This window comes from Schistocerca cancellata, chromosome 9 (genome assembly GCF_023864275.1).
Source record: "Schistocerca cancellata isolate TAMUIC-IGC-003103 chromosome 9, iqSchCanc2.1, whole genome shotgun sequence".
Lineage (NCBI taxonomy): Eukaryota > Metazoa > Arthropoda > Insecta > Orthoptera > Acrididae > Schistocerca > Schistocerca cancellata.
In genome coordinates this window covers 14,049,422-14,165,420 of record NC_064634.1, presented here as the reverse complement: position 1 = coordinate 14,165,420, position 115,999 = coordinate 14,049,422, and the positions used below count along the sequence as shown (strand labels likewise).

General features: G+C 42.0%; 3 protein-coding genes across 3 annotated transcripts; 1 reads left to right on the top strand and 2 right to left on the bottom strand.

Moving 5' to 3' along the window:
• Positions 1-35,465: 35,465 nt before the first annotated feature.
• Positions 35,466-37,197, bottom strand: LOC126100677 (NAD-dependent protein deacylase Sirt4). Its single transcript, XM_049911295.1, has 2 exons — positions 36,583-37,197; positions 35,466-36,461 (listed from the first exon to the last, which is right to left on the bottom strand). The coding sequence occupies exons 1-2, from the start codon at positions 37,195-37,197 to the stop codon at positions 36,126-36,128; spliced, it is 951 nt and encodes a 316-aa protein (XP_049767252.1). The 3' UTR covers positions 35,466-36,125.
• A 201-nt stretch (positions 37,198-37,398) lies between these two features.
• On the bottom strand, positions 37,399-37,941 carry LOC126100682 (prefoldin subunit 1). Its single transcript, XM_049911299.1, has one exon. The coding sequence runs from the start codon at positions 37,784-37,786 to the stop codon at positions 37,406-37,408; it is 381 nt and encodes a 126-aa protein (XP_049767256.1). The 5' UTR covers positions 37,787-37,941; the 3' UTR covers positions 37,399-37,405.
• Positions 37,942-38,057: 116 nt separating this feature from the next.
• On the top strand, positions 38,058-102,377 carry LOC126100679 (vacuolar protein sorting-associated protein 37B). The gene is made up of 4 exons (XM_049911297.1): positions 38,058-38,314; positions 77,664-77,835; positions 95,844-95,926; positions 98,360-102,377. Exons 1-4 carry the CDS (start codon positions 38,180-38,182, stop codon positions 98,669-98,671), a joined length of 702 nt encoding a protein of 233 aa, XP_049767254.1. The 5' UTR covers positions 38,058-38,179; the 3' UTR covers positions 98,672-102,377.
• The last annotated feature ends 13,622 nt before the right edge of the window (positions 102,378-115,999 follow it).

Sequence of the window (115,999 nt, the reverse complement as noted above, 5' to 3'; positions counted from 1 at the left end):
TGGATATTATGAAATGGTCGAAATAAGTTTTAGTAGAATATTTTCTTGTTTACGAAGGTTTTTATTTCGCATGCTAGATGCTCAGTGGTGAACATGTTGTACATTGTAGAATTTCCGTCTTCCAGTTATAAAACAATTTACACTATGACTGAAGAAAGTCTCATTACATGCTATTAAAATTCAGCCTAAGACTGAAGTATGGTGGTGTACAAATCTCGTATATTTATATGGTTTTAAACAATTGCTATCATTGTTACATATTGAATTTTACATAACAAAGTTTTTACATACATCTTGCCAAACTACATAGAATAAAAGAGAATAATTCCATACAAAGACAGGAAAGAATCCTTATTAGATTATAAATTACATGTTTTATCGTTCCAACAATATATTTTGTTAATTTGCATATAGTAATTGACTCAAAGAAAAATCACGCTAACTTTTTGAGGTGTACAGTGTGATTAGTTTTATCAAATGAAAGGCCTTGATGCAACTAATTAATTTTTGTATGAGTAAAATTTACATTTCTGTATGGTCTTAATTACAGTTCTAGTTATTAACACCAATTAAAACATGAGTATGATTAATTCTGACAAAAATCATCATGTCATGTTTTTATTAGGGATTCAAACAATTTCTCGCTTCAAAACATAAAAATAGCTGTCTCTCTATGACATGGAAATATCAGAAATTTAATCATTAATTACTCCATAATTACAATAGGGAAATCATTCCTACCATGTGCCTGAAGATTGTATTGTGTGTAAATTACGACAGTACATTAGTTTTTAATCCAACATGTTTAGTTCATTCCATATACTGGTGAGACACAATGTCAAAACAAGTTTAAACTAATGTAAATTACTAGTATATCTAAAAACAAAGTTGATGTAACTTACCAAACGAAAGCGTTGGTATGTTGATAGACACACAATCAATCAACATACCAACACTTTTGTTTGGTAAGTTACATCATCTTTGTTTTTAGATATATTTTTCCCACGTGGAATGTTTCCCTCTATTATATTTATAAATTACTAGTATTAAATATATGCCCTCTTCAGGCGAGTGGAGATGAGATTGGAATAGGGTATAGGGTCCCAAGGGGTTGTGGTATTACAAGCCATAATGTTGCCTCTGCTGGCACCCCTTCATCACTATCACAGCAAAGTCAAGGCTGTATGGAGTATGATCAATCATAGTGAAGCCTAGGCATTGGATTGTTGCAGATATTGCAGCACTGTGTGGTCTGACACTGTCGTACTCAAGAAGAGGGTGCTCCATTCATGGATGAACTCTTCAAATTCAAAACTGGATTACAGCACGCCGTTTCTCACTCAATGGCATAGTTATGTTAGATGCTAAAATTCAGATCCCTCTAGTGGCAGAAGATTGCAGATATGTAGACACGAAGAAGTTGTTGTTGTTGTGGTCTTCAGTCCTGAGACTGGTTTGATGCAGCTCTCCATGCTACTCTATCCTGTGCAAGCTTCTTCATCTCCCAGTATCTACTGCAACCTACATCCTTCTGAATCTGCTTAGTGTATTCATCTCTTGGTCTCCCTCTACGATTTTTACCCTCCACACTGCCCTCCAATGCTAAATTTGTGATCCCTTGATGCCTCAAAACATGTCCTACCAACCGATCCCTTCTTCTAGTCAAGTTGTGCCACAAACTTCTCTTCTCCCCAATCCTATTCAATACCTCCTCATTAGTTACGTGATCTACCCACCTTATCTTCAGCATTCTTCTGTAGCACCACATTTCGAAAGCTTCTATTCTCTTCTTGTCCAAACTAGTTATCGTCCATGTTTCACTTCCATACATGGCTACACTCCATACAAATACTTTCAGAAACGACTTCCTGACACTTAAATCTATACTCGATGTTAACAAATTCCTCTTCTTGAGAAACGCTTTCCTTGCCATTGCCAGTCTGCATTTTATATCCTCTCTACTTCGACCATCATCGGTTATTTTACTCCCTAAATAGCAAAACTCCTTTAATACTTTAAGTGTCTCATTTCCTAATCTAATTCCCTCAGCATCACCCGACTTAATTTGACTACATTCCATTATTCTCGGTTTGCTTTTGTTGATGTTCATCTTATATTCTCCTTTCAAGACACTGTCCATTCCGTTCAACTGCTCTTCCAAGTCCTTTGCTGTCTCTGACAGAATTACAATGTCATCGGCGAACCTCAAAGTTTTTACTACTTCTCCATGAATTTTAATACCTACTCCGAATTTTTCTTTTGTTTCCTTTACTGCTTGCTCAATATACAGATTCAATAACATCGGGGAGAGGCTACAACCCTGTCTTACTCCTTTCCCAACCACTGCTTCCCTTTCATGCCCCTCGACTCTTATAACTGCCATCTGGTTTCTGTACAAACTGTAAATAGCCTTTCGTTCCCTGTATTTTACCCCTGCCACCTTCAGAATTTGAAAGAGAGTATTCCAGTTAACATTGTCAAAAGCTTTCTCTAAGTCTACAAATGCTAGAAACGTAGGTTTGCCTTTTCTTAATCTTTCTTCTAAGATAAGTCGTAAGGTCAGTATTGCCTCACGTGTTCCAACATTTCTACAGAATCCAAACTGATCTTCCCCGAGGTCGGCTTCTACCAGTTTTTCCATTCGTCTGTAAAGAATTCGCGTTAGTATTTTGCAGCTGTGACTTATTAAACTGATAGTTCGGTAATTTTCACATCTGTCAACACCTGCTTTCTTTGGGATTGGAATTATTATATTCTTCTTGAAGTCTGAGGGTATTTCGCCTGTCTCATACATCGTGCTCACCAGATGGTAGAGTTTTGTCATGACTGGCTCTCCCGAGGCCATCAGGAGTTCAAATGGAATGTTGTCTACTCCCGGGGCCTTGTTTCGACTCAGGTGTTTCAGTGCTCTGTCAAACTCTTCACGCAGTATCTTATCTCCCATTTCATCTTCATCTACATCCTCTTCCATTTCCATAATATTGTCCTCAAGTACATCGCCCTTGTATAAACCCTCTATATACTCCTTCCACCTTTCTGCCTTCCCTTCTTTGCTTAGAACTGGGTTGCCATCTGAGCTCTTGATATTCATACAAGTGGTTCTCTTCTCTCCAAAGGTCTCTTTAATTTTCCTGTAGGCAGTATCTATCTTACCCCTAGTGAGACAAGCCTCTACATCCTTACATTTGCCCTCTAGCCATCCCTGCTTAGCCATTTTGCACTTCCTGTCGATATCATTTTTGAGACGTCTGTATTCCTTTTAGCCTGCTTCATTTACTGCATTTTTGTATTTTCTCCTTTCATCAATTAAATTCAATATTTCTTCTGTTACCCAAGGATTTCTATTAGCCCTCGTCTTTTTACCTACTTGATCCTCTGCTGCCTTCACTACTTCATCCCTCAGAGCTACCCATTCTTCTTCTACTGTATTTCTTTCCCCCATTCCTGTCAATTGTTCCCTTATGCTCTCCCTGAAACTCTCTACAACCTCTGGTTCTTTCAGTTTATCCAGGTCCCATCTCCTTAAATTCCCACCTTTTTGCAGTTTCTTCAGTTTCAATCTGCAGTTCATAACCAATAGATTGTGGTCAGAATCCACATCTGCCCCAGGAAATGTCTTACAATTTAAAATCTGGTTCCTAAATCTCTGTCTTACCATTATATAATCTATCTGATACCTACTAGTATCTCCAGGATTCTTCCAGGTATACAACCTTCTTTTATGATTCTTGAACCAAGTGTTGGCTATGATTAAGTTATGCTCTGTGCAAAATTCTACAAGGCGGCTTCCTCTTTCATTCCTTCCCCCCAATCCATATTCACCTACTATGTTTCCTTCTCTCCCTTTTCCTACTGACGAATTCCAGTCACCCATGACTATTAAATTTTCGTCTCCTTTCACTACCTGAATAATTTCTTTTATCTCGTCATACATTTCATCTATTTCTTCATCATCTGCAGAGGTAGTTGGCATATAAACTTGTACTACTGTAGTAGGCATGGGCTTTGTGTCTATCTTGGCCACAATAATGCGTTCACTATGCTGTTTGTAGTAGCTAACCCGCACTCCTATTTTTTTATTCATTATTAAACCTACTCCTGCATTACCCCTATTTGATTTTGTATTTATAACCCTGTAATCACCCGACCAAAAGTCTTGTTCCTCCTGCCACCGAACTTCACTAGAAGAAGAAAGATGTAAAATGTTAGTAGCATTTGTTTTATTTGGACAGCTTTAATATTTTTGACATAAAAAGTTCAGAGTCATTATATTTCAGTGTCCTCTTGAAGATGGAATCTGGCTATACAAGTAGCAAGACTTGTATCAAAAATCCACAAAAGCTATTCTATTGGATGTCATTCACGTCAGTGCAACAGCATATTCATAGCCTGAATAGGTAGTAGAAAGGAAGAAGTTGATGCCGTATGTCAGCAATGAGTCAAAGAATGCAAGCAGTCCTATGTGCAGATCAACACACACACACACACACACACACACACACACACACACACACACACACACACACACACATTTCTGAGTGCAAAGCATGCAGAACTGAGTTTTTTGGCTAACTTGTCCTCAGACAGTTGCTACCTCATTTTATTACCCATTTAGCTGCCGCCTAGGAACTTCACTCATTATGCCATGTTCAGCGTATGCCTGTTGATCTATACTTCTTGTGCCTGTTAGTCAGTTATTTTCAGAATTGCACAGTATGAGTTTTTATGACATTAAGGATTAAACTCTTGGCTGTGGATCAGTTGTAAACCTGTTCCATTATTCTCCTAGCTGTGCCTGCTATGGGTGTGTTTGGGCCTTTTATTAATATACTTGTCACCAGTAAACATTTGAGTTCTGAAAATCCTTCCAATGTCTGAACCAAATAGACTACTTCAGGCTGTCCCATACTTCATGGACAGCTGCAGTTGGACTGGGTCAGCTCCCAGACAGTCCTGCATGTGTGCCACTTGGCCACCCCCACCCCCACCCCCTTGTGCACTCTGCGAGGGAAGTGCAATCACATGCTCTACTGCTCAGATGCCTGACTACCTGCATGTCAGCTGTTAGTCGAACCCTGCCCATAGTGCTTGAGCTGGAAAGGATTGACTTACGTAGACAAGAAACAAGGTTGAGCAAGGCACTTAATCTTGCGCCACACCATATTTGCTTCCCATTGCAAATTTAATCTTATCTTGTCATACCATTTGTAATGTGACCATCTGTTTTTTTATTTTTAAGATATGAGTACATATTTAGTATTTGGCAAGGTCACAGATGATGTCAACTGTGTAATTTTTATCGTTTAGTTCTATTATACTCGTATGAGAGATCATATAAGGGACAATCAAATGAAAATGAGATAGATGCAAAAAAAAGTAAACAAACAGTTTGTTATTTAAAAAAATCACCATAACTGGAAATACATTTATACCATTGCGACACAAGATGGTCCACGTCTTCCAGGTGCCTATGTAACCATGATTGTACCCATGTGTGCAGCTCATTGTCTGAAGCAAATCGATGGCCATGAATGTCTTTCTTTGGGTCTCAAAACATTTACAAATCATGCTGGGAGAGATCATGACTATGGAGGATGTGTGAGGGCTTCCCAGCGAACTTTCTGCAGCATAGTCAAAACAACCTTCCAACAAAATGCCCACCCACATGTTGCCAATGTTGTTTCACGTACACTGCAGAAGTTTCACTAGGAAGCTTTTACACATTCTCATATAGTCCCTATCTCTCCCAGTGCAGTTTCCATATTTTTTTGGAGCCATGAATAGTGTCATTTGTGGCCACTGATTTGCTTCAGACAAAGAGGTTGACACCTAGTCACAATCATGGTTCTGTAGGCAAATGCAAATATTTTTCCATAGAGGCATTGATGACCTTGTCACACAGGGGATAAATACAGTAATATTTGTGATTACTTTTGAAATAATATACAGTTTACTAACTTTTTCTTCATCTTCTGATTTTCAATTGAGTACCTCATATGTATTGCCTTTTCAGTAGAGTAGACTTCGTGGAAACTGTAAAAACCACTGTTAAGAGGTTAATCTCAGATTGATGGTTCAATATTGTTGCAAATGACTCTCAAATATTTTTGAGAACAGTTGCTTATCTCCACTTCTGTATAGTGGTCTTACTGCCACGTACTTCAGTGCATTGGGAAATACACCTCGATTGGTTACAAAGATAACTCAAGGGTGGTGTTACCAATTCAGCACAGCAGTTTAGTACTTTGTCTGAAACACCACAATCCATGGCCACAGGAGTTACTTCTAGTGACCTAACAATTTTTGTGGCTTCTCGAACAGCTTATGTGGTAGAACTGATACCTGGTGATGGAGTATTCATTGCCTGTTTGTTCATTGTATTTGCTTTCAGCTGACCATCTTTTTGTCACCGTGTTTTCTGCTGCTGTGAGTAGGAATGTTTTCAATTTGGTTGCTTATGATTTGAATTTCACATTTGTCTCACTGCTGATGCCATCACTGAGTTTGATATAATTTGCCTTGCCGATTTCAATTGTTTCATTCCTAATAATGCTCCTAACTGTCTTTGCCTTGTTCTAGGAATTTTTGTGTGCATAGTACATGATTTTTGCATTTTGATGACATGCTGGAGTATTCTACAATTCTGTTTGTAGCACATTTTAAAATCGTGATTAGAGTTAGTCCTTTTGCATTATATAAAGCTCCCTCTTTTTTTCCTAGTATATTTTCACCTATCCGACTTTTACCACCCTCTTTTTTCTGCTTCCACTGGGAATTGCTTGACCTGTTGCAGAGGAAAACTGTATTCATAATCATGTGTGAATACTTTTAGTAGAGAGTTAAATTTGTCATCTACTTTATGTCCTTAGTAAATTTCTTCGCATTTCTTGTCTGATACATTACCTCTGAATAGTATAATTATCTGTGAGCCAGTATTTACAATTCTGTGAAATTTTCCTTTTCCTTTCTAAGTTAAACCTGACCAATGGACATGCTTTATTGTTGCCATTTGACTATCATGGTCAGAAAAACAGTTTATTTCATTAATGGCAATTTAATTTAGAAATAGATTATGAATTTATATTGCACTAAGTCCTATTGGTGTTGGGAATATTACTAAGGGAAGGGGTTAAGTCATAGCAAAGGTGAACATCAGTAACTTAAGGTTCCCTTAATCAGAACTCAGAGAGATGAAGTCTCTAGGTACCATCTCCTCATAGTTATTTCTGCTAAGTCTTGTAAGGGTGCCTCCACCCCTCTAACTGCTTCATGAAGTTTAAAACTTTCCCCTTTGGGCAGGAGGCAGAGCTACAGACTGTCAAGGCCTGGGACTTTGCTGCACTTTTTGTGTATATAGCCACTACTTCTTTCCTCATATTATTTCTTCAGTAATGTTATACTAACTTTTATCCCTATGCTCAATTTTTGTGACTTCCAAACGATGTTCTGTTTTGCATAGAATATCCATAGATATATCTTCATATTTTCCAATGTCTGGTATTGATAATGCCTGTGCTGACAGTAATTAGGTGTTTCATCTGCCACATTTTGAAGCACAGCTCAATGCACAATATCACATTACATTTTTCACATGAAACTGATGTACTTGTGGTCTTCAGCTCAAAGAGTGGTTTTACACAGGTCTCCCCACTAGTCTGTCCTGTCTTCATCTCTGAATAATTGCTGCAACCTACATCATTCGATCCTGCTTACTATATTCAATCCTTGGTTCCCCTCTACAATTTTTATCCCCCGAGACTTCCCTCCATTACAAAATTGATGCTTAATTCCTTAAGATGTGTGCTACCAACCAGTGTCTTCTTTTAGTGACGTTACGGCATAAATTACCTTTCCCCAGTTTCAGTCAGTATCTCTTCATTATTTATGCGATGAACCCATCTAACCTCAGCATTCTTCTGCGATACTGATATCTCTCCTACCTTGTTCTCCAATTTCTTTCTCTCTCTCTCTCTCTCTCTCTCTCTCTCTCTCTCTCTCACACACACACACACACACACACACACACACACACACACACACACGTGCGTATGTTTATTTTATGCTTTTAGGCAGTGTTTTTTAAGTAACAGAGTTTACAAAACTAGTGGCAGATCCACGGAAACCTTTTGTTGACTTATTTCTTCTTCATTTCCAATACAATTCCTAAAATATGTCTAAAAAAATAAAAGTAAAATTTAATCACTAAAAGTCTTCTCCCAGGTCATGTGGCTGAAAATGAAGGTAACACAGAAAAGTGTAACTTCGCACAGTATGTAGCGCAGTTGTAATTCGTTTGTTTTCAATGGCCAGCATCTGTAGCTCACAATTCAGTCAGGCTCCAGCTGCAACACGTGACAAACCAGGAGACTAGCAAGTTAAATATTTAGCTGTCTCTGTCTGCTTTTATAGTTAATTCTTAAGTTATTAATAGTAGAATGGGTAGAAGGTGTGCATGCCCTGTGGTGGACGCAGGATGATCTGGCTGCAAATCACAAACAGCTGAAGACACTTATGGACACCTTCAACTGTCTTCAGGCTGCTGCCTTGGGGTGTAGCAATGGCATAGAATCTGGTGCTTTGCCATGGGAAAAAATCAGGTGTGATTTGTTTTTCCCACTGGTTCTGCTGCCGAGGCACCTCGCAGAGTACCTGATTTGGGGAATCTCCGGCTTCACTGCAGAGTGGACGATACGTGGTAACATGTTCGTGTTGCACAAGGGGAGTCAGGGTGGAGCCTAGCTATCTGGCTGGCTTCACCCATTTACCCCTGGTGGACAGGTGGCTGCTCCTTCAGCAGGGTCTGAGCAGGCACAAGGGGGGGGGGGGGGGGGGGGGGCGCATTTACCAGTTATCGGTAGCTCCATTGGGTGTGTATTATGGATCCCCATAGGAAAATAGCATCCCAGGCAGGAAAGAAATTGACTGTACACTTTGTATGTCTGACAAGGGGCCTCAGATATGTGGAGGAGGCACTGCCTACTGCTCTAAAGTATGCTGAGAGCAGTTGTCTGCAAGTTGTGGCTCACAGCGGCACCAATGATGCCTGTCATTTGAGTTATGAGGCCATCCACAGTTTGGATGGACAACAGTTGGAAGTGGTGAAGACTGGTTACTAAAGACAATACGTCCACCAAGAAGTATAGGACAGTAGTTTTTGCTAGAAAGAGCAGATAAGCATTTGTTAGCATCCCACTCTGACAATGAGTGTACATCATTTAGCTCCAGTATCACACACTTAAGGAATTATGGGAAAAGTGTAATCTGACTGTAAATTGTGCTCGAGAAGTATGTGCCGAGTAAGTGGATTAAGGATGGGAAAGACCCACAGTGGTTTAATAACATATTTAGAAAATGCTGAGGAAGCAGACGTTTGCACATTCTGTTCAAAAAAAGACTGTGCAGACAACAACTTGTAAAAGTAGAAATTCACATGTCTGTAAAAAGACATGCACAAAGCAGATAACAGCTTCCATCATTATTCCTTAGCAAAAGATCGTGCTGAAAACCTGAGAATATTTTGGTCCTATGTAAAATTGCTAAGTGGGTTGAAGGCTCCTATGCAGTCTCTTGCTGACCAGTCTGACATGGCAATAGAAGACCGTGAAGGAAAGCTGAAATGTTAAATTTTGCATTTAGTAAGTTATTCATGCAGGAGGATCGTCTGAATAAACTGTCACACAGGCTCCCATATGGAATTGCCAGTTCGGGATGGAATGCCATTTTGGTTTTACACGTGTTACTCTGTGGCATTGGTCAAATCGTAAGCAACTGGAAAAAAGTGCAGGTGACTGCTGTATATAAGAAGGGTAAAAGAATGGACCCGAAAATTATAGACCAATATCCTTAACAACATTTGTTGCAGAATTCATGCACATATTCTGAGTTAAAGCATAATAAATTATATTGAGATGGAACAGCCTCTGTCAACAAATGAGCAGGGATTTAGAAAGCAGGGTCCGTGTGAAACTCAGCTTGCCCTTTTCTTACAATATCCTGTGAGACACAGAAGAAGGACAACAGGCAGACTCCATATTCCTAGATTACCAGGAAACATTTAAGATGGTGCCCTACACCAGGCCGTTAACGAAGGTCCACATGTATGGATTAGGTTCAAAGGTATGCGAGTGGCTCAAAAAAGAAGTGATGGAACACAGTATGTTGTCTTCGATTGCAATTGTCCAACAGAGACAAGGGCATCATCAGAAGTGCCTCAGGGAAGTGTGTTACGACCACTCTTACTGATGTGACTTACCAAACAAAAGCGCTGGCACGTCGATAGACACACAAACATACACACAAAATTCTAGCTTTCGCAACCAATGGTTGCTTTGTCAGGAAAGAGGGAAGGAGAGGGAAAGACGAAAGGATGTGGGTTTTAAGGGAGAGGGTAAGGAGTCATTCCAATCCCGGGAGCGGAAAGACTTACCTTACGGGGAAAAAAGGACGGGTATAAACAAATACAGACACAAGCAGACATATACAGAGGCAAAGAGTTTGGGCAGAGATGTCAGTCGAGGGCGGAAGTGCAGAGGCAAAGATGTTGCTGAATGACAGGTGAGGTATGAGTGGCGGCAACTTGAAATTAGCGGAGATTGAGGCCTGGTGGATAACGGGAAGAAAGGATATATTGAAGAGCAAGTTCCCATCTTCGGAGTTCGGATAGGTTGGTGTTAGTGGGAAGTATCCAGATAACCCGGATGGTGTAACACTGTGCCTAGATGTGCTGGCCGTGCACCAAGGCATGTTTAGCCACAGGGTGATCCTCATTACCAACAAACACTGTCTGCCTGTGTCCATTCATGCGAATGGACAGTTTGTTGCTGGTCATTCCCACATAGAATGCGTCACAGTGTAGGCAGGTCAGTTGGTAAATCACATGGGTGCTTTCACACGTGGCTCTGCCTTTGATCGTGTACACCTTCCGGGTTACAGGACTGGAGTAGGTGGTGGTGGGAGGGTGCATGGGACAGGTTTTACACCGGGGGCGGTTACAAGGGTAGAAGCCATAGGGTAGGGAAGGTGGTTTGAGAATTTCATAGGGATGAACTAAGAGGTTACGAAGGTTAGGTGGACGGCGGAGAGACACTCTTGGTGGAGTGGGGAGGATTTCATGGAGGATGGATCTCATTTCAGGGCAGGATTTGAGGAAGTTGTATCCCTGCTGGAGAGCCACATTCAGAGTCTGATCCAGTCCCGGAAAGTATCCTGTCACAAGTGGGGCACTTTTGTGGTTCTTCTGTGGGAGCTTCTGGGTTTGAGAGGATGAGGAAGTGGCTCTGGTTATTTGCTTCTGTACCAGGTCAGGAGGGTAGTTGCAGGATGCGAAAGCTGTTGTCAGGTTGCTGGTGTAATGGTTCAGGGATTCCGGACTGGAGCAGATTCGTTTGCCACGAAGACCTAGGCTGTAGGCAAGGGACCGTTTGATGTGGAATGGGTGGCAGCTGTCATAATGGAGGTACTATTGCTTGTTGGGTTTGATGTGGACAGACATGTGAAGCTGGCCATTGCACAGGTGGAGGTCAACATCAAGGAAAGTGGCATGGGATTTGGAGTAGGACCAGATGAATCTGAAGGAACCAAAGGAGTTGAGGTTGGAGAGGAAATTCTGTAGTTCTTCTTCACTGTGAGTCCAGATCATGAAGATGTCATCAATAAATCTGTACCAAACTTTGGGTTGGCAGGCCTGGGTAACCAAGAAGGCTTCCTCTAAGCGACCCATGAATAGGTTGGCGTATGAGGGTGCCATCCTGGTAGCCCTGGCTGTTCCCTTTAATTGTTGGTATGTCTGGCCTTCGAAAGTGAAGAAGTTGTGGGTCAGGATGAAGCTGGCTAAGGTAATGAGGAAAGAGGTTTTAGGTAGGGTGGCAGGTGATCGGCATGAAAGGAAGTGCTCCATCGCAGCGAGGACCTGGACATGCGGGATATTAGTGTATAAGGAAGTGGCATCAATGGTTACCAGTATGGTTTTCGGGGGTAACAGATTGGGTAAGGAATCCAGGCATTTGAGAAAGTGGTTGGTGTCTTTGATGAAGGATGGGAGACTGCATGTAATGGGTTGAAGGTGTTGATCTACGTAGGCAGAGATACGTTCTGTGGGGGCTTGGTGACCAGCTACAATGGGGCGGCCGGGATGATTGGGTTTGTGAATTTTAGGAAGAAGGTAGAAGGTAGGAGTGCGGGGTGTCGGTGGGGTCAGGAGGTTGATGGAGTCAAGTGAAAGGTTTTGTAGGGGGCCTAAGGTTCTGAGGATTCCTTGAAGCTCCGCCTGGACATCAGGAATGGGATTACCTTGGCAAACTTTGTATGTGGTGTTGTCTGAAAGCTGATGCAGTCCCTCAGCCACATACTCCCGAAGATCAAGTACCACGGTCGTGGAACCCTTGTCCGCCGGAAGGATGACGATGGATCGGTCAGCCTTCAGATCACAGATAGCCTGGGCTTCAGCAGTGGTGATGTTGGGAGTAGGATTAAGGTTTTTTAAGAAGGATTGAGAGGCAAGGCTGGAAGTCAGAAATTCCTGGAAGGTTTGGAGAGGGTGATTTTGAGGAAGAGGAGGTGGGTCCCGCTGTGACGGAGGACGGAACTGTTCCAGGCAGGGTTCAATTTGGATAGTGTCTTGGGGAGTTGGATCATTAGGAGTAGGATTAGGATCATTTTTCTTCGTGGCAAAGTGATATTTCCAGCAGAGAGTACGAGTGTAGGACAATAAGTCTTTGACGAGGGCTGTTTGGTTGAATCTGGGAGTGGGGCTGAAGGTGAGGCCTTTGGATAGGACAGAGGTTTTGGATTGGGAGAGAGGTTTGGAGGAAAGGTTAACTACTGAATTAGGGTGTTGTGGTTCCAGATTGTGATGACTGGAATTTTGAGGTTTTGGAGGGAGTGGAGCTGGAAGTGGGAAATTGAGTAGATGGGAGAGACTGGGTTTGTGTGCAATGAGAGGAGGTTGAGGTTTGCTGGAAAGGTTGTGAAGGGCGATTGAGTTGCCTTTCCGGAGGTGGGAAACCAGGAGATTGGATAGTTTTTTGAGGTGAAGGGTGGCATGCTGTTCTAATTTGCGGTTGGCCTGTAGGAGGATGCTCTGAACAGCCGGTGTGGATGTGGGAGAGAAAAGATTGAAGACTTTTATTAAGGATAGGAGTTGACGGGTGTGTTCATTGGCTGAGTTGATGTTTAGTTGAAGGATTAGGTGGGTGAGGGCAATGGATTGTTCAGTTTGGAACTGGTATAGGGACTGATGGAAAGAAGGGTTGCAGACAGAGATGGGAACTTTAAGTGTGAGGCCTTTCGGGGTAATGCCAAATGTCAGACAAACCTGAGAAAATAAAATATGCGAGCGTAATCTGGCTAGTGTGAAGGCATGTTTGCGGAGGGAATACAAATAAAACTTAATGGGGTCGTTGTGGGGGTGTTGTGAGGGTGACATGGTATTAGAAGGTGGAAAGTGTAACATGAGGTTGAAATGAAAATGAAAATAAAAATATATCTGGAGAGATAAAGGTGAACTAGAAAGTAACTGGAGATATGTTGTGAAAAAAGGCGAAAAAGTGTTGGTTAAAGCTGGGCTATGTTGATCTTGTGGTGCACTTGGGTTGGTAGACAACGATGTGCACAAAGGTTAGGTGGTTGTGTTGCCGCCAAAACACGTTAAAGGATGGAGAAATTCGGAAAAATTTCGAAAAAACTGCGTGTAAATGTATTAAAAGGAGTGGTTTTGTGGTGGCAGATTATGAAAATGAGGCTAACAATTGTCTGGCGAAGAAATAATTACGTTAAAACCTGTGGGAAGCGGCTAAAAATTATCAGTGATGTGGGAAAAACAGAAATGGAAATAAAGCGAAAGTTATCAGAACTAGCCGAAATGGTTGTTTAATAGGTGAAAGGAACTGTTTGTGAACTAGAAACGGTGGATTTTATAGCAGCGGTAGTGTTGAAAGCGGAAAAAAATTTTTTTGGTTATGGTTTGGAAGTGGGGGACGTATTGTTGAGTATATATCGGCGGGATAAAATTGTATAGTAGATTACGGGAAAAAGGAGAAGGTGAATGCAAAGTGAAACTACTGGCAAAAACAAAAAGAGAAAATAAGACGACAGAAAAGATTTCGAAATGCAACAGTGACAATAACAAACGTAATTGTTGGGTTCAAATTAATGATATGAATATAATAGAGGGAAACATTCCACGTGGGAAAAATATATCTAAAAACACAGATGATGTGACTTACCAAACGAAAGCGCTGGCACGTCAATAGACACACAACGAAACACAAACATACACACAAAATTCTAATTTTCGCAACCAACGGTTGCTTCGTCAGGAAAGAGGGAAGGAGAGGGAAAGACGAAAGGATGTGGTTTTTAAGGGAGAGGGTAAGGAGTCATTCCAATCCCGGGAACGGAAAGACTTACCTTAGGGGGAAAAAAGGACAGGTATACACTCGCGCACACACACACATATCCATCCGCATATACACAGACACAAGGAAGGAGGAAATAAGACCACAGAAAAGATCTCATTTCAGGGCAGGATTTGAGGAAGTCGTATCCCTGCTGAAGAGCCACATTCAGAGTCTGATCCAGTCCTGGAAAGTATCCTGTCACAAGTGGGGTACTTTTGTGGTTCTTCTGTGGGAGGTTCTGGGTTTGAGTGGATGAGGAAGTCACGTCCTGCCCTGAAATGAGATCCACCCTCCATGAAATCCTCCCCACTCCACCAAGAGTGTCTTTCCGCCGTCCACCTAACCTTCGTAACCACTTAGTTCACCCCTATGAAATCCCCAAACTACCTTCCCTACCCTATGGCTCCTACCCTTGTAACCGCCCCCAGTGTAAAACCTGTCCCATGCAACCTCCCACGACCACCTACTCCTGTCCTGTAGCCCGGAAGGTGTACACGATCAAAGGCAGAGCCACGTGTGAAAGCACCCACATGATTTACCAACTGACCTGCCTACACTGTGACGCATTCTATGTGGGAATGACCAGCAACAAACTGTCCATTCGCATGAATGGACACAGGCAGACAGTGTTTGTTGGTAATGAGGATCACCCTGTGGCTAAACATGCCTTGGTGCATAGCCAGCACATCTAGGCACAGTGTTACACCATCCGGGTTATCTGTATACTTCCCACTAACACCAACCTATCCGAACTCCGGAGATGGGAACTTGCTCTTCAATATATCCTCTCTTCCCGTTATCCACCAGGCCTCAATCTCCGCTAATTTCAAGTTGCCGCCACTCATACCTCACCTGTCATTCAACAACATCTTTGCCTCTGCACTTCCGCCTTGACTGACATCTCTGCCCAAACTCTTTGCCTCTGTATATGTCTGCTTGTGTCTGTATATGTGTGGATGGATATGTGTGTGTGTGCGAGTGTATACGTGTCCTTTTTTCCCCCTAAGGTAAGTCTTTCCGCTCCCGGGATTGGAATGACTCCTTACCCTCTCCCTTAAAACCCACATCCTTTCGTCTTTCCCTCTCCTTCCCTCTTTCCTGACGAAGCAACCGTTGGTTGCGAAAGCTAGAATTTTGTGTGTATGTTTGTGTGTCTATCGACGTGCCAGCGCTTTCGTTTGGTAAGTCACATCATCTGTGTTTTTATATATATTTTTCCCACGTGGAATGTTTCCCTCTATTATATTCATATCATTAATTTGAACCCAACACTTACGTTTGTTATTGTCACTGTTGCATTTCGAAATCTTTTCTGTCGTCTTATTTTCTCTTTTTGTTTTCGCCAGTAGTTTCACTTTGCATTCACCTTCTCCTTTTTCCCGTAATCTACTATACAATTTTATCCCGCCGACATATACTCAATAATACGTCACCCACTTCTAAACCATAACCAAAAAAATTTTTTTCCACTTTCAACACTACCGCTGCTATAAAATCCACCGTTTCTAGTTCACAAACAGTTCCATTCACCTATTAAACAACCATTTCGGCTAGTTCTGATAACTTTCGCTTTATTTCCATTTCCGTTTTTCCCACATCACTGATAATTTTTAGCCGCTTCCCACAGGTTTTAACGTAATTATTTCTTCGCCAGACAATTGTTAGCCTCATTTTCATAATCTGCCACCACAAAACCACTCCTTTTAATACATTTACACGCAGTTTTTTCGAAATTTTCCCTAATTTCTTCATCCTTTAACGTGTTTTGGCGGCAACACAACCACCTAACCTTTATGCACATCATTGTCTACCTATACAAGTTCACCACAGGATCAACATAGCCCAGCTCTAACCAACACTTTTTCGCCTTTTTTCACACCAGATCTCCATTTGCTTTCTAGTTCACCTTTATCTCTCCTCATATATTTTTATATTTATTTTCATTTTCATTTCAGCCTCATGTTACACTTTCCACCTTCTAATACCATGTCACCCTCACAACACCTCCACAACGACCCCATTAAGTTTTATTTACATTCTCTCCGCAAACATGCCTTTGCCCTAGCCAGATTACACACCCATATTTTATTTTCTCAGGCTTGTCTGACATTTGGCATTACCCCCAAAGGCCTCACACTTAAAGTTCCCATCTCTGGCTGGCTATACCAGTTCCAAACTGAACAATCCATTGCCCTCACCCACCTACTCCTTCACCTACACATCAACTCAGCCAATGAACACACTCGTCAACTCCTATCCTTAATAAAAGTCCTCAATCTTTCCTCTCCCACATCCACACCGGCTGTTCAGAGCATCCTCCTACAGGCCAACCGCAAATTAGAACAGCATGCCACCCTTCACCTCAAAAAACTATCCAATCTCCTGGTTTCCCACCTCCGGAAAGGCAACTCACTCGCCCTTCACAACCTTTCCAGCAAACCTCAACCTCCTCTCATTGCACACAAACCCAGTCTCTCCTATCTACTCAATCTCCCACTTCCAGCTCCACTCCCTCCAAAACCTCAAAATTTCAGTCAACACAATCTGGAACCACAACACCCCAATTCAGTAGTTAACCTTTCCTCCAAACCCCTCTCCCAATCCGAAACCTCTGTCCTATCCAAAGGCCTCACCTTCAGCCCCACTCCCAGATTCAACCAAACATACCTCGTCAAAGATTTACTGTCCTACACTCGTACTCTCTGCTGGAAATATCACTTTGCCACGAAGAAAAATGATCCTAATCCTACTCCTAATGATCCAACTCCCCAAGACACTATCCAAATTGAACCCTGCCTGGAACAGTTCCGTCCTCCGTCACAGCGGGAGACACCTCCTCTTCCTCAAAATCACCATCTCCAAACCTTCCAGGAATTTCTGACTTCCAGCCTTGCCTCTCAATCCTTCTTAAAAAACCTTAATCCTACTCCCAACATCACCACTGCTGAAGCCCAGGCTATCCGTGATCTGAAGGCTGACCGATCCATCGTCATCCTTCCGGCGGACAAGGGTTCCACGACCGTGGTATTTGATCTTCGGGAGTATGTGGCTGAGGGACTCCGTCAGCTTTGAGACAACACCACATACAAAGTTTGCCAAGGTAATCCCATTCCTGATGTCCAGGCGGAGCTTCAAGGAATCCTCAAAACCTTAGGCCCCCTACAAAACCTTTCACTTGACTCCATCAACCTCCTGACCCCACCGACACCCCGCACCCCTTCCTTCTACCTTCTTCCTAAAATTCACAAACCCAATCATCCCGGCCGCCCCATTGTAGTTGGTTACCAAGCCCCCACAGAACGTATCTCTGCCTACGTAGATCAACACCTTCAACCCATTGCATGCAGTCTCCCATCCTTCATCAAAGACACCAACCACTTTCTCGAACGCCTGGAATCCTTACCCAATCTGTTACCCCCGGAAACCATCCTTGTAACCATTGATGCCACTTCCTTATACACAAATATCCCGCACGTCCAGGGCCTCGCTGCGATGGAGCACTTCCTTTCATGCCGATCACCTGCCACCCTACCTAAAACCTCTTTCCTCATTACCTTAGCCAGCTTCATCCTGACCCACAACTTCTTCACTTTCGAAGGCCAGACATACCAACAATTAAAGGGAACAGCCAGGGCTACCAGGATGGGCCCCTTGTATGCAGACCTATTCATGGGTCGCTTAGAGGAAGCCTTCTTGGTTACCCAGGCCTGCCAACCCAAAGTTTGGTACAGATTTATTGATGACATCTTCATGATCTGGACTCTCAGTGAAGAAGAACTCCAGAATTTCCTCTCCACCTCAACTCCTTTGGTTCCATCAGATTCACCTGGTCCTACTCCAAATCCCGTGCCACTTACCTTGATGTTGACCTCCACCTGTGCAATGGCCAGCTTCACACGTCCGTCCACATCAAACCCACCAACAAGCAACAGTACCTCCATTATGACAGCTGCCACCCATTCCACATCAAACGGTCCCTTCCCTACAGCCTAGGTCTTCGTGGCAAACGAATCTGCTCAAGTCCGGAATCCCTGAACCATTACACCAACAACCCGACAACAGCTTTCACATCCCGCAACTACCCTCCCGACCTGGTACAGAAGCAAATAACCAGAGCCACTTCCTCATCCCCTCAAACCCAGAAGCTCCCACAGAAGAACCACAAAAGTGCCCCACTTGTGACAGGATACCTTCCGGGACTGGATCAGACTCTGAATGTGGCTCTCCAGCAGGGATATGACTTCCTCAAATCCTGCCCTGAAATGAGATCCATCCTCCATGAAATCCCCCCCACTCCACCAAGAGTGTCTTTCCGCCGTCCACCTAGCCTTCGTAACCTCTTAGTTCATCCCTATGAAATCCCCAAACCATCTTCCCTACCCTCTGGCTCCTACCCCTGTAACCGCCCCCGGTGTAAAACCTGTCCCATGCACCCTCCCACGACCACCTAATCCAGTCCTGTAACCCGGAAGGTGTACACGATCAAAGGCAGAGCCATGTGTGAAAGCACACACGTGATTTACCAACTGACCCGCCTACACTGTGACGCATTCTATGTGGGAATGACCAGCATCAAACTCTCCTTTCGCATGAATGGACACAGGCAGACAGTGTTTGTTGGTCATGAGGATCACCCTGTGGCTAAACATGCCTTGGTGCACGGCCAGCACATCTTGGCACAGTGTTACACCGTCCGGGTTATCTGGATACTTCCCACCAACACCAACCTATCCGAACTCCGGAGATGGGAACTTGCTCTTCAATATATCCTCTCTTCCCGTTATCCACCAGGCCTCAATCTCCGCTAATTTCAAGTTGCCGCCACTCATACCTCACCTGTCATTCAACAACATCTTTGCCTCTGCACTTCCGCCTCGACTGACATCTCTGCCCAAACTCTTTGCCTCTTCATATGTCTTCGTGTGTGTGTGTGTGTGTGTGTGTGTGCGCGCGCGCGCGCGCGCGTGCCGAGTGTATACCCGTCCTTTTTTCCCCGTAAGGTAAGTCTTTCCGCTCCTGGGATTGGAATGACTCCTTACCCTCTCCCTTAAAACCCACATCCTTTCGTCTTTCCCTCTCCTTCCCTCTTTCCTGATGAAGCAACCGTGGGTTGCGAAAGCTTGAATTTTGTGTGTGTGTTTGTGTGTCTATCAACGTGCCAGCGCTTTCGTTTGGTAAGTCACATCATCTGTGTTTTTGGATATATTTTTCCCACGTGGAATGTTTCCCTCTAGTAAATTACCTGGCGGACAGGGTGAGCAGCAGTCTTCTTTTCGCAAGGCACTATTGAAGAAATTTAGAGAACCATCATGAAAGCTGACTGCAAATGAAATTACTGCCACCAACGTACATCTCACATAAGAACCACAAAGATAAGAGAAATTAGAGCTCGTAAGGAGGCATGGCAAACAGACAGTCCTGTTTCCATTGCTCTGTTTGGAAGTGGAACAAGGAAGGAATCTTTAGGACTGGTACAGGATACCCTCCGCCATGCACCATACTGTTTGTTGGAGAGTACTTATGTAGATGTAAATGGTCACTAGAAGACGCTCATCTCTTCAGTCTCAAAAGTTTTGTAGACTATATGTTAAACAGAAAAAAATCTGATAAAAATAAAGTGGGCATCATCTCTGTACTCATTAACAGCATTTCCCAAACTTTTTAGATATTTTAGTCCGTCTTAACACATTTTAAATTTGAATGGTTTTTGCAATACACCAAGACATGCAGTCTCATTTGCCTCAATGGTTGAGAAAAACTGCCAAAATTACATGGAAAGCTGTCATGTGTGTCAAACCACTGCTGATTGATCCAGCATAAAATGCAGTTAACAAGAGTACAGAGGCTGTGCTGTTGTGTGTTTTGGAGAGGAAGGTAGGCAGTAATCAACCTAAGGTGGGAACGAAATGGACTGTCAACAGATGGTTTTAATCATTTGAAATCCTCTGTTTGATACCATCTGATGTAAGGATTTTCTATTCTGTTGTCTCATAATACACTTTGAAATTTTCAGGTGAGCTATTTCTTTGCCATTTGAAACATGCTATTCACTACAGTAATCCAGTAGCTTATTCTCTGCCCAAAATATGTAAAACTGGAGAGTGTATTGCTAAGTAAATTGCTCAGAGGTTAAGCACCCATTGAAAAAATGGAAAGCAGATGATATGTTTTGTAGTGATGAAATCAGTCTCTCAAATATCAACTGTAATACAATTTAAAAACAAAATGCAGCATGTACTGTAGATATGTAAAACACATGAAACAGAGGAAGGTCAGTTAACAACTAGTTATACTGTAAAGATTTTTACAGTGCATGCTACAGAAACTTGTCCACAAATCTTCCCACTGTACACCACTGCATTCACAACACAGTTCAATCCATCAGCAACAGTTCTGCTGCAATAACAGAAAAATCTGTCATATCCCAGTAGCCTCTGTTGCATTCCACAGATTTTCTTGTATTGTGCCTTGAGAAATAAGCTTTTTGTATGCCAATACAACCAGAATATGTTCAGTCTAGAGATCACATTAGCCAAATAGGTTCACAACCTGGGATAACGTCCAGTCAAATAATGACCCACTCTACTCTCATTGCTGGCACCCTATGTGAAGCATCAGTGTTCTGTCATATTATCCAAGGAACACTGTACAAGTAAAGTTCTGTGTTCAAAACATAGCTCCACAGAGCAGATGAAGAAAATGTTGCCAAAAAACTCAGACACAGGAAGGGAGTCTTCAAAGTTTATAAGTACACAGAATACCAGATCGAGCATACTCTAAAAGGCAAATTAATGCTGCCAGCAGAGGGAACCAGAACCAGAACCAGTACCAATGAAGTAGCAACTTCACTTGCCTTCCATACACTGGCAGCATTTCTGGGGAAAATGGAGGAATACCTCAGATTTATGTTTAAAAATTTATACAATTCCCTTCAACAAAATTAAAAGGTATACTTTATTAACCTAGGGCTATGAATACAGGGTATGTATGTACTATATACCATGTTGAACAGACAATAAGATCTGTTAAACAAAGATACAAGGTACACACGGGTTACATACAACTCAGGTAGCCAACTAAATCACCTATCACCAAACAGTGCCTCACCCATGAGCATAAAATGAAATTTTAAAATACTGTAGGGAAGCAGCCTACTCACGCCTTATAAAATTCACATCAGTCTTTCCATTGTGTGCCAGCCAGTCCGCTGAAACTAGCTATGACGTCATAAATGTTGCGCAATACTTTAAAAATCAAGTAAATAACCTGAAACGTTTCTAGCATGTCAGGAGTAGTACTAAATGAATATGTGTTGAATATCAGTTCAATAACTTTGACCATTTTCGAAATTTGGATGTTTTTCTGTAAAAATCATTGGCGCAACAGAAAAGAGCTATAAACTTAAAAATTTATATTTAGATTCCTTTTTCATAATAATTTAGTAGAAACAGTATTCTGGATCTCACAAATTAAAATTTTAGTTGAAATTCATGATTTTCTGGTTTTTGTCTTAGAAATTAAGGAAGCAAGATAGATTAAGTAGGCGAATAAATAAGGCTAGGATGTTTAAATTTAAGTAGAAGGGAGATCCCGCTATAATCCTAAAGATGTGAGAAGTTTCAACTGAATAACTATAAAACTATAGCAATAGCGTATCTCCAAAGGGCAAGTTCAGAGCTCGTCTACTGCGTGTAGTGTAATTAAATTAATTCTCTCGCCTAAAATATTTGACTTAGCCACGTCAGACTTTTATTATGATTACTTACCTGTGTGCTGATTGTTCATTTAAATTGAGAGCTTCATCAGCCATCAGCAAAGGAAGCAATGATTTATTTGATAACTTAAAGTGGTGCATTACTAGCCCAATGGCTAGTCGGGAGAGCAGATTTGATCAGGCATTCCCTTAGCCGTCCGCACCGCGGCTTTATATGTAAGAACGCTGCGCAAGAGAAGGCCAAAGGCCCCAGTTCTCTCCAGACACTGATTAGCACACCACCTGTGCCGGGAGTTGCGTCACGTCGGTATCATTGCTTATAAACAGCCTCGGATGCTGTAATAAGTTACTCGGGATACGTGTAACCATGAAATCGTTTTCGAGTGAAGTGTTAATTCTGGGATGACTTTAATGATCTATCTTTAGTTTGCGTGTGTCGTATTTTCACGTGCCGTCGCGGGACAGACATTCTACCATTATTTAATGTGGCGTTTGATGAACATTATCATCAAATTATGGCGAGCATTCACTTAAACATTTAATTTGAACAGTTATAGTTGCATCAGTGCATTAGACTCTGAACTGCTCTGGTAGTTGGATTGTGTGGATTCTTTTTGGTCTGTGACTTTCAGAATATAGTGAACATTTTAGAGAAAATGGTTTTTGATTATGAATCCCAGACAATCTCCTAGTTCCTCAGAGCTATAAGCTGTAGTTATAAATGTATTTCTCAGATGAAGTGGGCACTAAGAATTCTAATTACGTTTTGCTAATCACTTTCTGGTTGCCAATATTGTAGTTAGAGAGCCAGTGTTGAGAACGGCAAACAACACCATTAAATAAATAATAGGAACATTATATTAACAAATATTCCACTCGCCGCCCCACATATGGTGCGTCGGCCGGGAAATGCATCTTTTCTACATTACATTCTACATTATAACAATAATTCCACCTGCCGCCCCGCAATACCAGCATCATGGTGGAGGTGATAAATTTCTGGGACAGTGTATTAAAGGAGACAGTTGAGATTAAATTGATGGATAATTTAATCAAAAGATCCAGAGGCTTTAAGCTTGGGATGTAGCACACAGTTTAATTAAATCATGTCAGAAAACATTTTGGTTGCCACAGATACATGCCAGTACATAGAGGTTTTGGAGGAAGGGTTTTGTCTTGTTGCAATTTCTTTACTTACAATTTCATTGGATTTTAAGTTTACAGTTTTAAGGACCATGTGCAGTACATACCATTCACAATTTGGTTGGAATCCAAACAGCAAGTAACAAAATCTGTGCTCAACGCCTTATGAAAATAACTGCTAAAAGTTGTCCAGATATTGTGTAAAGAGAAATCGAAATTCAATAGCAAACCTTAAAATTTTTAAAGCATCAATTTTGGCAAGGTATGGTGAAAGATCACAACGGATTTTATCTATTTATATTGGAAACAAACTATGATAAAAATACAAATAGCATCACATAATGGTATGTAATACCTGTTACGCTGTCGTAACAGGCGGAGAAGTGCAGCTACGACATGGCGTGTCCCAAGGTGGCGGATGGGGGGGGGGGGGGGGGGTGGTCCTCACTGGCTTGCCAGCGGACTAGAGCAAAATGAAATAGCTCTCGTGGACGAAACACAAACCCTCTGGATTAATACTCCAGCTGCATCTCTAGCAATCTTCGGAATGCTCCACCACTCCAACCTTACAAATTTTATGGATTATGAGTGGAAAAGAAAACGAATGACCCCAGAGAGTAAAATCTCTCACCATCAGGTTGTAAGCAGGCATTTCAGATTCTGGGGAGCCTGTACTTCCTGCTCCTTTTTTTTTTTTTTTATCAAAAGAACCTAAAAAGCTCAAATTCAAGAAGAAATATAATATAGGAACACTGAACATTAACTCACTGATCAAAACAGGAAAATGTGAAGAACTGACTCAAGCACTTGAACATCATAATATCCTAATTCTGGCACTACAAGAAACTCACTATACTGATGCAAATTCTTTTGAAACAGGCAATTACAGAGTTTATAAAGGAAAACCAGCAGAGTATAACTTTGGAAAATGCCCTCTATTAGGTATAGGCTTTATTGTTAGAAGAAATATAAGAGTCCGTAACAAACTTCAGCTCTAAGTCCAACAGGCTCTCAACATTGATGATCAAATGTAAAAACATAATGTATACGCTACTGAATGCTCAAGCTCCAATAAATATTGACAATAAAAAAAATCTGAACAAAGTACAGACTTTCTGGGAATAACTAGAAGACACGATTCAGAAGATTACAAAGGAAAATGTTGTCATTCTGCTAGGCGATTTTAATATAAAAAAAAGCATCATTGGAGAATACCCAGCGCATAAGAGGACAAACAACAACGGAATAAGACTTGTGGAACTCTGCCAAATCTTCAACCTCAAAATTATGACTACACACTTCAAGAAACATCCCAAGAAGATGAAGACTTGGAAAGCACCAATCAACTCCTTGGAGAGTTCCAAATTGACCACAGCCATTTCTAGAAGAGAATTTAAGAAAATTCAAAATATTAAAGTACAGAAAGAAGCCAAAAGATACGGATCACTATCTTGTTAAGTCTAAAATTAAATTCATTCCAAATTCAGGAAGAAATGATAATAAACCTATGAAAAAGCATTTTGAAACCAGGAATATTTTGGCAGATACTCAAAATTATTTTAAATAAAAATTGCAAGGTGAGACATGGGATGACATGAAGTCTTAAATAATGAAAGCTACAGAAGAATCTCTTCCAACAAAAACTAAACACAAGAATATCTGGTGGAATGAAAAGTGCAGTGAAGCTTTGAGCTTTGGAAAACAGACAAAAGCTATGGCAAAAATTTAAATCGAATCTGTCACAAAACAACCTAGAAAGGTTCAGAGAAGGTAGAAAAATAGCCTCTCACACAATCACAAACAAAGAGAGACTGTATGAAAGACTATCCCTTAAACAAATACAGGTGTACTCCACCCAAAACAAATCCAGAGACTATTACCAATCTTTCAAAAGACACTGGAAAGGTTGCGAACCACCCACTTTAAATTTTCATGACAAATCAGGTAAATCAGGTACAAATGACCAAGAAAACTGCAACATTTTAGCATACTATTTCAAAGACCTTCTCAACTGTAAAGCGCCCCCAGAGAAACCGGAATTCACAACTCCAACAGAAATCCCTGCAGAATCACATCCACCAACTCTAAATAAAGTCTGACAAGCTATAAAATTCCTCAAGAACAACAAATCTTCTGGTGAAGGTGGAATCACAGCTGAACTTTTGAAAGTAGGTGAGGAAGAAGTATCACTACATCTCGGTACAATTATTAAGGAAATTTGGAGAACCAAGAAGATCCCAGAAGATTGGAGAATGGCACTTATACATCCACTTCACAAAAAGGATGACTATCAGATTTGAACAATTACAAGTGGATTTCCCTTCTATCCATTCCACACATGGTCCTTTGCAAGATATTACTAAATAGGACTGAACCAGTTCTCAATGCACAGATAGGAGAATACCAAGGTGGATTTAGAAAAGGAAATAGCTGTTCAGAGTAAATTATTACCCTTAAAAACATTATTGGAACATGCACTGGTCTGGTTAACCGCATGTTACAACATTTATTGATTTTAGAAAAGCATATGACTCCATAGACAGAGAAGGCTTCATTAGAACTCTGGAGAAATTTGGAATTGACAGAAAAACTAGAGATAGTAAAGCAAACACAAAGATACCAAGTCCAATGCCAAATTTCGAGGCAAGATTCCTGACCCTTTTAAAATCCAAACGGGTTTGAGACATGGGGATGGACTCTCCTCAAGTCTATTCAACACCACTTTGGAAAAGATCATGATGGAGACATTGCAGGAATACACTCGCCAAAAAGTGAAGGGAATTTCTTTTGGAGGATCAGTTAAAGGCCTTATGATACATGCACTAGCTTTTGCAGATGATATTGCTCTCCTATCCACAAATAAAGCAGATGCAATTAAACAAATAGCAATCTTAGCAAAGCATGCAGCTAAATTTGACTTACAGATATAACAAGAAAAAACTAAATTCATGTCTAACATATATAAGGAAATCAAAGAACTGCACACAATTATTGAATGTATCGAAATGATCAAAACTTTATATATTTGGGAGAAACAACAACGGATACTTGCACAGAAAAAGAAGCAGTCAAACTTCAAGTAGCTAAACTTAGGAGGGTACAAAAAAGCTGTACAACAAAAAATGCCTATCTCGAAATGCAAAGTTATTACACTACAATACAGTTGCGAGAACAGAAGTTCAACATGCAGCAGAAACACTCTCCCTCAAGAACAAAGGACTAATAGATGAGCTTGAGAAGAAGGAAAGAGTAATTCTAAGGAAGATTCTTGGTGGACACAAAAAATTGGTGAAAAATGGGTAAAGATGAGTAATGAGAAGATCTACCAATTTATTAAACCAGTCACAACGTAAATGAGAAAGAGACGGCTGATGTTCTTTGGTCATCTGGTGAGAATGGATGGTGGCAGATTAACGAAGAAAATCTTCACTACAATTCAACAGAGAAAGACACCCAGGTCTTGGCTGCAAGGAATAAAGGAAGACCTCAGTGAATTTGGACTTACAGAAATGGACGCAATGAATAGGGACAAGTACAGAGAGGCAATAACTGAATTCGAGTTTTTTTCAGGAGGCCCCAAAACCGAAGAACAACAGGAAATAATGATAATTTTTATATATCTTTGTTTTACAGCAAATGAATACGAGAAATGAGATGTGGATTATTTGATGATGAAACGGCCGAACACTATTTGCATTCTTTTGTTAATTCTTCTTTAATCAAAGACAGGACCGTCCCTCGAGATTATTTACCACTCATTTTCTTTATCTTGCACATCTGTGTGTGTGAGAATTATTTCCGATTGATTGGTCATGCATTACCTGACAATGACATCACACGCTGTGCTCAGTGGCCAGATACAGTCACAACTTTTTTTTTTTAATCTCATTGATGATGGCACATCTAAAAGTGGACGGATTTTAATTTTCACATTGTCACAACATACATGGCGCATCAGCAGAAGATATTTATGCTATCATCTTTAGAAAGTGCATTCTTATTGTGTTTTAATTTACATGTTATACAATAATAATAATAATATTTAATAATAATTTACATATTATTCGCAAAATTTTGTAGAGTCTCTCATTGAGAAACCTTTCACTGAAATACCCAAATAAAGAAGAAAGACATGTTTCAGTGTGAATCTATGTCTGCATAGATATAGTGATTGTAGATGTTGAAAATTCCATTTCTGTGACATGTTGGTTCAGCTACTGTTAATACCCTGCTGAAAAATTGTAAATTTATGTATGTCAGATCAGGAGCCAGTCACAGAGTGCTTCATGATATTGAAAGTAGAGTATCGGAGTCAATTCTTGCACCAAATGTGTGAAGACAGGATACATTAATTGTTTCTGAACTTTTCTCCAGAGAGAAAACTAATTGTGTACACAAGATCTCCAGGATTTTTAAGGCGAGTCTTTTACAGAACACAGAATAGCTACCTCCACTACAGTGGTCCTACCATGTTGCAGCCTACCAGAATGCTTATCTATTAACATCTCTAAAATGAGTTACTGACAAATGTTCTTGGCATTGGATGCCAAGAGTCAGGAAATGCGAATCATATGTCAGGCATCAGCACCTCACCATTAACATGTTGACTGAACAAGGCTGCCACGGGACACACAGCACTGGTTTGTGTCTGACGTCGTGTGCCTGCTGGTGGCCACATGCTCCATTCTGTCTTGTACCGTATATATGTCAATGCCGAGGGGGGGGGGGGGGGGGGGGGAAGGAGGGTGGAGAGAAGAAAACAAGAGTTCAAAATGTGAACAAAATATTGAACCCAATTTCCTGTACACTGGCTTAAAATCAATCAAGAAATGTAAATTAATGCTCAGTAACATGGTGGAGCATGTGGCAGCCAGCAGGCCCATGGCATCAGGCTTGAACCTCTACTGTATGTGCCAGCAGCTTTCTAGCAGTCAGTGTGTTAACAAACACCGTATCAGCTGATTCATCATTTGTATATGGTTGATTCATTACACCATATTCCCAATTAGTGTTCTGGCCTATTTCCATCATAGCAGTTGACTGACTGTTTACAGCCTGTCTCAAGTGTGTTGGATAATACACATGCCCAACTAGCAACAATGTTAGTGTACTCACAAACAAAGTTGGCTCGTATGTTGCAATGAAATTTATTAGACTTCACTGCTCCACATGGTTACCATCAATTACATCAATCCCTCTCCTCACCTCCAGCCACTCCCCCTCTAACCATCCCACCTGATACAACCACCACCAGAACACAGTACACTTGCCAAAATGCAGCACTAAAAATAGGGAGACAAGAGCTAGCAAGTTCTTTCTTCTGTGTGTGCCTATTGATGATTCAACACCTCTGCTTTTGTTGAGTCATCTCTTTTACTCCATCAAGTATTTACATTACATCAGAACATTCCCACAATTTTTCATGAATGCTGTTTACCATGCAAGTCTTTGGCCTAATCTCCAAAAATCACCATACTCACTCCTTCGGTACATAACAATGTTTACAGCAAAGGCAGTAGCCACCATGCAAGGTCTAGTTTCATCAGCTCTCTTGGAATGAGCAAAATGTTGACCATATCTGCCTCTTAAGGGTACTATTCATTGTCTTTCAACACCCCAACAATGGGGTAGCGACGATGTTTATCTTATGAGTAAAATGCAGAAGGCAACTGAGCTTCAGCAAGGAACTTCAGTGAACTTGCTCTAGTCACCACCATAACAAGGTCCCCTAATAGCACAGATTATTGAAGCCATTGATCACAGTAGATATACAGAAATGCAAAAAGAGTAGTGCTGCCACTATTCTACTTTGACGAGTGACATCACAGCTGATACTATTTTACTAAAATGAAGGTTAAAGAGACAGACCATTATGTTGCATGGCCTGAGGTCTACATTCAGGGTTGCCACAAGTTTCCCCAAGTGAAATTCCCTAATATTTCCAGACAACTTTTAGCATTTTTCCCTAACAAATTTTGAGGCCTGAAGAGTAAGTTTAAGGTGAAAGCTGTGCTACAAGAAACAATAGTGCAAACGAGGAAATATCTAAAAAAAGTCTAGCAAGCAGATGGTGTTTCCCCCTCCCAGTGGACACTGCCTTATGGTAGGCACCTTCAGTGCCAGGCAGGACGGTTTGTGTGCCTCGATGAAGTTGAAAGCTATGCCGGCAATAGCGTAGCTACTGGCAGGGTCACCCAAGCTGGACTGGTCTCGACTGAGGAGCCAGACGTAGTGTGTCCCACAACATAGGGCAGGGGGAGCTCTTTAGGTGCATGGAAGCCAACCTCCCTAGGAGAGTAAACCCTAAGGAAATCCAGGTTCTACAAGATGGGGGTTGGGCGTGGGGCCGATAATCCCAAACTGTAAAAATGACATACCACAGAACCTCAACAAGAGCCTCGGATGATGGATGTTACACAAAAAACATGACCTCGGAAAGACAAAGAACAAAAGATTTGGCAATAGTAGAATGGAAAGTATGAACAATGTTGAAACCTGGAAAAATGAAAGAAATGGCTGATGAGATCATGAAGTTCCAGTACAACATTGTAGTGCTACAACAAATAAGATGGCAGCGACAAGGAAAGATAGATATGCCCAAGTATTCTCTACTGTATAGTGGACCAGATAGAAGAACAGGACAAGACGGAACGGGATTCATAATAACAAAGGATGTTGGTAAAAGGTTTTGGAATTTGAACCCATAAATGAAAGACTTAGCAGGCAGAGTGAAAAGGGAATCCAGAAATATAACGATAACAACAACATACGCACCAACAGAGGAACCAGAAGAACAAACAAAGGAAAAGTTTTATGAAGATCTAGAAAGGGCACGCAGTAAAGTACAAAAGTACGATACGTTCTTAGATATGGAACATTTTAATGCACAGGTTGGACAAAGCAAATATGGAAGAGTATCTGGGAGATACACATTACATGAAGAAAGTAACGAGAGTGGAGAGATGTTATGTCAGTTTGCTGCTAGAAATAAATAACAACATGACACGTCAGTTATCAATGTGAGAAGCTGCAGGGGCCCTACCTGCAATTCAGACCACTATGCTGTAAAAGCTGTAGCGAAAGAAACTATCTGTAACCCCTAAACCTGGTATGGGGAAAAATACAAACTGGGACACAGAAGAACTGAATGACCCAAAAGTTGTGAAAGCTTACCAAGCAAAAGTTAGAGATGCACTGACTCCCAGCTGAGGAAACAATGGGAATCCAGGAGAGATGGACTAAGACCCAGAAAGTGCTGAAAGAGGCAGCAGAAGACATAGTTGGGATGAGAAGAAATGCAAGAAAGGAGTGGTTTGATGATGAATGCAGGCTAGTAATAGAATGTAAAAATGCAGCACAACTGAGAGTGATACAGAGAGAAACAAGAAAAAAACGTGGAGGTGTAAAAAGAATTAAGATCCAATGCCCAAAGAATGTGCAAGAAACAGAAAAATAAATGGCTGAAATCAAAGTTTAAAGAGAGAGAAGAATTAAAGGAACAGAATGAAACAAAGAAATCCTATCACATGGTGGGAAAGATGAGAAAAAATTTTCAACCCAAACAAGATGCATGAAAAACAAATGGCGAAATAATAAGAGATGAACCAGAAATGTTGCAGAGGTAGGCAGAATACTCTGAAAACATGCTCAACAAAAACTCAGATCAGACCCCAAGAGGTACACAGGAACAAGAACACAGAGGCAAGAGGGAAATTGAAAGGGATGGGGTACAAAACCCAATAATGTTGGAAGTGGAAACAGTGATAAATAAACTAAAAAATAACTGAGCACCCGGTGAAGATGGGATTGTGTCAGAACTAATAAAATCAGGAGGCAAGACATAAAATATTTAAACTAATAAAGAACATGTGTGTAAATGAAAGAATGCTGGAGGAGTGGAATACTGGAATAATATGCCCAATATATAAGAAAGGAGAAAAGCTCAATTGTGAAAACTATAGAGGCATAACCCTACTGAATGCAGTATATAAGATCTTCTCTGGAGTGCTGAACGAAATAAGTGCACCGAAAAGATACTCTGAGAATACCGATGTGGATTCCAACCAAACAGAGGTACATCTGACCAGCTGTTTGTTGTTAGACAAATAATGAAAAAAAATTTATGAATACGATATAGATCTCCACTTCATGTTCATTGACTTTAAACAAGGTTTCGATAGTATTAATAGACCGGAATTGGCCATCTGTGATAAACTGAGAAGGTTAATAGAGTTAACAATGAAGAATACATTTAAGTAAAAGTGAATAGCAGAATGACCAGGTAGTTTGACTTTGAGGATGGAGTGAAACAGGGTGGCAGCCTCTCTGCAGTCCTGTTTAACTTAGCACTGCGTAGTATCATACAAAAAGTGAATAAAAGAGGAACAATAATGATGAAGTCCAGCCAGATATATGCATATGCTTATGATATTGCCATCATGGCAAGGGATGTAACATCGCTTAAAGAAATATATGGACAAATGGAGGCAGAAGGAACAAGAATTGGACTTACTGTAAATGAAAGCAAGACAAAATATATGGTTATCTCCAATTCTGTAGCTAGAAGAAACCCAAAGGACCTGAAGGTCTCTGATAAATGCTTCAAAGCTGTTAGATGCTTCCATTATTTAGGTGTCCTGTTAACCAATGATAATAGTATAAGACAATGTATTCGAGAAAGGATACAAGCAGGAAACAAGCTGACCTAAAGAACACTCTAATTACAAGAAGAACTAAATTGAGAGTTTACTATTCCCTTGAGCGACCTGTTGTCACTTATGGATCAGAAACATGGACAATGACAGAAGCAGACAGTAACAGCCTTAGGGCATCTGAAAGGAAAATCTCATGAAAAATCTGTGAGCCTGTGAGAGAGGCAGAAGGTTGGACAGTGATATACAATCATGAAATACAAGAGGGAAAGATATAGTGAAATGTATCAAATCTCAAAGAATACGTTGATTAGGACATATAGAGAGGATCACGGAAGACAGGATGCCCAAACGAATAATGAATGCCAGATTGTATTCCACCAGAGGAAAGGCAGACCAAAAGCTAGATGGATGGACAATGTGCTGGCTGACCTTGCCAAGATGGGGATCCATGGATGGAAGAAAAAAGCTGAGAACGGAGAGATATGGAGGAAGATTGTTGAGGTGGTAAAGGTCCACCAAGGGCTGTAGTGCTGAAGAAGAAGGAAAAGAAGATGGTGTTTCCTGATGTGAGCAAAAATCTTAAGTACTAACATCAACATCTTTTGTAATGAACTGTTTTTAGATGTAGAAAGCAAGCCAAATAGTATGTGTGTTTCATTAACACCATTGATATTTTATTTCAATAAAGCATAACATTGGGTTACAAAAATATGCATTTCCCTGGAGTCACAAGATAGATTTAAAATACCTTCACGGATTTCAGAAATAACCTCAGAAAAAAGTGGGCCTCTTGAAATAAGTGTATAAGGTGGGGGAAGAAATGTGTAAAGCAACACTGTAGGTGACTACCAATAAAATGTTGGTTCTACTATGTTCGTTATTTTCGGTTACTACCCACTGTGTTGTATCTATTCATTTATGGGTATTTTACAATTTTTCTTTCGAGTGATATATGAGTACATAAATGTACAAATTGTCAGCAACTGACACAATTTTCCTATCATCATCCATCCTTTCAAATATATAAATGAACTTTGAAGTGTCAGAATGTACTAGAACAAATAAAATGTCTATAAAATGCCACACTGTACAACATACTTGCAGTGAGACAGTTGCAATTCCTGAAATCTATCACCTCTCTCTCTCTGGCCTGCTGAGGAGCACCGCAGTCCTGGGTCCACAGATAAATCGATAGAGGTACTCAAGGTACCCTCCGCCATGCACCGTCGGGTGACTTGTGGAGTAAGGATGTAAATACCATGAAAATCCACTGCATTATGCCACACACAAACAGATGCTGCCTGTGGGCAGGTCAGTGAGACTAGATCCAACAGGCAGTGCCTGGACAATAGTGGGAAACGATGGGCTTCAGATCGGCAGGCCTAACCCATTAGAGATACGTGCGGAAATGGCCTGCAGTTTTGGTCCATTGCAGAAATCAACTCCTGTGGCCAACTATTCATAATCCACAGGTGCCATGTTGATAAAATGAGACCACGGTGATCAGTGCATGCAACAGATAATTTGTTCAAATATTCTGAGAATCAACAATAATGAGGATAGGTAGCAACTCGCCGTAAAGATGATTGCTGAGCCACAGACAGGCACATAGAAAAGACAATTACACTCTCACAGTTAAATTTTCACCCGTAACTCTTGTCAGAAAACACATACATTCACACAATCACTCAGACACAACTCATGCATACGACAGCTGTCTCTGGCCGCTGCATTTACAATATTTGAGAATCAGATCCAATGACAGATCCTTATGCGTCCCTGCCTCTTGTCAGCAGCTGCTAGGCTAGCACCAGGAAGTGGTGGCAGCACTGACTGCAAGATGAGGGGAGTGATAGGAAGGAGAGAAGCAGTAGTAATGAGGGAGTAGGGAAGTGGCACACGTACTCAGCTGCACCCAGCCAACAACAATGCATGACACCTCAGTAAACAAATCGTTTCATCTACCAAGACAAAAACAAGATTTTTCCAGCATTTTTTCCCCAAATTTCCCTGAGTTGGTTGACTTGTTTGAAATTCCGTAATTTCCATAACCTGTGGCAACCCTGTACATTAAGTTGGAAGATCATGGTTTGTAAAACATGCAGGTCCTTTCCACCTAAATTATTTACATTCTGCCAGAACTTTTCTTACCAATATGATGAAATGATTTTCTGCCAGCAAGACAGTCATGTTAAAGTCTGAAAGAATCAAGCTACAAATTATCCCAAGTATTCAAAAGCCTGGAAATGCTTTTCTGATAAAAGGTGAAGTATGTATGGCATAAAACCATTTATTGCAGATCTTGGAGGGAAACTGCACTGATTTTATTCCACCAGCATGAAGCACAGTACCTACAGTTTGTCATCTGTGACAAAATTCCTTTTAAGAAAACACGTCCACTTGCAACATAAAAGAATGGACTGTTGTTATCACCATATTAAAACCGAAATCACATTTGCGTACCAGGTGAGAGCATGAAGAATTCCTGTAATAATGAGTTATATACAGTAATGAACACCAAATAAAATGAGAATGAATGTTCAACATCCGTCATTATAAATGAAACTATAGTAATGTTGGGCAACGATGATGGGAGGAAATAATCGGACGTGGCCTTGTCAAAGGAGCACTCTCAACACTTTCTCAAGGTGATTTAGAATCAACTTTAGGCATAATGGAAGGAAAGAGTTTGTACTATGATAATCTTCAATGAATCCAATGACATTACCACATGACACTTCACTCAATACTGCCCACTTACATTCTTTTGCAAAGATTCACTTCAGGTTAACATGCTGGGAGAAGGAAGATAGATAGATGATTTTTTCGAAATTAAGGGGAAAAAAGGAAGGAAGATTAGGGTTTACTGTCACATTGAGAGGAAAGTCATTAGAGCTGAGTACATGCCCACATTGGTGAAGTAAACCTGCTAATGCCACTCCAAAAAGAACCATTCTAGTATTTGTCTTTAGCAATTTACAGAGATCACAGAGAACAAATCTGAAGCCTGTTCTTTTTGGAAACCACAAAGAAACTTGGTGCTCTCCTTTTTAAGGAAGAACCAGTCAATTCAATCTTTGAAGAGCTGTTCCACAGTGCATTTAAAAAGTCCTATCTTCATATCAGCTTCACCACGTTTGTTCTCTTGCACACAAACGAAAACCACATGGACCTAAAGTGGTGTAAACAGATGTAAGTCACATAGCATTGCATTTTTTGTACTTTAGGCCTATATAATATGCATCAGCTTACTCTGAGACTTGTCCATTAACTAATGTAGGTTTCCTGAATTTGCCTTGCAGTATTACTTTTCGATCATGAGACGAGTGTTCAATACGGCGCAAATGTAAAGCTCAAACTCCCACCCAAATGATCACATTCTTTCTCTCTAACCTACACTTCCAGCAATGACACAGATCAGCCTTTCACAAAAACCAAAATTTCAGGTATGGTGCAGGGTTCCATTATCACACTCTAGCCCTAACAGGAATGTAAGGCCCAAATTACTGAAATTTCTTACTTTTGTCATGGCTTGATTTGTTACATAATTGCAAGTACTTACTTTTATTTAATTAATAACCTTTATTATTTATCGTTTTCACAGTAAGACACATTATAATTAAAATTAAAGTCATGAGTGAATACCAAACATTAAAAATGAAATAAAATAAAATCTGCTCAAATGAAATTTACAGATCTCCTGTGAAACACTGTAAGCACAAGTGGGAGCTCTGTATAAAACAAAAGAGGAAGCAGGAAAGACAGAACAAATAGTGCAATAATTGTGTTAATCAATACAAAGGATGTCGCTGCATATGGTCCAAAAGAATAATATTTACATGTAAACACAACTCATTTGCATAATGTATGGCAGAAGAGAATGAGTGACCGCACTGAATCTGGAACTTCACACACTTATTGTTCACTAGCACAGTCAAATAGATTGGAAATATCAAATTAACCCACACAATTGTGCATTCATTAGTTTATAATTGTTTGTGTTAAAAATGTGTTTTCAACAGTTCCACTATTTCAGAAGAAATAGCCCTGTCTTGTACCAAATATGTGTAGCGATGTAAATAATATTTCTCACTAATCTTCTGTCACATCATGAAGCTATAAATAACAACATATCAAATCAAAATTTACAACACTAAACAGTCAAATGTATATTTCAATATGTCTCTACAAAAACATTAGTTACCAGTGACAAAAATGCTACTTGCTGAAACAGTACAAAAGATCTAACAGTCTTGGTACAATATCTCCACACTTGCCATTGAGTTTTGTATGTGCATAGCTGTCTCCCCTTGTCTTGCCAATATTTATAATTGCAATACGTCTCTCCAGCTCAGCAGCTTGCAGGACAATTCTAAACCCCGAGAAAACAGAAAGTGATGAGCCTAGTACTAGTAAGGAGTCAGAATCTTCCACAATACTTTTTACAGTTTCTACACGCATTCTTGGAACATTTTCACCGAAAAATATGATGTCTGGTTTAAGTATGCCTCCGCATGATGGGCATTCTGGGACTCGTAAATTTTCTGCTTCAGCCTGCAAGGTAACAATTAGAATAAAAGTTCCATCGTTAATAAAAGATAAAAATTACTGTCGACAAGTTTTTGAAACTTTCTGTCATTAGCTTTGAAAGACACAAAGATGGTTATCATCTCACCTGAGTCAGTTCAACATCACCATCTGGTCGTATCACTTTCGTGGAAGCTTTCATATTTGGATTCATTTGTTGAAGAATTTCCTGGAATGTGTTTCTACTGACATTATAGTCACAGTATAGGCAAATTACTCTATATGCCGTGCCATGGAGTTCAACAACATTATTACTTCCGGCTTTCGTATGAAGGCCATCTACGTTCTGAGTAACAACCCAACCAATTTTCTGGTGTATTACCTCCAAATCACGTAGAGCGTAGTGCGTAGCATTGGGCGAAAATGACGAAAATCTGGGCCACCCAATGAAGTTGCGAGCCCAATACCTTTTACGAACTTCAGCACTTTTCAAGAAGTCTTGAAACTGGACGGGTCTCGAAGATGAGCGAGCGTATAAGCCAACATTTTCCGAGCGATAATCAGGAATGCCGCTTTCCGTCGATACTCCTGCTCCAGTAAGCACAGCAATCTTCTGCGACGTCTCAATGAATGTAACAAGTTTGCTAAAATCTTCCACACTGACTGGATTGTGCTTTGGCACGAACGCAGAACTACAGCTACGGGAAACAGAATTCTGACACTTCACCATTCTATCTGCAAATTTCGTTCTCAAAGGCCACATGTTTATAAACAATGTCGAGCGGGTCACACTAACTTGCACACAATAACAAACGGTTATAGTTACGTCACAGTTACTTCACGAATAGTTTCAGTGCGTTACGGGAATCGATATTTCATGTCATAAAAAGAAATAATTACATAATAATCAATTATTCACTATTAACGCGGGCAGTGTCACTTTTCTTCAACATGTAAGTTCGAAAACACAATCAGTTGGTGTCTCCAGCTTCTTTACGTTGCTGAATCATTTCTCGGAGGTTATTCTCGCTGTCTTTCAAATTCCTTTCCAAATACATTTTATTGTTTTCCAGCTGTTTAATTTTCTGGGAGTAGCTTTCATGTTTCTTGTCCAACGACGTTTTAATTTCATTTACATCAGTCAAGACGAACATTCTACCCACTCCTTGATACATTTTTGTATCGGGTGGCATGCTGCTAAGTTCCTTTCCTGTGAGCTGCGTGTGTCTCATACCTTGCTTCAGAACTTCTATCCTGGCATCTGCAACTTTCAGCTGCTGCGTTGTTTCCAGCATTTTTTGTTGCAATTCCTTAAATGCTTTCTTTAATTCTAAATCCACCGTCTTCGACATTTTATAAGTAGGTACCTTACCGCACAATGAACCTGCCCCTACAAACCCAGCCTAAACTGTCTACTCTAGTGTCTAAGCAAAGATGACGCCCACAGAAATATTGGAGGCGTAAAATTGTGAAACAAATGTAAACACCTTTCTCATTTGCTTCGCTGAAATTTTAGATTGATAATTATACTGTAACTTAGATCTTTTAAAACAAGTCGTAAACAAATACGAGGCAACCGAATTTCTTATTAATTAATCAGCTGAAACAACTGAGCCTCGCTCCCTGGCAGAGAATCGTCGAAGCAGAGAATCGTATTTTCCGTCACCTTTGCTTTGTGTGATTTACTGTGTATAGTAATTGTCATATGTTCTCACAGAAAGGGCCTGATTGTAATTTATTGTAAAATGTATGGCAATTATCATCAGGAACCAGACTATCCAGCTGCGCTATCGCATTTATCTCACTTGGATGCAGAACAACTGAAAGAACTGCTAAACGATGATGAGAAATTTGAAGATATGATGAAAGACATTAAACAGGTTAGTTAATAACGCTTACCTGCTGCAAAGTGCAACGATACAAGAAGGAAGGGAATATATCTTTAGCTAATTCATGAGGAAACAGATATTTCTGTTTTGTGTACTCATGGAGCTTCTTTGATGTCGTATGTACTACCTATACACTAGGCTCACAATGATGGCCTTAGTTCCTTTCATTACGTAGACTGGAAATATGCAAAAAAGAAATAATAAAAAGTCACGATGACATCTTTAGCAGAGAAAAACATCAGAAAATCCCCAATGTTTTCTGCAGTACTCAAAGTTCGCTCTTAAGGAGATGTGGTCATTGGTTTTTGGTTGAGAGTGACACCTTGAAAGTTAATGGCCTTCGCAAGAAATTGAAAAATATTCTGTTTATGCGCTGTTTACTGTATTATTCTGGAACGTTATCTAGTCAAAATAATCAAAAATCCATTTCTCTAACTATATATCAGACTCATATTTGTAAGACGAGCATAGGCCGCAATAAAATACTAAAATTCCTTAAAAATAGTTGTAAACAAGGAAGAGAGGTCCCCATCCTCATTTATCTGCATAAACTCTAGATCTTTTCTTCTGAAAAGCAGCTATCGGTCTCTCTTATCATTCTTAAACGATTGCTGTTGTGATGAATATACGAGTGTACTTCCAACAAGGTGTTAAACCGTAATTTTGTTTAACAGATTATAGTTTCTTTTGTGTATATCTGTATCGAGGATTTCCTCAAAGGTGTAGAACATGTCAGTTGGTGAGGGAGACCTCAGCTATCTATGAGTACGTTAAAACCTTTTACTTGATAGCCATTACTGGTTTTGGGCAACTATGTTCATCTTCAGATGACTACAGCTGTGTATATGGTATGGTCCATGTCTTCAGCAAATGTCTGTTCTTGAACTACTATTCTTCCTTCTTGGGAGGAAGGATAATAGATCCTTCATGATTGTTCCTAAACAATACAACCAAACAGTGATGTAGATTTTTGTAAGTTTGTTGAGAAGTTCAAGGACATAAAAAGTGAAAAGAGATTTCCTTCTGAACTATCACTGAACTGTTATAGGTATTTTACCTTGATTGCATGTAGGAGGAAAGAGAAAAATAAGTCTCACCAACTAGGCCTATGTGGCTTTCACATTAGTGAAACCTGAATGGATGTAGAATTCTTTTGAAAGATCTCTACTTTGGCACAGAAAGAGCCTTTTTGTATGCATCTTGGAGATCCACTTCAAAGTATCAGACATTCCACTGCTAAAACGCTGTTGCTGTATGTTTATAGTTACAAAATGTAGCCCATGTCTCTGCACATATCACTGCAAGCCGTTGGCATCTCTGTTCACGAGTCCCAAAGACCAGTAGCTCTCTGCCACTCTATAAACATATTCGCCAATTGCCACTTAGTTTGCTGATCAAACAGCTTCCCCCATCCATTTATCCTTTAAGAGGACCGTATTTGTGGTTTCACATGATCCTGCGACAGGAGTAGAGTGAAAGAAAAGCTCATTCTAACAGTAGAGAGCAGTTTCTCAAACAGAAGGTGAGTACCGCATTTCAGCACTGGTAGCTCCCTGTTATCTATCTTTTGCATTATGTCACAGATTCTACTGAATGTGGAAGCCAGCACTATCCCTGCTTAGTTACTCTTCTATCCGGCTCTAGCTACCAGAAGGACTTGTTTCACATACCAAGCCCATTATATGGGTGATAATTGGAATACACAGTGTAGTGACCTAGCTATATTCTAGTACAAAGGTTGTGGTAGTTGACAATGTAACTACTCTTATCAATAATGGTGCTGCCATCTCTTTAAGTCTTATGGTGGATGCAGAAGCTATTAAACAATCAGTGATGGGTAGGCATCATAGTGGGATTGCAGGTGCAGGCCAGTGACACAAAACATCACAGCAATTTAGTTCGCAATGTCAAAGGCATGTTGATCTAATAAAATAAGCAAAGAAGGCTGTGATAAATTCCTAAATCCATTAGTCGTTTTTCAAAGATCACAACAGTATGGGGGTCAATCAGGAAAATATTTGTTAAATGTAGCCAAACATCAGTCACATCTATATGAAATAATAAAGACATTTTAATTTATCCATCAGATATGTGAAAAAAGGGGTGCTTACATATTATTTGCATACCTTCAAATAATTACAAGGAAGTTCCTTTACTAGGCAAGAACTGATGGAATGGGGCATCTTAATCTCTGCCCTACTACTAGGCAAGAATATCATCACATTGGGGGGGGGGGGGGGGGGCGGACCACACGGGGAGTGGTCTGTGAAATACAGAAAGAAATTGAACTGTGCAAATTCTGTAGGTAGTACATTTTATAGTTATTCGGAAATAGAGAGGCTTGCTCAGGATAGAGTAGCATGGAGAGCTACATCAAACAGTTCTTCAGACTGAAGACAACAGCAAAGTAATCATCATCGTCAACACCACTTCATTAGTGAATGGGAAATATGCAGAATAAATTATTTCCTTCACTTTTAAATTGCCTGTAGCAGTAACCATGCATACTGAAAATGTAGAGAAACCAAGGAACATCGTTGATTCTAGGCAATGGGTTTGCCCATTAAGTTGTGATCTAGCTGTAATCCCAAAAAGTAACACTTTTTACATCTTCTGTTTTACAAAATTGTTAAGGCTTTCGTGGCCACTTGTTGACAAACTGCCTTTTGGCTTCTGTCTCGGGTTCTTCGGCCGACGTTCATCTAATGATTTTTCTGACGTTTCGCCAGCACGAGTGGCTGGCATTGTCAAAGCTTCACCCTCCATTGCCGGTGGTGAACTGGAGGCGAGCTCGCGGCCGCAGACTATATGTACCTGGCGCGCCAACGTCCGAGGGCTTCTCCGCGGTCATTTCCGGTGCGGTTCTCCTCTTGCTACCTGCGATGGTCGTTCGCTGCAGTACGGGAAGCCAGGATCCGTTTACCTTAAGGCTTTCCTCTTTCTTGTTGAAACTGTTCGCGTGTTTTTGGATTTCTACGTCAGAAAAATCATTAGATGAACGTCGGCCGAAGAACCCGAGACAGAAGCCAATAGGCAGTTTGTCATCTTCTGTTTTGTTGTTTAAGAAATCTGTTTTTATAGTGTGAGGTGTTCTATGAAAAGTACTGAGCTAGATGTACATCTACATCTAGTCTTATCAAAAGTCAATGAGAACTGATTTGCCTTAAACCAGCTGTTGATGTTTTTGTGCATTTCATCAGCTACATTTCCAGTAAGGGAACTTGCACAATCTTTCATTTTTGTCTGCTGCCTAAATTACAAAACTTACATCTTCTGAAACTGTAAATATAAGGTCAAAAAATGTCAGAAACAGAGGGCCCAAAATCAAACCTTGTGGTAGAAAGTCTGATTACTTCAAATTCTGACTGCTTGTTGATATGTGATTGACATTGAATAGAAATAACCGAATGTGCTATACCAGCAGTCAGCTTTGACCCATTATGTCATCAACTTGGGAAAGACAGCCTGTCACCTGTGCCATTATGGTAACAATAACATATTCAGTACAATTAACAAAATTAAAACAATTTAATCATAAAAGTGTGAAAAAGGACATGAAACTAATGGGTGCTCTTAGCATTTATTTTCCGAATATGGGTTTGATGACCCCGGGGTTCCTGAGCTGTGGCTGGTAAGCGCCGTCAGTCCCATGTCGTCATAAGCTGTGGGCATGCTTCACCTGCTACTGTATGGTGCAGCAGTGGAATATTGTATGTCAAAGGGAATGGGGATCTTGGCTTGACTGCCCGGGTTACGAGGATGCTAAAAACCTTTATTAAAAAAACGTCAATCTCAAGGTATGCTGTGCATTGATAAGATGCATGGCTGCTGAGGTGAAACAGTCATTAGTGGGCAACCTCCGGGGAATGTGTCGCACCTCAGTTGTATAAGGGTTACCTAGGCACGCGAGGCTCTGTCTATGGGGACTTTTATTTCTCTAGCTGCTCGTGGGACCGAGATGGATCCTTGTAGTTTTCTCTTCCCACTCCCTTTGGAATGGGTGGGCCACTGGTAGGTACCAACACCCAATCAAGTAAGAGGGCTTGTGTAGCCAGTTCTTCAGACTCAGGGAAATGTAAGAATCCTAGCGGCTTTAGTAACACAATGTATGCTGCTGGTCAGATGATGCTTTTTTGGTTTAAAGGAAAGAGAAAAGTTTTGAAAAGGTGTCACCTTTTTACATTCAAAAGGGATTAGAGGGGATTCAGGTACTTCAAAATCTGTTAAGTGGTTACAAAACGGGACAATGTTGGTGGAACCTTAAGTTCCTAACAAGTGACAAACCTGCAGAAGGCGAAACCCCTTGGGGAATATGCCACTGAGACTGAGCTTCACACCACATTAAAGTACAGTAAAGGCGTTGTGACATGCAGTGTCCTGGTGGACATACCTAAAGAAGACGTGAAAGCTGAATGGGCCCAAAAAGACAGTGTCGATGTACAGAATATTATGAAAAGGACGGAAGGTGATGTGATTAAATCCAACTCATTCATCTTCACTTTTAATAGCACAAAACTCCCAGAACAGGTTAAGGTGGGTTTTCTTTGCTTAACCATGTGGCCCTATGTCCCTAACCTAATGCGCAGTTTTAAGGGAAACTGGAACACCCTATCCCGACAGTGTCAAATTTAGTGACTTGGTTTCCCTGTATTACAGAAACCACTGTAGCCATTGACATGAAACTTTTACAGGACATCAAACTGTATGTTCTGAGTCTACTGAACTACAATAATTGCATTTCAGCCACTGCTTTTGGAAATACAGTTTTTTAATTACACGGTTAAAATTGTGTATACTTTTTTGTATGTTATCCTAAATAATTTTAATTATACTGAACTTTATGTTCTTCTTTTAGTTCAGTAGACTCAAGATACGTATGTTATTACTGCCTGAGTATTTGAATACTCTACTCGAAGTGGTTTCTGAGATTTATGGAAAAATGCAACAGAAAATGTAAATTTTCAGGAATGGCTTCTAAAGTTTCAAAAGACTGTAACTCACTTAATATATGCTTAATTTTTTATTGTTAGTCACTCAGAAGCACCCTGCACCATATTGTATATTATCCTCTTGATCTTTTTCCAAGTTTTTTCTTCTTTCTGGACTCCGTAGTGACCAACTGTGCTGCTCACTGTGCTTTATCACTGCGAACCTTGTCCACCTGTTCAAGTTGTCTGATGCAGTTTTCTCCAGGATTAATTCCCATATGCTGTAGCACTTTCATCCTACCAGTGCTGCCAGAATTAAAAGCAATAACGGCATCACTTTAGTCTTCATTCAAACAAAAACATTTTTTGCCAGGCAAGTCCGAGTCTGACTGTGCAGACACTGTAGTAATTCAGGATTTGCCAGAACTCTGTAAATAGGTTCTATGATATCCATGACTGCTGCTGCGATGGAATGTTTATGGCTGTATGCACTGTTTGAGTACTGGGTATTGTGGTAATTGCACCATGAATCAGGTCCAGGAGGGCAAAGGTGCTGTACTGGTTTTTCATCAGTTGACAGTCTGTGGAAGAAGGTAGCCCATACTGCCTGCTTCATTTTCAACAAATTCTCAGTATTCTTTTATATGGCCATCCCGTAATACTGCTGTAGTTCATCAGTCATTTTGTCTGTCATCCTGTCTCTTATGGCCTTACCATCAGAAAGTTTCTTGTCTCTCAAACTTTGTTTAAACTTCCTCAACCTGGTGCCCATCCTCTTCTGGACTTGACCAACACATTCCAGTTTTGAGATAATCTTCTCACCATAAGACTGAGTGGCTACAGCACTGTTATATGCTAGCACGAGTCTTCATCACGTAAGAATTTAGATCAACTAAAAATTTCAGCAGCTGCAGAGACCTCCATACCACCACTTGTTCCTTCATAATTTCTGTCACGGATATGCCCTTCTTCATTCCCTGATTTATACTTATAACAATGTTTGGTTAAAATCTAGAAATCTATTACCTTTCCAGTATCCACATTGGTGATTGTAGCAACAGAATTCTTAGAACTGTAGCCGTGCTTATGCCAAATGCCATCAGAGGCTACTGGTACATCAGTCATACCATCATTTATTTCAACAGCTTTGTTTGCAGCATCCTTGATTGACTCACATGTACCGAGCGAGGTGGCGCAGTGGTTAGCACACTGGACTCGCATTCGGGAGGACGATGGTTCAATCCCGTCTCCATCCATCCTGATTTAGGTTTTCCGTGATTTCCTTAAATCGTTTCAGGCAAATGCCGGGATGGTTCCTTTGAAAGGGCACGGCTGATTTCCTTCCCAATCCTTCCCTAACCCGAGCTTGCGCTCCGTCTCTAATGACCTTGTTGTCGACGGGACGTTAAACACTAACCACCACCACCACCACCACCACCACCACCACCGACTCACATGCAACAGATTCCACAGCAGCTCCAATAAATCCTGCATACTTTTCAATTTTACAAGGTGGGCGTGGCATATTCATCATGCCATACATTGTTTCTGCTGCAGTGAGTCCTTTGCCAAGCAAGATGTGTGAGACAGGCGAAATACCCTCAGACTTCAAGAAGAATATAATAATTCCAATCCCAATGAAAGCATGTGTTGACAGATGTAAAAATTACCGAACTATCAGTTTAATAAGTCACGGCTGCAAAATACTAACACGAATTCTTTACAGACGAATGGAAAAACTAGTAGAAGCCGACCTAGGGGAAGATCAGTTTGGATTTCGTAGAAATATTGGAACACGTGAGGCAATACTGACTCTACGACTTATCTTAGAAGAAAGATTAAGGAAAGGCAAACCTACGTTTCTAGCATTTGTAGACTTAGAGAAAGCTTTTGACAATGTTGACTGGAATACTCTCTTTCAAATTCTGAAGGTGGCAGGGGTAAAATACAGGGAGCGAAAAGCTATTTACAATTTGTATAGAAACCAGATGGCAGTAATAAGAGTCGAGGGGTATGAAAGGGAAGCAGTGGTTGGGAAGGGAGTGAGACAGGGTTGTAGCCTCTCCGCGATGCTATTCAATCTGTATATTGAGCAAGCAGTAAAGGAAACAAAAGAAAAATTTGGAGTAGGTATTAAAATCCATGGAGAAGAAATAAAAACTTAGAAAAAATAAAAACTTTGAGGTTCGCCGATGACATTGTAATTCTGTCTGAGACAGCAAAGGACTTGGAAGAGCAGTTGAACGGAATGGATAGTGTCTTGAAAGGAGGATATAAGATGAACATCAACAAAAGCAAAACAAGGATAATGGAATGTAGTCAAATTAAGTCGGGTGATGCAGAGGAATTAGATTAGGAAATGAGACACTTAAAGTAGTAAAGGAGTTCTGCTATTTGGGGAGCAAAATAACTGATGGTGATGGTCGAAGTAGAGAGGGTATAAAATGTAGACTGGCAATGGCAAGGAAAGCATTTCTGAAGAAGAGAAATTTGTTAACATCGAGTATAGGTTTATGTGTCAGGGAGTCGTTTCTGAAAGTATTTGTATGGAGTGTAGCCATGTATGGAAGTGAAACATAGACGATAAATAGTTTGGACAAGAAGAGAATAGAAGCTTTCGAAATGTGGTGCTACAGAAGAATGCTGAAGATTAGATGGGTAGATCACATAACTAATGAGGAAGTATTGAATAGGATTGGGGAGAAGACGAGTTTGTGGCACAACTTGACTAGAAGAAGGGATCGGTTGGTAGGACATGTTCTGAGGCATCAATGTATCACCAGTTTAGTATTGGAGGGCAGCGTGGAGGGTAAAAATCGTAGAGGGAGACCAAGAGATGAATACACCAAGCAGATTCAGAAGGATGTAGGTTGCAGTAGGTACTGGGAGATGAAGAAGCTTGCACAGGATAGGGTTGCATGGAGAGCTGCATCAAACCAGTGTCAGGACTGAAGACCACAACAACAACAACGAGGATCACTTTCAGCGCAGATGATCCACACGAAGCGTGACTTGTGTATTACCATCATTGTGGAAAATCTTTCTCCTGCAGCATATCCTATGTCTGTAAATCTTGTTCACCAAACAGGTTGGGACACGGATACCTAGAATACACATGGCCATAATTAGGAACCAGACAGCGGGGCACTGTAAGCAGTGACATCACAGGCGAGTCTGACTGCACTGCGTACCTGAAAACAGTCAGGATTTATTGTTATATCAACATCCCAAATATTGGCAGCATTGAGAAGCGGCATAATGTTTATGCATCTGCACGCCCATTCCTTTTACGCCGTCTCAACACTATCCATCTTCATGGCATCCGTTTGGCCACGCGAGTGACTTTTACACCAGCCTGGTTGAGAGTCTGTATGCTGAAGCTGCTGAACTACCACTATCCTACTGCCGTGACTTTCTTCTCAGCAGGTATGCATGCCATTTGTCTGCCGTGCATGGCCACCCCTCCTATGTCTCTTCTGTTGATGATTCCTTAGATCATCAGTATGGGGCTCGTCCCATACTGCCCTTAAATGCTAGCACTTTAGGCCTACCACTCTTATATGGAAGGGAGAAGCCACTTGTGGCAAATGTGGTAAGGCTGCCCAAGAAGTAGTTAGATGTTCATCTCCTGCAAAGTGTGTGAACCACTCTGGGGCTCGCTCTGTCTGGAGTAGGGACTGCTGTGTCTTCCTTGAAGAACGAAAGATACGAGAGATGAAAACCACAAGATGGATCCCCTACAGCAATGCCAAAAAGATTTATAAGAACTTGTAGCCCCCAATGCTTGATACGTCCTTTGCTTCAGTTGTTAAACAGTGAGTACAGAAAATTGATGCTGCTACAAACATGGAAGTTGCTTGTGTTAGCACTAGTACCTGCATTTATCAGTATACTTGTGCTGCTGCTGTTACTTCACAGTCTATGCTTCCTCCCAAAACATCAGACACGGCCGTTGTTGCTGACATTGCGGAGCTCCCCGCTCCTTCAAATGTTCAGTTTGGTCCACCGTCCAGTGCTGCCACTACCACTACCACTGCCACGGTTGTGGCCCAGAAGCCAACCCAGGGCAGAAAATCAAAACGCCCCAAGACTGAACCTCCACCCATTATGGGCTCCCCTCCCTGAGGGAAAGATGGGGTGAAAGTGCAATACCCATGATAAATTGCTTCCATTTTTCAGTGGAACATTAATGAGAGTTCACGACATATGTGGGAGAACTAAAACTGCTAGCACAGGAACATCCCGTTTGCCTGTGTTTACAAGACATGCATTTTAAAGCCATTGACACCCCTGTGCTAGGTGTATATACCCTTCACAAAAAGGATGACATGACTGGGGAAAGGGCCAAGGGAGGGGTCACTGTGATTGTCAATAACATGCTCCAAAACTCTGCTCTTTTCGTAGCTACTGACCTGTAAGCAGTTGCTGTTTGAAATTCATCTTTGTCAGAGGATCACTGTTTGTTCATTATATCTCCCTGCACAAGATGTAATACACTCTGGGGCTCTCACAGATCGTATGGAACAGCTCCCATGACCATTTCTCCTCCTGGGAGACTTCAGTGCCCATCATGTCTTGCAGGACTCCACACCTGCTCTTGGGGTCAGATTTTTGAGAGCCTCATGACGTCTCACGAGCGATCCAACATGCACTGACTTGTCCATCCCAGAGTCCTAGGTCATCTTAGTTGGAGAGTTGTACCTTGGTGGACAGAGGTGTGCCATTTCTGCAATATGGGACAGGCGTGCTGCTCTTCAGTGGTTTAAATGGCACCCAATAGCAGACAACCTCATAATCTTTAGAGTCGCTAGAACCAAGGCTCGATGCTTAATTAAGGAGAGCAAGAAAAGGTGCTGGACTCTGTCAACTGTTCCACTCCTCCTATGAAGGTATGGGAAGTCATCCGGAGCATTTCCGGTAAACAAAGTCATTTAACAATAGCAGTAGTGCTGAAATGGGTATCTCCAAGCAATGCCCTGAGCCGCCATTCAGATGCTGGCAGAACATTTTGCAAAAACTGCAAATTTGAGCAGTTTTGCCAGCATTTTGCCACTGCCGTGCAACTGTAGAGAGAAGCAAGTTGGACTTCAGATCCAACAGCTCTTAATTCTAAAACTCCCTTCCTGCATGAGGGAGCTGGAATCGAATGTTTTAATTTGATATGGCAGACAGGTTACTCCTCCAACTCACGGGGAGAGGCAATTTTGATACCTGTTCTCAAACCAAGAAAGGACTGGTCGGGCCCCAGTAGTTACCGGAGTATTGCCTTATTGAGCTGTGTAGGAAAGAACCTGGCGCGAATCTTTAGCTGTCATTTGATCTGGTTGTTAGAGACCAGGCAGCTCCTTAGCCACCCTCAGAGTCGGTTCCAAAGTTTACGGTCCACTGCTGACCACCTGACCCTGCTAGAGATGGCTATTTGACAGTCTTACCTACATAAACATCACTGTATTGGCATATTCTTTGATATCAGTGTGGCGTATGACATTACTTGGGGACACGGTATTCTCTCAGGGTAGTGTTTTAAGTATTACCCTCTTTGCCCTAAACAGTATCACATCTACGATAAGGAGTCCTGTACAATGCTCTTTATTTGTGGATAATTTTGTTATTTTCTGTTCCTCCTCCAGTGCTCCAATTTACAGTGCAGCAGTTGGAGGAGTGGGCTGCAAAGATGGGTTTTCAGTTTTCTGGAGAGGAGAGAGAGAGAGAGAGAGAGAGAGAGAGTGTGTGTGTGTGTGTGTGTGTGTGTGTGTGTGTGTGTTCGTTTGTTCATTTTGATCATTCTTGTCACATTTTTAATTTACTTGCCGTGTATATGAGGGACATCATTCTACATGTTACAAGACCCTGTGATGTTCCTGGACCTGTTGTGGTTATCACATCTGAGAGACCTGAAAACTAGAACTTGGAAGGCATTGGATATCATCAATTGCCTTAGCCATAGGTCTTGGGCAGCAGACAGATCACATCTGCTACAGTTTTATAGGGTTTTTGTGCATTCATGCCTAGGTTATGGCTGCACGGTGTATAGGTCAGTGAGACTGTGTTACCTTAAGATTATTGACACTATCCACTGTGGGGGATTAGGCTAGGCAGATGCTTGCAGGACCAGCTCCATAACTGGGGAAACTGTCACACACCATCTGGCTGTAGTTCCTCGTCATGCATCAGGCTGTAAGTGCCTTGCAGTTCTGAATTCCCCTACATGCCATACTGTTGCTCATCCAACTCCGGGATGCATTTTCTCCAATTGCCTTTTGGGATGCTCATGCAGCGTGTGCTGGAGTCATTTGGTGTGGAACACATACAGCCACAAATCCAGGGTTTTAATTGTCTGCCACCATGGTTACTGCAGAGCCCAGGATGATTTTAGATTTAGTGCAGTACAGGAGAGGTTGCACTCGTGCATTTGTTTTTAATACTTTATTTTCTGTTCTTTTAACAAAGCACCACAATTCTACAACCATCTTTACAGATAAGTCAAAACAGGGGGACTCCATTTGTTGCTTTGTTGTTTTCCCTGATTGTGTTCTTGAGATTCACCTGCCTTGAGATTTTACTTTATTCAATACTGAGCTGTGTGCGATCTCGTGGGCACTAGAACAGATGAGATGGCCTCCAAGTTCTAAATTCCTTGTCTGTTCCGACTCTGAGTGTCCTTCACTCTGTGCAGTGTTTGTTCGCAGCAGGTAAAGTAGTCCAGAATATCGAGGACGTCGTCCTTCATCTACGATGGCTACAAAAGGAGGTGTTTTTCTGCTGGGTGCCAGGGCACATGGTATTGCAAGGAATGAAAGGGAGGATGTAGCAGCGAAGGAGGCATGTAGTGATCCTCAGTTGTTTCACTGTGCTATCCCACTTTATGCTATCACCTCGCTGTTGAGGTACAGAGTTATGTGTTGATGGGAAGTCGAGTGGCTGGAAGTGACTGATTATCAGTTGTCTGTAGTAAAGCCCACTATAGTCCAGGAGCCAGATACAAATTCGGTCAATTATTTCTTCTCGAGCAAAACTTCGTGAAATGCATTAGGGATTTATAATATGAATACTTGCGACCGTCAGCTGCGACTCCATGGGTGGGGCGGGCATTGGCAGCCTCCCATGCATGGAGAAACTAAGTTTTTTAGTCACTTACTCCCGTTTGAAAATTTGTCAGATTATAGTTTACCTAATATTTTGAAGGAAAAACAAAGTCAGCTGACCATAATGTGGTGGATTATACTTCAACTAGCTGCTTGAACTTTAAAAAAAATTATATTTTCAATGATTTCCTCTCAACTAAAAATTTACCTGGTGATCATTTATATGCTACTATGAATGAAAATTAATGTCAGCTTGCTGTATGTCAGTGGAAAGTTTGTCAGCTGGTACCTTGAAAGGTGTAACGCAGCAGCATCTATTACTTACTGAATCTTACCAGATGACGACTTTTCCCTTGACTTACAGCTAGCTGATTTTTTTTTCATTATTTACTAAAGCATGTTAACAATCGTCTTATAAATTTTCATCCGCGAGGAAATCACATTTCTTAAGTTATTCAGTAGTATGCTTGATTTGAGTGTTTTGATAACAAATATGAAGTTTAATAATGGAGGAAATGTTGGTATAAGTAAATTAATTAATGAATAATTTATTGCAGCATATTTTTAATTAATTAACTTTTATTTCAATGAATTGGTTAGGAATAATAATGGCAATTAATCATATTCACTCTCGCTTTGGCTTGAGTTGATTTCATCTCTCTCTGATTCATTGCCAGAGCTGCTGTCAGAGTTACATGTGATCATGTCTTCATCATCATCATCATCATCATCATCATCATCTGTGAAAAGATGAAAAGAAAAATTCTTAGTACATGTGTATAGTAAAACGTGATCATATGAAAAAATGAAAATATGAAAAAAGAATTGATATGTTTTCCAAGCTGAATGGTTCTCTCTTCAATTGACGTAAGTTTTTTGGAACAATGCAACTGTAGCGTTGTTTGTTTCTTAACCGATTAAGGCCATACATCTGACAAGCAAACTCTTGAATTTTGCCAAATAAATCTTCCCTGTTTATCGATGGCTCTGACATTTGTACAAAACACTCCGTAAAAGCTTCAGATTTTGACATTATCGAAAATGGACGCTTCTTGCCTTTTCAAAAAAATGCAGGATTGTAATCACATCATGTAAATGCATGGAATGCAGTCAGTGCTGCACTCAAATTCAGTCGCAAAGTTGAGTGACATTGATGAACCTCATATGTTTTCCAACACCGACTTCCATAAAACATTGACATGTTGTGAAACATGAGCCATATTAGCTAACATTATAACCAACACATCAGTGTCAGAACAACGAATCGTTAGGTTAGTATTAAAATCAATTTGCCAAGCGTGAAAATTCATTTTTGTGTCTGCTTCTTAATGAGCTGGACACGAAAATGCGTTCTCTACAGTTCTTACAACTTTTCTATCAGTGACCATGTATCTATAACAAGCATCCATATTTAAAAAAATAGTTTTGTTGCTCATGTATGGTGCCATATGATCTTGTTCCCAATTTTCAATAAAGAACTGAATAAGAGCTTCCTTGAAATGAATATTTTTCAGCTCAGCTTTTTTCGTACTTGATCAGGACCATCGATACGAAAGTTAGCTTGCTCCATACCTCGAAGTTTGTGTTCGGTATCTTTGATCGATGAAAATATGTACTGATCAAAAGCAATGATGATAATCTTAGCTGTGTTTGCACAAATCATCTGTAAAACTTTTTGTGAAATATTCCCAGCGCTTAAAGATACGTCTTTCATTTGATGTAACATGAAATATTCATCGTATATTATGATATCAGTACTTTGAGGTGGTTTGGATTGTTTTTGCTTCTCTAATAAAGTCATCAATGCTGACGTGGGTGTTTTGCAGATAGTGCCGTCAAGGTGGCAGAGAGATAATGGCACTGGTGTTAACATGTATGGAAGAACTTTATCCAAATCAAGCTGTTTCTTCAAAGAGATTTGAAGCAGTTGCCCAAATAAGTAATGCTGCATTCGAAGTTCCATTTCCCCTCAGCCAACTTTTTTTTTTTTTTTTTCGTCATGTTAACAAAAGTATGGCTCCTGACTTTTAGAATAGCCTGCTCAAAATTGTTTAGATCTGTAACGCAACCAAGTTGAAATCCTCACGTCTTTTACTGCCTTCTTCTTCAATATTTAGTAAAAAATTCTCATGTTCGGGTGCTGCTTCACCAGTAGAAATATTGTATAAAAATCATTTATCTAAATTCTCATCAAATGGTTTGATATTATGATTAATACCGTTGCTGAATCTTTACAGATGCTCAGTACTTTTTTTTTCCCCCAGCTATTTTTAAGATCTGCTGTCACATCTTGCACAGTGCTTAGTCCAGTTTCTTGCATTGTATAAGTAATAATTGTTGAACGAACGATATGACGACGACACCATTGTTGCCTAGCTGAGATTGAATTGGTAATATGAGAAATTCCAGTCAGCTTATTGGCAGCATCAGTGTTAATTGTTTTCTCAAGAGTGAGGTCAGTAGATTGTTTTGAAAAAGGTTTTTTGGCCCGCTTTATACCGAATGATCCCTTCTCAAAATACTCACGTAAGCCTGGATGAGTCTTGTCAACTTTCATTAAATTATCAAGGTACTTTACTAAATAATGCGCATAATTTGTTTGTTTGAAAATAAAGTACAAATTATTTTCGATAAAGCCATTTTAAACATTTCGTTGTTACTGGTACGGATGTTCGTAGTAAGCATTAAATAGTAATCGATCACTCTTACATGTATCATGTAATAATGCGCTGTCTTACCGTTCATTCAGCGTGTTGCAGTGAAGGTTCACGCTCCTGTTTTTAGAAACCGTAACAAATAGATTTGCAACTCATCGGGTAAATTTATTTTTTCTTGATGAATAAAGCATTCAAAATGTAACATTTTTCAGTGCTAACGTAATCATAGGATGTAAATGCTTACATCTGTTAAAATGTACTGCTGCCAGTAATGAATCCGTTGACTGATCCGTTGGCGAGTAATTCTTCATTTACCATGATGGTTGACAAACCGCAATTATCTACGAATTTACCTACTGCCTTGAAGTACGCCGTCATAATATGAAATACTGCAAGATGAATGAATAAATTGTCAAAAGTGTTGGCTTCTGTTTTTGATCTTTAGCGCAATTTTTGCAATAACAAGATAGTAAGTTACTTCAGTGTACCTTTGCTCGCACTCAAGAGCCACCTTTTGACTTCGAATCATAGTCTCATAAGTCGTATCTTTGTTCGTTGGTGATGCATTGATCATTGTTAAATAACAAATAATGTGCTTGGGAGATCGATCTTCATGCAATAAACTATTATAACCAACCCACATTGGTGTGTCTGATAATTGCAAATAGTGCGAAAGCATCCATGCAGAATCAATAGGTTGTACTGATTGAAGATTTATGGTGTTTAATTGTAATGATGCATCAGATGGCAGCATACTTTCTATAGGTCTCGGTTTTTTGTTGAACTAATGTTGTTCTGGAGTAACAATATCAAAACACCGTCTGTGTTTGCGAGATTGGGATGCCGACACATTATCCACATTGATATCTGTGTCTACTTCACTGATGTTACTACCTTCAATATCGTGATCTTGCTGTACATTATTGTCCTCAACTACTGCTTCACCAATGACATAATTTTCCATCTGGAGATCTTGCTGTACATTATTGTCCTCAACTACTGCTTCACTGATGACATCATTTTCCATCTGAAGATCTTGCTGTACATTATCGTCCTCAACTACTGCTTCATTGCCAAGACTACTCACAATTTGAAAATCTTGCTGTACATTTTCGTTATTAACTGCTTCTTCACTGACGATATTGTTTTCAGTTTGAAAAATTATACCTACAGTATCGTGGAGCATATCTTTGCCAGTGGTAGTTTCTACGAAATGATCATACTTGTCAAATGCAACTCCAGTATACACGTGAGATGTTCATAAAATACCTTCTGGACAAATTTCGGAAAGCTCATAGGAAGTGAATTTTGCCTCAGTCTCAAGGCCTTCCAACGTACTGTAGCTACAGCAATGACTGTACCGATTAACAATATTAATAATTTTTTTGCTGGCGGTTAAACTCTTCAAAGTCACGCCAAAACAAATGTTTTGATAATTTAATTTGACCATTAAAAACAGCATAAATTACATCTTCAGAAAATGATTTGGCTAGCCTTGTTGTTCTTTTGTTTTCTCTCCATCGATAATTTTCTATAAAAATTAATTAATATTTCTGGAATTTCGCTTTCACCGTCTATTAAGTTTTTATGTTTTAATCTGATTCGGTAACTTCTGACATTTAACTCGATGTATTTCTTCATGTAGAATACGTGCAGCGGCATCTAAAATATTTTGCTTTTCCACTTCATTTTGGATCATAATCCCTTTGAAAGGTTCTTCAAGAATTTGGCCTTTAAAGGAGATTACGCTAATTTTTTCGGAAATTTCTTTAATAATCTTTCTTTTAAATGATATGGTTTGAAACTGTAATTTGAAACATCTTGATGATTATTTTTCAAGTGTTCAATAAACATATAATTTAAAAATTTTAAGAAGAAAGACTGATCTTGTAGGATAATATTTTCCTTGACATATTTTTCAACAGCTTCATAGGCTTGTGCTCGGATATTTTGTGTAAAATGCCATTCCGGGATACTCTGCAAATCACATTTAAGTGCCTGGCAGAGTGTTCATTGAACCACATTCACAATTCTCTATTATTCCAATCTCGTATAGCGCTTGGAAAGAATGAACACCTATATCTTTCCGTACGAGCTCTGATTTCCCTTATTTTATCGTGGTGATCATTCCGCCCTATGTAGGTCGGTGTCATCAAAATATTTTCACATTCGGAGGAGAAAGTTGGCGATTGGAATTTCATGGGAGGATTACGTCGCAATGAAAAATGCCTTTCTTTTAATGATTTCCAGCCCAAATCCTGTATCATTTCTGTGACAATCTCTCCAATATTTCACAATAATACAAAACATGCTGCCTTTCTTTGAACTTTTTCGATGTACTCCATCAGTCCTATCTTGTAAGGATCCCACACCGCGCAGCAGTATTCCAAAAGACGGACAAGTGTAGTGCAGGCAGTCTCCTTAGTAGGTCTGTTACATTTTCTAAGTGCCTTGCCAATAAAACGCAGTCTTTGGTTAGCCTTCCCCACAACATTTTCTGTGTGTTTCTTCCAATTTAAGTTGATCATAATTGTAATACCTAGGTATTTAGTTGAATTTACGGCTTTTAGATTAGACTGATTTATCGTCTAATTGAAGTTTAATGAGTTCCTTTTAGCACTTATGTGGATGACCTCATACTTTTCATTATTTAGGACCAACTGCCACTTTTCACACCTTTCAGATATTTTTTCTAAGTCGTTTTGCAGTTTGTTTTGATGACTTTATTAGTCGATAAATGATAGCGTCATCTGCAAACAACCGAAGACGGCTGCTCAGATTGTCTCCCAAATCGTTTATATAGATAAGGAACAGCAAAGGGCCTATAACACTACCTTGAGGAATGCCAGAAATCACTTCTGCTTCATTGGCAGACAGAGTATTACCGGTGTGTGTAAGTCCACTTGATCCTGTAACTTAGATTATTATTACTTTTCATTATACAGCGCACATATACACATACTACTTTACTAAAAAGTGTGTATAGTGTATACATGCTTAGTTTAGAAGGAGTCTATAGTGTAATTTCGTAGTTCAAAACTATAGTAATAGCGATATTGTACATGAGGCAAATAATATATTACTAAATTATACTTTTTCTTACATTAAATTTATATTCGAAATAATTTAAGGAAATTATATCCAATCCATATATGCACGGTAATGTTGAAGAAGGTTTGTCTTCTGTTGTCGTTTTTCGTTTCCTATATTTTGGTGGCAAAGCTGTATACCATCGAGCCTGCATCTCGTGGTCGTGCGGTAGCGTTCTCGCTTCCCACGCCCGGGTTCCCGGGTTCAATTCCCGGCGGGGTCAGGGATTTTCTCTGCCTCGTGATGGCTGGGTGTTGTGTGCTGTCCTTAGGTTAGTTAGGTTTAAGTAGCTCTAAGTTCTAGGGGACTGATGACTGTAGATGTTAAGTCCCATAGTGCTCAGAGCCATTTTTTTTGTATACCATCGATAACATTCACTGTGATACAACTGAAAATTGTTTGGCTGTGTAGGAAGCACAGTATCGAGACCAGCTAGATCATTAGCTTTTCATATTGTAAATACATATCTGCACTTATTTAAATTGCCTTCACTAAATAATTTCAACTGAGCATTATTATTTTTTTTTTCCCGCAAAAGACGCAATAAGGTATTACGTTAGACATTTTTATTTTATACTGAACTGTTACTATACTAACACGCTGTTCGACTAAACAAGTTTTAATTTGTTTTCGAGTCACATTATATTCCCCACCTATTTTGTTTCTACCAACAATCTCCTATGTGCGCTATATGCAACAAAGGGCCTTTGTACACATTCATGGGTAAACCTTAACCCCTCCAAGTGTACTTTTAGCATTCTATGCTCTGCTATAGCATAGCATCTGGAGAAGGTAATTTTAATAATCAAAATATCCACGGGTATGCTGCCGGTCTATAGTGTCCAACGGGCACAATATTTCGGCGATCAAACATGTCGCCATCATCAGGTGAACTGACGGACTGAGCTCCTGTGAACGTACCGGCACGGAGATCCGTACGCTATGGCTGCTCAGAGGGAACTGGGTTCGGTCGCGGCGGCGGCCGATTTAAATACCCTCCGCCCGCGGCGCGCTCCCTCCGCCGTCCGCGCCCAGCGCCACGGTCGCGCGGTGGAACAGATTGCGACGGCGTCTGAGATGTCGTCGGTGTGATGGCTCTGTCCGCCGTGGTCGTCACAACTATACGTCTGCTCGATTTACTCTTGATTAACCCGATCGCTGGTTCCCAAGCCTTGCTAAGATTATAGCCACAGTCCCGGTTTATGAGGTCGTCATTGGTGCGAATTTCGATGGCCTCTCTAACAACGCTGTCCCAGTATCTCGACGTCTGTACCAGAATCCTCGTGCGGTCATACTCCATGGCGTGATTTTCCGACAAACAATGTTCAGCGACCGCCGACTTGCTCGGATACATCAGTCGAGTGTGCCTCTGGTGTTCACGGCATCGATCCTCGACGGTACGCATCGTCTGACCAATATACGACTTGCCACATTGACACGGAATCTGGTACACGCCGGCCTTCCTCAAACCGAGGTCATCTTTGGCGCTCCCCACCAGTGCACGAGTTTTATTTGGAGGACAAAACACAGTTCCGACCCGGTGTTTCTTCAGAATGCGGGCGATTTTCCCCGAGAGTGCGCCTGTGTATGGAATAAATGCAGTGCCTACCTCCTCCCTCGTGACTTCATCCATCTCAACAGGTTGTGCTGCAGTGGTTGGGCGGAGAGCACGTTGAATCTGCCACTCTGAGTACCCATTTTTTCGAAATACAGTTCTCAGATGTTCCAATTCCTGGGGTAGACTCTCTGCGTCAGAGATAGTGCGCGCCCTATGTGCTAGAGTTTTAAGTACCCCATTCCTCTGTGAAGGGTGGTGGCAGCTGTCTGCATGCAAATACAGATCAGTGTGCGTAGCCTTCCGATACACCCCATGACCTAGGGTGCCGTCAGCCCTTCTCTTGACCAAGACGTCAAGGAAAGGTAATTTACCCTCCGTTTCAGTCTCCATAGTGAATTTGATGTTGGGGTGTATGGAGTTTAGATGTGTAAGGAAGTCAAGGAGTTTATCCATACCATGTGGCCAGATGACGAACGTGTCGTCCACGTAACGGGAAAAAGCAAGTAGGTTTCCATACGGATGACGACAGGGCTTCCTCCTCGAAGTTCTCCATGTACAAATTCGCTACCACCGGTGAGAGTGGGCTACCCATGGCGACTCCCTCCGTTTGTTCGTAGTATTCTCCATTAAAAAGAAAATACGTGGAAGTCAAGACATGCCTAAAAAGTTCAGTGGTCTTCTCATCAAACTTCTGACTAATCAATTCTAGTGACTCTCGCAGGGGTACCCTCGTAAACAAGGAAACGACATCAAAACTCACCATGATATCTCACTCATCCAACCTGAAGCTATCAAGGCGTTTAACAAAATCCACGGAATTACGGATGTGATGAGGGCATTTACCCACATAAGGACTTAATATTCCCGTCAGGTATTTGGCCAACAAATATGTAGGTGCCCTGATGTTGCTGACAATGGGGCGTAATGGTACCCCCTCTTTGTGAACCTTCGGGAGTCCATATAGTCTAGGCGGTACCGGACCTTGGGGTAACAATTTCTTAGCGTCACCCTCCGGTAAATCTGCGTCTTTGAGAAGCGCCCTCGTCTTGTTCTCCACCTTCTTTGTAGGGTCAACGCTGATCTTCCGGTAGGAATCGTCATTTAGCAGGCTCTGCATCTTATCAGTGTAGTCCTTATGGGAGACAACAACTGTAGCATTGCCTTTGTCAGCTGGTAAGACAACAATTTCAGAGCGCTCCCTCAGATCACGAATGGCCGCCCTCTCTTTACTGCTGATATTTGACTTCATCGGCTTGGATTTCGTCAACGCACGACAAGTTTCGCGACGTATTTCCTCGGCTGATTCTGGCGGAAGTCGAGCTGCAACCTGTTCAACAGCACTAACAATTTCTGCGACCGGAGTGAACTTGGGGGTGGGAGCGAAGTTGAGACCTCTCTGCAAAACCGAGACCGCATCATCACTCAACACCATGCCACTCCATACACCCCAACATCAAATTCACTATGGAGACTGAAACGGAGGGTAAATTACCTTTCCTTGACGTCTTGGTCAAGAGAAGGGCTGACGGCACCCTAGGTCATGGGGTGTATCGGAAGGCTACGCACACTGATCTGTATTTGCATGCAGACAGCTGCCACCACCCTTCACAGAGGAATGGGGTACTTAAAACTCTAGCACATAGGGCGCGCACTATCTCTGACGCAGAGAGTCTACCCCAGGAATTGGAACATCTGAGAACTGTATTTCGAGAAAAAATGGGTACTCAGAGTGGCAGATTCAACGTGCTCTCCGCCCAACCACTGCAGCACAACCTGTTGAGATGGATGAAGTCACGAGGGAGGAGGTAGGCGCTGCATTTATTCCATACACAGGCGCACTCTCGGGGAAAATCGCCCGCATTCTGAAGAAACACCGGGTCGGAACTGTGTTTTGTCCTCCAAATAAAACTCGTGCACTGGTGGGGAGCGCCAAAGATGACCTCGGTTTGAGGAAGGCCGGCGTGTACCAGATTCCGTGTCAATGTGGCAAGTCGTATATTGGTCAGACGATGCGTACCGTCGAGGATCGATGCCGTGAACACCAGAGGCACACTCGACTGATGTATCCGAGCAAGTCGGCGGTCGCTGAACATTGTTTGTCGGAAAATCACGCCATGGAGTATGACCGCACGAGGATTCTGGTACAGACGTCGAGATACTGGGACAGCGTTGTTAGAGAGGCCATCGAAATTCGCACCAATGACGACCTCATAAACCGGGACTGTGGCTATAATCTTAGCAAGGCTTGGGAACCAGCGATCGGGTTAATCAAGAGTAAATCGAGCAGACGTATAGTTGTGACGACCACGGCGGACAGAGCCATCACACCGACGACATCTCAGACGCCGTCGCAATCTGTTCCACCGCGCGACCGTGGCGCTGGGCGCGGACGGCGGAGGGAGCGCGCCGCGGGCGGAGGGTATTTAAATCGGCCGCCGCCGCGACCGAACCCAGTTCCCTCTGAGCAGCCATAGCGTACGGATCTCCGTGCCGGTACGTTCACAGGAGCTCAGTCCGTCAGTTCACCTGATGATGGCGACATGTTTGATCGCCGAAATATTGTGCCCGTTGGACACTATAGACCGGCAGCATACCCGTGGATATTTTGATTATCAAATACGCCGGGAGAAACTCAAGAATCACATCATACACCTTTACGGGGAGGAGATGTATCGCAGCATGAAGAAATTTGAAAAGTTGCGCCACCGTAGATGTCGTTTGCTAAGTACTCTTGCCTTTCTAAAGAGATGTCGTTCCGAGAATGTTGTTCCAAATTTTGCTAAGGTTATGCATCACATCGATTCTGCAGCAGCTAAAAGAATCAAGAAACGAGCCAGCCTCGCATTGGTACGTGAGAGAGTGCAATTCACCCGCCGGAGCCTTGAGTTTATCTCACAGGAATTACTCAAACTACATTTGCAACTGGCTAGTAAGTTCACTTCTTGTTCCTGGGATTGGATTGATGGTGTCACCTGGGTGTCAGCTGATTCCGCCCATAAGAAGGCTACAGGACGTCAAACAGCTAAGTTCTCACGTCTCCTTGACAAACCATCCCTGCAGGTTCCGTGCAAGACTGTCATCAATTTGAGTGGCATGGTGTTGAGTGATGATGCGGTCTCGGTTTTGCAGAGAGGTCTCAACTTCGCTCCCACCCCCAAGTTCACTCCGGTCGCAGAAATTGTTAGTGCTGTTGAACAGGTTGCAGCTCGACTTCCGCCAGAATCAGCCGAGGAAATACGTCGCGAAACTTGTCGTGCGTTGACGAAATCCAAGCCGATGAAGTCAAATATCAGCAGTAAAGAGAGGGCGGCCATTCGTGATCTGAGGGAGCGCTCTGAAATTGTTGTCTTACCAGCTGACAAAGGCAATGCTACAGTTGTTGTCTCCCATAAGGACTACACTGATAAGATGCAGAGCCTGCTAAATGACGATTCCTACCGGAAGATCAGCGTTGACCCTACAAAGAAGGTGGAGAACAAGACGAGGGCGCTTCTCAAAGACGCAGATTTACCGGAGGGTGACGCTAAGAAATTGTTACCCCAAGGTCCGGTACCGCCTAGACTATATGGACTCCCGAAGGTTCACAAAGAGGGGGTACCATTACGCCCCATTGTCAGCAACATCAGGGCACCTACATATTTGTTGGCCAAATACCTGACGGGAATATTAAGTCCTTATGTGGGTAAATGCCCTCATCACATCCGTAATTCCGTGGATTTTGTTAAACGCCTTGATAGCTTCAGGTTGGATGAGTCAGATATCATGGTGAGTTTTGATGTCGTTTCCTTGTTTACGAGGGTACCCCTGCGAGAGTCACTAGAATTGATTAGTCAGAAGTTTGATGAGAAGACCACTGAACTTTTTAGGCATGTCTTGACTTCCACGTATTTTCTTTTTAATGGAGAATACTACGAACAAACGGAGGGAGTCGCCATGGGTAGCCCACTCTCACCGGTGGTAGCGAATTTGTACATGGAGAACTTCGAGGAGGAAGCCCTGTCGTCATCCGTATGGAAACCTACTTGCTTTTTCCGTTACGTGGACGACACGTTCGTCATCTGGCCACATGGTATGGATAAACTCCTTGACTTCCTTACACATCTAAACTCCATACACCCCAACATCAAATTCACTATGGAGACTGAAACGGAGGGTAAATTACCTTTCCTTGACGTCTTGGTCAAGAGAAGGGCTGACGGCACCCTAGGTCATGGGGTGTATCGGAAGGCTACGCACACTGATCTGTATTTGCATGCAGACAGCTGCCACCACCCTTCACAGAGGAATGGGGTACTTAAAACTCTAGCACATAGGGCGCGCACTATCTCTGACGCAGAGAGTCTACCCCAGGAATTGGAACATCTGAGAACTGTATTTCGAAAAAATGGGTACTCAGAGTGGCAGATTCAACGTGCTCTCCGCCCAACCACTGCAGCACAACCTGTTGAGATGGATGAAGTCACGAGGGAGGAGGTAGGCACTGCATTTATTCCATACACAGGCGCACTCTCGGGGAAAATCGCCCGCATTCTGAAGAAACACCGGGTCGGAACTGTGTTTTGTCCTCCAAATAAAACTCGTGCACTGGTGGGGAGCGCCAAAGATGACCTCGGTTTGAGGAAGGCCGGCGTGTACCAGATTCCGTGTCAATGTGGCAAGTCGTATATTGGTCAGACGATGCGTACCGTCGAGGATCGATGCCGTGAACACCAGAGGCACACTCGACTGATGTATCCGAGCAAGTCGGCGGTCGCTGAACATTGTTTGTCGGAAAATCACGCCATGGAGTATGACCGCACGAGGATTCTGGTACAGACGTCGAGATACTGGGACAGCGTTGTTAGAGAGGCCATCGAAATTCGCACCAATGACGACCTCATAAACCGGGACTGTGGCTATAATCTTAGCAAGGCTTGGGAACCAGCGATCGGGTTAATCAAGAGTAAATCGAGCAGACGTATAGTTGTGACGACCACGGCGGACAGAGCCATCACACCGACGACATCTCAGACGCCGTCGCAATCTGTTCCACCGCGCGACCGTGGCGCTGGGCGCGGACGGCGGAGGGAGCGCGCCGCGGGCGGAGGGTATTTAAATCGGCCGCCGCCGCGACCGAACCCAGTTCCCTCTGAGCAGCCATAGCGTACGGATCTCCGTGCCGGTACGTTCACAGGAGCTCAGTCCGTCAGTTCACCTGATGATGGCGACATGTTTGATCGCCGAAATATTGTGCCCGTTGGACACTATAGACCGGCAGCATACCCGTGGATATTTTGATTATCAAATACGCCGGGAGAAACTCAAGAATCACATCATACACCTTTACGGGGAGGAGATGTATCGCAGCATGAAGAAATTTGAAAAGTTGCGCCACCGTAGATGTCGTTTGCTAAGTACTCTTGCCTTTCTAAAGAGATGTCGTTCCGAGAATGTTGTTCCAAATTTTGCTAAGGTTATGCATCACATCGATTCTGCAGCAGCTAAAAGAATCAAGAAACGAGCCAGCCTCGCATTGGTACGTGAGAGAGTGCAATTCACCCGCCGGAGCCTTGAGTTTATCTCACAGGAATTACTCAAACTACATTTGCAACTGGCTAGTAAGTTCACTTCTTGTTCCTGGGATTGGATTGATGGTGTCACCTGGGTGTCAGCTGATTCCGCCCATAAGAAGGCTACAGGACGTCAAACAGCTAAGTTCTCACGTCTCCTTGACAAACCATCCCTGCAGGTTCCGTGCAAGACTGTCATCAATTTGAGTGGCATGGTGTTGAGTGATGATGCGGTCTCGGTTTTGCAGAGAGGTCTCAACTTCGCTCCCACCCCCAAGTTCACTCCGGTCGCAGAAATTGTTAGTGCTGTTGAACAGGTTGCAGCTCGACTTCCGCCAGAATCAGCCGAGGAAATACGTCGCGAAACTTGTCGTGCGTTGACGAAATCCAAGCCGATGAAGTCAAATATCAGCAGTAAAGAGAGGGCGGCCATTCGTGATCTGAGGGAGCGCTCTGAAATTGTTGTCTTACCAGCTGACAAAGGCAATGCTACAGTTGTTGTCTCCCATAAGGACTACACTGATAAGATGCAGAGCCTGCTAAATGACGATTCCTACCGGAAGATCAGCGTTGACCCTACAAAGAAGGTGGAGAACAAGACGAGGGCGCTTCTCAAAGACGCAGATTTACCGGAGGGTGACGCTAAGAAATTGTTACCCCAAGGTCCGGTACCGCCTAGACTATATGGACTCCCGAAGGTTCACAAAGAGGGGGTACCATTACGCCCCATTGTCAGCAACATCAGGGCACCTACATATTTGTTGGCCAAATACCTGACGGGAATATTAAGTCCTTATGTGGGTAAATGCCCTCATCACATCCGTAATTCCGTGGATTTTGTTAAACGCCTTGATAGCTTCAGGTTGGATGAGTCAGATATCATGGTGAGTTTTGATGTCGTTTCCTTGTTTACGAGGGTACCCCTGCGAGAGTCACTAGAATTGATTAGTCAGAAGTTTGATGAGAAGACCACTGAACTTTTTAGGCATGTCTTGACTTCCACGTATTTTCTTTTTAATGGAGAATACTACGAACAAACGGAGGGAGTCGCCATGGGTAGCCCACTCTCACCGGTGGTAGCGAATTTGTACATGGAGAACTTCGAGGAGGAAGCCCTGTCGTCATCCGTATGGAAACCTACTTGCTTTTTCCGTTACGTGGACGACACGTTCGTCATCTGGCCACATGGTATGGATAAACTCCTTGACTTCCTTACACATCTAAACTCCATACACCCCAACATCAAATTCACTATGGAGACTGAAACGGAGGGTAAATTACCTTTCCTTGACGTCTTGGTCAAGAGAAGGGCTGACGGCACCCTAGGTCATGGGGTGTATCGGAAGGCTACGCACACTGATCTGTATTTGCATGCAGACAGCTGCCACCACCCTTCACAGAGGAATGGGGTACTTAAAACTCTAGCACATAGGGCGCGCACTATCTCTGACGCAGAGAGTCTACCCCAGGAATTGGAACATCTGAGAACTGTATTTCGAAAAAATGGGTACTCAGAGTGGCAGATTCAACGTGCTCTCCGCCCAACCACTGCAGCACAACCTGTTGAGATGGATGAAGTCACGAGGGAGGAGGTAGGCACTGCATTTATTCCATACACAGGCGCACTCTCGGGGAAAATCGCCCGCATTCTGAAGAAACACCGGGTCGGAACTGTGTTTTGTCCTCCAAATAAAACTCGTGCACTGGTGGGGAGCGCCAAAGATGACCTCGGTTTGAGGAAGGCCGGCGTGTACCAGATTCCGTGTCAATGTGGCAAGTCGTATATTGGTCAGACGATGCGTACCGTCGAGGATCGATGCCGTGAACACCAGAGGCACACTCGACTGATGTATCCGAGCAAGTCGGCGGTCGCTGAACATTGTTTGTCGGAAAATCGCGCCATGGAGTATGACCGCACGAGGATTCTGGTACAGACGTCGAGATACTGGGACAGCGTTGTTAGAGAGGCCATCGAAATTCGCACCAATGATGACCTCATAAACCGGGACTGTGGCTATAATCTTAGCAAGGCTTGGGAACCAGCGATCGGGTTAATCAAGAGTAAATCGAGCAGACGTATAGTTGTGACGACCACGGCGGACAGAGCCATCACACCGACGACATCTCAGACGCCGTCGCAATCTGTTCCACCGCGCGACCGTGGCGCTGGGCGCGGACGGCGGAGGGAGCGCGCCGCGGGCGGAGGGTATTTAAATCGGCCGCCGCCGCGACCGAACCCAGTTCCCTCTGAGCAGCCATAGCGTACGGATCTCCGTGCCGGTACGTTCACAGGAGCTCAGTCCGTCAGTTCACCTGATGATGGCGACATGTTTGATCGCCGAAATATTGTGCCCGTTGGACACTATAGACCGGCAGCATACCCGTGGATATTTTGATTATCAAATACGCCGGGAGAAACTCAAGAATCACATCATACACCTTTACGGGGAGGAGATGTATCGCAGCATGAAGAAATTTGAAAAGTTGCGCCACCGTAGATGTCGTTTGCTAAGTACTCTTGCCTTTCTAAAGAGATGTCGTTCCGAGAATGTTGTTCCAAATTTTGCTAAGGTTATGCATCACATCGATTCTGCAGCAGCTAAAAGAATCAAGAAACGAGCCAGCCTCGCATTGGTACGTGAGAGAGTGCAATTCACCCGCCGGAGCCTTGAGTTTATCTCACAGGAATTACTCAAACTACATTTGCAACTGGCTAGTAAGTTCACTTCTTGTTCCTGGGATTGGATTGATGGTGTCACCTGGGTGTCAGCTGATTCCGCCCATAAGAAGGCTACAGGACGTCAAACAGCTAAGTTCTCACGTCTCCTTGACAAACCATCCCTGCAGGTTCCGTGCAAGACTGTCATCAATTTGAGTGGCATGGTGTTGAGTGATGATGCGGTCTCGGTTTTGCAGAGAGGTCTCAACTTCGCTCCCACCCCCAAGTTCACTCCGGTCGCAGAAATTGTTAGTGCTGTTGAACAGGTTGCAGCTCGACTTCCGCCAGAATCAGCCGAGGAAATACGTCGCGAAACTTGTCGTGCGTTGACGAAATCCAAGCCGATGAAGTCAAATATCAGCAGTAAAGAGAGGGCGGCCATTCGTGATCTGAGGGAGCGCTCTGAAATTGTTGTCTTACCAGCTGACAAAGGCAATGCTACAGTTGTTGTCTCCCATAAGGACTACACTGATAAGATGCAGAGCCTGCTAAATGACGATTCCTACCGGAAGATCAGCGTTGACCCTACAAAGAAGGTGGAGAACAAGACGAGGGCGCTTCTCAAAGACGCAGATTTACCGGAGGGTGACGCTAAGAAATTGTTACCCCAAGGTCCGGTACCGCCTAGACTATATGGACTCCCGAAGGTTCACAAAGAGGGGGTACCATTACGCCCCATTGTCAGCAACATCAGGGCACCTACATATTTGTTGGCCAAATACCTGACGGGAATATTAAGTCCTTATGTGGGTAAATGCCCTCATCACATCCGTAATTCCGTGGATTTTGTTAAACGCCTTGATAGCTTCAGGTTGGATGAGTCAGATATCATGGTGAGTTTTGATGTCGTTTCCTTGTTTACGAGGGTACCCCTGCGAGAGTCACTAGAATTGATTAGTCAGAAGTTTGATGAGAAGACCACTGAACTTTTTAGGCATGTCTTGACTTCCACGTATTTTCTTTTTAATGGAGAATACTACGAACAAACGGAGGGAGTCGCCATGGGTAGCCCACTCTCACCGGTGGTAGCGAATTTGTACATGGAGAACTTCGAGGAGGAAGCCCTGTCGTCATCCGTATGGAAACCTACTTGCTTTTTCCGTTACGTGGACGACACGTTCGTCATCTGGCCACATGGTATGGATAAACTCCTTGACTTCCTTACACATCTAAACTCCATACACCCCAACATCAAATTCACTATGGAGACTGAAACGGAGGGTAAATTACCTTTCCTTGACGTCTTGGTCAAGAGAAGGGCTGACGGCACCCTAGGTCATGGGGTGTATCGGAAGGCTACGCACACTGATCTGTATTTGCATGCAGACAGCTGCCACCACCCTTCACAGAGGAATGGGGTACTTAAAACTCTAGCACATAGGGCGCGCACTATCTCTGACGCAGAGAGTCTACCCCAGGAATTGGAACATCTGAGAACTGTATTTCGAAAAAATGGGTACTCAGAGTGGCAGATTCAACGTGCTCTCCGCCCAACCACTGCAGCACAACCTGTTGAGATGGATGAAGTCACGAGGGAGGAGGTAGGCACTGCATTTATTCCATACACAGGCGCACTCTCGGGGAAAATCGCCCGCATTCTGAAGAAACACCGGGTCGGAACTGTGTTTTGTCCTCCAAATAAAACTCGTGCACTGGTGGGGAGCGCCAAAGATGACCTCGGTTTGAGGAAGGCCGGCGTGTACCAGATTCCGTGTCAATGTGGCAAGTCGTATATTGGTCAGACGATGCGTACCGTCGAGGATCGATGCCGTGAACACCAGAGGCACACTCGACTGATGTATCCGAGCAAGTCGGCGGTCGCTGAACATTGTTTGTCGGAAAATCACGCCATGGAGTATCACCGCACGAGGATTCTGGTACAGACGTCGAGATACTGGGACAGCGTTGTTAGAGAGGCCATCGAAATTCGCACCAATGACGACCTCATAAACCGGGACTGTGGCTATAATCTTAGCAAGGCTTGAGAACCAGCGATCGGGTTAATCAAGAGTAAATCGAGCAGACGTATAGTTGTGACGACCACGGCGGACAGAGCCATCACACCGACGACATCTCAGACGCCGTCGCAATCTGTTCCACCGCGCGACCGTGGCGCTGGGCGCGGACGGCGGAGGGAGCGCGCCGCGGGCGGAGGGTATTTAAATCGGCCGCCGCCGCGACCGAACCCAGTTCCCTCTGAGCAGCCATAGCGTACGGATCTCCGTGCCGGTACGTTCACAGGAGCTCAGTCCGTCAGTTCACCTGATGATGGCGACATGTTTGATCGCCGAAATATTGTGCCCGTTGGACACTATAGACCGGCAGCATACCCGTGGATATTTTGATTATCAAATACGCCGGGAGAAACTCAAGAATCACAAGGTAATTTTAATTCACAATCAAGGTGCAGTATTGAAAGGGCTTATGTATAGCTTCAATCTGTAATGTGATTTTGTCCTGGATGAAAATTTATAAGAGGTTTGTTAACATGCTTTAGTAAATAATGAAAAAAATCAGCTAGCTGTAAGTCAAGGGAAAAGTCGTCAGCTGATAAGATTCAGTAGGTAATAGATGCTGCTGCGTTACACATTTCAAGGTACCAACTGACAAACTTTCCACTGAGATACAGAAAGCTGACATTAATTTTCATTCAAAGTAGCATATAAACAATCACCAGGTAAATTTTTAATTGAGAGGAAATAATTGAATATAAGCGTTGGTATGTTGATAGACACACAAACACGCACACAAAATTCAAGCTTTCGCAACCCACGGTTGCTTCATCAGGAAAGAGGGAAGGAGAGGGAAAGATGAGAGGATGTGGGTTTTAAGGGAGAGGGTAATTAGTCATTCCAATCCCGGAAGCGGAAAGACTTACCTTAGGGGGAAAAAAGGACAGGTATACAAGCGCGCGCGCGCTCACACACGCTCACACACACACGTATCCATCCGCACATACACAGTCACAAGCAGACATTTGTAAGCGCAAAGAATTTGGGCAGAGATGTCATTCGAGGCGCAAGTACAGAGGCAAAGATGTTGTTGAAAGACAGGTGAGGTATGAGTGGCAGCAACTTGAAATTAGCGGAGGTTGATGCCTGTGTATAAGGAAGTGGCATCAATGGTTACAAGGATGGTTTCCGGAGGTAACAGATTGGGTAAGGATTCCAGATGTTCGAGAAAGTGGTTGGTGTCTTTGATGAAGGATGGGAGACTGCATGTAATGTGTTGAAGGTGTTGATCTACGTAGGCAGAGTTACGTTCTGTGGGGGCTTGGTAACTAGCTACAATGGGGCGGCCGGGATGATTGGGTTTGTGAATTTTAGGAAGAAGGTAGAAGGTAGGGCTGCGGGGTGTTGGTGGGGTCAGGAGGTTGATGGAGTCAGGTGAAAGGTTTTGTAGGGGGCCTAAGGTTCTGAGGATTCCTTGAAGCTCTGCCTGGACATCAGGAATGGGATTACCTTTACCCCCGGAAACCATCCTTGTAACAATTGCTGCCACTTCCTTATACACAAATGTTCCGCACATCCAAGGCCTCGCTGCGATGGAGCACTTCCTTTCACGCCGATCACCTGCCACCCTACCTAAAACCTCTTTCTCATTACCTTAGCCAGCTTCATCCTGACCCACAACTACTTAACTTTCGAAGGCCAGACATACCAACAATTAAAGGGAACAGCCATGGGTACCAGGATGGCCCCCTCGTACGCCAACCTATTCATGGGTCGCTTAGAGGAAGCCTTCTTGGTTACCCAAGCCTGCCAACCCAAAGTTTGGTACAGATTTATTGATGACATCTTCATGATCTGGACTCACAGTGAAGAAGAACTACAGAATTTCCTCTCCAACCTCATCTCCTTTGGTTCCATCAGATTCACCTGGTCCTACTCCAAATCCCATGCCACTTTCCTTGACATTGACCTCCATCTGTCCAATGGCCAGCTTCACACGTCCGTCCACATCAAACCCACCAACAAGCAACAGTACCTCCATTATTACAGCTGCCACCCATTCCGCCCAGTCCGGAATCCCTGAACCATTACACCAACAACCTGAAAACAGCTTTCGCATCCCACATCTACCCTCCTGACCTGGTACAAAAGCAAATAACCAGAGCCACTTCCTCATCCCCTCAAACCCAGAATCTCCCACAGAAGAACCTCAAAAGTGCCCCACTTGTGACAGGATACTTTCCGGGACTAGATCAGACTCTGAATGTGGCTCTCCAGCAGGGATACGACTTCCTCAAATCCTGCGCTGAAATGAGATCCATCCTTCATGAAATCCTCCCCACTCCACCAAGAGTGTCTTTCCGCCGTCCACCTAACCTTCATAACCTCTTGGTTCATCCCTATGAAATCCCCAAACCACCTTCCCTACCCTCTGGCTCCTACCCTTGTAACCGCCCCCGGTGAAAAACCTGTCCCATGCACCCTCCCACCACCACCTACTCCAGTCCTGTAACCCGGAAGGTGTACACGATCAAAGGCAAAGCCACGTGTGAAAGCACGCACGTGATTTACCAACTGACCTGCCTACACTGTGAAGCTTTCTATGTGGGAATGACCAGCAACAAACTGTCCATTCGCATGAATGGACACAGGCAGACAGTGTTTGTTGGTAATGAGGATCACCCTGTGGCTAAACATGCCTTGGTGTACAGCCAGCACATCTTGGCACAGTGTTACACCGTCCGGGTTATCTGGATACTTCCCACTAACACCAACCTGTCAGAGTTCAAGTTGCCGCCGCTCATACCTCACCTGTCTTTCAACAACATCTTTGCCTCTGTACTTGCGCCTCGACTGACATCTCTGCCCAAACTCTTTGCGCTTACAAATGTCTGCTTGTGACTGTGTATGTGCGGATGGATACGTGTGTGTGTGCGAGTGTATACCTGTCCTTTTTTCCCCCTAAGGTAAGTCTTTCCGCTCCCGGGATTGGAATGACTCCTTACCCACATCCTTTCGTCTTTCCCTCTCCTTCCCTCTTTCCTGATGAAGCAACCGTTGGTTGCGAAAGCTTGAATTTCGTGTGTATGTTTGTGTTTGTTTGTGTGTCTATCAACCTGCCAGCGCTTTGTTTTTAGATATACTTTTCCCACGTGGAATGTTTCCCTCTATTTTTTTTTCCCGCGTGGGAAAAATATATATAAAAACAAAGATGGTGTGACTTACCAACGAGAGTGCTGGCAGGTTGATAGACACACATACAAACACAAACATACACACAAAATTCAAGCTTTCGCAACCAACGGTTGCTTCATCAGGAAAGAGGGAAGGAGAGGGAAAGACGAAAGGATGGAAAGACTTACCTTGGGGGGGAAAAAGGGACAGGTATACACACGCACGAGGGCGCGCTCTCTCTCTCTCTCTCTCTCTCTCTCTCTCTCTCTCTCTCTCTCTCTCTCTCACACACACACACACACACACACACACACACACACACACACACACACACACACACACACATCCATCCGCACATAACAGACACAAGCAGAAATATCGTGTCACTGCCCGCCCCACCCACGAAGTCACAGCTGACTGTCAGGAATATTAATAATATAAATCCCTAACGCATTTCACGAATTTTCAATTGGGAGGGAGTTGGTCATGAAAAATCTGTCACTGGCTCCTGGACTATACGTAGCTGTGGTGCACTTCCTTCCACCCACGAAGACAGGATGTGGTCCTCCTTGCTTGTCTTTGCATAGGCCACAGCCCTATGATGTATGGCTTTTTGCTCCATTGAGAGGAACCCCCCCCCCCTCTCCCCGCTCCCGCCGCCCCCCTCCCCAATGTGTGTGCTTGCGGTGTATAGACCACTGAGCGCCACGTTTTATTAGACTTTTATTTTCAGATTAGAGGGCAGCGCTAGATTTGCTGGCAGATCTGCCTGCAATTTTAAGTGTTCTTCAAACAAATGTGGTTAGGCATGTAAGGTTTTGTGATTTGTCCAGCTTGTTTCCGATAATTTTGGGGAGATGTTCTTAATATTTTAAGATGGTGACAGTGTCACCCATTTTTGCTGTAAGTGGTCAGCTAGTTACATTTACCGTGCATCTTATCTTTTAGCTCTTTTGTGGTTGTAGATCTGTTTTAATCCCAGTTGTTGTACCTTCCACCCATTTTTAGTTGTTTTTAGGTGTGTGAAATAGACTGATTGTACAGCTCCACATGAGTGAGGTGGGAGTAAGTGAAAGAGTGTCAGTTTATAGATTTCCTCCTTACTGTATACACAAATTTAGAAATTTTATCCAAATTAGTTTGTTTAAATGAGTGTAAGGACACTGATAACCTCATTGTTGTGTGTCCAAAAGTTCCTTACACCCACACACCCATGCACACACACAAAATTAATAGGACACTCACGGGAATAAGAGGGTCTTGGACAGGAGGGAAACAAAACAAAAGGCATTCCTACTCTTATTACAAAAATCAGTAGTGGCAACTTTACATAAAGGACAATTAAAATCGACAAAATTCATTACTGTCCCCTTCGATTGACCTATGTAAGTAAACTGAATTGTACATTACCAACAAATGACTAAATTTGCAAAAAAAAAAATGGTACTGAAAAAGTCACCAACCAAAAATACCAAACATTGCTGTAAATTCTGGTATCAAACACTTCAGTTGGCCGATATAGTTAGAACAAAGTCCGCAACGCCAAGAAACAAAAACTCACTGCAAAAACTTTACTTGACCCAAGTTTTTGAATAAAAGTGATTGCTGCCAGTGAAGAACCAACCTATCACATTCAGACATACACTATAGAGTTATTCACCGCTGCAGCCAGTTTTCTCCCATTCACATTTATTCGTTTTCGTTTCGCCACTTCACAACACAAGTGCAATATTTTAACCTAATCTATACTTTGTCCTCTGCTACAGATCTGTTGATCACTTCAACCTGTTTTGTTCGATCTACATTTACCAACTCTCAAACAAACTAATCTTCGACGTATTCTAGACTTCAGAATATACTTCAGTTCCATCTGTTACTCCTTCTAGTTTTCTACCATTCAGATATGTTGGCTTCGCCAATTCACAACCTAACTGTAATATTTCAATTTAACCTACATTTCTTGCCATGCTGCAGATTAGTCCATCACAACATCCACTGTTCTTGTGCACTAGTTTGCATGTTTAACAAAAGAGGTGCTATTTGTGGCAGTTTGTGAAACTAGTTCATAGATAAACTGCACAAGATACTGCTACATTCCCCAGTTAACATTACCAAGTATCTTATCAGAGACAAATATTTACATATAGCCAAAAAGACACCATCATTACCAAACAAAACGCAAAAGAAAACAAAAAGCCCAATCTCCGTAAGTGTGTGTGTGTGTGTGTGTGTGTGTGTGTGTGTGTGTGTGTAATGGCATGGCAGCATTATGATTTAGTCTCTCTGGGAAAGGGCCACAGTGAAGAGATCCATTGTGTAAGTAATTCAATATATTACTAAGTTCAGCTGAATGAAATTTCATTATTTTACTACTGATTTCATCATAACGTTGTGCACATTTATTTTTAAGGGAGTTTATAACACTGAAAACTTCTTTTGTAGATTTAGGATAAGTTAAATTTTATTAAACATGTTTTTGAAGGCTTTTCTAAGGAACTTAGGAAATATTCAATCTTACTAACTGAAAAAATTTATTAAAGGTTTCTGCAATTTTGGGCATATCTTTGATGTGTTCATTATCTACCTTTAAAGAAATTTCTTCTTTTGTTGATTAATTTTTCATCTCTCATTTTTAACTGTATTGCTAATTGTTTTTATCCTGTTGCTGGAGGAGTTTATTTTTCCTTCAAAGTTTATATCTTTTGATGATCCGATGACTTTGCTTAGAATTTTAAGGTACATTTTATAATGTGACTTAATATTATCATCATCTAGTCTCTTGATGCCAAGCAAATTCTTCTCTTTGCTTTTGCACAATATTCTGGTCCCATTTGCAATCTTGGGCTTCGTGCATTTAATCTGATTCCAACTGTTAATTTATTAGAAAAAATAGTTTTCGAAGTGACATGTGGCTATATTTCAGAATGCATCATATTTTTCATTAATGCCAGGGGTGTTATGCAAATCTTTTCAGTTTGTATTTCTCAGATTCTTCAATTCCTTTTTCATTTATTGCCCTTGTAATTTCGCAGTTATTTTTATTTATTTCCTGCGCTCTGATACTGAATGTCAGCAGTTGATTGTGGTGGTCTGAGAAGCCATTAACAGTGGGAGTTACACTATGACTTCGTAGTCTCGATGCAACTAGAGTATTGTCAGTAGCAGTGTTTCTGGTTTCCATCACTCTTGTAGCAAAGTTTCTGAGGGGTTTGAAGATTATACGAAATGGAAAAGTGCTTAAGTATAGTTCTAGAATAAGTGTGCTGTATAAAATTTAAATCTCCACTTAATATTACCGCATATTGCTTGGAAGTCAAGAAGTGAGTAAGCATCAAGTTGTTCCATAAATAATTCAAAATAACATGATTGAGTCCTATAGAGTGTGACTATAATTAACCTTCCATGAAATCTTGTGCACCACGAGGTTCAAAATGCTGATCACTGCAGAATATGTGGGTATCAATGTTTTTATGTTTGTATTCCTTTTTAATGTGTGGCACACCTCCCCCTTTCTCCATATTTGACCTGCATATATAGAGTCATTCCTACATCTGTAGCCAAACAATGTTCACAAACAAATATTATATCTACATGATGTGCAGGCTGCAGTTCATCTAAACAAAGCAGAAGTATATTGCTTTTGTTTTAATACTCAAATATTTCAATGCAGAATGTTTATTTTAAACTTCTTTTACCTCCAAACAATGGAAAATCCAGGATGGATTGTAACAGTATCATGAAAAGTGGTGTGTGATAGTGTGGTTTCAATTGCCTGAGACTGCCTAGTGTGTGTGTGTGTGTGTGTGTGTGTGTGTGTGTGTGTGTGGACGCGCACGCGTTTTGTCTATTGTTGACTACAGCCTTAATGGCCGAAAGCTTTATTTGTGACAGTCTTTTTGTTGTGCATATCTGCAACTCAGCATCTCTGCTATATGGTGTGTAGCAACTTTCCTTTTCATAATATTCTTTCACATTCATGTATTTTAGGTTCAAAATTTTAGTTATATTTACTTCTTTTAATACTGATAGCTTGAAATTTGAGTGTGCTCTATATATTATTTAAAAAAAAAAAAAGAAAAAAAAAGAAAGAAAGAAAACTGTCCTCACACCAGTAACCACAGATATGTGGCCATAAGTGTATGTGTCACCTCTTCAAGATTCTGTTACCAACCCAGACAGTTTCCTTTTTCCATACCTGTTGATATGTAGGCTGTGCCTAGCAAAAGCCCACCTGTCAATAACACCAACAGAAACCAAATCTACATTCGTTCCAGCACCTGACAGAAGAATTTGATCTAACTCCATGTTGACTCAACTTACAGAGCTGCTCAAGTGGGGATGATGTAATGCTTCAAAAAGGAACCAACAAAACAATTGTATGGATTTATTCTACACTATCTGTACCAGGTCACTCCTGATGCTGTAACTATGGTCCCTGTCAGTACTTTTTGCTGCTGCAACCACTATTACAATATGATCTTCCTTTCCAAAACCTTTGCATGAGGAACCTATATACTTTCCCACATGGTTAAAACTTGCAGTTTGCTTAAAAAAATTTGTGACCTGCTGCTTGTTGTGTTGTTCGTCCTATAACAACTAGCCCACACCTCGTCCATGATAATACCGAACTGCAGGACTGTATTCCTCTTTCCTACTTCCTCTAAAACCACTGGTTTCCTGTAAAAATCCTACTTTACCTTGGTCAAACACTGCAGAATCTTCTTCATCTAACTGAGGTAGCAGGGCGAAGCTATTTTTTTGTGCAAATGACATAACTGTCAGATACTGTTCTCTTCCTATGGCCCCTGTTTCGTGCAGTCACTTCCCACTTCTCATTATTCATGTCTCACCTTAACAATTCCAATTCCATCCTTGCGTTGTCAAGCTCTTCTTAAGAGCCCTTCTTTATCCCTCCTGTCCAGCTATTTTTTGTCTCATGCACAGACTCAGTAGTACTATGGATGAGTCTCACTTACATTGTGATACACCCCAGAAACAACTAGCATATGGCATCTCAGTCTTCACACTCATGAATGTTTTCATACAATATTGGAAGCTGGGTCCCCTAATAAGAGTTTACTCTTAATCCAACAATTATGCACTTACTATATAATTTAAGTTACATGTATAGTTATCAGGACACAAGAGAAACAAATAAAATATAACATGACTGCCGAAATCATCACTGATCCCCCCACCATGTTTCACTCTTGGGACGTAAACTCTGCCAGAAGTTAGAAACGGTGTGAAACAAGATTCATCCAACCAAATGACATTCTTCCATTGCTCCATGGTCCAGATCTTACAGCTTCGGCACCATATTTGCTGGTTACAGGCATTTCCGTCACTAATGACTGGTTTTGGAATTGCAGCTTATCCAGTAGTTCCCTGCTTATGGAGGTCCTTTCATGTTGTTGTGATGCTGACAGGGTTTATGAGTGCAACATTCAGTTCTGCAGTTGACTTTTGCAGCTGTCCTCCTCTTAACTCATCCATTCAGCACAGACTTTCATCCACATTGTGACTTAACAGAAGCTGTTTTTCCACTTTCCCTGTACGTGGTACAAATCTTTAGTATGGTGCCTTTTGAAACACCAAATACTACGGTTTCCTTGGTTATGAAAGCACCCACCATGCAAGTAACAAATGTTTGACCACTACTGCCACTCATAACATATTGAGGATAATCCACAGGTGCCATTCGTGGTCAAATACAGTAGCATAACATGCAGGGTTGGCTAGCATCTGTTTTTAATTCAAGCACATATTTCTCATGTTGTTTCCATATTTTTATCCATCCCCTGCACATGTATTTATAGTAAGTATAAACTGCTGGTCCTCTGCACCAAATGATGATCTGTTGTATGTCTTCCTGAATTTTATTCTAAATTTTTGTTGAAACTTTCCTACATACAGACGGTGAACAGCCTCAAAAAGCTTTTGGCAACATTCACCAGGTTAATTGTATCTCTCTTTATATGAAGTTCATTTATTCAAGGTCATCATTGAACTTTAAAACCAAATGCTGGCTGCATTACATTAATTTTTCTTCTTCATTTTATTTTTTTGTTTTCCTATGTGAAATTTTATGCATGTGCACCTATGGTTTGATGTAGATTTTAATACCTAACAGGTCTGTTTTAAAATTCTGTCCTCATCTGAGATGGTTTTACCTAATTATGCAAAGAAAGTATGCTGTCATGTTGTCACAACACTGATGAACCATCTGTTCTTTTCTACAGGAAAAAGTTGAGTATCTTTGAATCTGTGTTGACATTTTTAACTTTTTGTTTTTTCCCCATTTTAATTGTTTATTTGTGGGCAGGGGGGGGGGAGGGGAGCAGGTAGGTGTTTGACATTTATTGCTTTTGCCTATGTGGGTTGATATAAAATATAAAAATACTCTATAGTATTCTATTCAATTTTGAAAAGGTACAACAGTAATTGGACATGGCTGGGTCCATCATCGATAAATACAGACAGATAGTCATTCCTTCTTCATCACTGGTGACGTCAGTTCCCCCTGTGCTGTTTGAGAAAACATTCTTTCTTTGCTTTAATATAGATACTATTGTTGTGACTGCAATTTATGGTGGATTTTGAAGCTCATTTTGATCACTGCTTTCAGTTTAAGGATATGGAAACTGAAAAAGAAATGTTAATAGCAAGCAACAAGTCCTTAGCTGAGTTCAACCTGTCTAAGGAGCCTCAGTTACAAGAAGGAAAGCGCCGCTTAATGGAACTAAGTGAGAAAGGCGAGGCAATATCCCAGAGAGTGGAATCAAAATTGAGTGAAATTCGTAAGTATCATAACTACTATCCAATTCGCTTACAAATATGATTGTCATTTCTCATTGTAGCATGAGTATACTGATAATTTTTTCATAATTAGTGTGACTGAAACATTTATTAGAAGACAGGAGTCTTGTCAACTGAGATTAGAGGGACTGTCATACTCACTGATTGGTTTTTATTAATATTTTCAATTTGTAATAGTTGAATGGTACAGATAACATGAGATACTACAGATTTTTCTAGATTTCAGTAAAAAATTCCACAGAAATGAACGAGTCATTTCTTCAGTATAGCTTCGAAAGATATTTTCCTTCATAATCAACAGAATTGGTCTTTCAGTCTATCTTTGGGAACCATATTGTAAATGAAGCTTTAAATACTAACAAAAAGAAAAATGTTTTATTTTTGAGAGATACCATTTCTGAAATAGCTTTGTGTTTCTGCATTAGAACTCTAAAAGAACTGTACTTCCTCAAGTTTGCACAGGTATGATCATTTGAAATTCAAGAAATATGCCTCTGGGATCACTAACTTCCTGCATACATAAACGAAGAGAGAACTTTAAAAAACACACTACTTATAAAGACAGCATATACTATGGACAACTTGATAAATAACTCTTGACAGATGGGTTGGGGGGGGGGGGGGGAGAATGAAAGATTCTGGGATGGGCCTAGGATGTCAGTAGGGAATGGAAGTTATGCTGGACTCCTGGAATGGTATTTCTGTGTCAGAGCTTCTAGGTGGAGGAGACTGAAGGTTGGCAGAAGTCTTCCATCAGTTAGTCACTGTGATTCATCACTACAGTGGTGGAGACTTTGTCTGCAGGGAGGGTGATTAAATCAGGATATGTTTCCAGGCTGCAAATGGCTATCCTTTCTTATATCCAGAATTTTGTATTCTTGATCAGAGTTCTGGGGAAGGATGGTGTGGCCAAGTTGGAGGTGGTTTGGTTGGAGGTGAGGGGTCATGGTTGCTTGTTGGTGTGAACGGTGAAGAGGCAGGGTTCCATGTTGGGAACTTGACTTTGGTTAGAGGGGTTGGTACCAAAGAAGTGTTTCCACTGGAGAGATCAAGAAGAGGAGAATAGGTCTTTGACGAGTCTACTATGGTTAAACTTGGATGTGGGGCTGAAGTCGAGACCCTTTCGTAGGACTGAAACATCAATAGGATTGAGGTTTTTGGTGGAAAAGTTAAACCATTTGGAATCCCTATTTTGTGGAATCTCCTTCCTCACTCCACTGACCTTTGCACATCCACCTTCTACATTTATTTATTTATTTAGCATATGGCGCTACACACATGGTTTACACTTATTACATTATGAAATTATATGATAAAATACATTATAAAATACATAAGTGAAGGATACATATTCAGATAAAATATAATATATAAACACAATAAAAATTAACATCACAGCAGATATTTTGCGTTACACAAGTCTTCAAATTCTGACGTCCAAATTGGCGATCCATTCGAGGCTGGGCTGTGTGGCGTTGAAGAAGTCAGCCTGAATATCCTGGTAGACTCTTAATTCACAGTCCTGGGCGATGTGCTGTGTTGTTTGATTAGGTTGCCCCCAGTCAGCGCTAGGGCTGGGCAGCTTCCCCCACTTGTGTAGATTGTGTGCACATAGTCCATGTCCTGATCGGATTCTGTTGAGGCTTTTCCATAGCTGTCGTGGAAGTTCAAAGCACTTAGGTTTCTCTGACGGACAGATAAGTTCATGATTGTCAGGGGAGGCACTATCACTCCAGCTCTTGTGCCATTTAGTATCCATGCTGAAGTTGTCAGCTGACAGTTATTGGGCCAGTCACAAAGGGGGATTTCTGGAGTGGAGTCGTGTTCTTTCCAAAGTTGGGACATCTTCATGGATAGGAAGTAGGGGGTTATTCATTATTTTTGTTTATTCCTTCATCAGAGCTTCCTGTCTTCACAGGGAGGGTGGAGCTATAGGACTAAGTGTTGGAAGCCAATATAGTGGGATAGTCTTTATGCATCCAGTTATGGTTCTCATAGCAGCATTGAGCTGGGTGTCCACCTTGTTTACATGCTTGTTGGTTAACCACACTGGTGCACAGTACTCGGCTGCAGAGTACACTAAGGCGAGTGCAGAGGTTCGTAGTGTGTCTGCTGCTGCTCCCCAGTTAGTGCTGCAGAGCCTCTGAATGAGGCTGTTCCGTGAGCTTATTTTATTGGATAAATTTTCCAGGTGTCTTTTGAAGGATAATGTCCTATCTAGAGTGACCCCCAGGTACTTTGGATATGGCTGATATCGCAGTTGACTGTTATTCGTATGAAGCTTCAGCTCATATCCTGCCATTCTATTGTTCAAATAAAAACAGCTGACTTCACTCTTGGTGGGATTTGGTATTAGCCTCCATTTGGTGAAATACTCGTGCGTTTTGTTTAGGTCAGTTGTGACGATGTTTTCAGTGTCTTCAAACTGCTTGCTTTGGGTAGCTAGGGCCATATCATCAACATAGCTGAACTACCTTGAGGTGGTTTAAGGCAGGTCAGAGATGTAAAGATTAAAGAGCATTGGTGCTAAAACTGATCCTTGAGGCAGTCCATTGTTCAGTTTCCTCTGTTTGCTTACGTCATTACCCTGTATCACCTGGAAGTATCTATCCGAAAGCATGTTGTTGACAAGTCTCAGTGTCATACGGCAGGGGATTACTTTTATCAATTTGTGTAGAAGTGTCATAGGCAGCTAGTAGATCTATGAAAGCTACCGCAGTCTCTTTTTGTTTTTGAAAACCTGCTTCAATATATGTCGTTAGACTTAGAACCTGGTCTGTGCAGCTCCTATTGGATCTGAAACCTGCCTGCTCTGGTGGGATGACTTCTAGAATTTGTGGGCCCAGCGTGTTGGGGAGTAGCCATTCCAGAAGTTTGTAGCAGCAGCTGAGAAGAGCGATAGGGCGGTAACTTTCAGCTTTATCTGATGGTTTGTTTGGTTTCAGCAGAGCAATTATTTTATTAATTTTAAAAGCTTTTGGCAGGCAGCCCGATGTTAGTATGCATGAGTAAAACTTGGTCAGCCATTTCTTCGTTTCCTTCCCACATTGAGTCAGGCATTCAGGGTGCATTCCATCATAACCAGGCACCTTACCCGTTTTAACATAACTGAGAGCAGCTTGTAGTTCTTCAATTGTGAATCTCCGAGAGTGCTCAGTTTCTTGAGGTGTTGTTTGCTTTATGTTTCTGTATTCCCTTTTTACTTTTTGTGTGTGGTGTTTGTCTCGTGGTGCTCTAGATAGTGATACAATTTGACTTGCTATCTGGTCTGGTACCACTGTACGAGCTACTTTGATTGGTGGTTTACTTCCCCCCTAACTTCTTTAGTAAGCTCCAAGCTTCTACATGCTTCCCGAAATCTGCAAACCCAACAATTCTGGGGGCTGCGTTGTAGCTGCTTATTGTGCTCCCATCAAAGAAACCTCTCTTCTCAACCAACACCTCCAACCAGTTCCCTGTGGTCTAGCCTCTCATATCAAAAATACAAACCACTTCCTTCACTGACACTTGACCATCCCTGCCCAGTTACTCGCTGGTCCCTACTGGTTGGTGTTGATGCTACCTCACTGTACACCAATATCTTGCTTCTATCGAACATTGCCTCTCCCAATGTCCTCCCGACTTCAAACCCATTACCTCATTCCTTACACACTTCCCAACTGTGTTCTTACAAACAAATGCTTCTCTTTTTAGGGTAAACTACATAAACAGATCAGCGGCACAACATGGTCACCTGCATGGCATCCTTCTATGGTAGCCTGTTTATGGACCATAGAAGAAACCTTCCAAGCCTCGCCGAACCCCAAACCCCTAGACATCTTACCCTCTTTTCTTCACAGCCTCAACACCTTCTCGCCCATCCACTTCACCTGATCCTCCTCATCAGAATACGCCACCTTCCTAGACATTGACCTCCACTTTCTAATAGCTCCATCCATACCTCTGTCCATACTGAGCCCACTAACCACCAACAGTACTTGCATTTTGACAATCGTCACCCATTCCACACCAAAAAACAACTTTTTTACAGCCTGGCCACACTCGTACAGCATATCTGTAGTGTCAACAATTAACTTGCTCACTGTGCTCAAAAAAAGCCTACATGGACAGCATCTACCCCCTACACCTAGTTCACAAACATATTTCCCATGCCATATCTTCACATACTCCTAATCCTTCCACCATCCCCAGGAGTCAGCTGCAAAGGAATTCCCCCTTTGCCAACCAATACAAACCCAGGCTTTAGCAACTGAACCATATTTTTTGCCACTGCTTTATCATCATGCCCAGAAATGAGGGACATCCTACCCTTGTTGTCCGCAGCTCGTGGTCGTGCGGTAGCATTCTCGCTTCCCACGCCCGGGTTCCCGGGTTCGATTCCCGGCGGGGTCAGGGATTTTCTCTGCCTCGTGATGACTGGGTGTTGTGTGATGTCCTTAGGTTAGTTAGGTTTAAGTAGTTCTAAGTTCTAGGGGACTGATGACCATAGATGTTAAGTCCCATAGTGCTCAGAACCATCCTACGCTTGATCCTTTCCATCCCTCCTCAAGAGGTATTCTGTCACCTATCCGACCTAAACAACATACTGGTCCATCCCTATTCCATGTCCATTCCCAATCCCTTTCCACAGGATTTGTGTGTGTGTGTGTGTGTGTGTGTGTGTGTGTGTGTGTGTGTGTGACCCAGGTGCAAGGCCTACCTTATTCACCAATCCTTGATTTTCTGCACAGCATTTTATATGGGCATCCAACCAGCTGTCCACCAAATTGAAGTTACCATCAAACTGTAGCTGAGTACTAAGTTAACTACCCAGTGCCACTACATGCTGCTGAGCACAGTATGTTAGAGTTCAGTGGCTGAAAGTCCATCCTTTTGCTATTTTTATTCCCCCCCGTCTTTCCATTGAGTGGTCTTCTTGGTGTTAACCACAATGGGATTAGGTTTATGATTTTGGGCACTTTTTATTCCTATCTGGCACTTTATAGAACTTTTTGTCTTTCACTACATGGTTCCCATTGTTGGCTTTGACCCACTATACCTCTTCCAAATTGTACAGACATGCAAATCATGCAGGGGATGTGAGCCAACACCTTTTGTGTCTTTCTTGCCTTTCTATGTTCACACCCGTCCTTTTGGGAAAAGTAATACACTCAAAACTCAACACACCGAGTACCTGCGTAATAGTAGCCCCTCGACCACGCAGGGATCGGGCTGTTGGTGCCTGCACTGGAAACTCCCAATGCACCCAAGGAGCATGTGCCCAAGTGCCAATTATGGTTGGGTCACAGGGACTGCAGGCAACAGTTACCTGGCACACGTTACCCTGGCACACGTATGGAAAGCCCCATTTGGAGTGGGTGGCACCAAAACTGATGACACATGAATGAAGTGGCTCAAACTTTCTGCTTCCCCACTCCAGGGGGCTCACGGTTCTTTCGTGAGTTCATGCGTGGTGCACACGGGACCCCGAGCTATTCCAGCTCATTCTTCATTCCCTAGCAGCATTTCCTTCTCCCTGCCCCCTCCCCTCCCCCCCCCTCCCTATCCCTTCTCCTTCCCCGTTGCCACCTTCTTCCCCTGTCTCTGTTTTCTGATTTATGTTGACCTGGCTGTTCTTTTGGTTTCCTGTATTGGTTGCAATTTTGTTCCTTTGCCTGTTTTTTCACCCTTTTGGCATTTCGGTCCCCACTTGCAGTTTGACCTCCACTTCAAAATTTCCTGTTTTTAGTGTGGGCCATATGGGGAAGAAAACCCTCCCCAGCATCTACAGTGTGGATTCACAGGTCACCAGCACATGTAGCCAGTCCGTGTGGTAGTTATGTACCCACATGGCTGAGCTGCCTGACAACACGGGGATCACACTACTGATACCTGAGCTGTTCCTTCCCCGTGTATGCCAAGGAGTGGTTGCTTTTCTTCTTGGAGCATCGGAACTCCTGGCAATGGCCACCATGCCAGATGGCCCTTGCTGTGGCTGAGTGGAGCCCATGGGGAGAGCCCCTGGTTGGAGTGGGTGGTATCAGGACAGACGCTTGGCGCTTGAAGCGTATGAAGCTGCAAAAAATCTGGCCGTTCTCACACGGCCATCTCTTTGAATGGTGAAGATCCTTAAATGCTGCCTTGTACGACCTGGCAACCTTCCCTTCCCTGGCTACCCCATGGTAGGAGGGCTCGCCGTCTTGGGCTGAAACCCTTTCCCCGTTACGTTGTCTGTGCTAGGACAGATGGGGATACTTTCACTGCCACACAGCCAATGTTTTTGTGGAAAATATCTAGGACAAGTTTGGTGAAGGGGAGTCTATTAGTAAGATGCAGTCGGGCTCCCTGTTGATCAAAGCTTCTTCTGCCACCCAATCCACAGCTCTTTGTGCTTGTGATTGGCTTGGCAACATTCCAGTGTCTATCATTCCTCACCAGTCTCTGAATATGGTCCAGGGTGTCATGTTTCATAAGGACCTCATCCTTCAAACTGATGAGAAACTCCAGGCTAATCTGGAGCGGTGTGGCGTTCATTTTGTTCGACATGTGCAGAAGGGTCGCAAAGACAACCACAGCGATACTGGTGCCTTCATTCTGGCTTTTGAGGGAGATACCCTCCTAGAGAAGGTCAAGGTTATGTGCTACAGATGTGACGTGAAGCCGTACATCCCTTCACCTGTGTGGTTCTTTCGGTGCTTGCATTTTGGGCATATGTCTTTCCACTGTGTGGTGACTGTGGCCACTCAGTCCATGAGGGAAGCCCTTGTGTTCCGCTGTCTGTGTGTGTCAACTGTTCTGACCCCCACTCCCCTCTCTCGCCTGATTGTCCGGCTTACAAGAGGGAAAAGAAGATACAAGAATACAAGTCCCTGGATTGCCAAAAGTATAAGAGACTCCACCCGGTGTCACTATCTTCAACTTTTGCCTCTGTTATTTCCTTTCCTCCTGCTTCTTCTCCTCCCTCGTCTTTACCCCAGCCCCGCCCCACTCTCCCCCTCCACCTCCCCTGCAGTTCCCACAACCTCCCGTCAGGGAATCGCTCCTCCTCCCCGGCCGAAGAAGTGGCGCCCTTTTTCGGCATCTGCCGGTGATAGGGCTCACTCTCAGGAACCTTCTGCCAAGCGTCTCTCAGTCCAGAAGACTCACCACCACTCGGGCAGAGGCGCACCAGTTGTGCACCCCAAGTTCGCCACTCTCTTTCGGTCGCCGATCTGGCAGACACCTGTACTCCCCCTGTGTCCTGCCCTCCTCCACCTCAGAAAGAGAAGGAGAAGAAGAAGAAGAAGAAGAAGAAGAAGAAGAATAAACATAAATCCCACAACAAGGTGCCCCTGGTGCCCCCATAGGTGCCAACTCCTCTCTCACAACCTGAGTCTGACATCTTATTTATGGATGTCACCCCATCCTTGTCGGTGACAACTACTGACAAAGTGGCCTGACCTGCTCCTCGGCTCCTTCATGCCTACTTTGGACTCACGCCACATGATCATCCAGTGGAACTGCAACAGATACTATTGTTACCTACCGGAAATGCAACTTCTTGTGTCCTCTTATTCTGCATTCTGTCTTGTTCTCCAAGGAACGCATTGCCGTGATGACCACTCTCCAACTTTCCGTGGTTATCGGGTTTTCTGTCAGAACCGTTCTGGTCCTTGGATAGCATCTGGTGGGGTCTGCACTTTGGTTCGCTCCGATGTCCTTAGTGACCGGATCCCCCCTACATACCACATTGGAAGTGATAGCGGTTCAAGTGCAAACAACTCCGGCAATCACCCTTTGCAGTGTCTACCTCCCTCCAGGTTGGCCACTTGCTTATGTTGCAGCATCTACCTTACCCCTACCCACTTCAGTCCCACTCACGGCACCTTCTCTGCTATCGATCTCACGATCTCCTCCCCTGCCCTTGTGGCTTCCCTACATTGGTCATCCCTGGCTTCCCTACATGGGTCATCCCATGATGACCATTGTGAAAGTGACCACTTTCCAGTGACACTATTGTTCCCCTGCTGCCTCCAGGCAGACAGGCCCCCACGTTGGGCATTCCACTGGGCCAATTGGCCTTGATACATGTCTGCTTTGACACCTCTCTGCTGCTCTTCTTCATGCAGTTGGCAATGCTGTTCCCCTGTCCACAGGGCTCCCTCATCATCGGTCGGTACCATGGTGGACCGAGGACATCGCAGTTGCTGTCCAGGACCGCCAACGGGTGCTGCAGCGATATGAGCGAAACCCCTCCCAGACCAACCTTCTCACTTTTAAAAATCCAGAGAATCAGATACTTACCCCCTTTTCCTTTCACGATTCCAGCTGCAGATATGCAGATTTACGTCAAATCGCTCTTTGCCCAACAGTGGAATACCATCTGGAGCGCTACTGCTCATAGTAATAAACTCCGCACAATCAAGGTGTCTACTGCAGTTTTGGGCACGTCTTTCCGCCCCTCTTGGAAAGAGTTCACTGTTCTATGCCGTTTACGCATTGGCAATACCCGGCTCACCCATTGTTTCCTCCTACTTAACGACCCACCCCCACAATGTGGTTGTGGCGCCAGACTGACGATATCTCACATATTGGTGGCATGTCCCCTTCTTTTGACGCTTTGTGCTAATTATAATCTTCCTGCTTCCTTAAATTTAATATTAGCAGATGATCCATGGATGGTTGACCTGACCCTCAGTTTCCTCCGTGAAAGTGGTTTTTATTTCCAGATATAAGGTTCTCCTTTAGTCTTGGAGTAGGGACGAGTTGGTTGTGGTTGGGATTCCTTTTGCAGTTTTCACGGTCTGTGACCCCATGACTGCCCCCTTTTTTTCCAGTTTTTATATTTGGTCTCACCTTTTATCCTTTTACTGTGTTTAATGTTCATTCTTTAATAATTTGACTCCTCTGACTGAATCCGTCTACTTTTAGCAGACCCTCTTTCTTATGTAACCCACTTTTGAATTGCGGGACTGATGACTTTGCCATTTGGTCCCACACTCTCTCAATTAATCAATCAATCAAACTTTCTGCCCCAGCAGTCTCTTCTGAAGAAATGCAGAGAGATAAGAACCCATAATGTTTCCTCCCTTGGCTGCACTGTGGCAGGAACATAAGCCCCTCAGTAAGCCTCTCGCTGTACTTAGTTTGCTGTAGGACTGACAGGGGTTCCTTTTTGGCCACAAAGCCATTACCGTATTTCTCCAAATGATCACGGATGTAAACCATACCTCAGAAATTAGACTTGGAGAGAGAGGGAGGCACTCAAAAATCAAACCAAATATGATTCATGATATGATGGATAAAGTATAAAGTGAACCCACCTCTCAGGGATTTGCGAGTAGTAGCACTTATTTGTAGTAATTCATGTGGAATTAAATTCAACCTATTGAACACAAAATTACTGTTATGTCACAAATACTGACAGCAGTGGGAATTCATAGTGTCTGTCAAAATATTCCAAGCAAAACTAGAGATCTGGGACCACTGAGAGTTTTATACTGTACTGCAACACATGTTTGAGTTGTAATTGTCTTTCCATATCAAATGAATGTCATCCAATGTATTTTTTTCTTTCAATAAAGTATGGTGTTCTCATTAAAGAGAGTTAAGTTTTCCATTAATTTAAAGGATATAAATTGGGTGAAAACAATCCACATACTCAAGATACTGATTTGTATCACCTTTGGTAGAAGTTAGACAGGTTGCTCAATTAGATTACTTTCTTAACATTCTAAACAATTATAAATTGCCTACAGAGGATCACACCCTACCTCCCCCCATGAACCATGGGCCTTGCCGTTGGTGGGGAGGCTTGCGTGCCTCAGCGATACAGATGGCCGTACCGTAGGTGCAACCCCAACGGAGGGGTATCTGTTGAGAGGCCAGACAAATGTGTGGTTCCTGAAGAGGGACAGCAGCCTTTCCAGTAGTTGCAGGGCAACAGTCTGGATGATTGACTGATCTGGCCTTGTAACAATAACCAAAACGGCCTTGCTGTGCTGGTACTGTGAACGGCTGAAAGCAAGGGGAAACTACAGCCGTATTTTTTCCCGAGGGCATGCAGCTTTACTGTATGGTTTAATGATGATGGCGTCCTCTTGGGTAAAATATTCTGGAGGTAAAATAGTCCCCCATTCGGATCTCCGGGCGGGGACTACTCAGGAGGACGTTGTTATCAGGAGAAAGAAAACTGGCATTCTACGGATTGGAGCGTGGAATGTCAGATCCCTTAATCGAGCAGGTAGGTTAGAAAATTTAAAAAGGGAAGTGGATAGGTTAAAGTTAGATATAGTGGGAATTAGTGAAGTTCGATGGCAGGAGGAACAAGACTTCTGGTCAGGTGACTACAGGGTTATAAACACAAAATCAAATAAGGGTAATGCAGGAGTAGGTTTAATAATAAATAGGAAAATAGGAATGCGGGTAAGCCACTACAAACAGCATAGTGAACGCATTATTGTGGCCAAGATAGATATGAAGCCCACACCTACTACAGTAGTACAAGTTTATATGCCAACTAGCTCTGCAGATGATGAAGAAATTGATGAAATGTATGATGAGATAAAAGAAATTATTCAGATAGTGAAGGGACACGAAAATTTAATAGTCATGGGTGACTGGAATTCGAGTGTAGGAAAAGGGAGAGAAGGAAACATAGTAGGTGAATATGGATTGGGGCTAAGAAATGAAAGAGGAAGCCGTCTGGTAGAATTTTGCACAGAGCATAATTTAATCATAGCTAACACTTGGTTCAAGAATCATAAAAGAAGGTTGTATACATTGAAGAACCCCGGAGATACTAAAAGGTATCAGATAGATTACATAATGGTAAGACAGAGATTTAGGAACCAGGTTGTAAATTGTAAGACATTTCCAGGGGCAGATGTGGGCTCTGACCACAATCTATTGGTTATGAACTGCAAAAAGGTGGGAATTTAAGGAGATGAGACGTGGATAAATTGAAAGAACCAGAGGTTGTTCAGAGTTTCAGGGAGAGCATAAGGGAACAATTGACAGGAATGGGGAAAGAAATACAGTAGAAGAAGAATGGGTAGCTTTGAGGAATGAAATCGTGAAGGCAGCAGAGGATCAAGTAGGTAAAAAGACGAGGGCTAGTAGAAATCCGTGGGTAACAGGAGAAATATTGAATTTAATTGATGAAAGGAGAAAATGTAAAAATGCAGTAAATGAAGCAGGCAAAAAGGAATACAAACGTCTCAAAAATGAGATCGACAGGAAGTGCAAAATGGCTAAGCAGGGATGGCTAGAGGACAAATGTAAGGATGTAGAGGCTTATCTCACTAGGGGTAAGATATATACCGCCTACAGGAAAATTAAAGAGACCTTTGGAGATAAGAGAACCACTTGTATGAACATCAAGAGCTCAGATGGAAACCCAGTTCTAACCAAAGAAGGGAAAGCAGAAAGATGGAAGGAGTATATAGAGGGTCTATACAAGGGTGATGATGTACTTGAGGACAATATTATAGAAATGGAAGAGAATGTAGATGAAGATGAAATGGGAGATATGATACTGCGTGAAGAGTTTGACAGAACACTGCAAGACCTGAGTCGAAAGAAGGCCCCGGGAGTAGAGAACATTCCATTAGAACTACTGACAATCTTGGGATAGCCAGTCCTGACAAAACTCTACCATCTGGTGAGCAAAATGTATGAGACAGGCGAAATACCCTCAGACTTGAAGAAGAATATAATAATTCCAATCCCAAAGAAAGCAGGTGTTGACAGATGTGAAAATTACCGAACTATCAGTTTAATAAGTCACAGCTGCAAAATACTAACACGAATTCTTTACAGACGAATGGAAAAACTAGTAAAAGCCGACATCAGAGAAAATCAGTTTGTATTCCGTAGAAATATTGGAACACGTGAGGCAATACTGACCTTACGACTTATCTTAGAAGAAAGATTAAGGAAAGGCAAACCTACGTTTCTAGCATTTGTAGACTTAGAGAAAGCTTTTGGCAATGTTGACTGGAATACTCTCTTCCAAATTCTAAATGTGGCGGGGTAAAATACAGGGAGCGAAAGGCTATTTATAATTTGTACAGAAACCAGATGGCAGTTATAAGAGTCGAGGGGCATGAAAGGGAAGCAGTGGTTGGGAAGGGAGTGAGACAGGGTTGTAGCCTCTCCCCAATGTTGTTCAATCTGTATATCGAGCAAGCAGTAAAGGAAACAAAAGAAAAATTCGGAGTAGGTATTAAAATCCATGGAAAAGAAATAAAAGCTTTCAGGTTCGCCGATGACATTGTAATTCTGTCAGAGACAGCAAAGGACTTGGAAGAGCAGTTGAACAGAATGGACAGTGTCTTGAAAGGAGGATATGTGATGAACATCAACAAAAGCAAAACGAGGATAATGGAATGTAGTCGAATTAAGTCGGGTGATGCTGAGGAAATTAGATTAGGAAATGAGACACTTAAAGTAGTAAAGGAGTTTTGCTATTTGGGGAGCAAAATAACTGATGATGGTCGAAGTAGAGAAGATATAAAATGTAGACTGGCAATGGCAAGGAAAGCGTTTATGAAGAAGAGAAATTTGTTAACGTCGAGTATAGATTTAAGTGTCAGGAAGTCGTTTCTGAAAGTATTTGTATGGAGTGTAGCCATGTATGGAAGTGGAAAATGGACGATAAATAGTTCTGACAGGAGGAGAATAGAAGATTTCGAAATGTGGTGCTACAGAAGAATGCTGACGATTAGATGGGTAGATCACATAACTAATGAGGAAGTATTGAATGGAATTGGGGAGAAGAGGAGTTTGTGGCACAACTTGACGAGGAGGGGGGACCGGTTTGGTAGGACATGTTCTGAGGCATCAAGGGATCACAAATTTAGCATTGGAGGGCAGCGTGGAGGGTAAAAATCGTAGAGGGAGACCAAGGGATGAATACACTAAGCAGATTCAGAAGGATGTAGGTTGCAGTAGGTACTGGGAGATGAAGAAGCTTGCACAGGATAGGGTTGCATGGAGAGCTGCATCAAACCAGTGTCAGGACTGAAGACCACAACAACAACAACGAGGATCACTTTCAGCGCAGATGATCCACACGAAGCGTGACTTGTGTATTACCATCATTGTGGAAAATCTTTCTCCTGCAGCATATCCTATGTCTGTAAATCTTGTTCACCAAACAGGTTGGGACACGGATACCTAGAATACACATGGCCATAATTAGGAACCAGACAGCGGGGCACTGTAAGCAGTGACATCACAGGCGAGTCTGACTGCACTGCGTACCTGAAAACAGTCAGGATTTATTGTTATATCAACATCCCAAATATTGGCAGCATTGAGAAGTGGCATAATGTTTATGCATCTGCACGCCCATTCCTTTTACGCCGTCTCAACACTATCCGTTTGGCCACGCGAGTGACTTTTACACCAGCCTGGTTGAGAGTCTGTATGCTGAAGCTGCTGAACTACCACTATCCTACTGCCGTGACTTTCTTCTCAGCAGGTATGCATGCCATTTGTCTGCCTTGCATGGCACCCCTCCTATGTCTCTTCTGATGATGATTCCTTAGATCATCAGTATGGGGCTCGTCCCTCTTCTCCGTTACCTCTTGGAGTCTGCTTTCGCCACTTGCTTTGGCGGCTTAACTTCACGCTGCCTGCAACTTTCCCAGCGGGTGTGAATCCTTCACCACCTTAGTTTTGTGAAGCGGCGCATGTTAACCTTGGCCTTCATTTGCTTCCTAAGGACACTACTCCATCCTCGGTCTATCGCCTTCAGTTTAACCACCTTCGCATGGAACTTAGCAATAGTACCTTTGTATACATTGATGGTTCTCAGACTGACCGTGGGGGTCAGATGTGCCATCGTCATTGGCATCCGTGTCCTTCGATATCAGCTTCCGGCACACTCCTCAATATTTACAGCCAAGCTTTTTCGCCTTGTATCAGGCCATGGAGTACATCCAGCAGTATTTACAGCCGAGCTTTATGCCTTGTATCAGACCCCGAAGTACATCCAGCTACACAGCCTTCCCAATTGTGTCCTCTGCCCAGAGTCAATCAGTGCCGTCCAAAGTCTGTGTGCACTGTACACTGCTCATCCCGAAAGTACAACTGGTCCAGGAAAACTGTCACTTGCTCACTCTTCGTGGAGCCAGTGTCATTTTTCTGTGGGTCCCTGGACATATCGGCCTGCCAGGAAACGAGGCTGCTGACACTGCTGCCAAGGCTGCAGTCCTCATACCTCAGCCCGCGAGTACCTCTATTCTCTCCAATGATCTCTGCGTTGCCATCTGCAAAGAGAGGTGGTGTCCCTTTGGGATCATCAGTGGTCCTCCCTTCACAGGAATAAGCTTCAGCTTATTAAGCCTCTCCCAGCACCTTGGACGATGTCCTCTCGGCCCTCCCGCTGGGAGGAGATCATTTTAACTCAACGTATTGGGCACTGCCTTTTGAGCCATCGTCATTTGCTCAGTGGGGCTCCCCCACCACATTGTATGCATTGAGCCCAAATTTTAACTGCTGGAATGCCCTTTTTTTACCAATTTAAGTTCCAGCTCGGGTTTGCCATCTGATTTATCAACCGTTTTAGCGAATAACGTGAAGGCTGTCGACTGCTTTTTCCTTTTTATCCACCGAAGCAATATAGAGAAGGCTATTTACTTTTTAGTTTTGGGCCGCCCTTTTTTATCCCCCACGTGCCCTTTTTAGCTGTCTCCTATTCTGTCCATTCGGACTGACATATAGTCGTTTCCCTCATCTCTGTGTTTGTGTTCTATAGTTTTGACTTGGGCACTTGTGAACCCAGGTGTTTTTTGCACCCTAAAATAAAACAAAACAATACTGCCATCAATACATGACACAACTACCCAGCAAGTGTCGAAAACACACAACAGTAATAGTTTCCTGCTGGGAGAACAGGACAACAATAAAGTCCTAAAAGGGAGGTAGACACATTCTGTTTTGTTGGAACATCCTAACCTCACATAAACTGTAATTGTGAGGTTTAGGGAGAAACAGTCTGCTTATTTACTTGACAGTGGCAAGCAGAATGACTGCTGGCAAAATTGACTTCACTGTTTCACATCTTGTGACTCATAACACAACCTACAGTCCTGTCATTTCAGCATTTTTCATAACATCTACATCTATATCTACAGGGTACCTCCCACTGTACCAGTTATAAGGGTTTCTTCCTGTTCCATTCACACATGGAGTGCAGGAAGAATGATTGATTGAGTGCCTCTGTGTGTGCAGTAATTGCTGTAATCTTATTCTCATGATCCCTGTGTGAGTGATGTGTAGATTCTGGTGGAGACAGCAGCATGAGAAAAGTCTGTGGCAGTCACCCATGAATTAACTCAGAAGGGCTCTTCCAGCTATTGGAGTGGCTCAATAGGTGCCCAAAAACAGCTTGAGGGCCTCGTTTGTGGAAGCAGAGTGCACCATGGCTTACATCATCTTCTTGAAAGCCTGCACCATCTGTCCCGCCTCCCCATTGAACTGCGGTTGAACAGGGTGGTGAGCAAGTGTGTGATCCCTTGGACCTCACAAAAATGGGCAAACTGGGCGGAGGTAAACTGAGGTCGTTGTCGGAGATGATGGCTGATGGGAAACCCTCAATAACAAAGATGTGAGACAAGACTTGAATGGCATTTGCTGACATGGTATAGAGGAGTGGTGGATGTAAGTAGACTTGGAGAAGTCGACCACAGTGAACCGCATCTGCTGCAATAAAGAGCTGGCAAAATCAATGTATAGATGCTCCCGGGAGCCCACGAGGCCAGGGCAATGAAACCTTGGCGGAGCTGGCTGCTGGTGGGCGTACGTGGTGCAAGACTGAATCATCGACTCATCTCTATCAATAACCTGCCAATAGGTATGCTTCCTTAGCAAAAAAAGACATAATGTCTTATGGAATAACAGCAATCAGTGATTTTATAATGTTACTTAAAATCTGTCTTGATTGCAATTTTTTTTTAATTTTTATTTTTTATTCATATGACTGGTTTTGGTTCATTCAGAACCATCTTCAGATATGATATTTCAGTTACAGGAGTAACCCGTCCAAATCCAGCAACTTTCACATGCTACGTCACATAAAATTGGTTGGCAGAGTGCACGTCATTTATATTAATTATAACACTATTACCGACAGGTGGCGTCTGGAACATTTGTTACATTCCATTTGCACATACTGTATGTTTTACTATCTGTGCTATGTTTGACATATTTCTGATTTTTACTTTTGTGTCATTAGGAGTAATCCCTGCGTCTAAGCATGTTTTGTTAAATTTTATTTTCAAGGCACTCTGTCAACCAATTTTATGTGATGTAGCATGTGAAAGTTGCTGCATTTGGACGGGTTACTCCTGTAACTGAAATTTCAGATCTGAAGATGGTTCTGAATGAACTGAAACCAGTCATATGAACATTAAAAAAAAATTTGCAATCAAGATGGATTTTAAGTAACATTATAGGTATGCTTCCACCATGGAGGGAGAGTCAGGGCCAGAGGGTGAAGTATGTCTTCAGAGGACATTGGTCTTCAGAGGACATTGGGTGTCCATGGGCAATCTCTGATGCCAGCCATGCCAAATCCACTGTACAATGGAACTGAGTGTGGAATCCACTCATGTGTGAGCTGCAACTGATGACCCACTGAGTGGGAATTCCTGAAGGGCAAATAACAACTTAGAGTCTTGCTGAAAAAGTCTGATTTCCTGAGCATCAGACACAGGATCTGGGCCAGTCAGCAAACAAGACAGAGCATAGGCATTTGTGTGATGATTGGAAGTTTTGCAGATGGAAACAATGTCCAATGCTGAAGCCTTTGTGCCATTTTGTACGGGAGTTCAGATCAAGGACCAGATATTGTGAGTAATGTCCTGTGGTCTGTAATCAATTGAAATTTCACTCCGTACAGTTACGTATGGAACGCCTTCACTTTGTAGGCAAAGCTAAACGCATGGCTAAATGTAAACGAAAGCAGTTGGGTGTTAGCCATTGCAGTCCTGGTGGGATAGCACTGCTCTGATTCCATGCTGTGAGGTATCATTGGCAAGGAGAAGGGGCCCAGCAAGTACAGGACGAGGTGCACTGGCAATTGCAAAGCCTGCTATATTTTATGAAATGCTGCCTCACACACAGGTGGCCACACAAAGTGAGCCCCCTTGTTATGCAGGGCATTGAGAGAGCAGTGAGCTTGGCAGCCTGGGGAATAAATCGACTGTAGTAGCTAATCTCCCTAGAAAGGACTATATTTCTTTCAGAGTTTGGGTGTGGGGCATGTTGTTGATGGCCTGCACGTGGACTGTGGTCAGAAGGATGCCTTGTTTGCAGAGGAGGAAACCAAGTTACTCCTCACAGGGCTGGAAAAACTTACACTTACTGATGTTACATTTCAGGCTCTAAGTCAATTAGTGAGAAAATGAGGACTGCAAATTCTGGAGGTGCTCAGTTACAGATGCCCTTGTCATGATGATGTCTAAATAATTGCCACATGAGGGAACACCCTGAATCAGCTGTTCCAAGGATTGCTGAAAAACAGCTGGGGCACTAATAATTCCAAATGATAGCTGATTATACCAGTACAAGCCAAAGAGTGTGTTAAAACACCAGCAGGTTGCAGAAAACTTAAAGTAACGGCAGCTGCAAATGTGCCTCTGGCAGCTCAGTCTTCATGTAACAGGCTTCATTCTGTAGCCTGGAGAACAGGCCCACTGGTCATGGAATTTGACCTTCCTATTATGATTTGATAATAATTTTAAATTATTTTCCTTTCCTGGTCCAAGGAAAAAAAAAAGAAATAAACTAAAAGTTTCATGATGAGTCAAACACTGCTGCCACAATATCTTTTTGAATTTCTAAGAGATCATGCGTGAACATGGAATCTTCGTCATTTATTATCCCCCTACCTCTTTTTCTCCTCCCTTTCCTGATCAAAATTTATTCAGTGCAATGAAGATGGAATGTTTTGTGTTTTATCTGAATAAGGATTAACCTATAGAAGTCCATTTCGATGTTTATATTCTTTCTCATTTCATAGGTCAGCGCTCTGGAAACTCAGCATTGGAGACCACTCTGGCATTGTTGCAGACAGCAGCTGCAGAAACAGAAGAGGAATCAGAAGTAAGTGTTGCATACTGCCACTGTTGTCTTGAAATGGGTGTGTGCAGTATGATGATTTGTTATTCATGAAAGGGAAGGCCATTGAGTGATAATGAAAAAAGTCGGAGGGTATTTCACCTGCTTCATACATCTTGTATCCCATGTGTAATAGTTTTGTCAAGCCTGTCTGTCCTGAAGATATCAACAGTTCTTACAAAGTGTCATCTGCTCCAGTTGTTTCAACTTAGATGTCTCGGTGCTCTGTCAAATTGTTCTCACTGTATCATATCTCCTATCTGTTCTTCATCTTCATCCTCTTCCCTTTCTATAACATTGCCCTCAAGTTCATTTCTCTTGTATAGACCATCTATATACTCCTTCCACCTTTCTGCTTTCCCTTCTTTGCATAGGACTGATTTTCTGTCGAAGCACTTGATATTCATACAGGTGCTTCTCTTTTCTCCAAAGGTCTCTCCAAGTTTCCTACAGGCAGTATGTATCGCCCTCAAGTGAACTACGCTTATTTATCCTTGCTTTTGTTCGCTAGCCATTCGTGGTTAACCATTTTTCCCTTGCTGTCAATCCCATATTTTTTAGACTTTTGTATTCCCTTTTGCCTGCTTCATTTGCTGCATTTTTATATTTTCTCCCTTCATTAGTTAAATTCAGTATGATCTGTGATATCTAAGGATTATTACTAAGCCTTGTCTTTTTTCGTATTTGATCCTCTGCTGCCTTCACTATTTCACCTCTCAAAGCGACAGACTCAGCTCCTACTGTATTCCTTTCCCCTGTTGTAGTCAGTCATTGCTTAATACTCCCTCTGAAAAATTCAACAACCTGTGGTTCTTTCAACATATCCAGGTCTCAGCTCCTTAATTTCCTACCTTTTTGCAATTTCTTCAGATTAATTCACAGTTCATAACCAATAAGCTGTGGTCATAGTCCATACCTGCACCTGGAAATGTCATACAGTTTAAAATATGGTTCTGAAATCGTTGTCTTACCATTATATAGTCAGTCTGAAATCTTCTGGTGTCTCTTCCATATACAGAACCTTCTTGCTCCCTCCCCCCCCCCCCCCCCTTCCCCAATAGAAATCATCCTCCATCATAATTAAATATTCATCTTCTTTAACTGTCTGAAAATTTTTAATCTCATCATACATTTAAGCAATTCTTCATCATCTGCGGAGCTGGTTGGCATTTAAACTTGTACTACTGTTGGGGGTGTTGGCTCCATGTTTACCTTGGCTACTATAATGCATTTACTGTGCTGTTCATGGTAGCTTATCTGCATTCCTCTGTTCCTTTGTCAATTATTAGATCTGCTCCTGCAGTTACCCATATTTGATTCCGTATTTATAACCCTATACTCACCTGCCCAGAAGTCCTATTTTGCTGTCACTGAACTTTACTAATTTCCACTATAACTAACTTTGTCCTATCCGTTTTCCTTTTCAAATTTTCTGACCTGCCTGCCTGGTTAAGGGATCTAACATTCCACACTCAGACCTGTAGAATGCTAGTTTCGTTGCTCCTAATGACGGCATCCTCCTGAGTAGTCCCAACCCAGAGATCCGAATGCGGGACTATTTTACCTCGGAAACATTTTAGCCAAGAGGGTGCCATCATCATTGAACCATACAGTAGAGCTACATGCCCTTTTGAAAAATTATGGATTTAGTTTCCCCTCGCCATTTGCAGCACCAGCCCAAAAAAGCCATGTTGGCTGATGTTACAGGGCCAGATTGGTCAATCATCCAGACAGTTGCCTGTGCAACTGCTGCCCCTCTTCAGGAACCACACATTTTTCTGCTCTCTCAGCAGATAACCATCATTGTGGTTGCACCTATGGTACAGCTATTTGTGCTGTTGAGGCATAAAAGTAACCCCACCACTGCAAGGTCTGTGGGTCCATGTACTAATAATATAACATGTTTTTGCTACAGAATAACATTGAAGATCAGATGAGTAGATTGGCTGACAAATTTAATACTGTATCAAATCAGGGAGACACACATCTTGATGTAAAAATGGGTATGTTAACAGGACACATCCTGAGACATCAAGTCACAATTAATGGAGGAAGTTTCAGATGTGTGGGGGAGGGGGGAGGTAAACTTGCAAAAAGAGGCCAAGGCTTGAATACAGTAATACAATGAAAGCGAATGTAGGTTGTGGTAGTTATGCAGAGATGGAGAGGCTTGCACAGGATAGACTATTGTGATAGCTGCGTCAAACCAGTCTCAGACTGACGATGACGGTGACAAAAACAACAACAATCACCACCACCACCCACCACCACCACCACCACCACCATATGTTTTGGAGAATGGATAGTACATCAGACAACAGTAACCATTTAATTCACTTCAAGCAAAGTTATTTTTTATCTGCTGTTGCTGTGTAACTACAAAAATAATATAATTATCACATGATCTTCTTTTTCCAGAAAATAGCGGAAAAGTTCCTAGAGGGTGAACTTGAAGTTGATGATTTCTTGGAAACGTTTGATAGTCGACGTAGGTTGATGCATTTGAGACGAGTGAAGGCAGACAAAATGGCAGAACTGATGTCTACAAGACGGCGACATGCCCCTCCTCCACCTTCTAGTCAGCTGGCTGGTATTGGAAGGACTCCACCACATATGGGACCATCTTCTTATTACCCATTGCCACCTACTGCTGCCAGTTCAGTTCCATATCCATTGGGCCCTGTAAATATGCCATTACCTACTCCTTTTGGAGCAGGTAGCTTTGCATGAGCCAATCAGCATATGCTCCTGCAATGCAAATGTAAATTAAGTTTATTTTATATAATGTTGAATGCAAGAGAGTGCTATAACACGTGTGACTTTTGTACAGAATTCTTTAATGTTGTCCTACAAACTGTGACACCTGAAGTCGTCCAGGAGTTTTCGACATTTGTTTGAGGGCCATAGTGTATGAATACCTTAAGTGGCAGATGATTTATTACTACAGCAGTAAAGTACAAATATCTTCAGTTGCTTTTAAGGTGGATGAAAATTGTGGCCATTATTATTTGTTGGTGCTATCATGATTAGACATGCTTAAACTGTGAGTATTCAGATTACTGGAAATATCCATTATATTTCAATCATAATTTGTGTACTATTTACATATTTCATAAAAACTTGTGTAAACGTTGCAAAAATGGATGTAATTGGGTTCATAATCCTTCATGTGCTGATTGAATTAATGTGAGAAGCATCCATACACTATAATAAGTCACTTGACATAAAAAAAAGTCAGTAACAGAATTGCAGAAGCACCTTGTGGTAATGAACTGCTTTCAGGAATAGATGTCAAATTGCATTCAGACAATGTTGGAGGGGGAATACTATTGTCATATCATTATTTTGTTTTAGATGTCATTTGTAAATTATTATTGAACACTTTGAAATCCAAACTTTACCTCTATGATTTGTTATTTAGTTTGAAGCTTATCGGTAGATAAAGAGTCAAATTCAAGGAACACCCATTTTAATATTGTCAATGCCGTCTCTCCTGTCTCTCCGTAAGTAGGCATTTTTCTTGAACCTAGTCCACTATTTGCAGCTAGTGAAGCTTTGTAAACTATTAAATTATTTATAAGACAAATATCTACTTTTAAGTGTATTGCATGTGAAAATTTTCTGTCAAACACCATTTATTAACATCTAACCAGAATTTAGCTGTCTCCTCCCTTATTTTCGGATGTATACACCAATACATCTGGATAAGAATAAAAATATTACATGAATTATTGAACCCGAGGCTCCAAGCATATCAGTCTTAACACCTAATGCACTCAGCTGTCTCACCACTATGAAAAATTATTCCAGTTTAATGGATGGTAAATACGTCTTTTCTGCTAACGCCATTCAGTTTGTTCTGTAATCCACATCCTTGACACCATACCCTCCTCTCATCAGTGTTCAGATCAGTACATTTCATCATTCCTTTGATTTGACTTTTCTGCTTTTCATTCACATTCTCTATAGCTTCTTACACTCCTTATATGAAAATCTTTTAAATGTTCACAATTTATGTAAAATTCGAGGCTTATTGCAGTACTGACACTGTTTGCTGTGGCACATTACATCATAAGCAGTAGAGTGACAGAGTTAAGAGGGATTGAAGCACGTCATTGACTATGAACATGTGAGTAAGGGCAGAGAGTTACGTACTAGCATAAACAGCTGAAGATATCTGAATCATAAATGACACTTCACTCGTGTTGAATTAACGATTGCTATTGGCTGACAGTCCATGTCATGAGTTTTTCAGCACAGAAATTTTCAGTGCAATATTTTCACGGAGTTAATTGTTCAGTTGCAGCTGCAGTGGTGATACTGTCTTTGTACTTACACATATTTACACACGTTGATTTCCATTCGCTTAATACATTGCTGGAAAGTCTTGGGCGGAATGCTGATAGTGGAAGGAGTAAAAGTAACATTACAGTTAAGGCACTGATCATTAAACAAGCACGTAAAAATTCATACAAACATATTTATCTTACTCAGACTGGTCTTCTTTTGTTGCTGTTGTATTTATTCTTTCATAATTCCCTCCCTCCCTCCGTGTGTGTGTATGCGTGTGTGCACGCACACGCATAGGCGCTCATGAGCTGAACACTGCCTAGTGAGGGCACTAGTGTTTGCTGACATTGAAATCACCTTAAGAGTGCTGGAGGGAGTACTGCTGGTACACTTAGTTTCAAAACATTATTGATTTGGATAAATGTAAGCATATGCATCATTTGATTGTAGGTTTTTTGGGAACAAATATATTAGTTACCAGCCAGCTTCTTCAGATCTACTTTGTGCAGTCATAAATTATGTAGTAAGTCTTTAAGTTGTAGTTTCATCAGCTGTATCAGTGGATTTTGTTATGGTATTATTATAGCTTCCTTAAAATCTCTTGGATAGGTCAGTGTCAGTGTAGAGGTCACTCTCTTCATCACTACTTTAGAAGTCCAATCTGCAACACAACTTTTTAAGGTTCTCAGCACACTAAAGCATCACAGTGCTAGTGTTGTTTGCAAATATTTTTAACACGTGCATACTCTTTTCACTCAACCATATACAGCTTTTTTATGCAACTTGAGGTCAGTACCTTCAGATATGCCAATATTTTTTATATTTATTACTGATTAGTTTTGTTTAATTATATTCAATATCAGTTTGATTGGATTTAGTTCATGATGTACGTAAGATTGTCTCAATTATCCTCAACAACTGTTCCTTGATTTTCCCTTCTGTAACTTGCACAAAAAATTTTAAAAAGTTATCTTTCTTCACAACTTTTTCTGTGTTTCAATGTCCTCGCTGTAAAAGTGCAAAAGGCAGACATAACTAGTTGCATACTTTGTATTGTATTTTATTTTCATCATTGAAAATGACAAATCCAAAAAATGTTGAAAACTGTCCAATTTCTGTGAAATAGCTACAGTTGCTGGTATGGTTTCTGCACAGGAAAAAAAAGAGAGATTGTTGGCATTCCAAATTAGTCTTTACAAGACCAGAGGCAGCAGATTGTAAGGAATCAGATAAAGAAGTGATTTCTGTTCACCTTGTACGCCACTAGTATACTCCTGCCCATCAAAATAAACTGTTCTGCAATTTTGCGTTCACTCTTTGCAAAGCTTGCAATTGTCCACCCATGGAATTTCCAAAATCTGTGTCATATATTGCACAGCTGAACATATTTCCTCTCCTTCTTCTTCTTATTTTTAAGCAATGTGATAACAAGCAAGACTACAAAAACACTTCATGCTAGAAAATCAAACTAAGTTACACCATAAATGACGAATATGATGCTAATTATAATATTCCCATTTATGACTGATTGACTTGGGTAATTCAAGTCAACACTTAATTTGTAAAAAACATTTATGTATGTGCCATATACATGACCCATTCTTTCCCTAGCTCTGACATAATAATGTGCCTAATGTTTTATAATTTTATCTTTGTGCAATATGTTGTAATTGGAAAAGACAATATTTGGTATTAACAAATTGTAATAAAGCACTGTTGTTTGCTGTTGGATATTATATTAATTGTGATCAAATATTTGCTGAAATTGTCACGGGAGAATCTTAATGTTATTTGCATACCATCACCCTTACCAGTATATGAGTATTGGTAGTAATCTTGCGAGAATATGAGGATTTTGAGCATCTTACATTATATTTTATATTTCAGCTGTTTAGTGTGATAAACTGAATAACAGTGAAAGTATTGCGTTGTAAGTACACTTTGACCCTGCTATGCATGCTAATTTTTTATATTTCTATTAATGTTGTTTTTTCCCATTATTTTTCATAAGATGATATGTGCTGGATTATAGTTTTTCAAGTACTCTGAAATATGCATGTCGAAGTGGATGTCATAAAATAAACTGCAAATATTCTGTATCACTATTCTGTAAATATTGTCAATAAAATTATATTTTTTTCTTAAAGACACTTATATATTAATATACATCGTAGATGTTGCTTACATCTACCTAATTTAAGTTAACATCCTGATTATTACCTGTATGCTGACATACTATACATAAATATCAGTTATCATAGTTATATCTAAAAACAAAGATGATGTGACTTACCAAATGAAAGTGCTGGCAGGTCGATAGACACACAAACGTACACACAAAATTCAAGCTTTCACAACCAACGGTTGCTTCGTCAGGAAAGAGGGAAGGAGAGGGAAAGACGAAAGGGTGTGGGTTTTAAGGGAGAGGGTAAGGAGTCATTCCAATGCCGGGAGTGGAAAGACTTACCTTAGGGGGAAAAAAGGACAGGTATACACTCGCGCGCGCGCGCACACACACACACACACACACACACACACACACACACACACACACACATCCATCCGCACATACACAGACACAAGCAGACATTTGTAAAGGTACAGACCAAGACTCGAACTCGGGACCTTTGCCTTTTGCGGGCAAGTTCTCTACCAACTGAGCTACCCAAGCACTACTCACACCCCATCCTCACAGCTGTAAGGACGGGGCGTGAGTCGTGCTTGGGTAGCTCAGTTGGTAGAGCACTTGCCCACAAAAGGCAAAGGTCCCGAGTTCGAGTCTTGGTCCGGCACACAGTTTTAATCTGCCAGGAAGTTTCATATCAGCGCACACTCTGCTGCAGAGTGAAAATATCATTCTGGATAAGATCTTCTTCACAGCAGAAAGTGAAATCAACAGGATCAGCTAATTCCTGACTACTTCATTCTTCCGTATGTTCTGCATCTTGTTAAAGTTCAGAGTCAGATGCGCCGTATAAAGAAAAAGCACAGTCAGATTCATTGCTGCTGTGATGGCTATTCCTCTAAGTGTTTTTCCTTCTGTCAGTCCCCTCAGTTTGTTTCATTATAGAGGTGCTTGGAAGAGACTGGTGGGGACAAAAAGTGTGATTCATCAACAGCTTTCAGTGCCTCATAAATTATTCTTCTTCTCCTTCTCTTCAGTGGACTGTGACAATTATTTCCATGATATAGCTCCTCCCTCTGTCAGAAGGCAGCAAGCAGCTATCCGAGAATGGAAGAAAATTAATGACCCCTCTATCTCTGAAGATACACCTATCCAAAAAATATTGGACCATTTACCAACTACCCGCCTAAAATCCAGGAAACCTATGTGGGAAGACGAAGTCCTCAAATTCCCAGAAAGGTACGACATAGCAAGGGAATGGAGGCAACACTGGCCGCTGAATAATCACCATCCTCACATCACTGATTTTGATCCTTCGATACTGATGGAAGGAATGCAAATGCCCAGAAGAACTTGGTGCAGACTTAATCGTCTGAGGACTAACCACGGCAGGTGTAAGGCCATTCTCCACAAATGGAAACTCACTGATGACCCACAATGCGACTGTGGCACCGGAGAACAAACAATCCCTCACCTAATCTTCGAATAATGCCCTACGAGAAGGTTTGAAGGAAAGTGGAGGGATATCATGAATGCTACTTCACATGCTGTTCAGTGGGTGACCTGCTTAGGTGTGGGCTTGTAATAGCTGCAGTGGCTGTCGCCCTAATCTTTCACGTATTGTTGTTTGCAATCAATCTTTAATAATATATTTGTAAAACTTCCTGGCTGATAAAACTGTGTGCCAGACCGAGACTCGAACTCAGGACCTTTGCCTTTCACGGGCAAGTGCTCTACCACTGAGCTACCCAAGCACGACTCACGCTCCGTCCTCACAGCTTTAATTCTGCCAGTACCTCGTCTCCTACCTTCCAAACTTCACAGAAGCTCTCCTGTGAACCTTGCAGAACTGGCACTCCTGGAAGAAAGGATATTGCGGAGACGTGGCTTAGCCACAGCCACAGCCTGTTTCTAGAAACATCCCCCAGGCTGTGGCTAAGCCATGTCTCCGCTATATCCTTTCTTCCTGGAGTGCTAGTTCTGCAAGGTTCGCAGGAGAGCTTCTGTGAAGCTTGGAAGGTAGGAGACGAGGTACTGGTGGAATTAAAGCTGTGAGGATGGAGTGTGAGTCGTGCTTGGGTGCTCAGTGGTAGAGCACATGCCCGCAAAAGGCAGAGGTCCCGAGTTCGAGTCTCGGTCCGGCATACAGTTTTAATCTGTTAGGAAGTGTCATATCAGCGCCCACTCTGCTATAGAGTAAAAATTTCATTCTAATATGCACTCCTGGAAATGGAAAAAAGAACACATTGACACCGGTGTGTCAGACCCACCATACTTGCTCCGGACACTGCGAGAGGGCTGTACAAGCAATGATCACACGCACGGCACAGCGGACACACCAGGAACCGCGGTGTTGGCCGTCGAATGGCGCTAGCTGCGCAGCATTTGTGCACCGCCGCCGTCAGTGTCAGCCAGTTTGCCGTGGCATACGGAGCTCCATCGCAGTCTTTAACACTGGTAGCATGCTGCGACAGCGTGGACGTGAACCGTATGTGCAGTTGACGGACTTTGAGCGAGGGCGTATAATGAGCATGCGGGAGGCTGGGTGGACGTACCGCCGAATTGCTCAACACGTGGGGCGTGAGGTCTCCACAGTACATCGATGTTGTCGCCAGTGGTCGGCGGAAGGTGCACGTGCCCGTCGACCTGGGATCGGACCGCAGCGACGCACGGATGCACGCCAAGACCGTAGGATCCTACGCAGTGCCGTAGGGGACCGCACCACCACTTCCCAGCAAATTAGGGACACTGTTGCTCCTGGGGTATCGGCGAGGACCATTCGCAACCGTCTCCATGAAGCTGGGCTACGGTCCCGTACACCGTTAGGCCGTCTTCCGCTCACGCCCCAACATCGTGCAGCCCGCCTCCAGTGGTGTCGCGACAGGCGTGAATGGAGGGACGAATGGAGACGTGTCGTCTTCAGCGATGAGAGTCGCTTCTGCCTTGGTGCCAATGACGGTCGTATGCGTGTTTGGCGCCGTGCAGGTGAGCGCCACAATCAGGACTGCATACGACCGAGGCACACAGGGCCAACACCCGGCATCATGGTGTGGGGAGCGATCTCCTACACTGGCCGTACACCACTGGTGATCGTCGAGGGGACACTGAATAGTGCACGGTACATCCAAACCGTCATCGAACCCATCGTTCTACCATTCCTAGACCGGCAAGGGAACTTGCTGTTCCAACAGGACAATGCACGTCCGCATGTATCCCGTGCCACCCAACGTGCTCTAGAAGGTGTAAGTCAACTACCCTGGCCAGCAAGATCTCCGGATCTGTCCCCCATTGAGCATGTTTGGGACTGGATGAAGCGTCGTCTCACGCGGTCTGCATGTCCAGCACGAACACTGGTCCAACTGAGGAGCCAGGTGGAAATGGCATGGCAGTCCGTTTCACAGGACTACATCCAGTGTCTCTACGATCGTCTCCATGGGAGAATAGCAGCCTGCATTGCTGCGAAAGGTGCATATACACTGTACTAGTGCCGACATTGTGCATGCTCTGTTGCCTGTGTCTATGTGCCTGTGGTTCTGTCAGTGTGATCATGTGATGTATCTGACCCCAGGAATGTGTCAATAAAGTTTCCCCTTCCTGGGACAATGAATTCACGGTGTTCTTATTTCAATTTCCAGAAGTGTATTTGTAATTTGTTTATTCCATTAATTAATAGTATGTGTGCAATTTTACTCTGTAGATGCCACACACTAAATAAATAAACAAATAAAATTTCCACGACAGGCTTGAAGGTAATTCATGAGTGAAAAACTAATTATTTAGGTGTGCCATTACCATCAGTGCAGTACACAACCAAGTAGCAACATTCATGACTAACAAAATGACATAATTTTTTTTGTTTGTACCGTGGTTGGTTATTGTGAATTTTCAGCGGTAGTGCGCACACTGCTACAACTAATGATGACCCAAGTGCCAGCTTTTTCCTCTCAGTTGAGTGCTTGCAGCTAGGTCAACATGATCTTGTTCGCCAAGCAATGATATCCCAAGAGACTACAAGCCGAAGTGGTGTGTTGCCCTTCCAACAGGTGTAGTTGTAGTGAGTTAAAGAAAATCATGAAATTACCTATATCACAAAAGTACCTGCCTTTACAGTATATGTTTTAGCACTTTATGTGCTACTGTATGTGGGTGGTTTTTTTTTTTTACATCAAAAAGTTTTGTTAAACGATTATGTAATGTGTTGTTTATGTACACCACAGACGAACAATGCAGTCTCATCTGCAAAGCAGAGGTGCTTCCTATATGTTCCATTCACACATTCCTTTTTCATTTCTTCTTTAGGACTGCTGAGAATAATTTTGGTTGTACAGAATCTCCATGCCCATCTCATCTTTCAGTTTTCCTGTTCGTTGATGAAATCTAATTGTAGCTATAACACTGACAAATGTACGTACAAAGCAACTAAAGTAGTATTTACAGCTTCTGAGGGTGCATCCAGCATTAGGAGACAGAAGCCTAATCTCTATATAACTAAAATCAAGCATATGGACATGTGTATTCTTCAGTATTCTAACATAGGTTGAAAATCGCTGCCTTATTTCTCGATGACTGTTGCAACAGAATCAAAACCTTATTCAAAATCAATGGGGCCTGAAGAAAGTAGTAATTTATATTCATTACTCAAATCTATAATTTAGTTAATGAGTTGCAAATGGTCCTCCATGTTATATTTAAAGACTATTCGTTTCTTTGCCTAAATATATTGTTTCTGACACTGAAGTGACAAAGAAATTGGTATAAGCATGTGTATTCAAATACAGAGATATGTAAACAGGTAGAATATGATGCTGCAGTCGGCAATGCCTATATGAGACAACAAGTGTCTGGTGCAGTTTTTAGATTGGTCAACTGCTACAATGGCAAGTTATCAAGATTTGAGTGAGTTTGAACATAGTCGGTGCATGAGTGATGGGACAAAGCATCTCTGAGGTAGCAATGAAGTGGGGATTTTCCCATAAGACCATTCATCGAGTGTACCATGAATATCAGGAATCTGGTAAAACATAAAATCTCCAATGTCACTGCAGCCAGAAAAAGATCCTGTAAGAACAGGACCGACAAGGTCTGAAGAGAATCATTCAAAGTGACAGAAGTGTAATCCTTCCGAAAATACTTCAGATTTCAATGCTGGGTCATCAACAAATGTCAGCATCCGAACCATTCAATAGAAACACCATCAATATGGGCTTTCGGAGCCAAAGGTTCACTCGTGTACCCTTGATGACTGCACAACACAAAGCATTACAGCTTACCAGGGCCCGTCAACACTCACATTGGACTGTTGATGAATGGAAACATGTTGCATGTTCGAATGCATCTCATTTCAAATTGTCTTGAACAGATGGACATATATGGGTATGGAGACAACCTCATCAATCTATGGATCCTGCATGTCAGCAAGAGATTGTTCAGGCTGGTGGAGGCTCTGTAATGGTGTAGGGTGTGTGCAGTTGGAGTGATAGGGGACACCTGATATGTTTAGATACGACTCTGACAGGTGACACACGTGTAAGCATTCTGTCTGATCGCCTGCATCCATTCATATCCATTGTGCATTCTGATGGACTTAGGCAATTCCAGCAGTACAATGTGACATCCCACACCTCCAGAATTGCTACAGAGTGGCTTCAGGAACGCTCTTATGAGTTTAAACACTTCTGCTGGCCACCAAACTCCCCAGGCATGAGCATTATTGAGCATATCTGGGATACCTTGCAATGTGTTATTCGAAGAGATCCCCACCCCCTCATACTGTTAAGGATTTGTGGACAGCCCTGCAGTATTCATGGTGTCATGCGTGCTTGTGGGGGCCCTACATGATATTGGGCAAGTGTACCAGTTTCTTTGGCTTTTCAGTTTATATGAATATGTTGATAATTTTAGTGATGTAACACGAGATTCTTTGGGATTATTCCACTATTATTCTCTTAGGCCAGCGAAAGATGTTTGTGAGAGTTGAAAAAGTATTTTTCGGTAGTTAGTGAATGGAAAACATCCCACTGTCTACACTTATGTGTCGAAATATGACCAGATATGATGACAGAAGTGTGGGCACGGGTAATTGACAAAGTACAATGGCAACAGAGTCTCTCTGCCTGCTGTGAAGGAGTAGCTTATGCTTTGGTGCCGTGGCTTGGTGTTGATTTTGGAGGCAGAGAGAAAGAGGTGTGGCCTATAATGTTAGCAGCTTAAGAGACAGTTGATACATTCTGTTCTCAAATGTCTTTTCAATACATTCTCCTTATGTGATGTTATGAAAGTCTCTTGGTGTATGTTGTTCTGACGTATGTGACTTACTGAATAAGGAGATGAGATCAACACGGCCACGACAAATGGGATAGCACAGTTGGTCCACATCATCAAGAAAGCTAGAAGACAGTGACTGTACATCTTAATAAGGCAAAGGTGACTGCTTGGAGCTGCAGGGTGACAGACCAATCATGAAGTGAAAACAATTATGTCATTTCAGTGAATACCTTTGTATGAGCATGTTATGTGGATGAGACTGATGGTCAGTAGTTTGTGTTGCACATTTCCTATCTTCAATGACAAAATGATTTCACATAAGTTCAAAAAGATGTTCCTAAATCTGTTTCATAATTTAAAAGTGTATCTTTATTAATTACTAATAAAATAGTGAGAGTAATGGCAGACAAAGACTTCCATTATAAGGTCTCACCCTTGTTCTGTCGACAGCTTTGTCGAAGAGGACGGAGGAGTGCAGAGAGGTTTAAGGTGACCTCTTGCCTTTGTAGTGGAAAACTACCCTAAAAGATGGAAGAGGTTCCTGTTGTTCCATTTGTTACAAAGACAAAGATCACACTCTCCAAAAAGAATGATTGATGTCTAGACCTCCTCTTACACTGTTCATTTTCGATATTTTTTTTTTGTCTAAAGACAAAAAGAAAAACTGTTTACAGACTCATCGACTGTGGACATAAACAAAACTCCTATAACTCCCCCACCCCTCTGCCCTGTATATTAATCTGTTACTTGTACTTTTCAGGGTATTTCACAACTCGACCAGATCGAGTAACTTTCTTTGGTGAGAGTCTTGGAAGTGTGGGTAAGTCTTTGACAGGTGAAGTGCTCAATAGGCCATCCTGTAGGCCATTGGTGTTTAAGCTCACAATAATGTAGGCAGGTTTCAGTCTGTTGGGTGAGATGTTAATTGCCACATCCTTAATTTTTAGAGTGAAAAAAAAAAATATATATATATATATATATATATATATATATGTGTGTGTGTGTGTGCGTGCGTGCGTGCGCGCGTGCGCGCGCACGCGCGCGCGCGCGCGCAAGTGTATACCCGTCCTTTTTTCCCCCTAAGGTAAGTCTTTCCGCTCCCGGGACTGGAATGACTCCTTACCCTCTCCCTTAAAACCCACATCCTTTCGTCTTTCCCTCTCCTTCCCTCTTTCCTGATGAGGCAACAGTTTGTTGCGAAAGCTTGAATTTTGTGTGTATGTTTGTGTTCGTTTGTGTGTCTGTCGACCTGCCAGCACTTTCATTTGGTAAGTCACATCATCTTTGTTTTTAGGTATATTTTTCCTTTGTGGAATGTTTCCTTCTATTATAACCATATATATATATATATATATATATATATATATATATATATATATATATATATATATATTTATTTATTTCTCCCCACTCCAGTATTTTACTAGAATCTTTGTAGAGAGGCGCTAGTGTGGCTTTAACTTTGTCATTCCTCACAATTACATGAGTCTTATTATGCAGATCTTTACTGACAAATGTTGTCTCCTTTCTTGTGGGCCATTTTGACAGGCATAGTTTATCCATATGTTGGCATAACTGAAAAAGTGAATGCTGTTTATTTTCTGACCTTACAATGAAATCACCAGGCAATGTTAGAGTTGTGCCATATAGCTTCTCAGCAGCTGTTGACCTACTTTCTTCCCTCACAGAGCAGCAGAGACCTAGGACAATTGTAGGAATGATGTCACCCTATTTATTTTTATCATATGTTCTGATGGGTGTCTCATTATTTCATGGAATCTCTCTATTTTTCCATTTGATTGTGGATGATACACCATAGTTTGTGTTAATTTAGGACCACAGATCTGAGCTAATGCACTTAATGTCTCTGATTGGAACCGTGCTCCTTGGTCCATCACTATTTTGTGAAGTTCTCAGAATCTAGTCATCCAGGAGTTATAAAATGCTCATGCTACTGTTCCTGCTCGAATATCATGTAGTGGAATGACTTCTGTTTAGTTACTGAACTGATTGATACATGGGAGGTATTGGTCCTATCAGATTAATGTGTACTTCCTTAAATTGTCTATCTATGCCTGGAAACTGGCCAATCACATATTTAATATGTCTATGCATTTTGTCCTTTTGCCATGGTTATGCATGAGTTCACCCATTTTTGGATATCTTGTTTGATGTTTGACCAAAGAAATCTACACATAAGTAATGTCACAGAAGACAAAGGTGTGACATACTGTAGTAATGCTGAAAACCTGAATATCTAATTGCTGAAGAATATAAATATGGGTGTTAATTGTTGATTCATTGCACCATTAATCTTCCACCAGGGGTTTTATGCTGTGTAAACTTCATTGAGGTATGAGGAGTAGAACAAAGTTTCTATAGATCATCACTCACATGAGCATCTGCTATCTTCTCGTAATCATCTGGTACTACCTTTTCCAGTATGGATCAGTTGTCAGCCACAGTATTCAGTTGCCCAGAAATTTGTCTGATAGTTGTCATAAATTGTTTTATGAGTTGTAGGTGATGTAATTGCATAGCAATTGCCCCACCGTTTTGCTGTTTAAAAGCATGTGTCAAAGGAGCTAGGTGAGTATACAGTGTGAATGAACATCCTTCAAGGAGATATTTAAAATACCTTATTGTCACATATATTGTGAAAAGTTCCAAATCTTAAGTTGAGTATTTTTTTGGGACGGTGAAAACTTTTTGAAGTAGAAACCAGTTTGTTTCATTATTCCTCGTCCTTTTCTATGCAGCACTGTTCCTGAAGCAAAATCAGAAGCATCTTCAAATAATGCAACTTCATTGTTTACGTTCAGGAATGTTAAAAGCGCTGCATTTGCAAAGTCTATTTTGTACTTTTTGAAATGCCTTATTGCATCTTCTGTCAACCGTATGCTTCTTCTGTCATATTTCTTGGTGTTCTTCAAGGAACCATTTAGGATAGCTTGGTGTTCTGCAGTATGTTCCCAATGCTTTTGGTAAAAATTCAGTGTGCCAAAGAAATGACATAATTCTGACACAGCGAAATTAGTTATCACTTGTACTCATATTGGGTCTTGTCTGGTACTTTCTCGAGTTATCACATGACCTAAAAAGCTGAGCTCCATTTACAAGTTTTCCAACATTAATCCTTAAACCAAATTTGTTCAGTCATTCAAACAGGATAGTTAAATGTTGAGCATGTTTTTCTGGAGTGATATAAGTTACCAGTATGTCATCAAGATATGCAAAACAGTAATATAATTCTCTCAAAACTACATTAACGAGTCACCGAAGGGTACTGGATGCATTTCTGATGACAAATGGCATGAAATTGAATTCATAAAGTCCAAAGGGCGTGATCGTGGCACTCTTTTCTTTATCACTTTCAGCTAGTGGGATTTGATAATATGCCTTCAGGAGGTCAGCTTTAGATAATAGTTTCTTGCTCACAAGAATGGAATTTACATCATTTTTATGAGAAACTGGTTAGTGATCCGGAAGGATCTGGCCATTAAGATGTCCATAGTCTCCACAAACACTTCACTGTCCATCCGGCTTTTAGTAGGCCACTGGGATTTAGAGGGGCAAATGGTGATATGATTAACTAGGAACTGGGTTTTTGTTAAGCCAAGTTTATCTTGTGTGGATCTAACATGTGGACTTTTGAATAGACTGGAAAGCTACTACTGACTGCAATATGTGTAACTTCGTCCTTGATTTCTCCCAGCGAAATGCAGGTTTTGTCACTTCAGGAGCTATTTTAAGTAGCTCTAAGTATTTACTGTTAGCATGGAGTGAGGTAATTGAATCTCACAAATCAACTGTACAGCAGAGTGCAGCCACACATAACTGAGTATTACTGTCAACTATTAATTTTCTTTTCATGTCTATTAATAAACCAAACTGGTGAGAGTCTGCACTGATTATACCTTTTGTTGTGTTGGCTACATTGAAAGACAACTCAAATCAAGGATGAGTAACTTTGATCTGTAAATTTTAATCTCAGATCCATTTGCAGCATAAAGTTTGTAGTCTGCCTGTTTAACCTTATCCTTGGGACATGCTGGTATAACAGAAACATCAGCACTGCTGTCAGTCAGGAAATGTAACCCTGACTAATTTTACCTGAAATATTTGTTCCTCTATAAACTTTACTTTTCTGAAGCAACTGACGGGGTTTCCTATCATCAATTTCTAATTTGCTAATTAGTTTCTTAATTTGATGCTCTTCAATTTCCTTAAAAGTCATTTACATTCTTTCTTTAGATAACAAATATTTGTTGCTTTGTTATTGTACACAAGATCCCATATATTTTCAACAAGCTGGGTCTGTAACTGTGCTAACAGGTAATTGAATCTTTTTACTTTAGTTTCTGTTCCGACAATTGTGAATTGTGTTTTAGCCCGATAAAAGCATATATCAGTCTTTTCTGTCCAGAGTGGATGAAATTTCACACTAACTTTGCCCACTTCTATTTTAGTATCACTGCTTGAGACATTACTGTTCACTTTTATCTTCCATCATATTTTTAGATCACATCAGTGTCAGCACTTGTTGATCCTGTTGTGCAACTAAATACGAAACAGTTTTTTAAATTCAAAAATATTATTTGTTGATGATGATGTAGTCCCATACTCCTTGACAGAGCGTAACAGAACGATGTGGGAGACCTGCACTGTACTAGGCAAGGTCCTAGTGGAGGTGCTTTGCCATTGCCTTCCTCTGACCGTTGAAAATCCCTGACCCCACTGGGAATTGAACCCGGGACACCGTGCTTGGTAAGTGAGAACGCTACCACGAGCCAATTGATATCGAGACCACCTCTTACATGGTGCATTTCAAATGATGTTTGTTTTCAAGGAAAAATAGTCAACACAAAGAAGAACTATATACAGAATTGTAGATTATGAACATAAACAGAACTCTACTGAAGAACCAGCTGTGGTCGATGACATGAAGATGCTGAATCATTGCATTAACAACACAAAATGTGTACCCACAAGACTTGGGGTTTGTAATTGAAAAACTGTTATGATTATCTCTCCATTGGCAAAAGATTCTGGATTAGCCCCAATCCCAATCTCCAGTATGGCACTGCCTTAGAAGAAAGTGAGCATGAGAAAAAGATTGAACAATCAGCAAAGGGATAACATTCTAAGAATCAGAGGATGGTATGTCAAAAGTCTGGTTATGACAGAGAAATTAGAAAATGAATAGGGAAATGGAAAAGCTCAATTTAGATACAGTGGAGGTCAGTGAAGTAATCTAGAAAAATGAGTGTAGGGTCACGTCAACAGCAGCAGAAAATGGTGTAATGGCAGTAGGATTCATCGTGAGTTGGCAGGTAGGGCAGAGTGTGCGATACCATGAATACTTAGTGTGCTGAGTAACAGGAATGAGAGGGGAGAAATACTAATTGAGTTCTGTAATAAATTTCAACTAGTGATATTGAATACACTGCTCAAAAATCACAAGCAGAGCAGATATTCTTGGAAGAGGACTGAGAACATGGAAAGATTACAACTGTATTACACCAGGGTGAGGTAAAGATTCCAAAATCAGACAGTCGACTGTTAGGCATACTCACGGAGAGACAAGGATTCAAATTACATTTTAGTAATGTAAGAAAAACGGTTACGACATTCATGAAGAATTATTTATTTATCTTCTAGTTACAAACTTTATTCCTGAACTGTTAAAAAAAAACTTTTTCAGCAAACTTTTTTTTTTCATGTACATTATTACTCCAATATTCAGCTTCTCTAGTGTGTCACCAGTCTTTTTCAGCAAGGAAATCCTTAAACCCCTCATCCAAATCCCACATTCAGTCATCCTGGCAATAATCAGATTTGGATGATGACCAGGACTGCATACATTCAGGACATTTTTTTGTAGTCCTGGGTTATATCATTAGTTTTAACTTTATCATTAGTTTTAACTTTTGTAACCCAATAGTGACCTAAATTCTTGGTCTTCAGCTTTATTGTTTGTCCAGTGGTGTTTGTTTATTGCCACCAGTTCACTAACTTTGTACTCGGATGCTTTCTTCTGACATCAGTTGAAGCTTTTACCATTTCTTCTTGCACCTTGCTGACATGTAACTTATCATCTTCTTTCAGTTTACTGCATCTCTCTTCAGATGAATTAATAATTTTTTCTTCTAATAATTTTGTGATATGAAGATCAGACTGTGTTTATATCTTACCTCCTATCTAAAGTTCAAATAGTGTTTTCTTAATACTGCTGATTTGTATTGAATTCATGGCACATTGTGCTGATAGTACTACCCTGTGCTGTTCTTAGGGCTATCAATACTATGCTTAGCAATGCTTTTAGCCAAAATAGAATTGATCCTCTCAGCCCATCCATTGGTTCTAGGGTGCTCTCTTGTTATTAAAATGTGTTCAATTCCTTCTGCAGTGCAGTACTCATTGAATTTTTGATAAGTAAAGCAAGTCCGTCTATCAGTAAGTACTTGGACTGGATTCCAAAAATTAGTTTTCTATAATTCCATCTTACTAACAGCTTCTGTTGATTTTATAGTCTTTACAGGGTATAGCCAGGTGAACTTGGTAAATGTGTCAATAACACTTAAATGTGGTTGTGTCCTTCGCACGTTGATTGAAGTGGTCCAGTATGATCCACATGATAAGTATATAATGGCTCACTTTCTTTGAATAATGAATGAAAGAAACCTTTTACTTCCTTCACAGTTCACTTAACAGCATAATGACCTTTCTCATGCACAAGCTTGATGATTTCACATTGCATAGTGAGTGGAACTACCAAAGTCTCTCTCCCATCATTGAAGTTGAAAAGAATGCCATCTTTCATTAAAAAGTTCATCCTTCTTTTGAGCTTTCCTAATTCTAGATATTAAACCATATGCCAAACAAAACGGTGGGTTGACACAATGACTTAAGCAGTTTGCATGTTTCATCCTAGAACTGGATCATTTTTGGATGGTGTGGGAATACTCTTCCTAGTCTAAAGCCCACCTTGCTATTCTTGGACAAGTCCTTACCCATAGTCTTTTGTAATGCAGTGCATTCCTTTACAATTTTAAAACATATTCCTAGTAAATACACCCAGAATTTCCTTGAGGCATTAACAACAGCTAAAACTTTAAGCTCAGAACTATTGTATTTTTCATCTTGAAATGTTCCCTGCTCCCCCCCCCCCCCCCCTCCTCCTCGCACCCCCCTCATATGTGAAACTGGATGGAACTTGTCATCATCTAGAAATTTTAGTAATAACAAGCTCCAAAACCCTCTTTGCTTGCATCCCTGTGTAGTTCACTTTTTTTCCGTTGTAGATTTTTAAAACTGGGTCTGATGAAAGAATATCTGTGAGCATCTTGAGTGCTTCCCTCTGCTCATCTTCAAAATTA

What these genes read in the sequence shown, in the direction of transcription:
- LOC126100677 (XM_049911295.1), bottom strand. Translation starts at nt 37,197, where the DNA reads ATGTGGCCTTTGAGAACGAAATTTGCAGATAGAATGGTGAAGTGTCAG. An exon ending in GTGATGTTGAACTGACTCAG is followed by an intron (nt 36,462 to 36,582) that starts GTGAGATGATAA and finishes GTTACCTTGCAG; the next exon opens with GCTGAAGCAGAAAATTTACG.
- LOC126100682 (XM_049911299.1), bottom strand. Translation starts at nt 37,786, where the DNA reads ATGTCGAAGACGGTGGATTTAGAATTAAAGAAAGCATTTAAGGAATTG.
- LOC126100679 (XM_049911297.1), top strand. Translation starts at nt 38,180, where the DNA reads ATGTATGGCAATTATCATCAGGAACCAGACTATCCAGCTGCGCTATCG. An exon ending in TGATGAAAGACATTAAACAG is followed by an intron (nt 38,315 to 77,663) that starts GTTAGTTAATAA and finishes CACTGCTTTCAG; the next exon opens with TTTAAGGATATGGAAACTGA. An exon ending in ATCAAAATTGAGTGAAATTC is followed by an intron (nt 77,836 to 95,843) that starts GTAAGTATCATA and finishes CTCATTTCATAG; the next exon opens with GTCAGCGCTCTGGAAACTCA.